We start from the raw sequence: 144,179 nt of genomic DNA, 5'->3' as shown, positions 1-144,179 counted from the left end.
GTAAATATAATTGTTTTATTATTCTGAATAGAGGTGAATTTTGTCTTCTTCGTATAGAAATCCCTGTTTCCGGGAAATAGTATATTGCATTATTGTATATGAAGTTTGACATTATTTGCATCTATTAGGAACTTCACTAATACTCTTAGACACAAACAAATTATTTTTAATTTGTCCTATTAGGTAAACTAATATAAGAGAAATAGTGATATCTTTATTACTGCCCTGATTATTATCAATTTTTGGTTGCTGAGTGGACTGGAAATTAATTGTGTGTTAGACTCATAAAATAGTTATCAATATGAATTGTTATCGATAGTATACTGTATTTGAACTGATTTATTTTTGAAATGTTAAGAATTTTGTTTTATATTATGCACTGTGTGACTCATATAGATATTTTATAAATTGTGTTTACAATAAATAATATTTTTATTGACTATCGTGGCGATATCTATCTAATTTGAATTATAATTTTCAGCGATCTGAAAGAATTTAGGATCAGAGATAAAATATATATAGCGTCGTTATTTTGTGTGTGTGACGAAATATTGGTTTTGCCTATTTTGTCTCATTAATATCCCTAACACTTCCAAGCCGTATATATTGAGATTCTTTACTCATTCCTTCCTGATCATTTTTATCCTGCAAACCATTCCCAATTTTAGTCACTAAAGAATTTGGGTTTGGTATCCAGTTTCAGTTAATTGATGTTAAAACTACCCTGCAAACTCCTGGTGTACACCTTGCTTTCTGACAATTCAACTGGGATATAAAATGTAACTTCTGTCAGAGAAGCTATAGTTACTTTCAGAGTGTAATGGCTCATTAAAGGATATAATGCATACATAATTGGGATTACCAGACAGCTTCCGACAGACTTGTGCCATCCTGCTTTTGTCCTGGCTGCAATCCATTATTTAAGTTTTTGCACAATGGCAGGAATACACCTTTGGCCCTAAGACTTAGTTTCAAGCCTTGTTGGCGTTCATTGGCGTCTTGCCGAGTGGTGTCTACCTAGCTGATTTTCGGTACACTGGTGTTCTTGCTCAGTTTTAGACAAGTAGACTCACTTTATCTGAATTATCATACCTGGACCCTGTGTGGGGTTTTTTCTGCAGAAATTATTGGTACTTGGGGTCAGTGTATTTAATCTCCAGGTACACCATCATTCTCTTTTAAGGAGAGGAGGGAGAGCTCAGGGATGCCAACCTTGGGACATTTCCACGTATATTAATTCTAGGTATTAGAAAAAAAACTTCATTTTTAAAAGATAAAATATATTTTGTGAATATATAAAACAGTACCATGTGCATATCTTGTTATATGCGATTATCATGATTAAAATGGATACATGCAACTGGTACCCCACCCACAGAAATTAAAGGGACAATCCAATGCCCCTGTGCGGATCGACCAACAAAGAGTGCGTTTCAAAGTACTGTTACTATAAAAATATAAAACTGCTTACCTTAAGAAGCTGTAGCTCCAGAATACCCTTTTGAAATAAACCATTAAGCGTGTAAGCAATACATACTTATCTTCATCCGCTGTAGACCTTTCATTTTACTTACCTTACTGTTTAACAAGTTTTTCCTACCCGTGATCCACCGGCTCTCTCCGAATGCAACCTGGAAACCTCCTGGGGCTCAGAACACAGCAGGCTGTGCACACAGAGGGAAGTAAGGACGCGGGGGCTTACTCCTCCGTATTACCCCTACCAAGCATAGATTATGGGGTACCCTACTGACTACACAATAATACCGCCAACTAAAAACAATATTATACATAGGTCCAAGTGATTGAAAAACATTCCTTAATTTCCTTCTGCATAGCAAACCTTATCTAATGCTCATAAGATTCTCACAGTGATTATGGAAGTTATGTGGCACAGTTATAAAGTGAATCTTCTCTTTTCCTCCTGGGATATAATCTGTTTGGAGTCCATTTGGAGTAGACTGCAACAAGGATTAATTGGGGATAACATTTGCTGGCGAAATGAACAGAGGTCAGATTTAAAGGCAGCAGCGTTTTCACGAAAGGCTTAGAAACATAGAATTGTATGGTAGATAAGAGCCGTTTTAATTTAATGTAACAAACTTGGTCCTGTCTTATATTTAAAAAGTAAACCTACTCTGTTCATATCTCCTCTCTATTATGCTCTACCATTCCTGCTGGAAGGCTAGTCATCTTATGCACCACCATATCAGGGAATAAATAATTGCTAACATCACATCTAAGCCTCTGATGTTAAATTTTAGACTATGACTTGTCCTCGCTTTTGTTCTTTATATATATATATATTAGCAGCCCTTTTTCTGGGCTCATCATGAATATATACAGCCTTCTGAAGATATTCATGGACCACTATAGGTGAAGGCGATCAGTGATTGGTAAAATGACCACCCTCCTCTTTCTACTTCTAACGATTCCTGGTATGAAATCATGCCTCCTGCTTAGGTTTCTCACCGCTCTGTACACTTGCATTTTACCTGGAGCAGAAATGGACCGTATGCAGCATGGCTGGTTTATTAAAGAACAAAATTCACATATACAGGTTTTTTATCCTCAGAACAAATTGAGTTTTTGTTTTGTACACAAGTCAGCGGATTTCTCCTTAAAGTGCTGTTATTACATCATCTGATATACAAAAGATGATCAAATCAATATGGATATAGAAAATAATTCAATAACTTAAAAAAATACTGTTTTAATAAGAATCACAGTACATAGATACCCATTGCACGTAGCCACTCTCCCACCGACAACCCCAAACATCATCCCCTTCAGTATCGGAGGGAAGCCACCTCTGGTACTGATGAGGTTAAGTGGAGACATACAGAATAAGAAATAAATCATAAAACAATGAATACATTGGACTTCTTTTTTTTTTTTTGCAACAGTCGTTAATATATCTATTTATATATATTTATATTATATATATGTGTCCGTTATTAACAAAGCCTTATAATACATGGTTGATCTGTGGATCACTCTTGGCTCAGATTCCTCAGTGCTCAGACTTCCTGATTCCGCTGTACAGTATTTACAAGTTCGCCTAAACTCTGGCCTTAAATCTCCCTGGCGGGTCCCGATTGTCCTCTTGTTTCCAAAGAGACAGGGAATGGCTTGGTTTGGTGCGTAGATTCTTGCCCTTGTTCGTTAGGGTGCTGGAGGGTACATCAGTTTCCGAGGAGCCCAGATGTAGCTCAGGGGGGCAGGAGTGGAGCTCTGTAGGAACAGCTCCCGGTGCAGGCTCTTGGTGTCAGCATCTTAGAAGAAAAATGATGGAGAGCGTCATGGGCTTCTGAAGGAGAACAGAGAGCAGCCATGTATTACTGAGCCTCTCTCTGCTGCTCTCCCGAGATAAATAGAAACACAACATTGTGGCAGTTCACAGACCTTACATTTTAGTAAGTTTATTACGCATTGTGAAGGGCCAACCCTGATGGACCATGTAAATAATACAGATTTGCCATTCTTAACTATTTTATATATAGGTCAGATGACTTTATACTATAGAGTATGGACTAATAGAGAGATATCACATAGAACATTGTGGTTATCCTGACCTAATGTAAAAATCAGACTGGGCATATTTTGAACTTTTGTAGCTATGTATACCCTAATGGCATGCAGTACACACACACACACACACACACACACACACAATGGCAGTACTCGCGGCACTCATTATATTGTGGATATGCGCTTCTTCCAATTCTTCCTCCACATTCTTTGTATTCCACAGATTTCGCTATAAACCTCCCTGGCTCCCCTACTCTCTGTATATAACCATTTCGATCCCTGATCCCCACAGCTTTCTACATACAGAGTTTCAACTGCTCTCTTCTATAAACACTCACCTCCTTACCCTGCTGTCTCTCTCTCTCTCTCTCTCTGCACACCATCGTCCGCTGTTCACTTTACACTTCGCGGATTCCCTTGTTCTCTGTATATACTGTACACACTCCCTGCTTCCCTTGAGCTCCATGCACATTCCTCAGCACTCTCTTTTTATACACCCTCCCTGCTTTCCCCACTCTCTTCCAACACAGCCCATCCAGCTTCCCCGGCCCCCCATTACTATATATATATATATATATATAATGTGTGTGTTCCTGCTATCTCCCTTGTTCTGTGACACACTTTTCTCTTTCCTCCTCTGCTAATACCTTTTAATTTCTGCTGGATGGCATAGCGTGCTTTTCTCTCTTGATCCAGTTCATTACACAGGGTGTCTAGGGAAAGAAAGAAGAGTTTAGCTTCTCTTGCTCAATGACAGACTCATCTCTAACTATGTAACCCTTTACTCTCAAGCTCCACGACATTGTCCTGTTTACAACCCAATCCCAACCACGGCAGCCTACTTTACCAAAAGTATGTGTGTGTACAGGAGACGTGAAGAGGCTATCTAACATTTTCTGTCATGTTTCGGGAGCATTCAGCATCCGATCCGGCAGTAAAGTGGTTGATGTACATTACAGAACAAGTTGCATAACTGAACATTTTTCCTCCTATGCAGGAGTTAGTATTTGTGTACGCAAGGTGTACACGCACTATTCTATGAGTGTCATTACCGCTTCTAGGAACATATATAAACGTGGGTGCACGTGTACTTATTGTACTTATTGTATATTATGCAGTAAGTGCACACGGGTTGGAATACACATTACTTCCTTACAGGCCTGTTTACAGAGACGGGGTTAAGTGTTCTCTTTCTGTCTCCTTGTGGTGAATGCAGAGCAGTTTGTTAGACGTGAGTTACAGTAAGGACACTGCCTGGGACTTAGCGCTGCAAGGCAGATGGATACGAGGAGAATTAAACACAATCGGATGCATTAAAACGCAGGTAATTTTACGCCTCGGTTTTTAATTTAGAAACCCATGCAAATTAGTGTGCAGAGGAGTTCAATCACTGTTTGGTAATGGTGCCTGCAAGGCCCGAGCCAGGCTTGTTTGCTGTTTTCAGGCTAATCAGAGGATATTAAATAAGAAAAAATAATTGTTAAATTACCTTACATTTAAACCTAGGCGACTGGGCTGATCGTAAATGCCGTCGGATGACAGCAGTGGGTCCCTCTATAGCAGCACTGGAGGATCTCTTACCTCTCACAATCTGCAGCTGCTGGACCATCTCTTCTCTATATGCCAACTCTCTCTTCATCTGGTCCTGGAAATTATCTATGAGAAAACGAGACGGCGTTTAGAAAACAAACACCCACGTTGTGGAGTTTTACAAGCGCAATCATTGAACAGAATTAAATGTTTTCTTAGGTCTGCGGTACTGGAAAACCATTCCAGATCCACAAGAGATTCCGGGCTCTAAATCTTACAGAGGATGGGCACAGGGAGGGCAACAAAAAACAGAACAGCAAAAGCTTCTAGTTCTGCAATACCCTTTAATGAGCATCTAGTTTTTTTAGTGTTTTTTTAATATTTTCATGTATGACATAATCTAGTGCAATTTGGGTTGAATCAGCGGGATATTCATATCATAAATAATTAAACCATGGTCGTGAATGATTAGGATGAATTCTGCAAATATGGTTCAAAATGAACCTGTGGCACAATGCACCTCTTTCAAAAATGTTACCTCTTCCCTTTCCAAATGTACACTAAACGGGTGTATAAGAGACTGCGCCCAACAGCATGGCCCTATGGATTCTGCCATAAGAAGGGGTGACGCTGGTATGTGGGGGCAACGTGTTTCTTACCTTTCAGACTCTGAAATTCCCGCTCCAGTTTTTTCCTCAAATCCATTTGTTCCACTAACAGTTTCTGCAGCTCATCTATGGGAAAATGATGTGTTACAAAATGATGCACGCCACACACCGAGCACACGTATGTATATATACACAACTTGACACACACACATTGGCTGCATTAAGGTGTGATCTCTAGAACAGACGCTGGTTTAGGAGACGGGAACAGAACTTAGAACAAGCCTACTACCAACCATGTGAACAAATGCACTCAACTCAATAACACTTATCAACCTCACGGTTCAAAATCGGTTTTCATCATGTCAAAGAAAAGCAGATGCCATGGGTTAATATGCTATGATATAAATACCTATGTGGTTGATTTGTATATAAAGCATTTGATAACTGGACTCTAGGTGATATAACAGGGCTGTTAATGCCAAGGACTTTGCCATTAATTTTTTTTAATGTTAACTCTTGATGAAGCCTTAGCCTGTAGCTGGAGGAAGAGGGGTTAATAGAAATATCCTGTAGGATAGGCGCAGATACCTGGCAGCACCTATTAAGCCACCTGAGACATTTAGGATTTGTTTCAGGAATGGTGATCTGGAGATTGACAAATACATTACTAGCCAGGGCCCCATAATGTGTATAAATTGGCTTCCAGCTCTAAACATGTGAACAGCGTGCAATGATACAAAGTATATATCATCGGTATATACAAACTGTAACCTACACATATGTTTGTATATACGCATCGGTCTTTTTGTTTGCCTTAAGCAGCTGTAGAATACACATCCATTCATTTGATGATACTTCATATTTTGCAAAATACACAATAATCCATTCTTATTGCCCACTATAACAGCATATACCCTATATTTAATACTGGACGGGTGTTAAACCACAAACAGCTACTCACTCCGTTACAAGGCATGTGTGCTATATACAAGAAAAGTCGTACATCTGAAGTCTAACCGGACTAAGCTGTTATTGTCACAAAAAGAATTACAATGAAAGAAAAACTGCTTTAAAACAATCCTATCTTGGAGTTCAGGCTTATGTCTTGTTGTGTGTAGGGATATGAAGCCCATGGGTGTATTTGCAGTTCTATGATTGAAATATATATACACACACACACAATATAATATGTAAATTAATTCCAAAATATAATTTTACCTAATGCACACACAAACAGCTACACAAACCAATACAATATCACTTTATTGAATACAAAACACTGACACTTTTACACACGTGTAATTATGTATTTTTCCCACCACCTTTTTACCTTCACCACAAGAGTTATATTCAACAAGACCCTCGTTCTAAAAGATATAATAAGCCCCCTCAGATCCCAGTGCCACATTTCCAATTCCAGATGTTATCTGTGATACAGTGTTAGGAAACCCACATTGTGACCCGATGACTTTACAAACCAGGTTGTGTGTCTATCGATCCTAAACCTCCAAGGGGTATGTTCTCTATAGCACTCAGGACACAGAACAAGCGTAAACTTTTTAATTTACAGAGTAATGTTTGTATTGTGAACGTCAGTACATCTACATCATGCAAAGTACAGTATGAAAGCAGATTTGGGTAGGTCTGGATGTTCAAAGTGATCCAGTTACCCTCCCAAAAATCGTAGGGGGCAACAACAAACACAGAGAAGGAGGAGGAGGCCCGCTGGTACTACAGAGATGCGCTACACCCACCTTTTGCCATATTCTCAATGTCTTTCTCTACAAACTGGGTCCCAGTGACATCAATCGGGCTGTCTTCCTCCCCTGTGAATGAATATTATACAGTAAGTATTACCGAGTATTACCCCCCAATTACATAATACAAATGATAATACATATTAGAAGAACAAGTGAACGGATCCAGAGCTGCAGATCAGACAAGACTCTCCAAGCTTCATCTGAGCCTCAAAGACGCGAAGCCCTTCAGACAAACATTGTCTTCTGTATGCACTGTTTAGATGCGTGTATCGATTGAAAACTTAATGACCATCCACAGAGCCCTTGGGGTTTATTCACTAAAGCAGGAGAGCTGAAGCTCCAACTCCCTCACTCGCTGTGCATTATAAATGCCATCTCTGGCAGGCTTCTCAGCAAGAATGGCTGAACTGGCCCTGGATAATGCATGGTTTTGTCAGTGAGGTGACTAAGAACATTCCACTGATTTAAATATGCTTTATACCGCGGTCATACAATCTATTTTTGGAGCAGAAGCTGACTAGGGTTAGCCCTCCACAATGCGTAGCAAAGTCTGTGAGATAAAGGTGCAGGTCACGTGCAAGCTCCTACTTTAGTGAATAAAGTTCTATAAGTTCTAAACAGTCTTTTGATATGTGATTGCATTATAGAATGCTTACAAATAAGTGTTCTTTACACTGTGATCTCTTTGTAGCAGACAACAAGAAATATACAAATCTCAAGCTAGAAATCCAGCTTTATTAATAAAAATGAACACAAAAACCACGGAAAGACACATTTCATAGAAATAGCATTCTTTAAACAATTGTCTCCGTTATTTAAATATTTATTTGGTGAAAGCTGGAGGGGACAAGCCTTTTTACGGCTGATTTAAATCTCTGTCTATAGATTATGCATATCCAGAGCCAAAGATGTATTATTAATACGGGCATTAAATGGGAAGATGGGGTAATGTGCGTATTTTATTGGGTTGGGAAGTTGAGAACAAACTGCCAATTTATTAGGCGTGTGGGACAGGAATATTCTTGAGCAGTGAAGAATATGTCGCTAAACATGCAAACATTAGCATGATGTACTGCAGGGGGCCGGGGCTGGCACCTACCTCTGTCAGTGTGTAAGGGGCTGGTGTGGGATATATGATTCCTTTGGTCTTGGAATGCTTTCCTGCTTTCCGCATCCTCGGCAGTTGAGTGACTGTCTTCTGAGTCTTGCTCTTAAAAAGGAATAAACTAGTTTAGGTTTCTGAGAGCTCGGACTCATATACCCTCGTATCTACCCTACCAACCAGCCTTCACAGGAATCTTCACGGTTTTAATTATTACTGAAATTGCGGGCTTTAATGATTAAGAAGCAATATACGGCTTGCAACCCTAGTTTTAGTACCAGCCCACTGACCCATTTCGGTAAGATGGCAAGGTTTTTAAAGCAAAATCTAGAAAAAAAAATATGCAATTATACGGTACAAAATGTATTTCCCCTGCTTCATATCACAGAAAGCGGATGTGGCCCAATTTTGTGTCATATTCTACCCACATCGCATAACCAAGCAATGGGCAACTAGGCTTAAATCTGTACTTGTTTTGGAAAGTTCGACCTAATTTAATATTTAAGGTTGATGGCTATGGTGGATATACTTAATGGTTTTAAAAGGCAGACCTGGGTCACCCTACTGTTTGGTAATATCAGAACCAGGAGGTGTAGCAAGGTATTGCCCGCTCCCTCATGCACCTTAAAGGACAATTAGACACACAGCGGGCTAATAATCATCTGATAACCATAAGGGCCAGAGAATGGTGAAGGTATCAACCCCCCAAAGACACAGCCCAGTAAAGGGTACAAGACACAATGTCATACGAGGGACAGAAAGCGCTCAGTTTAATAACGTCTTCAGTCACCGACTTCTTCCCTGCAGGGGTTGGAGGAAAGCTGAAGACAGCTGGTCCAGGTGAAAAGGTCCCAATCTCAGTTCTTACCATGTGGATCCAGGTTGCAGAGATAGGAAGGTGGTAGACTCTGGTGTGAAGAGTTACCCTTCAAGGCCTGTGAAACATCGGACATCTGCTTCGTATAAACCTGCAAGGTACAAGGGCATTTTATACGCATGCGACCTGGACTCGTGTGAGGAAAGGTTTTCATGGTGGCATGACGACAACAACTGTAAAGTAGGATTTATTCCATGGAAACCCTGTATCAGATCAGGACCATACTATATTGTATTTCTCATGTGAAGCCTTGTGTGCAAAATATCAGGACATTATGTATCCATATTAATAACATAACAGATGCCACAGCCGTGACAATTCGTGGCCATAACACAAAACAGAAAATTTTAATATATATATGAATTCTCCTATTTACAACCCTTTTACGATGTCACTGCCTAAAGCCTGTTCACTTGCTCAATGCAATATATCACTTAACGCAACTTGACCTCTCCTGAGGACTTTTCTCTTTCCACTCAGACTCTCCCAGTTCCCTTCGCCATCAGGCATACGGGGCCTCTAGGATGGCGGTGTTTTAAGAAAGTCAGCTTCCAAAAACGTTTTCATATTTTTAGACCTATTTTAATGGCAGCCTATTGCTCTGGTGTATAAGTAGGTTCATAAGCAATTTATATATCGGCATCAGATTCCACAGCCCTGTACAATGGGTTATTCTAATTTTGCTTACTATACAAAGGTGACCTACCTGCTGACACAGGCAAGCAATCAATGAGCTGCTTGCTTTCCTCCGGTGTATTTGCTGGTTTATTGGATTTTGCGCAAACTACGAAATTCTCTATTCTACATCTGGCGCCAAAAATGGCGTATAAGCTTATTTGAATATTTTAGCCATTTGATGTAAGGTCATCGTGTTGAATAATACAGTGTTTACAATATAATCGTTATTAGGAAGATATCATCGTTTGTTTTAATGTACTGGATTTTGGCATTACAAATGAATGAGCCGTTTACTATAAAATAAGAACAAACGTATCTTTAAAGACAACACATTATCTTCAAAAAAGCCCCCCCCTCCTGTCTCTCGCCAAGGTGCACTTTGTAGATGATCAGGCTGATGCTTTTCTTAAGATCTGGTGAATAATATCAAATTTTGTAGAGAACAAGCATTTTATTATAACTAATTATTGGTGCTTCAGAGAAAATTACCCCCCATTATACCGGGGCCAATATGAGCGATCTCTTCAAAGGGCAAGTCTCGCATGCTGCAGCCTCAGAGCATGAAAGGGCTTCCTCTAATCAGGATAATTAACTCTATGTTAATGCGCACGGCTGGAACCTTACAGGTGTTCCCGATATACAGAGGAAGAAATAGATAACACAATGGAGGTTTAAACTCCCTGCCCGTCTATGCCTTGAATAAATGTTATTACCTATCATTATTTGCTTTTCGGAATTGGGTAAATTTGATCTGTGCCATTCAATAAACGGAATGGGAAAAAAAAAATCAATAAAAGACCCTTTTGATATATACAACCACACATTTGGCCACAGACTATAAAACAAAGGTTTTAAAAACAGTGATGTATTTTATCACAAAAAAAAGAATCCTCTCCATGAGGACGGGGTTACCGACTGGAGGCAATCGTGGTCACATTGTAAAAAGGGATACACTGTAATGCAAGTCCTAGAATTAGAGCCATTTGGGCTTTACTGGGTGAGTTTGCTAGAGAGTTGTTTTTCACCTCCTTTACTATACATTATGAAAGGCCAACCCCAGGGAGCTTTTGACTGGTCCTGGCTAATGTATAGCTTAATAAGTAACCTTTTTTCCCAGTCTCCTCGAATAAATAACGCATTGTGCAGGGACGGCTCAACACTTTTCCGGAGAAACCTGCCAATGTTTGCCCTTCAAACAAGTGAAGGAGTTGAAACCACAAGTCTCCAACAAACTCTCCTGTTTTGATTGTGTACCATATTCAGCCATTATAAGCGAATGAATGAATGAATGAATGTCGTCAGCCACTGCAGAACCCCTTGGGAAGGGCAGTTAGCGAGGAACTGCAGCTAATTCAATGAAATGCTGTTGAAATAACTATGTTCAGCACGGACAAGCTGTTCTGGAGATTGCTGTTGGCTTTGTTTAGCAGCCAGTGGTTATTCCAAGCCTTTATATCTACAATATTTGCATCCCCACCCACCGCAGTTTTGCCGAGTAGAGTAAATGCTGCGATCCATCATAGAACTCAGTCATAATATCATAAATACAGGAAAGCCCCATATGAAATTGGCAGAAAGCAGACAATTATAAACTTGTAAACGTTTATTCACTAAACGGCGGGGTATGTGAACCATGGTGAATTGGTGGCTTTCAGCTCATCGCATCGCAATATGAAAGGCAGTCCCTGCCTCTGTTTGCTGTAAGAATGGCCCTATAGAATATTTAGTTAAATCTATGATTTGTTTTAAAAGTGAAAACATAACCAAAATGTCCAGGGGTCTAACGTCATTCCCTTCACGTTTTGTAATTCAGCGATGCAGCATCAACCAAATTCTAATGCGTTTCATTGTGATGGGGAATAGATAAGCAGAATTCATTTCTCACATTCACTGGGGGCCCCTGTCCCATTTCTGATGGTGGTCGTCCTTTCTCTATTTTCTGATACTGGCCTTAACGTATTTACATATACCTCTCTATAAAGGTCAGAGGTGACCGAACCAATATATGACACGGAGAAGAATGAATATATATGGAGATAGGGGGATAAAGAAAGAATACTGGTTCAGCGTTAGAGCAATTATCTTTCAAACTTACATTCTAGACACTATGAGGTTTAGCAATTCATATCTATTGTACAGGAATTAAACGTATATATTAAAATCCAGGTCTTATGCTTTTTGTATAAACGAAAAGGCTCTTTTATATGGCGATTAGTCAGTACCCGGGAATAAAGCATATAGGTGAATTTGGTTCTGATGCTGGTGACATATTGAAGCTATATGTTTATCCATAGTCCCTGTAAATTAATTTGGCTATACCTAATAATCACTGCACTTATTAGATTCCAGTTTAAGCCGCAATTGTGGTAGATTTATTAGTAAAGAAACTGTATTCGATTAAAGGAGAGGAGATGAGTCTGGCCGATTAATTAAAACACTCATTTTCTCCAGCTGGTTTGATATTACTCCAGGAAGTAATCACAAGTACAATACGACATTACATTTCCCAAACGTTTCATTTCCGTTATCTGATTAGAGCATTTTGGAGATGACTTTATAGCCACTTTATTCTTATAAATACATTAAAATGTATGTATAATCCCAATAGTTACAGGACAGGAGTAAAAAAAAAAAATCTACAAATTTTATATATATATATACACACATACACACACACACACATTTATTTACACATATATATATATATATACACACACACACATTTATATATACATACACATATTTACTAGAAAATTGTTATAGGGGTTAAATATTTATATAGAAAGGAAGGTATAAAATACCACCCAGGATTATGCTCTATATGATTTGTTCAGCCAAGAGATTTATTTTAAAAAAGTATCCAATTTTTCTGATCAAAAGGCTTTCTTTTCATTCTGGCACCAGTGAGTACAGCTGTGGGGGTGAATTCTTTAATAGTCCCACAAATGGTAAAATTAATGTGAATCTGAGAATCATTGTTTTGGTTTATTTATAGCCACTCTCTAGTATTTATATAGAGTATATTTTAACTACAGCTATCCTATAAATATTTATATTAATCCAGATATTTCTTCTTACTGTATCATATGCAGTTCTGCACATTGTAGCAACACACTAATAATGTGCTTCTCTCTCTCTCTCTATATATATATACACATACATACTATATATATAATACATATAAACACACACACACACAGGTAGTGCTATATACATATATATATATTTATACACACACATTTGCATTTTTGTGCATATCCCTGCACGTCACTCGGTCCTCCTCTGCCCTCCCTTCACGCCGCTCCTCTAACCTCATATCCGGCTGGGCTCCTCGGGCTGCTCTCGGGGCTCGGCTCTCTCCTGTCGTCCGGTTCCCGGGTTGAAATTGGGGATGAAGCGGTGGAGCTGGGCGCGGGTCCCGTGCTCCCCGCCGGCCCGTTGTCATCCTCAGGGAAGCGGCCGGACTCTACATCGACCTCGGGTTCGTCGGCGGTGTCTTGGCCGGGGGAGGCAGAGCGGAAGCTGGAGGTGTCGCTGAGTAGGTCCGGGGAGCTGTACCCTGCAGGCCTGCTCGGGCCGTACAGCTCCCGGCTGCCGTAAAGCTTTGCCAGGCTCTCAGCGGCTTTCACCACAGGTCTGAAGGCTGAAATGTAGCGCAGTTTTCTGGGGGTGAGCCGCTCTCCGACCCGGCCTTCATCTCCGGATCTCTCCTCCTCCGGCGCCCGGTTCTGGGCCTGCTCCTCCGCGCTCTCCGCTGTCGGTTCTGCTTCTTCCGGTTCTGCTGTAGCCTTGCCGGTACCCTGCTGTTGCGGGGCCAGTCCATGATATGACGAGGGGACTGGCAGTGCCCCTGCTGCCGGCCAGAACACCGGGAAAGGCGGATAGACGGAGTCTTTAGAAGCCGAAGAAGCCGGCCAGAACACCCCGGGCAGCCCGGCGGCCTTGCCTGTCTCCCCCAAACCGTCATCCTTCTTGGGGCAAAGGCCAAAAGCAGGGAAGCCGTACGGTGGGGGCGGAAAGAGCGGCGGGGCCATCTTGTGCAGCACCCCCGAGAAGCCCTTGCTGGGTACGGGAATGAGAGGGAAACTCCGGGCCGCTGCTGCCGCCTGGGACCCATCCTCATCCGCCACGGCTCCGCGTAGGCTCTTAGTGGGAGGTGGGGGTGGCGGAGCTAGTTCAAGGTGCTGCCTAGTGCCAGAGGAGGAGGAGGCCGGACTCGGGAAGGCCCTCTTGCGGGTGCCCCCATTGAACATGGCCTTGACATCCTCCCAGGAGTGGGCCAGGTCTTCCGAGGCGGCCGGGTCGCTGAGCCGCAGGTGCCGCCTCCAGCTGTTGAAGTTGGCGGCATCGGGCTGGGTGTATTTAGAGTCCGGGGTCCGGTGCGAGTGGAAAATGAACTTGTTGGGCGAGAAGTAGAGGCCGCAGTAGCCGCACTTAATGCACTTGGCCCGGGAGCTGTTGTAGCGGGCGGGGATGAAGCTGCCCCGGCAGCCCCAGGCGCACTCGTGCACCACGTCGAAGGCGAAGTTTTCTGGGAGCTTTGGCGGCCGGTGCTCCCCTAGGAACGACTTGCACAGCCGTTCGGCCTCCCTCTTGGTGATCATACCGCAGCGGCGGGAGGAGATGGGCATTGCCCCGGCCCTCCGCAGGATCTCCAGCTGCACCGGGGTGCACTGCACGCAGGTGATGCCCAGGGCCACCCGCCTGTTGTGGATCTCGTTGTAGCTGTAGCTCTTGAGCAGAGTGTTGGAGATCTGGGCCAGACACAGCCGCTCCTGGCCGTCTATCACTAGGGACACGATGGGCACTCCGTACAGAGAGGTCTCCCCGACCTGATTGGGCTTCAGGGCTCCGTTGAAGGCCTGGCTGTCCTGGGGTGCCTGATGCTGTTTGGCGGACGGGGGGGAGCTGGGGTCCCTCTGAGTGCTGATCCCCTCCATGCTGTCTCTATAGGGGCAGAAGAAGCGAGAGAACAGGCTTTACATGTCAGGGTATAAACATGAAGGACAATGAACAATATGTTACCAGTAAAGGGTATACACTTCACATAGAGAATCCAGAAAAGCGACATACTGGGGGCGGACTATTTGTAACAATTGTTACCGATACATATAAGAGAGCAAGAAACATGTATATTAATACATACGATGGGGAGTGCGGTATGTGCAGAATTCCGGGGTAACATGACAGTTCTAGAGGAAGCGGTGATATGATTCCAGAACTGTTTACATCGGGTGATTTTAATCATTAGTTGCTTCACTTATTTAAAAGATATTATTGGAAAGCTGAATTAAAAGGACGGTCATATGCTTCACGTCTCCGATCCCCCATCCTACTCCGTCGGGATTATTTTGCCGTTTCTGCCGGTGTGCTATCGTTTAGTCACTTTATGCTGTAATAACGCGTTTTTCTCTCGCTGCCGTACAGTGTATCGGTGTACAAGCCTCTCCCTGAAGATTAACCTGAGCGCTCTGACCTGCCCCTCACCTCTCACTCAACTCACCCACCCACCCGAGCCTTGTCTCCTCTCTCCGAATACCCCAAACTCTCCCTTCTCCCCTCAACCCAAATCAGAAACTCAAAAATAACTCGCTCTATCTATCATCATCTAATAGGAAAAACACAGTTTTCGTGTCCATAAGTAACTACAATCTATAAATTAAGTCTGAAAATAGATGTGCTCTTGAGTGCAAGCTCTGTGCATCAGGATTGAAAATGCCAGTTTGGATCTGTATCCACATTCTGCCTCCTTCGGAATTGTAAAGCTATGTTCCCCCAATGCGTATAGTTTCCAGAGCCCATAAATAAATAATGTCTGCAGGTACTAAAGAAATGTTTAAAGAAACATGAATAAACGGGCTTGGTGCACAAGAGGATAAAAGGGAATTTAACCCCCTTCAGATGATTTACACGTAAAAAGGATGTGCTAATATATATAAATATATATGTGACTGTGCATATCTGTGTGTTTGTAAGTATATAGTATATGTGTGTATTAATATATATACATATATATTATATATAAATAGTGTTTCACTTTATTCCCTATAGATCAGAATCACAGCTAAACACTCATACTAACAATCATTAATAAAACGCTATAATAAATCCTTTATGTGATATGGAAAATTTGCGTGGAATTTATTAAAATTTCTCCAGAAACTGGAAACGTAAAAAAACATCAAATACATTGAAATACAAAATTACGAGAATCTTCTAATTTCGACCCAAGCTGTCATTTTATTTAACAGACAAATTATTTTCTTCTCCTTTTGGTTTATTTTAATAATTATTTTGCAATTCCCGAATTTTCTAGTTACAGTGAATTGAAAAATGTTTTTGTTTTCTGGATGCGTATTTTTTTTTGCTGTAATATGCAGTATTTGTAAGAATGGTTATTAATATAAGTTAAGCGATTTAATATATTGAGTGTTAAAGAAATGTGTAGAATAGCATGTTACCGGCTGGAGAAGTTGCCCTTCTCACCATTACACACCCACAGTGTGGCAAATGGGCAGGTAATGCCAGTGGGCTATTGTTATCCCCTCTCTGGGGTTCTGGAGCAAAGAAAATCCACTTTGTACATTTATACACATGTAATATCAGGGAATCCCTGAAAAATAATTAGATAAAAACATATCTTCTTGTTTATTCTTAACTCCACTAGATCCATTTTTCTAGACCTTTTAATAAGTGTCCCCGTCAAGTCACTGTTCTATAATGAAATAATTTCTTTCAGCAAAGCTCTCCTTATGTCAGCTGCAGCCACTGGTGTCCGTGGGACCTTTCTGTGATGCAGAAAGATGCACTTGACACTTTGTAACAATTTTTCAAGTCAGTTTAAGAGCTCCAGTCCTAAGCCTGTCCCCACTACACACAGGACTCAGTGGGCACTGCACTCCCCACGCATCCAGAGTTAAAAGACCCTTTTATCGCCTCCATCTAGACTCAGTGTCTGGGTTTAAACTAAACACCGAGTATCTTCATTTACCCCGACACCATCTCCACAGACACTCTAACCTCCCCTGACCCAAGTTCCTTCTCTGAGATCTTCCACCCGCTCATCACGTTCTGGATCATCAGCAAGGTTGAACTTGATGAACTTGTGTGTATTTTACAACCTAAATTACCGTTACTGTGTATCACCTTCTTTATATTTGCTCTAGACCTGAACATTCTAAACACACAATAATTCCAGACCATCCAGTGCAGATACACACTAATTATCCGAACACATCCGAAACACTTCCCACTGATGTCCGATCACCATCCCCCGTGGGTTTTTTTAGCCGTGAATCCCGACTATTATTCTGATCCTCCAAACCCCAGCGCCCACGTCCACTCAGAGACTTTCTGCCCCGGGCTGTTTATTTACACAGCCCGACAGCAAACAAATCATAACTGCTCTCGCTTGTCATGTTCAGTCATACATAAAATCCACGCGTGTGTATCACATATAACACCGATTCCACTCAACAAACCCTGACACATTAGGATGTCATCCGGAACAGAAGCGAATTAATCCCGGAACACACGGAACACTTTAAACCCCGTACTAATTTACCCTCATCATGGATCATATCGTTTATTTAGATTTTTATTAATTTGTATTTTGATTTTATTTTACTATTTTTTGTTTGTCTGGCTAATTTATCATGTTTTTTAATAATACTTTAAAAAAAATATTTTTTGTTCTTTTGAATGGCTTTTTGATAAATGATTTCACAATTAATTAAAACAGATTATCTTTAAATTCGCAACAAATAATTATTTGTATCAAAACAAATCTATTTGTTTCCGAATTGTAATCGTTAGTGGGGGGGTTCCCCCCTGTTGTTGTTAATCCGTTTTGGGGCTTTTTTTGCCTTTTTCAAATCCAGATATTCGTCCTTTTAAAGGCTTCGCCGGGATAATCTCAGACAGATTAGTTTATTTAACTGGAACGATTGTAAAAGCCCGACGCAAGTGGGACGGGAGAGATAAGTAATAAAGCGGCTTATCTTAAAGAGATCCCATAATGAAGGAGATTTCGTTGTAATTACACAGAATAATATGAGTGTGCAGGACACGCACGGATTTCTCTTAGTGGGAATGTGAAGAGTGTCCTGCTTCCACCCCACGCCGACGGTCAGCTACATCTAAAACTCCCCATGGAAATGTGATATACATTCAGACAGGTGCCGGGGTGACAGGTAATCGGGTTCAGCATGATGGGATTTGCATGTGAAATAAAACACATAATGACACAGTTGCAGGTGAGTAACATAGCGGAGTTTCTTACCCTTTTGTGTTGCGGAAGGTTCTTCTGTCCTCCACTTTAAACACCGTATCTTCCAATTTTCAAACCGGTCCCAATACACACACACACACAAAAAGCACAGTTATGGCTTCAGTGACCAGTTCATGGAGGCTGGAGCAGGGGTGCCCTCTACATGAGCGGGTGATCCGGCAGAGGAGGTGAGCTGCCCGCACCGAGAGAAACTTGAGGATGCGGCTGATCCAGACACTCACAAGGATCCAGTGACAGCTAAAATAATAGGGAGGGGACTCCACTTAGCGCTGACAAATTTACATTAACCCCTTGTCTGCTGGACCCGGTTCTTAGGTGGGCTCCTTCCAGAGGGGACAGTCAGACAAGCAGGAAATCCGAGAGGTAAATGGTGAGATTATTTACCTGTGAGTGCTTATCAGATCCCCCCCCTCCAACTTCCTTCTCCTCCCACGAGGGTGGGGGCCACCACTCTGCACCCTCCGTTGCAGGACTGAATGGGATGTACTCAGTGTGCAGGACCCTTTAAATCTGATGTGTGAGAAAAATGTAATCATGAAGATGATAATTATTACTAATTAATTGCTTGATAAACATAGGAGGATTCGATCCACTTCCCGGGATCCTGTGAATACTTTACAGTGGATGGGAATTAGGACTTTCATATTTAAGAGTGGCTGGGGATAGATGTGGCGGGGGGAGGAGAAGAATTCTTGAAAAAAACAGCAAAAAGGCCATCAATCCGAGCCGTGCTGCAAACAAACACACGTTATAACACACACACACACACATACACACAGGGCTGCGTGACCGTGGCCACACGGCAGACAAACACTAGTGTTTAGGAAAATGGAGGTTAATAGGCCATGCAAGCTGATCCTTTTTGTTCAGGGAAAGGCATCATTAAGCCTTTTAATAGTATTTCTAAGACTATTCCACTTACTAAAGTGAGAGGCTATTTACACGCGAGTGGACAGCTAGCTCCTCACTCATATTCACGCCCCACTCAAGATCTGCTCTCACGTGAACACTGTGTATTACAAGACATATAAAGCCATGTGTAAAAAGAGCACTGGGGGCAATGTGCAGAATGTGGGGAGATCAGCAATATGGGTATGACAATGGTTTCCATGGTGACTGCTCCATTGTTTTGCCCCAGAATAGCTCTTTGTACATATGGCCTTTTGTATCCATTAATAACTGACACTCCACGCTCATCTTGTCACAGCTCTGTCATCTGCCCCTGACTTTACCCCGAGATACTCATTTACCTCTTCTGACTACCCTTTCATACCTGCAGCCCCCCAATCCACTTTACCCCGTCATACTCAATTTACCCCTCTCCGCTTCTCTGTCATTCCCAGTCCACCCCAGTAAATTTTACTTTATTTTATTTTGTCCCTTCAATCTACCTTGAATTCTGCCCCTCACACAGTTCTGTTTTTGCCCCCTCTCACTGGTGTAACCCCTTCTCATAACCCCAGCGCCTTCATCCACCCTGGGCTAACCAAATACAGATAAAAGCCTGTTTAGCGCAGTATTGGGGCAGAAAATTCGTGCCAAATCGAATTAATAAATAGCGATTTTTTAATATGCTTTTTGTTTTTGTTATTTTAAAAAAACTATTCTTCCATTTTCAGTTATTATTCTTCATCTTATCTAAGTATTTATGTGTTAGATGTTTTTTGTATTTTTGTGTGTTAGATGTTTTTTGTATTTATGGTGTAACATTTTAATATGCGTGTTCACTTACATTTTAGAAACAAAATCAACGAGTTTATTTGCCTATTTTACCAGGACTTTTAAATAACAAAAACATGAATTCTAAATAAATAATAATAATAAGTTAGCCCGTGATCTCTTCAGGGTTAAGAATCCGCACTACCCACCCATATCCCCAGTTCTCATTAACTCTCCCTTTAACAAAGTTTCAGTTCCACAAAAGAAAATATGTCACTCCCTGTCTCTAAAAATGGGTACAAATGTGTATATAACATTGTAATTGTACAATAACAAAATCAAACCTATTAACCACTATGAAATATACGTGTAATTATTATTAATATATAAATGTTTTATATATAACATAATGTAATAATGTAAATTATATATATATATATATTTACATATTTAATATGTATATAGATATAGATTTATAAATGATTTATATATATATATATATATATATATATATATATATATAATAAAGCCAGATTGTGGGTCCCAATTCTCAGATCCCACCTTCAGATCCCACCTTCAGAAAGTAGAATATCCCCTCAAATTGTGCACCGATGTCAGGTCCAGCTTGGTGTTTTCACAGCCCTACACCCGGGGCGCTTTATAAAACATTGTGGCATTAAGCGCTCTTAATGGACACGTTAATTAAACTGTAATTAATCATACTGTCCGGGCTAAATTTGAACAATTACACTAATCAAACAGAAGTTAATATCGGTCAGAGCATAGCCCCAGGCACTCACTTCTGTTTTCCCAGTATCTCCAGTAAAACCCACTACACTCCCCATACTAGAAACAAAATATATATTACATTTCTTAATTGCTTGTTGTTTTTTTCTAGAGGGGTGGCTGTAGTATATTATTTTTATTATTATTATTATTATTATTATTATTATTATTATTATTACTAAGACCACACATGCCAAATACATGCATTATTCCCCTTACTAAAATATATTTTATTTTTATATTGCAGGCAGCAGGGGAGTTCAAACAATTCCAGAGTATATGGGGGGTCTTAGAACCTAAATATATCAAGATAGGACAAACTGGATCATTCTGTCGCTGTGGTAACGCTACATACATCGTAGTGATGGCTGCCTGTTGTTAGAGTTGCATAAATCTCTAATAGCATTGGGTGCAAAACTTATAAACAAACACAAATATTTATTGTGTATATCACAGCACTGAGAACGATAATTGTGTTTGACACAGATATTTATTATTCTATATATTTATATGTATCTGTAGAATATATTTTTGTATATTATATCACACATTTTATATATATTAAAATTATATATAAGAAAATGTTATATTTGATTTGTGTAGCCGGGGCACGGAAGGATGATTTAAATGCCCCCCCGGGGCCGTGTCCTCTCCAGACTGTCACGGATCTCCAGCTCCAGATGCAACATTTATAGAGTGAGAATAATAGTGAACTTGATACAGATCTTGGACTCATGTTTCAGAGCAGCCGCCCGGCGTCTTCCTCCATCGCCATAATTACACTGTTGTCCTGTAATTACGCCGGTGCTGTGAATTATTCACGGGCTCCGTGGGGGCTTCTGTCAGGGGGTGACAGGGCCGTGGGTGCTCCGGGTAGGGTCCTCACGCCTCTCGTGTCTGTAATTAGACTTAAAATTTCCTCTCTCCGCAACTTTCCCTTCGGATACCGGATCCCACAATGACCGCCTGTGACCCGGGTCCACAAACCATCCCCAGAAATCTCCAGATAACATATAGTTCCTATATAGTGTATAGTACATATATAGTACATATATATAGTAAATATATATATATATATATATATATATATTCGAACTTCAATTTAAAGACAAAAATAAAATTTGTTTTTAAATTGTTAATTGATATTACATTGATTTTTTTTATCCAGCGCTATTTTCTATATGATCTGCAATACATTACAATTATTATTATCGTGTCCTGTAAACCGAATAATAAATAATAATAATAACAATAATAATAATCCATTTATATATATATATATACTATATACACATACATATGAACATCAGTATCAGTCCTTGGTCCTATATATAAATGTGTACTGAGGTTAGTATGCAGAAGCCTGCCTGGGAATCTTGTATTTTTCCTCCCCAAATCCTTGGCTCTACTGCTGCAGAACCTCTTTCTATTCCATGTTCTGTAAAACGATTCAGGATCCTGATATAATATAACAGGCATTTTATGTCCTCTTAACCCAAACAGCCGGGGGTAGTATAGCTTTTATTACCCCTCCCTCATAAGTAAATATGTGTTGCCTGTGTGATTTTTGTAAACATATTATTTTTGTTTTAATTTAGTTGTAATTTCCATCAGATTAAAGTAATGGTGTCAGCTAAGGCACGGGGCTGCGAATAATTGGAGTGATAGGACCGATTGAAGTGTGATCAGTCACTTGGCCCCTAGGGACAGATGCCCCCGGGTTAAGACACAGTGTGCAGAATATACAGAACGGGGGCAAATATTATTATTCCACACGCGCCAACACACTCCACAGCGTTGTACAAAGGAAAGTGCTTTGTATGCTTAACTCGATAACTGTTCTAGTGATCGTTTTTGAGTGGGGCTATTGAGAAGGAGACTAATGAGGCTTCCATATTGACAATGGAGTTTGTCAATACACAATTTTTCTTGTTTGATTGATTGATGGATTGATCGGGTAGTTAATGACTATTTGTGTCTTCTCAGTAATGGGGGGAAAGTGGTTAAAAAAGTGGGGTTTGTAAAAGAAATTTGGTATTCAAAGCCGTTTCTCCCCGCAGGATCCTCACCTCCACATCAAGGGTTAATAATAAGAACTATAAGAGCCCCACAATTTTCTGCTTATTGACCGATATGTGCATATCGTGATAAATTATATTATGTGTTAAATTTATACAGGAAACACAAAACAATCAATAACCCGAATAAACATAAGAGATCTTGGTACGAAAAGGAAATGGTTGTGTTCTCATGAGCTTACAATCTATTAATACAATACATATATTTTTCCTGCCCCAGGGTGGGTAAAATGTACAAATTATCCATCTGCCTTTTCTGAAACCAGAAATGAATCCTCGTCTTTCTCCATAAAATCCCCCAAATAACCGATCCTGAACCATTTCTGTTCACGAAATATCCTCTTTCAGAAGTCGTTTAAAAAGCCTCATGTGTTGGAAATCTATAGGTTAACATATAGGGGACGCCGGGTTCTTTAAACTGGATGAAGTTAAGCATACGAAAAATTGGGGCTGAGCTCGTTTTATATGATGTCTGCACTTTCTAATAATTGTTCTCATTGTGGTGTATTATTATAAATAAACTTACAAGCATATATATATATATATATATATATATTTATTTTTTTTGTACATACATATGTGGATTACTAATATATATACTTTTTGAATATACATGTGTACATTACTGATATATATATATATCTAAATATAATTTTTTTATATACATATGTACATTACTAATATATAAAGTTTTTGTGTATGCATATGTACATTACTAATATATATATTATATAATATATATATAGTATATTTGAAATATATATACATACATGATATACTAGTATTATAGACATGTAAAATAAGACATCTGCTTGGAACACTGATCGTTTAAAAACAAAAAGAAATATTGAATGACTGTAATTTTTAGCATGTGTCGTGCATGTATATATATATATATATGTGTGTGTGTGTGTGTGTGTGTGTATATGTGTATACCTGTGTATATAGGGCTAATGTGATGTGAAGGCTTGTTCCGCATTACACTACATTGAATCACCTTGTACATTGTATATCTGCAGCCAGCTCCTTTCTCTCTGTGAATGATCCACGCGTGTCTCTGTCAGGCTCCTTTCTCACCGACTCACATCTTTTAACAGTTGAATTAACTGGAGTGTTTTCGTCTGATAATTAGGTTTAATTTACATAATTAGTACAGTATAAAGAGTATTGGGGATAATGAAAAGGTAAAGACGTATTTTGCTTACTGTGTAAACACGAAGTCGGAATTAAGAAGCAGATGTAATTACAGGATTGTGTTGTGTTAAGGCAGGGCCCTAATTGTAATGAATTTCTAATTAACATTCAATGATTAGTACAGGCGAAGCATTGCCTGCAACATTGTATGGATGGTGTGAGTTGTGGCTGTGTGTGGCAGACACTGTGCTGGGAGCAGCAGGGAGAGCTGTCTGCCCGATCACTGGGTAATTGGGAGCGAATTTAAGGGACACTCGCAGGATTATTAATAACAACAACCTGCCTGCGTGTCTAAATCACGACAACTCCACGAGACGTGGAATCAGAGTGTGAATAGTAATGAGTGCACAGTATTGTGTCAGTATTTTATACTAAGTGCTGTTTTGTATCTATCTATCTATCTATCTAGCTATCTAGCTATCTATCTAGCTATCTATATAGCTATCTATCTATCGGAAGCATAAAGCATTCCACAATCAGTACAATACAACTCCCATGATGCACAGGCAGAAATGTTAATACTAGTCCTAATCCAATTGTTATATATGTTTGGTGTGTTCATGTGTATGTGTTTTAATGTATATTTCAGGCAGTAGGAGAATTAAGTGTTTGAATATGGTTTGTGATTTATCTGCACCTCGGGTTTTGGGATATTTCAGAGTAATTGATGTTTTTGGAATATTGTTTGTGTACATTTGAAGGAATGGAAATACCTCTTTTTTTTAGAACCTTTATAAAATACTTTCATCTTTCCTGGATACTTCTAATCTATTAGGGCAATACTATTATTATTATTATGATTATTATTATTATATACCGCCATTATATCCAGTAGCGCAGTACAGTGGGTAAACATAACCAGTAGTGCATCACACCACATAAATTTGGATTTATGAAACAAAAGGCAAGGAGAGCCCTGCTCATAGAGTTTATCATCCATAATTTTTTTTTAAATGGATTTTGGAACATTTAATAAATAATGGTACTTTTGTGGGCTATTTATTGAATAATTAAGATAAAATATTAACATTAAAATATTAACATATTGGAAACTAAGCTATTTTGTTTTACTAAAAAAAAAACGGGGATATGTTTCACATTATTCCAGACACCTTTATTATCCTGTGTGTGCTGGACTGTGATTACAGCATACATGTCCCATCCATATAATCCAGAGTAACATTCCTCTTTTCAGAGACTCTAGATCTAGATGCAGTCCCTTTGACCCTTACATATAAAAGAGCAAAGAGCAACTACAGTAAACACAAAGCAACTGCTACCTTTAAGTGGCACTTGTCCCATGTCACACACTCAGATGACATAAATGTCACTGGTTCCCAGTAATATTGTCCTAATGTCACCTTTGTGTTTAGAGCAGTAAAGTTTATCACCTGTCAGGGATGATCCAGGACAGAGCTGTCTGACAGTCAGGGATGTGACCAGAGGACTAATTGTCACAATAGATATTATGTCAGGATTAGAAAAGCACACAGTGGGTGTCAGGGTGGGAGATTGTTTAGAAATAGATCATTAAAACAACCCCTATGATATTTGCTGCTAAGAACAATGCGGCCTATTCACTTAACGGAGAGCTGCCAGGAGAGTTGTGGTTTTAACTCACTATACATGGTGGAGATCCATCCCAAATGAGCTTCTCCTGCAGGAAGAGTTTCACATGTCCTGTATAATATATAGTTAAATCATTGAGATTTCCTCAAAGGCTTTCCAACCATTGAATTATAAAAAGGAAGAATACATCTGTTTTTTTCATTTACATGCAGCTCTATGTGTCACTTAAATAGTTAATTAAACTCTATTCCCCACATATGTTTTGGGGAAGCTCATACAATCCATCTCTGCCAGACCCTGTCCTGGGGACATAGTGGGAGAGGCAGGGATACTGGGAGCTGTGGGATCTGCCTCTGACCTTCTCTTTGTTACAAAATGAGAGATTAGTAGCAAAAATCGGCACTTAATAATTCAGGAGAGAGAATTATTTATCTGTCAGGTCTTAGAGGTCAAGCACATGGGTTTACTCTCTCCTTCTTAGTGCCACCTTTAATAGCGCTGCCTGATTTACTGAGCTCAATATGTTGGGAACTTATTAATGAAGAGACGCAGAGCTGGTCTGCACAGGGGACATCCCATAGCCCTAATGTAAAGCACAAAAAGCACAGCACATAGGACCCCTGCCACTACATAAACATATACTGTGTTCTATTGTTCTGTTACAATTTTACTCTACATTGATTAGACATTTATTACCCATTCGCAGCCACCAGCTGCACCATCATATACTATGCTTGGAAAACTGTTTGTTTGTCTGTCTGTCTCCACTTACACAAGCACACATCCTACTAAGTAAACCAACATGAGATCACTCTTCCTTGGGGTGTCACTGCATGTCACTATTCTTTGGAGTGTCACTGTTTCTTAAGGGGGGGCACTGCATGTCACTATTCTTGGGGTATCCCTGCATGGCACTGTCCCTTGGGGTGTCCCTGCATGTCACTATTCTTTGGGGTGTCCCCACATGCCACTATTCTTTGGGGTGACCCCGCATGGCACTGTCCTTTGGGGTGTCCGCACATGGCACTGTCCCCTGGGGTGTCACTGCATGTCACTATCGTTTGGGGGGTCCCACATGGCAATATTCTTTGAGATGTCCCTGGATGGCACTGTCCCTTAGGGTGTCCCCGCATGTCACTATTCTTTGGGGTGTCACTGCATGTCACTGCATGTCACTATTCTTTGGAGTGTCCCCGCATGGCACTGTCCTTTGGGGCAACTCCGCATGACACTGTTCCTTTGGGTGACTCCGCATAGCACTGTCCCTTGGGATGTCCCTGCATGGCATTGTCCCTTGAGGTGTCCCTGCATGACACTGTCCCTTGGGGTGTCCCCACATGGCATTGTCCCTTGAGGTGTCCCTGCATGACACTGTCCCTTGGGGTGTCCCCGCATGGCACTGTCCCTTGGGGTGTCCCTGAATGGCACTGTCCCTTAGGGTGTTCCCACATGGCATTGTCCCTTGAGGTGTCCCTGCATGGCACTGTCCCTTGGGGTGTCCCGCATGACACTGTCCCTTGGGGTGTCACCACATGACATTGTCCCTTGAGGTGTCCCTGCATGGCCCTGTCCCTTGGGGTGTCCCCGCATGGCACTGTCCCTTGGGGTGTCCCTGAATGGCACTGTCCCTTGGGGTGTCCCTGAATTGCACCGTCCCTTGCTGTGGCCCCAGGTGACTGCTCTGTGGAGTGGCCTGATTTAGCAGAGTTTTCTCCCTGGTCTCCTTTGCTTTTCTAGTAGAGACATAAAGAATGTGTAAGTGGATTTTATTTCTGTAGGGGACGGATAAAACCGCAGTGTGCGGAAAAAAAAAGATTGAATTTCCAGCCTCTATTTCCCAAACATTTAGGGCCCCCAGAAAAAAATCAGCAGTTTCTTCCTGAACAGGACTGGAGAGGCATTTTTCGGTTAAAACCTACAGATCCGTGTCCTATAAAAATCAGAGGCTTCTCCTCCTGGGGAGATTGGCCCATAAATCACCGCAGACTAATTCAGTGCAAGTTTAATAAACGCTCCTATTGAAAATGAATGTTCTCCATTTAACAGTTGTATCAGCACCATATAAAAGCATGACCCCAATAAATCCCTCTTTACAGGCGGATCAATCCCTCCTTCCTATCGATCTGCAGTCACAGCCTCTCCCTGCAACATTTTCTGGATAGAAATAGCATTTCGATTAAATCCTTTATTAGGGAAAGATTGTTCCAAGCGGATCATGGCTGGGAGATAATTAAACTGTGACATTTTAATTACTGGACATTGATAAAAAGAATGCGGTGGGGGGGGGTGTACTGCTGAGAGAGGGTACAGTATTTTGGGGAGGGGGGACTGTATTTCTGACCTATTCTGATGGTTCAGTAAGTGTAATTGACACACACACATATATATACTGTTATTCTGTAAATATCAATAATGACTCTACTAATAATAATAAAGGAAAAAAGAAAAAATAATATATAGCAGCAATAGATAAATAAAATAATAAAGTGAAAAGGGTAGTGAGGTAATAAAGTAATATTTAGAAAAAAAATTAAAGTGAAAAGGGCTAATGAAATAATAAAATAATTTTAAAAAAAGCAGATACAATAATAAGTAACAGTGAAAAAGGTTAACAAGGCAATATTGTTAAAACAAATAATTAAATGATAATAAATGAAATAGTAAAGTTAAAAAGGCAACGTGGTAATAAAATAATGAGGGCCTTTGTAAAAAGTTCAATTATTTCATATTTATATGGTTTTGAAATGAAAAGGTTAAAGATAAATTAAGAAATAGTTAAGAGGTTATGGTTATTATATAAGGTGCAGTGACAAATTTCGGTATTCAGTTTGTTGCTGTAGCTGAAATATCCACTTGTGCTGACATTCACACACATATCGATGTAGATAGTGAAGGTACATATGGACTAAAAAGGGCATGATGGCAACAGTATTCTTATTATTATTAATTATTATTATCATTATTATTATTAATCCCTCCTGCAGATTCTGTTCAGGGATGGAGCACAAGGTTCAGCACCCTGGACAGCACAGAGCCCTCTCCCTGCAGGGACATGTCGTGTGGTTCTCTGAGCCATTTCCACAGTGATTTTGTTTTCCAGTTGTTAGAAAAACACAGGTTCATATTGTGTATGAAACCCAATGAGTGCAGGGAATTCCTGGATGATGAAATGGGGGCATCCATGAGTTTGCAGACTGCCAAACCAGTCATCAGCAGGACCAAACCTCCTCATAATACTGGAGCCAAGTGTATCAGCCCTCTGGGAATCCCAGATCCATTCTTCCTCTAATAAGATATTGGAAATCTCATTCTCCATTCCACCAAAATGTTAAAACGACCCACAATTAATTATGATTTGTAACCAGCAGGTCTCTGGTGACTTGGACTATACATGACCACATACACACCACACAGTGCAAATGACACCCAGAGTACCAGGAGGTGTGAGAAATGACGTCATCTGCGCCCTGTTATGCCACAAATGTACTACCAACCCCAGCTTCAGAAGCCATTTAAAACGGAGCAGTGGGACCCATTCTTAACTGAACGGTAGGGGTTTAAACCTCGCTCCTGTCGCTGTAGATCAGAAGAGCAATACATTGATTGCTTAATGGTCCCCCAACCACAAGTAAACCCATTACCATGACGTCACGTGAATTACAGCTCACGTCAAAGTAACAATAATGACGAAAGAAAGGACGAAGGAGAGAGGATAAATACACCTGCTGACCTTTAAACACACATAAAAGACATCCAGGAGTTTAAAAGCCCACTAACTCTTACCCCCCCAGATAGTTAAAGGGTTAAGCTGAAGTCTCCCAGTCGCTTTAAATCTGCCTAATTTCTATCAGTTGTGAAGCTGTTTGCTGGTAAACGATGTTGCAAAATGAAATTTACACGATCGATAGACAAGACTTTATTGATTAGGTTAAAACAGCTCTGAGGGAGTCGCAGAAAATGAGGGAACGGGAGCAATTAAGTCATCCACTTAACCGGGACATTTACAGGGACTACACTTGGGCTGAGTGAGTGGTGGGGGAGGGGAGAGCCACAGAGACAGTGACAGGTGTGGGGTATCTGGAGGGGGCAACTGCAGAGCAGGACCCTCACTATATGGCAAGTTATGTCAGCGACTTGATCCATACAATTAACCCATTGACACCCACGTGGGTGTTAATATGGCCCACTCAACCCTTTGGTGTCTTATATTAGTAAGTTTTTGAGTGCCACAACTAATTGCACACCAGCCCATCAGGAACTAAAAGGGTTCATCTTATACGGGCTGGTAGTGTCCATGAGTGTAGCAATTCCCTTGGATGTAAAGATAGTTCTGTTCCTCTATCCTAGAATACAAAACACACATTATTATTATTATTATTATTATTAATAATTATTATGTTTTATTTATATAGCGCTTATTTCACCCCTTTAACGGTGTCATCCTTAGGCTCAAATACACTCAGAGGGGCCAGACCAGTAGGTGACACATTTACTGATTCTTCTCTTCAGACATTTATTTACATTACAATCTAAAGGGTTAGACAGGCTTATAAACCTTGAACTCCATGGTGGTGAGGTGGGGTTACTCTGTAGATAGAGAGGGGGTTGAAGGTACAATAAATCCCTGCTTTAGTGCTCTCTCAATCATCAGACAGTAAATGGCCAGAGACTGGGAGCTCAGGGACAGGGCAGCCTCAGGTCTGGGGCTTTATGGACCATTTAGCTGTGGATCTGATACTTCATATAATTACCATTTATGTGAAAAAGTTTCCATGTCTTATGAATACAGCCTGCTCACTCATTAACATTTTCCCTGCTGGAAAGGTCATTTGCTTTCCTGATGCAGCTAAAAAAGGGTTAAATCTTTGCATGTGTCCTATACCCCATCATGCCTAAACAAACCCAAACTCCTTTAGGTGTCTTTGACCCCCAAATATTACTAATGTATACTTTACTACAAATCTCCAACACAAAGATACATCTTAGCCTAGAATAGAAAAACAGGACATGGGATAAGCGTCCTGGTCACGGTAGAACGGTAGAAGGGGCAAGAAGGCACTTCACTGCATTGATTTAAAGATTTTGGGTTACTACCTAAAGCTTTTTCATGTTCATGTGTAGAGTAAATGTAGGCAGCATGTACACCCTGACTGGGTCTTTACTGTGTTTCTTCTATATCTCTCATTCATTCATCTCTCGAGAGGAGGCCTCCAAAGCCCACCATTCCTTCCAGAAGTTTTGTATAAAGTAACATAAGGCTAGAAGGCAAGCTTATGGGCACGGTTCTCAACTCCTGATGTATCTGTGCTAATGTATATTTGTTATGTGTGTATTAACAGCCCCATTTAAATTGTACAGTGCTGTGTAATTTGTTGGTGCTTAATAAATAAAAGATGATGATAATAATTGACAAGACAGAATAGTGTACTCTCATATTGTTGTTGGCTTAAATGGGTCACATGGCTGGACTTGGCCCCTGGGCTTACTCAACACTTTTTGTTTTTGTTGATATGATCTGTTTGAATAAAGCATGTTACTTCAGTCCAAAATATCTTGAGAATCAGGCAGGTTCTGTAGTCAATGATACCCCTTACTATACATGCATGTCAGCCACTCACTGACATTGAGCACCTATATACATATATCTATATACATATATCTATATCTATATATATATATATATATATATATATATACTTATTTCTCCCAAATACCAGATAACTATATGTTACACTCATCCCGTTTTTAGAGTGAAGCAGAAGGGCTGCAATTGACCACCAGGCTCTGTAGGATAATGTAGAAACTAGTTGTACTCCATACTGGATCTGCTTTCTTGGGCCTTTTACATCACTTGGAGCCAAGCCGAAACTTCCGGTCCTCAGTCGTGATAATAAATAATTAATTCCACCAATTGTCCTTAGTTGGTGCTGCACCTAGCTTAACCCTCAAAGTTCAATTTACTAGCTCTCTTAAACCCCAGGTTGTAAAAGCATGGCTTTAGGCATCAATGATGGATTTACAAAACCACTCAGGAACTTTCTGACGGGACAACTCCAAGTGTATACAGAACAGTACATGGTATTTCAATGTGTACAGTCATGCACTGAACTATTAGTCTGACATTGTTTGTTCAATCAATGTGATTAAGTTAGAACCTGTTGTATAATAATAGGCATGGTCACAAGTCAGTCAATTTAAATTCATTGAATTTCTGTATAAATAAGTGACACTGCGGCTGCTCTTAAAGGTTCAAGTGGCTATTGAAAATTCTATAGATTGAATGTTTAAGAAACATGTTTAGGAATATGGAAGCACCAAGAGATGTTCCAGAACAGTGTGAGACTGTAAATCATGTTTGAATACATAGCAAACAATTTTTCCAACACTTTAGAGAAATTGTGCAATTCAAAAATTGGCTTCAGAAAATATTTTCATAGATAAATGGTCAGTTATGGGACTGCCAGTTATGTCAAAGGTGCAATGCATGGATCCCTAATTACTAACGGAACCCAAAGTAGTCAGCTGAGGATCTCGTTTTACTTTTCTTTCTGAAAGTTGAGCCATTGTGAGCCCACAAATAGCCCTGTTCACCAATGAGATGAACCTGCACTCAAAAAACCTACAAGATTTAAAAAATATATCATATACATTAATAGCACAAAGCATGCGGTCATCTTTCCAGTTGTGTACCTTCCTGGAGACTTCTCTGGAGTCCAAAAATTAGTCGTAAATGATGCAGTGTTAACTCTAAGAGGGAGAGCAATCAAATGTACGTGGGATAGATAGAAGGCTACCCCACACAGAAGACAAGGCTAATAATGTCATATGGCCAAGGAACAAATAGTCATTCCCCAACCTCAGACCCATTAGGCTGTTTGGGTCCTGTTGCACAGGGTGGAGAGATGACTGTTTACATGTTGTGTGGCTTCAGACAGCATTATATCCTAAACTCAGTGCTTCACAATTAGGGAGAATAAAAAGGGCATACCTTGAAGACAAAAGTGGGTTGAGAAACTCTGGCAAAGACACCAGGCAGAGCTGTCTAAAGTATAGGGAGAACAGGAAGTAATAACCAAAGAGAGACGTCAGGAATTTGCTGGAGCATAGACAGCGAGTCCAGCAGCTGAAGCCAAGAAAAATCACAACAGGGGCACAATATTAAACGAAAATACCAAAACAGGGAGTAATAGAGTACTGAGTGAACATAGTCAGGAAACAGAAAGGAGAATAGTCAGATTAGCCAATATATGCCAGCAGATACCATGACCAGAAGAGCAGAAAGTCAGTAACATGGGTGGAGAGTAGTCAAACAAGTTGGGGGCCAGTAACAGATCAACAGAGGTCTCCAGCCCCAAACTAGACATTGGGGCAACCTGGGCAGATGCCTGGTATGTGATGGGCAAAGGGTAGTCAGCAAATTGTAAGGATGGGAAGCAGAAGCAGGGTTTAGGAGAACAGCAATGGCAAATGATTGGCTTCAATGCAGGCCCTGGTACAACTAACCCCCAGTACAAGTACAGTTGTCAGTGGCTTCAATAGCCTCCAAAACTGCTTATCGTGTCTTTAGGAATCATTTACTATTGGCACAAGTGTGGAGGCTTCCATTTATTGTATAAAGAAGGAGCCATTGTGTGTTCGATCTAGGGGTGCTGATGGGTGTCCTCCTACCCACCACCAAGCTATGTAATCTTCATGACACTAATAAGCCCTAAGCCCAGTGAATAAATAAGAATATGAAAAAAAAAATCACTCAGATCCTATGCACTGTATAAAAGTGTTGGAAAAATACTTATGTTATTGAAAATATTATTTGCTTACATATAAGGAAGTAGAAAATGTCATGTCCATGATATATGCACCAGTCCCCGCCAACACGCTTCCTCTATAATATTCTATATATATATATAGAATAAAAGGTCAAGTCTGGGCCATTTTTAATTATGCAGCTTAATAGGTGTAACCTGCTTGAAAAGTAACCAATCATAATGATGCATGCTATTACAAGTAGATAAGATGCTATATAAACCATGTAATCTAAACATATAATCAGACAATGCTTCGACTTTTGTGTGTTATGTGCCTTGTCTCGATTATGCGCATGATCTAAATAAAGGAAAACTCTTTCTCAAGAGAATTCGACCATTAATTCGACCAACATTTTGGTGCCCCGTGTGAGGAGGTCCTGACCGGAGACAGGGACGATGGTCCTGAGGAACCGCACCTCAAGAATCTGCATCTGGGGTAATAAAAGTCCTCCAGCTAAGATTGCTGTTAATCAGAGGCACTTCGCGACATCGTCCCTGAAACCGGCAGCGTCCTCCCGAAGATTTAGTACGGTCTTCTCTTCAGAAATGTGAGTAGAAAAATATTTCTGGGAAATATTATAAGAGGTCAAAGTCTGTCAGGGACTACTGAAATAAATAACTGCGTATGCATTCGATAATGAGAAATAGTACTTGGAGTACTGAGGCTGATCAGAAGAAATGTGCACAGGTAGTTAGTCATTTTTTTTGTGATAACGAATTGTTGTTTGTAATTGTGACAATACTGTTGGGGTTGGTTGCGGCTTGTATTATTGTGAATGAGTATCACAAGACCTTAAAGAGAAGAGCTCTTATGGTCCAGGGACAGCTATACCAACCCATGTCACAAATCTTGTCTGAATGAATCTATCTGTGTGAATGACTGTTCAGGAGTCCTTTACGGCGAACGAACAGTTAATAAGGTTGTTGTTAATACGCCCCCCGGCATTTGTGAGAAGCTCTCTGTGATCAAGTGCTGGGATTGCAAGTGAACAACTTCGCTGCGAGAGTGATTTTCCTGCCTCTACTGTCTAGGAACGGTATCTTATAAATACCAAGGGCTCTTTATTTCACTCTGTCTAGAAGCGGTATCTTATAAATACCGAGGGCTTTTTGTTTCACTCTGTCCAGACGTGGTATCTTATAAATACCAAAAGATTTTCCTTGTTTTCTGCTTTGCGGTGAGATTGTATCATGGGGAAATCCCACAGTAAGGGAAAGAAACAAAAGGATGAGAGTGTTTTCTTGTGGATAAAGAAAAAACCACTGAAAGGAGACAAACAGTTCATGTACAAACTTAATCCAGAAAATGTTAAGTATTGTAAGAGATGGAAAAGCAAATTTGATTTTGATTGTAAATTAACTGAAAGGGGATGTATAACCTTACTTGATAAAATCAAGGAAAAGGGTTCCTCCAAATATGGGAAAAATGGGAAAGAGGTTGCAGAAAGGTGGCTTAGAGAAGCACACATAAGAAATCAGGCTATAGAGCTAAAAAAGGCACAACAAATACTAATGTTAAAAGAAAAGGAGGATGACAATTTAACGTTGGCGGCGAAACAGCAGAATAATCCATCTGTTGCTGAAGCCCCTTCCCCTCCTACTTTGCAACCTGTGGTAACGGATAACAGTCCAAAGGATGTGGTTAATTTGTCTCCGCCTGTACTGGAACGTATTTATCCAGATCTTAGAGAGTTAAACCCAAGTAACCCTATCACTACTGTTTCTGTGATTCACTCTGTACCTACTCTGCCCCCAGAATACTCTGGCCCAGTCACCAGAGCAATGAATCGAATAATTACTAATTGTCAGGCAGGAGCTGATTATGTCAGGCAATTTGAGAAAAATGCTATAGATGGTCAATATCCTATGATAGAGGTACCAAACCCAATGGGTGGACAAGAGGATGGTCACGGTAATAGACATCCATTAACCATGTAAGTGCATAGAACATAAACAGAGAAAGATATTAAAAAAAAAAAACAACAAAAAACTACTGAACATGTAAAAAGTCCAAAAGAGGATCCTCGACAGTTTGGTGAGGATATATGAGGGCTCTGTAACAGTTACCGATTAAATGGTGAAGAAATAGAAAGAGCGTGTCGAAGGATTTTGGGATCAGATTGGAGTTCAGTAGAACGGAACTGGAATGGGTACGATAATGCGGGACAACCCCTCCCATGGGGTCATGTTGATCTAATTAACCGTTTAAACACTTTCATAACTGCTTGTACGACCAGATGGGCTCGTAGAACAAATTGGATGGAGATAAACAGATGTACGCAGAAGGATGGGGAGGATGTGGATCAATATTTTTATCGACTGAAAAAGGTCTTTGATATCTATGGTGGTTTAACCCCACCTCCCGATCCAGATCCAAATTCTGCTTATGAGCAGCAGTTGAAAAATGCGTTTGTGTCTGGGACGCGTAAAGAGATAAATGCGTATGTCAGTAAATATATGGTTAACCTCCGTACTGTGTCGTTGAATGATGTGTTGGAATATGCTAAGCATTCTGAAAAGTGGCACAAAGAAAGGGAGAAAAAGAAAGTGAGAGTAATGTTAGCGGGAGAGGAGTATGAAGGAACGTTGACAGGGAATAACGAAAGAGGAAGAGAGAGATTTCGAGGTCGTGGCCGGGGCAGAGGGTCATACCGAGGTAGAAGAGGTAGTGGTGATAGACGGTCACGTGGATGTTATAATTGCGGAAAGGAAGGTCATTGGGCGAAAGAGTGTCCCGAGCCAGACAAGAGAAAGCAGAACTCCCCAGAGCAATGACCAATACAGGAAAAAGAGACGTTGGATCTCAGTAATGTTCATGATGTGTTGTTATTGTCAAACTTGCCTGAAATTGATTTAATTGTAAATAACAAACGTGTAACATTTTTGGTTGATTCAGGGCCTTCGCGAACCCTATTGAATCATCCCACCTGCACGGGCATACAGAAAGGGACTGGTAAAATTCACATAAAGGGAGTAAATGGGAAGACACATACCGAAAGCTTATCTGTTCCCCTCCAAATACAACATCCAGAGTTTGGAAAAATAATTACCGCCAGTGTAATATTATCTGAGGTATGTCCCGTAAATCTCCTGGGAAGAGATCTGATTAGAGAGTTGGGAGTGCACATTGCACCCGTGGGAGACAAGTTTGATGTTACGGTGGGAAGAAGAAATAACTATCAAAGACGGCATGATCGTTACTATTATGCCTTGAACATAGATTTTACTGAAAATAAGGGAAACATAATACAGGTTTTGAAACTTGTACGTAAGACATTTGAGACCTGTGATTATTTACAAGTTCAACATTCAAATAATTTTCATTGTACAATGTATAAAGAAAACAGCAGGAGGAGACGAGTATTATGAATCACACTTAAAAGACAAACGAAATACCGTAATACAGACAGAATATTTTTACTGGACAGACAAAGGACAAGGGACATTATCTTGTATATTAACCCCCCTGAATGACCACACTTTTTTAAAGGTATAACACCACATTTGTCTCTGTGTAAACAGCAAACTGATCAGTGGAAGTCTGTGGGAGATATGGTGTTGCGATGTGAGATTAGTCACTCGTGGAAAAGGGATAAAGGAAACATTGAATACAATGCTGAACTAATCAAGGCAGGTAAATTATCTAATTATTTATTAGCCCAGGCGGCTGAGTTAACAGCTCTCATAGAAGCATGCAAATGGGCAGTAGACAAACGGGTGAATATCTATACCCACAGTCAATATGTGTTTTCTACTATATATGTGTTTGCACAACAATGGAAAAATAGAGGTATGATTACCTCCACAGGGAAACCGATAAATCATAGAGCCCTAATTAAAGAACTATTAACGGTTATACATCTACCAAAAGAAGTAGCTGTAATAAAGTGTGCAGCCCATACCAACAGCAAAGATCCTATAGCATTAGGCAATAACCGTGCAGATATTGAAGCAAAAAGGATTGCTCAAGAGATGTTTGCCATAATCACTCACGATATACAAATTGATCACCAGGTTTTGTATGATATGCAGCAGGCTGCCCCTATGTCTGAAAAGCGATATTGGCGGTCTAAACAAGCGACTCTATGTAACAAAATTTTTCACATTAACAACAAACCAATATTGCCGAAATCATTGTTTCGCTATGCAGCCTTATTGAGTCATGGGCTGAGCCATGTCTCAACAGGAGGGATGGTAGCCATCATAGATAAGGTATTTACAACATTCAGATTTCAAAATTACTCTAAAAAATTTTGTGCTAATTGTCTTATCTGTGCTCGATATAATCCACAGGGAAATCTCAAACCTGCTATTGGGAAGTTCCCCAACCCCGAGTATCCGTTTCAACATATTTGCATGGATTATATTGAACTAAACAAATGTGAAAATATGAGATATTGCCTAGTTATTGTTGATGCATTAACTAAATGGGTAGAAATATTCCCAACAGCCCACGCAGATGCAGATACAGTAGCTAAGGTCATGATAAAAGAAATCATTCCTAGATTTGGAATACCAGAAAGAATATACAGTGACAATGGGCCTCATTTTGTCAATCAACTAATCTCCAGATTTACACAAGTATTTGGTATACAATTAAAGAATCATTGCGCCTATCATCCTCAGTCAGCAGGGTTGGTAGAAAGAAACAATGGAACAATAAAGAATAAATTAAAAAAGACTATGGCAGAAACTGGGAAGAATTGGGTTTTTTGTCTACCTATGGTAAAATTGAGTATGCGTATTACACCTAATAAGCAGGGTCTCACCCCATTTGAAATAATGTACGGGAGACCCTATAGTTTGCCACAGATAAAGGTAAAAGAGGCAAATGATGAAAGAGAATTAACCCTAGCAGATTATATGGCAAAAATGCTGAATACCAGATCAATACAAACTATGAATTCTCTTCCAGAGACACAAGAGCCAATTCCTGAGAAATTGAGCGTTGGAGATTGGGTACTAATAAGGATAATCAAACGAAAGAATTGGTCATCACCGAGGTGGGAAAGACCGTACCAAGTACTACTAACCACCCCCACGGCATGTAAAATAGCTGAGAGGAGTTGTTGGATACATCAGTCGCACTGTAAGAAGGTAACACCACTTGCTGGTAGTCACTCATTAAGTCTGGGTACAAAGGGGGGTCCAGACGATAGGTTGGACTCGTCTCAAGCCAGTGAAGAAATCCATTCCCCAAACCCTGAGTTGACGGCCAGGTAGGATGAAGGAGTGGTGCCTGCTTATAGTTTATTGGGTAGTGACTGATGCTATTCCTTTTTTTATTAAAAAGACTGAGTGGAATAAGAACAAGAAAGTGACCAAGTGGGAAGATACCAAAGCACAAAATCTGACTTTTTCACCAGCAGGAGATAGTTCTATTGAAATTGATCTGTGTAAACTGATTAATTGTAAAAATATTGAGCAAACAAGAAACTATGCTAAGTCCGATGTATATGTATGCTGGATGCCCGAAAGGCCCCCTAAAAGACAAAGCATAACATCATGTCTTGGATGAGATTATGCTATGTGGACAACAGCTAGTTACGATTGGGGATATGATATACCCGGGACAAGAGCAAGTAGAATCAAAACAAGATTTTCTGTGAAAAGATTACGATCCGAATGTACAACCTTTAATAACTGTAATAAATTGTTATTTACTTTAAAGGAACCTATGAAGACGGATGAAAGACTATATACTATAGGTGTGTGGGTTTCCGGTAGAGACCCGCAGGGAACTTTCTTTTTGTCTTTTTCAGAAAATAAAGTCCAAGCAGAAAAAGAGTCTCAGATCCAGGAAAAAAAAATATATCGAGGAAATTGAGACAGAGACTTTCTCCACAGGACTGTGACAGCCAACCCAGATGAGAGCAGATATTTGGTGGTTATGTGGAGACCGGAAAATAAGATCTTTTATCGATCCCAGAGGAAAAGGAAAATGTGCTGTAATACAGCTCATTGTACCTTTAAATTTGTTGACCTCACGGAAGGAACCAACCTCAAGGCCGAAAAGATCAATACAACCACAAGGATCGTTTGATGATCGAATATATATTGATGAAATTGGAGTACCATGAAGAGTTCCAAATGAATTCAAAGCCCGAAACCAAATTGCTGCAGGTTTCGAATCAATCATTTTCTGGTGGAATACAATAGCAAAAAACGTGGACTGGATAAACTACATCTATTATAATCAACAGCGGTTTGTGAATTATACTCGAGATGCTATTAAAGGAATACATGAGCAACTGGATGCGATCTCCCTTATGGCCTGGCAGAATCGAATGGCCTTGGATATGCTATTGGCCGAGAAAGGGGGCGTGTGCAAGATGTTCGGGAACCAATGCTGTATTTTTATACCAAATAATACCGCCCCTGATGGGAGCATCACCAAAGCCCTCGAAGGACTAACATCCTTATCAAATGAATTTGCCGAGAATGCAGGAATACATAATGTGTTCACCTCTTGGTTAGAAGGATGGTTCGGGCGATGGTCAGGAATGATAACGTCCGGAATAATTACTATCACTATAGTAGCCGCAGTATTGATATTCGGAGGATGCTGTTTTATTCCATGTTGCCGAGGACTTTTGAATAAGACAATTGATAAAGTTGTAAATCAGACTATGTACTCCCTGGTCGACAAAGAAGAATGTGATCAATTATTAAGAGTATCTGAGACTCTACATATTAATGACGTTGTTGATATGAAAGATAAATTATCAGTGTTAATGACCGATACTGAAGATGAAGAGTCTGATATTTAATAATATTTTGATAAACAGGAGGGAAATGTTGGAAAAATACTTATGTTATTGAAAATATTATTTGCTTACATATAAGGAAGTAGAAAATGTCATGTCCATGATATATGCACCAGTCCCCGCCAACACGCTTCCTCTATAATATTCTATATATATATATAGAATAAAAGGTCAAGTCTGGGCCATTTTTAATTATGCAGCTTAATAGGTGTAACCTGCTTGAAAAGTAACCAATCATAATGATGCATGCTATTACAAGTAAATAAGATGCTATATAAACCATGTAATCTAAACATATAATCAGACAATGCTTCGACTTTTGTGTGTTATGTGCCTTGTCTCGATTATGCGCATGATCTAAATAAAGGAAAACTCTTTCTCAAGAGAATTCGACCATTAATTCGACCAACAAAAAGCAAAGCCAAAATGTACATTATAGCATTCATGTTAGTCAACGCACAAAAAGATAGCAGATCATTTGGACAAAATAATGTTTATTAGTAAAAAGAGAGGGTGTTATTAAACTTTATAATACATTGTATAATTTGGGAAAAGGGTTACTAGAGGTCAAATCCATGGCAGGTGTGAAAAAGGAAGGCACCTGACAGGAGGGTTAGGTTCATCGATGGCTTTTATAAAGTCCAAGGAAATAATAGAATGCAGGCGCCAGTATTCAACATGGAAGTCGTGTTCCTTGAGAAGGAAGTCTACTGACTGAAGCAGCCGTAATTGAAGGTGGCCTGAGTCCTAGATGAATGAGACGTCTCCATCCCAGTGAATCAAAATCAGGCAAAGGACAAAGTTCTCATAACATCTCATCTTCTGATTTTTCAAATGCACTCACTTTGTAACAGTTCGACCCGTCCCACAGGTCTCATGATCTTCAGATTGGACTCTTGGTGAGAAACATCTTTGTAGGTGGAAAATGCAAATCAAGCTTCTATTAACTGAGATGTCACTGTGCAAAAAGCACGTTTTGCTCTGTACTTGGAAATGACAAAACCCGTGTTGCTATAGCAAGCGTGTTTGGTGATGCGACATCTCATTCCTGCCCACCTTGTGCTCTCCGTTCCTCCAACACCCGGCAGACCCACATGGACACAGCTTCTGTGTTCCCATCATTAAACTGGACAATGAATGGGTGGCCCTGTAGGAGAAATAGATAAGAAAGTAATTTTGTGGCAAATTCTCACCCCTATATATAGTAAAGTGTGGTGCACGCATACAAAAGTTACAGCTAATGTTTCAAATGACACAAAAACCATCGCCATGATTTCCATGATGGCTACATGAACTCCTAAGAAAACTCTTGGTGGCAAAGACAAAATTGGTCTACAGGTGCACACACAAATGTTTCGAGATCTGTAAGTTGAGCAGCTTGCAAAGGTTTTTAGGATAGGTGAAAAAAAAAAAGGTAGTATTTTTATTGTGAGGTTCTGCTGGCTATGGACTCAAGCCTCACTTCTAGAATCTGAACATTAGTTAAGATGTTTCTTATTTACCACTACGTGACCTGTGCATGCCAGAAGGTCCGTGAGCTTGTGTGTAGTTATGCTGAGGATCAGTAACTGCTTCCCATATAGAGCAGGTGAGACAGTTATAGGGTCAGCGAGTGACATTTCTAAAGTCTCGTTGAAATGTTTCAGGCATTAATCATCCGGCAGTCTTCTTAGCCATGCCCACCTGACTGCTACAATCACGCACCGTGCTGCCCCTGGGACTCCCTGCATATTCTTAATTGTTTCTAGGCCTTGATGGTCTTTTAATCTAAGATTAATTTATGCAATTTTAAATAACTCTTCTTATGATTAATAAGCTTGAAAATTAAAAGGAGTTGGAAGCAATTATAATAAGCGGGTGGTCATAACCTCATTAGGTGAAGGGGGAGCAGGATTCTTAAAATACACAGTTTACATATAAAGATTTCTGCAGATCGTGACAATGACTTGACTGAAAGGTCGCATAATTCTGAGTGCATTTAGCAAGGTGGATCTAGTGATGTTTCCATACACTCTGCACACGTCCAGCCATCTGTTTGACAGTTTGCACCCACACATTCCAACAACTAGTATTATCCTGGATTTTTACTGGTATCGGTTACTCGCCTGAACACTGGGAATCCCCTTAAACTTCAACAGGAACATCAATAATTTACCTGGATACTCCACAAAATAAGCAGCACACCTGATACCCACCCATATACCCTGAACAGCTGGTACTCTCCCCCAATGCCGCTAGAGTTCATTAACATTCTCATGCACCCACACAGCGAGGCTTCACCCCAGATACCCCATGCAGCCAGTGCTCACCCCTACACCAGAAGCATTCACCCAGATACCCCCTGGAGCTAGTATTCTCCCCAATTCTGTTAGCATTCACTCAAATACAATGTGCAATCAGCTCTCACCCCCTACATTACTAGATACCCCCTGCGTGGCTCCCTACGTGGCTAATTGTTACCCATATTACCTATAGTTAGTGCTCATCCTCACCCCCTGTGGCACTAGAGCTCGCCCGGGTGAGAATTGCAGTCAGCGTTCCCCTGTAAACCCTGCGCAGCTAGCGCTCACCCACACCGCTAAGTCATCCAGATTCGCCCTACAGCTACGGTTCCCCTCCCCAACACCGCTAGCACTCACTCAGGTACCCTTGTGCAGGTAGTGTTCATACGGGTGGAGAATACCCCGATTCCCTATTTCAGACTGTTTACAGCAGATAATAATTTGTCTCACAGCTATCATACACAGCTATATCTATATAATTTCAGATTATTTTGCTGTAACCAGGTAATAAGATCACTAGTCTATCTACCTCTTAGCGAGCACACAGACAAATGCTAGGCACTGGGTTTTCTTAGATATGTGCAATACACGATTCTGCAATTATTCCCCCTCCCGAGTGCAGTCCCCCCTGTTCATTCTGCATAGTGGAGCGGGAGAGGAGTGATTTGGAGGCCAGAACTATTGTCACAGCTGAGCCCACCTGTCACAGGGGAGAGCAGAACAAAAGGTGCTAAAAGGTCCTTTATAATGTGTCTGTCCCCAGCGGGGAGCGAGGTACGATGGAGTAAACAGGAGAGAGCCGCTAAGTGAAATGACACAATGGGCTGTGTGGCTCCACGCTATACAAACTGGGAAAAGTGTCGGCATTTACAGGTACCTAAATCACTTCAGTTAACGTATATGTCCCATTATAATCTGTATCCACCCCAGGCTCAGCTCAGCACAAATGCCCCCATCAAAATAGAAAAAAGGGGTAATATACTATATGGGGGCTCTGGGAGGAGCTAGCAGTTAGCCACACCCATTCACCCCCCAATACTTTAAAAGGCAATTGCCTAATGCAAAACTCAGCTCATCGTATGGAGTATTACCATTAACTCCTCAGGTGCTGGTCTCTCCTTTGGCAGTTTCCTCATACTGTTGGGGCAAAGAGAAAAAAATCATTATCCAGGTATTTGGAGGTGATGTAAATAAGATACAGTACGAATCGCCCATGTCTGTGAGTGCTTATACATTCCTCAACAACGCAAGCTACACATAAAAATATTAGAAAGAAAAAAATATATATAAACATGTTGTTTGAGAACAAAATGTTTAATTTAAGCTTCTTTTCCAAAAAAAACCCAAGGATGTAATTTTTCAGGTACATCAATTACAGGCCAATAAATAAACGTCCGTGGTCTTTCAATAACTTAAGCGTGCTTTTTTCCCGCATCCAGAAGCTATGTTACACTATGTAGAGGCTATTACGGGGCAATTTCATGAAGCAAATGATCAAAAGTAAGGTTTGTATCACACGGAGCAAAGGGGGTTATATGGAGCAGCTACAAGGAGCAAAAGGGGACATTGAGCAGTAGGGGGTTTATATAAAGCAATTCTGTGATTAGACTATACAAAGAAAATATTTTTACAGCTAAATATATCACATGCGAGCACATATCCAATAAGAGACGTGCCATTACGAGAAATTATATAGGCAACCAGAAACAAATGAATAAGGAGAATCTACATTCAGACTAGCAGGAGTTATTGGCATGTAGTAGACACATTTGCGCGATGAGCTGCAGGATGTTCTATGCGTCCGAGGAAGGGTTAGGCATTGTTTTGATGGCTTCACAGAGGGAATTATAGGACGCCGCACACACACATGCAATGAACAGTAACACAGTAAGTAGGAGACTGGTCCATTGCCACCGATATGGCTGGGAATTCAGTTCATGATGTTTAATAGGGCAGTGTTCCCCGGGGGAGAAGCTATTGTGAAATGTCAGATTAGGCCTTCAAACAGACAGCGCCCTGTGACTGGCAGCTCAAATCACACCGATCATATAATAAAACGTTTGTCAACGTATTAATATATGCAGAGCCATTGATTAGAAGAAGTAAAATGGTATTGATGAAGAATGAATGAACAGATAAGTCAGAACCTTATATCCGCACGCGGGTCTCTTACCACTGTGTGATAAAGTGAACAAAAGGCTCTGAGAATTCCCCCACTGGAAGAACCGGAGAGTCCTGGCACAGGAAGGCAAAAGACACACAGATCGTTATTTTGTGGGGCCAATGAAACATAGGGAATACAACGAGAAACACAGGACAGAGACCAACAATCACAGCGACACATTAAATCATGCTCTGCAATGTACTCCCCCCCCTAGCACTCAAAGGGTTAAATGCCACTCCTGCGTGCGTGTGGATTAAACACACCTTCCAAACGCTGCGCAGCGGCAAGCATTAACCAGTCGCAGGGGCAGCGTCACGCTGCTAACTGATTACTAAATATACAGATGATTGCAGTGGCCCAATTATCAGAAAAGCTGTAATTACATGAGGAACAATTAGTGGGAGCCCTTATTAACATTTCTGTTTCCCACATTAGCAGCACACGGTTCATCCGATGCGATGACGAAGTGGGATAAACACATTAAAAAAAGCCAAATGATGTTGTGTCGCAGACGCACAGCACTGCCAGGACGGCGCAGCACTGTTTAGTAAACTAAGCCCGGTGTACGCTGCGCACTACGTAGGATGCTGGGATAAGAAACTGCACCGGCTCTGGACCCTCTCCCCTCCCCAACGTTGGCCGCTCGTGAAGCAAAGACCAACTGTGTCATCAACAGGTCTGTGAGCATTGAGCAGAGGTTACCATAGACACATAGCAGTAAATGGGCACAGCACTTCCAGTGGCAAACTGGTGAACATGAAATTCCCAAGCTGAACAACCTTGCACGTATCCGGCCCATCTCTGCGGCTCCATGCGAGTGCTCACTCCTGCAAAGAAGCTCGTCATACTCCATTCTTTTCACTCTATGCTCTGCACACATACGCGCAGCGGACTACCCTGTATATACTCACATTCATAGCAGCAGCTCCCCATCGTCATTCCCCATATACATAAATCGCTCTTCCCTGCTGCGCACACATTGTCCCTTTAAATCACCCTTATACCATTTGCGCGAAGAATACTCGGAGCACCCCAATATGCAGCTGCCCTTCTCTACAAAAGCCCAACAGGCAGGACTGAGCCCCCGGCAAATATTTTTCAGTCCTGTCCATAGGGCCAGTTAGGGCTGCTAGGATAAGCCAGCAGGAGGGCCCCGGCAGAGGAGGGGGCTGGGGAGCGCAGAGGCCAAGCCACGTTAAACAGCTCCAAGCCTTGCCAATGAACTCTCTCAGAGGGTGTCGTCCATTGTGCTTCATTAGGAAACAAAATATAAGCTTTCCACCCCATTAGCAATGACTTTAGGAGCGAAAGCACATAAGTCTGAGACTCACCTCATCAACAATGCATTGCAATATCTGGAGCGGCTGCGGAGAGGGAGAGGGAGACAAGTATTAACCTATATGCAATATCTCTACAGTAGAGTCATAAGAGACAGAAAAAAACACCATTAATGCAATAAAAATAGCAAGATTAATCAACAGCAGAGAGCTCTTATAAAAACATTGATGTTGGAGCATTGCTATTATTTCTAATGGTACCTAATCTAATACAGGCAGTTAAATGTTTGCTTTTTCTTCAAAATGCAATTTGCAAAGTTTAAAACAAGGCAGTGGAGCATGCAGGAAGAATCAGCCATCAGGAAAAAGAGAAAAGTGATTTTTTTTCAAGCCCCCTCCCCATAAACCATCTTGGCTTTTGCATCCCCCCCCCCCCCAACACTTGCTGGAAATCATAATACTCACCATTAAAGATCCGTGGTTCTTCTGAATCTGTAACGGAATGGGGGGGGGGCACGTAAAATAATAAATAATAATAAAAAAAAGAGAGGAAAAAAATAAATACAAGAGCAGAGGGGAAAAAAGGCAATATGTAATTAGCATGTCATAATCAAAACATCTCACTAGGACCCATTATGATCACTGGGAGAAAATGATTATCTTGCTGGTGGCAATTTGTGGGCATGTGTTAACACAATTTACATAATGAAAATACACAAGTGTTAATGGCTCTTCTCTCATTTATGGGTGAAAGTCGGCAGAATGCTAATTTACCACAAACACTTTTTAGTATCCTCCAGGTTATATTAGAAGAGGGAGAGAAAAAAAAAAAAGGAAAAAAAACAAAAACAAAAAAAAAAACTATAATCCATTTCGGAGGCAGAGCTGTTTCCGCTCTGTGTATAAATAATGTTTTATGTGGCTCCATCGTGAGCGCAGAGCTTAATGTGGCAATCATCGCTAATGTGAGGAAAGTCGCTCTTTTTAAATTAAAAAACGATTTATTTAAAATTGAAATTAAATCATCGTCAGAAATTAGAATTTCTGGACGCTTGCCAGGGCTGGCCTGGTGTGTCACCCCTGCCTAATTTCTGGCTCGGAGACACAAACTTTAATTATATGTTTGTAAATGGGACAAGGATGTGGTGTGAAGGGCCAAGCTTGGATTGCTGCGGGTATGAATTACTGGTCAGAGGACGACTTTCCGCAGCAGGTATCTAAAGGGGATATAGAAGGTCGAGGATCCAGTGATGCCGGCAATATTTTTTATAGGTCATGAAAAATGGCGGCCAGACTGCAGAGCCGTAGAGAAGAAAAATATGGATCCCAAACCCTAGTGCTGTAATCGTGTCACACTTGTACGTAAATAAATAGTTAACATTGTGCATCACTAAACATTGTGCTAAGTGAAGCCCCGGCGTGTTTGTGATACTCGAGGACTGGAATACAATTCTTTGATCGATATAGCGCCATCATGTTCTGCAGGGCTGTAGAACGGGTGAACAGAGCATGTAGTCCCTCATATAACAATTTATGGAAAGAAAAGGCGGGTAGGGCCCTGAACGGGTTTAGAATCTTAGAAAAATATGACATCACAGTTCAGAGGAGACGCGATATCCCAGATATAACTAGAATCACTACTATGTACTCATACACGGCTCATTATTTAAAAAAAACATCCATTTTCTAAATACTTCAGCTGCTCTCATTCCTATATGAAATAATATTATAAAGTGAAAAGGTACAAGTTAGTGAAACAGGTTTATATAAAATCATATTGGGACAGATATTACGTTATGACACCATTTGGACAGATATTACATTATGACACCATTTGGACAGATATTACATTATGACACAATTTGGACAGTTATTACATCATGGCACCATTTGGGCTGTTTAAGGTTCTGTTTAATATCCTTACATCTCCAGTCAGTATCCAAGTTCTGGAATAGCACTGATTTAGTTAAATTAATAATGCCTTTAGACGCGTTAATTCTGTCTTAGGCAACAATTGGTCTGAGGCTTGGCTGCTACTTGCAGGGACAGGTCAATGTTGCAGCTCTCTTGCAAACTCACCGTTTTGTGAATAACCCACAATAGGGGGTTACAGTGTTACAAGGAGCTGGAAAGGCGATACGATAACTCAGCTTCAGACATACAAATATCTTTCTACTCTACATAACCAGTTCTCCCTCACACTTTCTTTATGGTTTGATCATTCTCCTTCCCACTGGGTTCTGTTATATGTCTCTTCTATCTTGCTCATCAGACCCCCCACACCATAGTATGCACGCCTGCATTTTATTCAAATAATTCTTAAAAACAGCTTAAAAAGCCGTTTGGAATAACAGAGAGCATCTCCATCAATCAGTGCGGGGGAGGGCGAGGATTTCCGCTGGTAAGTGTATAAACAGCAGATCAGCTCTTCAGAAGCAGTCATAAAAAACTCCATTAACTTCTGACAAAGAATGCAAATTAATCACAACATGGGGCTGGAATTAGTCTGTGTTCTTATTAGAGGCTATCCCTGGAGAGACACCCCAAAACCACTGCCAGGGTTATCATAGAGCACCCAAGGAACTCTGATGAGGGCTTGAAGAGCACCAAAAAAAAACTGGTGGGAGCTTAGACACAATGAAAGTGGAATGAAGTCCATATGTGTATAGTTAGGACAGTGGTGTTGGCTCGAACCCAGCTCAAAACCTGGCTTGGAGAAGTGTGATACCGACACAGAGCGGAGCTATCTTAAAATCCTTTTGTATAGGATTTTGGTCCTCACAAGTATAGAACGCATAGGAGAAAGCAAAGATACCTTTATTGGCTGACATATAATGGACTGCAAGCTTTGGAGACTATCAAGGCCTCTTCTTTTGGCACACGAATAATAGTCTTAAAGCTTGCAATCCATTATATGTCAGTTAGCAAATAAATGGTATCATCTTTACAAAATTTAGGACCACACAAGTGTCTGTAACACAACAAAACGAACACAATAAGGAATGAAACTTGAGCGCAATGTTATTATTACCGCCATATTATCAGCAAGTGCTACTACCGAGTATCTACCAGGTAGACTTATGAGTTGATTACTCATTATGGTTTATGAAGGGCCAGCCCTGTCAACCTTCTCCTGCAAGGAGATCTGAGCAGTGTTCAGGAAATCCCTCAGACTCATACAGGACCCTATATAGGACCAACCAAGCCCTTAAAGCTGTATAATAAAGTGGGAGAACTCCAACAGGGACTCTCCAGCAAACACTCCACACTCCAGCAAGGTCCTGCAGAGAATACACCTTGCAGTGCTAACATTTTAATAGAAAAGAAAAAATGTATATACACATAAAACCTGATACCAACTAGGTACCTCATCTAGTCTGTTTTCTACCAAAAAAGTCACTTGAGCTTGGGGCTCATATGTTTACTCCACAATACTGAATATTCGACCCATTTATGTTAAAATGCTTTGTTTTAACGTCACCTCTAATTTTTCTATATACAACCCAATATGCCCATTACAAACTCAGAGACGTGAAATTAGCCCTATGGGAGAGATCACCATGGATGATCTCCAGGAGCTTGGCTGCTGCAACCCGAAGAGCGAGCGTAACATTTCGAAATGAAGCAGGACCCGCTGAACATACATTGTTAGACGAGTCTTGCAGATGCACTCAATTTATTTGTGCTCAGCCATTGAGGGCGCCTGGCACACTCAGGCATCGGAACCTGTTCTCTCTGCTCTGGCCCGAGGATGTGCAGCAGAATCTCATTCAGCCTCCAGGTGAAATCTCTGTTACTCCATATGGAGCCTGGAAAATTAACAGCGCAGAGAAGACTGAGGCGGCAGCAGGGGGCAGGAGGAAGGGAGGGGGGAGCTCACATTCTTTTTTGAAATGGGGGATTGAACAAAAAAAACAAAAAAATGAAATTTGTAGATGAAAGGATAGAAGTAATGAATTAATGGGGTGTGAAAACACAGACAGCTCGACTGTAACAGGCAATATCCACTTGTGTATCTGATCAGATCATCTTGGGGGCATTTTCTTTTCATTTATTGGCTGGCTTCTGGAACTAGAGCCAAAATGATTTTCTTATCCTTAGAATAACTTCTCGGTCGCTGCTTGTTCTTTAAATAACAGCACTATCCATACATAACCTGCTTAGGTCTGGCTTTATAAAGCTCCCAATCTAATTCTGCACAGCGGAACACTAGGATAAATTGACATTGTGGCCCATGCACTGCGTTGTCCAAATCGTTTTTTTGTTAATTTGGATCCCAAATCTTACTGTTTAGGCCAAAGGAGTATCCGGCATACCCCCTGTTTAGGGGGTCTCAGCATATCCCCTAAGCAAGACTGCAAAGCACAGTGTGGGTAACGGTGCAAATGCCTGCAAATATTATACGACCATGAAAAGAAGCTTTAAAACCACTACAGTGCAAAGGAAATCGTCACAATAAAGGCAACACTACACATATCCCCAAGTTGCTCTCCGCAACATATTTAGACAATACTGTTAGTTTGCTGGAAGCCCATTGTCTACAGACATCAAGACGGTGTAAATGGGAAGTATCTGCTTATAATGCAGGGTCCCAAGCTGAGATTCCTTTATTTGCATTATAATGGATGTTAATAGCTGCCTGAGGAGCCCTGGCTGCCCCTCTATAAATAACCCAACAGAGCCTGGGGCACGGACCAGACGCCGGCAGAGTCACCCACAGACAGCTCGGGATTTTCCCAGGGAGCAGGATCCCTGGCTGGGCGCTCGACATCCTGCTCTTTATCATGTGCAGGGAGGAAAGACACTGAATTCTAAACTTTGCAGACATGTGAAAGATAAAAGACCCATGCAAATAGATGATTCTGCCTTGTTCAGATATGCCTGCATTATGATATAGATGCCCCATCCCACCAAAGAGTAAAGTACAATTAGGACAGCAGCGGAAGCCACCATACAAGAGTATGCACTCACTGGCCACTTTATTAGGTACACCTTGCTAGTACCGGGTTGGACCCCTTTTTGCCTTCAGAACTGCCTTTATTCGGCTGCACATCCATGATCTCCCATTCCACCACATCCCAAAAGTGCTCTATTGGATTAAAATCTGGTGACTGTGGCGGCCATTGGAGTACAGTGAACTCATTGTCATGTTCAAGAAACCAGTTTGAGAAGATGTGAGCTTTGTGACATGGTGCATTATCCTCCTGGAAGTAGCCATCGGAAGATGGGTACACTGTGTTCATAAAGGGATGGACATGGTCAGCAAATGGTCACATTTAAACGATGTTCAATTGGTATTAAGGGGCCCAAAGAGTGCCAAGGAAATGTCCCCCACACTATTACACCACCACCATCAGTCTGAACCATTGAAACAAGGCAGGATCCATGCTTTGATGTGGTTTACACCAAAGTCTGACCCTGCCATCTGAATGTCCTAGCTGGAATCGAGACTCATCAGACCAGGCAACGTTCTTCCAGTCTTCCATTGTCCAATTTTGGTGAGCCTGTATGAATTGTAGCCTCAGTTTCCTGGACTTAGCTGGCAGGAGTGGCACTCGGTGTGATCTTCTGCTGCTGTAGCTCATCTGCTTCAAGGTTCGACATGTTGTGCGTTCAGAGATGATATTCTGCATACCTTGGTTGTAACGAGTGGTTATTTGAGTTACTGTTGCCTTTCTGTCATCTCGAACCAGTCTGCCCATTCTCCTCTGACATCAACAAGGCATTTTCGTAAACACACCTGCTGCTCGCTGGATATTTTCTCTTTTCCGGACCATTCTCTGTAAACCTTAGAGATGGTTGTGCGTGAAAGTCCCAGTAGATCAGCAGTTTCTGAAATACTCAAACCAGCCCGTCTGGCACCAACAACCATGCCACGTTCAAAGTTACTTAAATCTTCCTCATTCTGACGCTCGGTTTGAACTTCAGCAAGTTGTCTTGACCATGTCTACATGCCTAAATGCATTGAGTTGCTGCCACGTGATTGGCTATTTGTGTTAACGAGCAATTGAACAGGTGTACCTAATAAAGTGGCCAGTGAGTGTATATGGAGGCGCTAAATCTATTATATGACAAGGTTCTGTGTCACGTAGATGCCTTTCTGAATTAAATATAATCATTCACTAAGCCTACTTTACTGGGTAGCCCAAAAAAACTAATCAGCAGTCTATTCACTGGTTAGCTGCTAGTATGGGGAGCACCATATAGGTGACATAGCAACAATACACAGCTGGAGTCAGTAATCCTTACACTTATTAAATTGCCAGCTCTTTAGACAGAGGCTGCCACTTCTACGGCATGTATATCACCTGCACTTATTTAACCCCCCGCTGTCTGAATATTGATCGCACATTTTGTTCCCTCTGTTGTCTACTGTGCTGTGTCGTGTTTATAGATTGGCAAGTACACCTGTTGGTACTATGTAAATAAAATCATTCATGCGCAGACCTCCAGCCCCAGAACGCTGAGTAAAGTATAATGAAGCAGTGGATATATGAGCAACTCACCTGCGGGTATGGAAATCTCCCCAGTGCCAGCTGGAAAAAAAGAAAAAAGAGAAGTCACAGACAACCAAAGCCAAAGTTGATAAAATCCCAGGTGACAAAACATACTTTTGCTAAATACACACACAAAGCAACTCGCATATCTTTAAAAACAAAAACGGACAGCCCTGAACACCCTGGCGTCATCACCTAAATGGTTACCAAGTACATTAGTTGTTCTTGATTTTTAATACCTTGGCAATTATGGCTCCAAATTAATAAGCCCTGCAGAGAGCAGATAATAATGTTCTTCGCACTCATCCTGCAGATATCCCACTGTACATTTAATGAGGCCTTTATGGCCCTCTCAACTCTTCATGTATGTTTCATGGAGGGTCAACCAGAAATCATCAAGGTGCGTGAAGCCATTACTTCGTGACTATGAAAGGCGGTAAATGAAGTCGTATCTGGAGCTGTGTTGAGTTTGCTTGATTCATTGAAGCTATAGTGCTGCTGACCTGGATGTCAGATCTGGATTTCGAAATAGGTCAGTGGTTCAAAACACACAACAAAAATCATAAAAAACATAATTAAGGCTTCTATAATGTTTAGCCTAATTTTGTAAGCCTTGGTGATGACATCATGGACCTCCGATAATGTCAAGCTCTATTTAGAAAAATGCAACACATTTTATTTGGAAGCAAAGACTTCAGAAAGCGGGGGCGTCAGTCCCTTCACAGACAGGGAGGGCAGACCGGACTTCTACCCTGAATCTGCATCAGCGAACGGGGTAAATGATGGCAAAGAGGCACCACCACCACCACAGACTCTGGGAATGAGGCCGTGAGCGCAAGTAAAGGGATTACAAATGAACGTAATCTGATGTGAACAGACTGCTACCACAGAGAGCGTCTTGGGGTTTGGAACGAAGCAAGCGAGCTATGTTTAATGTATAACACTAATAGCTGGCAGTGTGCATAGACTCTGACCTCTATGGAAGATCACAAGCTCCAGGAACGTAGACTGATGGAAAGGACGGTGCCCTGACCGGGCAGAGGTGACAAGAGGCAGAACACATAAAACATTACAGCTGTAATGGGCAAAGAGCTGATTTATGGTGGGCAGAAAGTAGGGTCAATAGGGTGTCTAATGTCGAGGTGCACGTGCACACATATTACAGATCTGAGATTACACGGAAAGATGTACTGGGGTTAGGATAGCGCACATGCCAGAGACAAAAGAAGAGGAGAATCCAGGGAGGTGAGAGAACAAAGCACAACCTTACTGAAGCCGAGGCCGGGCTTGGTTCATCCAATGGCTATTTGCTCAGCTTTGCTTCCGCAGCGGGCGGGTAAGTAAGTGCTCTCGGGGGCAGTCGCAGGTGGGATCCCATACTTTTCCCATAAATATGGGTGGAAAGTGGTAGGAAGAGTCCTGCCCAAACACACCCTGGTTTGGTAAGATCTCCATAAAAGCACACGTAGGTGTGTGGGCTGTGAATCCCCTACATTTCGGCTATTACAGCAGTGCTGTCCACTGCCAGGTCTCAAGGGCCGTTAAATTGGCTGGGAAGTATATGTATCCTTGTCTGAAAACCAGAAATGTAGAGAACCTTTAATACAGATATCTGTACTTAAGCTGGGAGATTTGCAACCCTCGAGGACTGGAGTATAATTGTATTGGTGTGCATGCTGATGTGCGCTCCTACTTTCCGGTCCATTTTCGGTCTGCAGTGCACTGCACATTCAGACTGTACAGTTCTTGTTTAAAAGCCCCGCTGCCCTGTGGCCAGCCGGCTGGACACACTTGAGCTCCCACTCACTTTGTACCTAACGCCGTTGCTATAATTGCCTTATTTATCTTGCTGCTTTCGCACAAGCTGCGTGTGCCTAGGCTGCCTGAGTTTGATGCATGAAAGTCCCAGCCGGGCCTGAGCGAACCTTCGCTTACACTTCACAGCCATCTTGCAGCCCCCTGCTCCCCGTCCCTGCACAGCTGCTGGATAAATCATCAGCGAGGGTTACTCCGGCGAAGTTTGGCTGGGGCACAGGCCCATATCATGCACTAATTATGGAAGTTCTGGTCAGTGAGTGATGGATGGCCCTCCGCAAGGCAGTCACCACGTTCCAGGCATTGGTGACGGAGGGGGAGGGAGATATTCTTCAAGCAACTATTAATTCACAGCCAGAGGTGCTACTAGTTAATTGTAGTCCTGGATTGCCCTCAATTCTGCACCCAGCCAAGTCATTGAGTGTCATTCGGCCCCTGGGGGCCCCTGGCTCCAAGGCAGCTGTACAGTAGGTGCTTCTCTTATAGAAAACACCGCTGTGTGACTGTAGGAATAGTGTTTCAGCCTTCTCCTTTTTATATTAGACTGTGAAATCCCTGCATCGTGTCTGGATTCTGATGACCGGCCGACTGACCGTCTCATCTTTGTGTCATCAGCCTTGTTTAGCCTCTAAGCTCGGCCATACTCACATGAAACGGCGTTTAGTATCACAATATACTTACACTTGAGTGTCAGGGCAGTCAGACCAACACATAATTTGATATAAGAACCTTTCGAGCCATCACATCTGCCCATTGCTTTAGCCGTTATAAGACCCCAAACCTTGCTTGGTTTCAGGTTTGTCTTATATTGAAGTTTCAATTCCTGTAATGCATTACCCTCTACCATTTCTGCTGGAAGGCTGCTTCAATTCACCACCCTCACAGTGAAGAAATAATTTGTTACATGACATCTAAGCATCTGGCCCTCTAGTTCAAGACTCAGGGCCAGTCCATGACCAAACAGCACCTCAGGCAAGAAGCTTCTCTATCGCCCCCTACACTTACCATGTCTTTGTTACATTTCCAACATTAGAGAATCCTGTACGTAGTCCCTGCACATCGCAGAGCAGTCAGTTTGCACCGCTGGTGGGAACTAGTCCTGCTTCAAATTACTGGGGATTGTTTGGGTGACAGCCAGTGCTCTCTTGGTCATAGACCGGTCCTCTCTAGACTATGTCCTCTTGTCCCAGCATTTCTCCTACTATATACTTTCTTCCGGTACTTTGTTTAACCTCTAACCTAGTGACTGATGCAAGTTATTTACTAATCACTACCCACTGATTGACACACGTTCACATTATATTACTGGTAGAATACAATGATTGACATGACTGCTCTCTTGTAATCAATACCCACTGATTGACAAGCATCACTGGTTAATGTCAGTCTATATGAAAACCATCTGCTGTCTAGTACTGGCCCGTAAACATATGCATTTACTGTATCATACAGCCTTTTATTCACCATAGATCCTTTTTCTGGTGTCATGCCCAGTGTGTATATATATATATATAATATTATATATATATATATATATATAATATTATATATAATATGAAATATATATGTTTTGGGTTTACTTTTGGAAACACGTGGTACAATCTGTTCTAGAATGAATCCACACATTTGCTGCTGTGTATTAGCGTTTATGGTATGAGATTTTTCTCACCTCCATGAATGAGATTCCCAAACTCCACACGTCAGAGTGAATTCCATACTGCTCTCCCGCGATTCGCTCCGGCTGCAAAAGAGATGCCATTAGTCTGTTTAAAGCACATGCCATAACCAGAATCTATATTATATTTAAATTAACCCTAATCACATCATCTGTATAATTAGTCCTCCCTATGTATCTATTACCTTTCTGTTGTTAAAATGCTGAGTGTTGGTGATTTGTTCATGCGGTGTTTGTATAGGTAGGATGACCTTCAGGACTGGAAACTGATTAGATAATACTGGCCTTGCCACAGGCTGCCACCTATTTCAACTTTTATAAGGTACACATTGAAACTATATATCTCCAAAATCTAATATAAATAATAACAACAATAATACTTAATGTAATTAGATTAAATATTCCCAACACTATACATGGTGCACTACAATACGTAGTTGAAATACTGCCTGATAGTGGCACATGCAGTGCAAATTATTATTTATTGTTTTATATAGCTCCATCATATTCCGTAGGGCTGTACAATGGGTAGACAGGACATAAGAAGTAGCTAACATAACAATTTGACTTACGGAAACAACAGGTGAGGAGGGCCCTGCTCAAAGGAGTTTACAATCTAGAGCATACTGGCTAAATTAAAAGTAAATATTATATACCGGTATATTATTTGTCTATCATAGGTTTATATAGGGCCAAGACTTGCCCTATATATATATATATATATATATACAAACTATTGGTCTGAATTCATTAGCTGTGTGAAGGTCATGAGAGTTTAGTATGGAAGAATTCCCTTGGCATGGATTCACGCGTCGCTCTTATCACACCTGGCTGCCTCGCACTCCCTCTCACAGCCTTATAACCGCCAGGCCCCCCATCCAAGGAAACAAACTCAGGAATTAGTACCACATGAGTGTGTTTTGTGTGGTTATCCAGGTCAGTGCTCGGGAAGTGGAGGAACAGTAAATAAGAGTCACAGCGCAGGATATAATGCGCTGGGATTATTACTGCACTCCTCTCTTGGCTCCGTCTTGGGACGCGGGGGTCTTTCCGCTGCGTCCGGGAGACATCACGTTTACCAACGGTGTACAAAGTAGTGCTGGTGCCAGAAAACTATGCAGCTGGAGTGCCAATAAAACTAAAAAGGTTAACTAATGCATAACTATGAAGACATATAGGGACTGTCCTGTATCCCGCATTTAATCCTCTGTTCCAATTAACAGACGCCACCCCCCTCTTTACATGTCAATCCATTTAATGTACACCTGGGACTGTCCAGCATAATCCACTTTCATGCCATCAAAGGGACCCTCAATTTAGTAATTGTTCAATGCACGGCCACAAATAGCACTACAGTGTTTAACCCTTTTTTCTACTTATATTTACCAATTACGCAGTATAAGCAGTTGATGAGGATGGGATACCGAGTTCATAGTCATCTAGGTAAGAGCATCAAACGTCCTTTCCTCCTCCGTGTCCAGCCTTCAGTCAAGTCTTTATTTTACATGATATTGGATATGAAGGGTATATGGCGAGACCCCTTATAAAGTTGGATGGAACTGATCTCAGGGCCTCTGTATGTTGGGTATGTTAGATGACCTGGATGTTTCGCATGCTTATAAAGCCTACAATTAACACAACCGGTGGAAGGTTGGACAACTTTAAGGGCACCCGTCACGCATGGGGCGAAGGTACCGTCAACTCACCGCCATGTAGGCATTTGTTCCCACGTAGGTCTTGGCAATAGAATTCACTAGCTAAGAGAGGAAATGATCGTGTTAAAATGACGACGGCATAAAACGGGCAATTATTTCTCACTCAATCCACCCATCAAACCACGGAAAAGAGAAAAAATGAAATAAAGATATAAAGGATGGAATAAAAAATATATAGAGCACTTTAATCTGAAGACATTAAACAGAAGATGATTAAACCTCCAATCTCTTTATCAAACACATAAACAAGGGCTGTGTTATTGTATATAACGTATAGGAGATGAGATCTGCGTATTTAAAGCACAGCGATTTCATCATGCCTGGGAAGTGCCACAAGCTCATAGTTTGCGTGCTCTAGATACTTAACTTAAGGGTTAATCACATAACATGTATGATTTCTGTAACGGATATGCAGGTTGCAAGTGAGTTTGGTTTTTAGAAACAGAGACAGCCGGTGCATTAAATAATTAAAGGGACAAAGGAAAAACTACCGAGAGTTAATAGTTAAGGGAAGTCGTTCCAGAAGTGCCCCATGACATCGATGCACACAGGTGAATAACCGTGTAATATTGACCGCCATAGCGCATTAGAAAGTGCTTTTAACGCTGGCGGTGGAACATCAGGACACAATAACCCAGCCTGTATGAGTACGGACGGCGGTGCAGCAGGTGGGGCCGCGCAGAATAGCTGCGGGCCCCTGGAGCCTTGTGTTCTCGAGCTGACTAGGGGAGTGAAGGGCCCTATTCAAAGTGACATGACAGGAGGGTCAGGGGGTCAACCTGATGGGTGCTCTCTGGGGAGGCCTAGAGATGGAAATTAATTACAATTTAGGGGGAGGGTCCTGCCCAGATCGCGGATGCTTTGTTTTGCTGAACATTCATTTTTATTAATTATTATTATTTTTGATAACAGTTTCCCCTGAATCCCCCCCCGCCCCATCTCATTCTTTTGTTTGGACAGAACCGATCTTCTCCAAACTCCCCAGGACGCATATTAATGAGGCCACAATCCCATTAGTAATTACCACATCATCTGTTACTCTGGTTAACCTTTTCCCTGCTGGAAAGACCTGTAGTGCCCACCAACATATATAATCGCCTGTCAGCGCGCTTATGATTAATGAAGTGGGCATACACAGCACCCGTCTATGGGGTAACGCGTTACAGGGTCCCTGAACAGTCTCAATCTGTGTATATTTATATATATATATATATACATATATATATATACATATATATAGTGTTTATCTGTGGAGGACTTACCTGTGTGCTAACACCGAAGTCGCACAGTTTCACTTGTCCGCGTGTGTTTACCAGCATGTTAGAGGGTTTAACGTCTGCCAGGGTAAAAACACACACTATTACACTATTTTACACCAATTACACTATTTTCAAATAACATCACAAGCAATGAATGCATCCCTGTCACACAGCTATATATTTAAATATGTTTTTTTTTTAAATCATCAAATAAAATGTACTAAATTGATTAAGGAGAAGAAACCATTAATAGGACTTTCAATTTTTGTCAATTGGCAGCGGACAGCTATGTTTAACAGAGACACACCTAATACACTTTCCAGTTACACTAGTGCAAATGTGATATATGGGACAGAGATGAGACTCACCTCGGTGTAAAATCTTTAAACTCCACAGGTATGTTAAGCCCTTTAATACCTACAAAGAGAGAATCGGTCTTATCAGCACAGCACTCACATCACACACATAACAAGAAAGGACAGAAACAGGTGGGTGCAGAATAAAAGGTATAAAAATGATAAAATCAGGGATCTTTGGTGACACGTCAAAGCACCACCAAGGATCAAACAAATCTACAATGACGGTCTCATGGTACAAATACACAACCTCGCAAGTCACACTATACACTACAAAACATGTGTGCTATGCAGCAACGGAATCACACATCACTCCTCCTCAGAACCCGTACAATTTCATTTGAAGCCCGTCCATTGTGATATGAGCTGATGATATGGGGTAGGCATCACTGCAAATAAGCTGAAAACCTAATTGTTGGGGTATAAAGCGTGACCTCTCACAGCATGAAAGGGGGTTATACCGCTGAGGCAAACCTTAGTAAGACCATATATTTACTTTCATACAATTGTCCACATATACTAAGCAGCACGTGGGAATGAAACAAAGATAGTCCTGGACAATGGAACTTACAATCTATCAAATGGGTTAAAAAAGGATCATCTGTATTTCTGGAAAAACACAGCGAGAAGCCTTGGCTCAGGCAACAGGGCGATACGGCTAATAACATAATAACAGGCTGCATGGGTCAGGGACGAGGGCAGAACTAGAAGTAGGAGAGGACTCCGAGACTTACTAATAAAAATCATTTCTTTTCTATACACAGTTATTTCGCTTGGTAGAAGGGAAGGATTTTTTGCCGCCCCTGTGCTTGTTCCAGGTCTGTTTTAATAAGAGCAGATAGACAGATTATATCTTAAACAGAAAGTATATTAAACTACGAAATGAGTTATTTCGGTTGTACTGCCCCCTGCCTCCAACTACATTAAACTGGAAAGAATGCTTAGTGACTGGCGACTGGCCAGTAATAGAAAGGCATCATCATATAATATATATATATATATACATACATACGCACACACACACACACCGGTATATATATATGTCTTGGTTACACATATATAGATCTCTTTAATGTATAGGGAAACACAAAACTGGTTTGCTTATTCCTTCATGTATGGAACAAAGGAAACGGACATAATCTGACAAAGAGAAGATAACTCAAAAAGCAGCTTTCGTTTCTAGAGCCCTTTATGACAAGTGGTAAAAAAGTACATTATTTTTTTGAACGTGTAGTTTTTGCTATGTGACCACAGCCCGCGCCCTGCAGTATGTATACTGAATTCTATTGATAAATAAAGAGAGAGGCTACTCACAGCCACTGAGATTCTGCCCAGCACCTGCTCGGGGATCCTCCTGTACACATCCAGAGACCCTCCTGGGAGGACAAAGAAGAACCTACGTCAGAAGAGGTATTAAATATCCCATACTCAGCTCGGGGGGGTTACACACAGCTCCACATCTAACATACACGTATATGCTGCTCTGTGTCATATACAAATGCCTATGTCATCTTCTCAACTTTTTTACAGACGCATAATGCCAAAGTCACTGCCGTCCAAGACTGGCCTATATCAGCGGCCAGCAAGAGAGCTGGACATTATAACTCCCCACCATTCCCTGCACCATTTGCCCACCCCAAGTGTTACATTCAAGAAGGGCTGATGTGGCCCTGCATGATGCATAGCTAAATTGGTGACATAACTTCTAAACAAACCAATCCAAAGGATCTGCTCCACGTGCTGCATGTCTCCTAAATCTCTGATCATTTATATATAAACGGGCTGCAGCTTCTCTCAAATGACCTTGGAATTAGAGGGCACATCTGGTAACAAATGTAATGGATGAAAGTTAGAGTGCTTACAATTTTGCTGTTTCTTGCCCCATTATGCCAACTGGCAGATAGTCTGTTTGATAAACCATGAGTTGGCTGGGGAGTTGTTTTAAGTTGAAACATCAACTCACCTACTTCAATATTACGTTAATATGAATTATGAAAGGCCTGAAATCACTTAAGTATTTATTAATAAAGGCCACCGCCGGGAGGTTTCTTCAGCAAAACTGTCTGAACTAGCCCTGTATAATGTATAACTTAATAGGAGACTCAATAAACCTCTCTGATTTAGCTATGCATTATACAGGGCCAACCTAGCTCTTCCTGCAGCAGAAACTCACCGGGGTTGGTCCTTCATAATGTATAATAAAGTAAACAAGTTGAAGGCACAACTCTCCTGACAGCTGTCACGTTGGTGAATTAATTCATAAAACTCATGCGTTTGCTAAACTCACCATCCATAAACTCTGTACAGATAGAAATCCGATTTTCCACAAAAAAGGCCCCATAAAACCCGATAATGTACAGAGAGTCACACTGCAAAATCAAAGACAGAATGGCACGGTGAGCGGGAGACTTTCACGCATACACGTCTTTCTCTTGTATCAGACGGGCTACGTTTACGCACCTTGTACAGTATCTCAAGCTCCGACATGATCTGTCTCTGCAGCTCCACAGTAATATCTAATGGAATGACCTACGGAGAAGAAGACAGCCATCGGTTGTCATTGATGGATACAGTGCGCTCTGCGCTGCGCGGCTACCAGCAGCACGCCCCATCCCAACTCCACAAACATCGTCTCCTGCGCTCGTGCCGTTGGAAGACGCACATCGATGTGCGGGGTTAACTATACCGAATGGAACATCCCTGCTCAGAGCACCACATGGTCTTGTAATGAATGCTTAGTACTCGGGGTGTGTGGGGCAGAAACGGCTCAACTTTCAGGGGCATTCTCATTAAAAAGACATTCTGCTTTTCATAAGTGGCTGTATGTGCAAAGCTATTATGTAAGAGTGGTTTAGACGCCGCGTGATGTTTGTCGAATGGATCATTCTCAGACAGCCGCTTGTGACGGATGTGCCGTGATATCTAATTGTATTCTGCAGCGTATTCTCCGCAGTTCCCGGCTTCCAGGTGTATGATATCTATTCGCCACGTACACAATGCTCCCCAGTCACCATGCGCAGCGCTCCTGACCTCTGACCCCATACACAAGACCCCTGATCCATGACCACCAAGCCTGGGTATACTGGTGCTGCCTCTCCTCTGCTACATGTAAAAACTGATGTCATGATCATTTATAGAGCCCCTGGTACCGGCCCAGCAATGACCGGTCTCTACATACCAACCAGCTTCACACAGTGATTATGCTGCCTAAGCGTTCAAGTGCATGCATACTTTGAGGGTGGTAGATAAGTGGAACAGTCTCCCAGCCGAAGTGGCAAAGGTTAAATACAGTTAGGAATTTAAACATGCATGAGATGGGCAGATTAGAAGGTCCAAACGGTTCATAGCTGCCATCAAATTCAAAGATTCTGTGTCCATCATACACAGCATCATGGATCTAGGGCCATTATACAAAATGGCTTGTTGTGAGCGCTGAACCCTGGCCAACACACACATACATACGTGCACACACTAATTAACCCATTCAGCGCCACACCTCCCCTGTTTTTTTGCTTTGTGCTCGAGATCCCTCTGGCATTGATGGGGGGGGGGGGATTACAAAATGTCTTGACGTGCATCTTCTACAATATGATCGTATATCTGTGCAGCCGTCAGAACAGACATATAAATTAAGATTTATATGTACAGGGGGATGAATGTTGAGACAGGCTATGCGAAGGCATAAATTAAATTTGAGAACGCAAGCATCAGAAGGAATAGAATAAGACGCAACCTGTTTCAATCAAAAGCTTGCTTTAGGGTTATTTATAAACACTCTGACTAATCCAGCTTGTAACTGTAATATGGAGCTGCCAAGAGAAATTTAAAACACAGTTTCCCAAATCAATAGTCATTTGCCAACTCCACTCACTTACATTTTTCAGAGCAGAAAAACTTGGAAAAAAAAATAATTTGCTGCTACATCATAGCAATTTGACTCAATTACAGTGTGAGAGGCATTTAACCCGTGTCAGGTGCAGCCGGGGAGGAACGTACCCCGGGGACAGGTCAGATCGCCGCGCGAGGAGGGGGATACAGCTCGGTTATGTTATTAGAAGGGGCTTTTACGGCCGACGTTCTTTTCCAAAGAGTGGGCGGAAGTGTTAAAAAAAGGGAACGGGATAACCAAGGGTCAGACGAAAATAATGCGGCAGAAAAACCATCCGGATTCTAAGATGAGACTGCTTAACGTCCGAAAAACGGGCACACTAGATGGCCATTATCTCTAGATTGTAAGCTTGCGAGCCGAGCCCTTTTACCATAATGTATAATATTTCTATATTCCTAAACTCAAATAATGATAATACACCCAATATTAGCACAAGCAAACATGTTAGTAACAGTGTCCCTTTTAGTTTAAAGCGACCCCAATGTCTCTAGCCCTGAGCCCTGTTGCGATGGCAGAATGTTACTGGCAATTTGCCCCCAAAATGAACTCCGCAGGAATGGTTATAGACAGACAATGTGGGTTTCTCTACTTTCCATGATCTATAGGGATTTAGGGATGACGTATTAATGAGAAGCCCCGTTTTCAAAGGTTATATATATATATATATATATATATGTATATATATATGATATATATTATATATATATATATCCCTGAGATCTATGATTAATGTCAAACTTGGGGTCAACAAACATGAAAGCACAGAAATCATTAACCGTAAAAATAGCAAACCTTTCTAACCATCGTGGATCAGTTACTTGCAAGTAAAAAATAAATAACACAAACAACACTCATGCAGTATTTCTAAGTCCAAATTAACGAAATGATAATAAGAAGGCATTTGTTCATAATCCTAAGTGAAACATACGGTAATTACTGATTTTATAAGCCACAAGCTGATTGTTCGTCCTTGCAGTGAGACGTTGAGGTTAATATACCCTCATGTAAGCCGATTATACCAACAAAGTGTGTAGAAAATAATTACATCAATTATTGATCGCTTATTGGCAAGTAACCACTATGATGTGTGGCTTTTTACCATACCATGTATTAATATGAGAGTGCATTTAAAACATACATGCACAAAATAGAATGTAATGCTCACCTAGCCCCTATAGCAGGGGCGTCCAACCTGCGGCCCCCCAGCTGCTGCAGGACTACATCTCCCATACTCCTCAGACAGCCCCTTAGCTGAAAGAGCATTGTAGGAGATGTAGTCCTGCAGCAGCTGGAGGGACGCAGGTTGGACGCCCCTGCCCTATAGATTTACTTTTTTAATACCTGATCTAAAGTTTTCATTTATTTATTTATTTGTAGAAATAAAGCAATTTTGAATTTAGGTTTCATGCTTAAAAACATTGAAATGGTCAAACAACATACTGACCAGGACTAAAGGAAAGAGCAACACAGATTTGTATCAGAATGTAAATATTCTTTTTTATGCACTTGTTGTCATCTGTGAGAAACACCGTATAGAAACTGGCTCCTCTCAGCATTGGTGACGATCAGACCTGCCTTCCAGGATTATATGGTGCTGGCACATAGCGCCAAGATGGGTTCAAGCCCAGGGAATGCACCAGGAATTGGCGCTAGTTACTCAAAGCACACTACCGGCTCCCTGGACTGAGTGTGTCCACTCAGTAACCCCTTGAAGCCAAACAGTGGAGACCACAACTCCCATGTAAACTTTCCTGTCGACTTTCCCTTTAGTGAATAGATCACTTTCACTGTGTCAGTCTAGGACATTCACCTATTTGTTCTTGAGCCGCTCCAATGTAGCTTTGGCCTTGTGCTTGGGATCGCCGTCCAGCCGAAACCGGTTTTTTAACGGACTGAAGTAGGTTCTGTTCCAATGTTTCCGTGTACTTTGCTCTACCTATTCTTCCGTCAGCTTTAACAAGATGCCAAGGCCCTGTAGATAAGGACCATCCCCACAGGACGATGCTGTCACCATCATACTTCAGCGTTATGCTGCCTGGCAAGCTCCAGACATGCTGTCAGATGGTACAGCAGCTATTTCTTTCCGCCATCCCATCCAGGCCAGTGTTAGGTGGATCTCTTGATACAGTTGTTTGGTGCACCGTTACTCCACTCCCAGCCACTCAACTCCTCGGCTCCGTGGCTTCTCTCAAAAGTCTCCTCCAATTTTGAATACCCGGTTTTGAGGGAGAGCGCCTGAGTGGTGCGATGCTGACCCGTCGATTATTGATCACTGGGATCCTGAAACACTTGGATGTTATTTTTGTTCCCTTTCATAATCTATGCACCTGTGTTACTTGTGTGCCTCTAACTTCAGATGAATCCCCTTTGGTCTTCATTTTCCTTGAGATTCGCAGCCTGGTCGATGACCGTTAAAGAGTGGGGTTTCCATCCAGAAATTTTACAGCAACTTAAATGGTTCACGGGAGGAGGCCAATGGTAAGGCAACGGTGTTCTCATTAGGGCAACTTATTTTATCTGTGTAAACCAGGGGCTTCCAGAACACAGGCTTTGAATATAATAAACATATTTTATATTTCACTAAAGAATATCTTTCCAACCCAAACCATGGTTACTTCACAATAACAGACTTTGCGTTTCTTTGATTAAAAATACAATTTCACACAGAACAAAATGTCATGCCCGTTTGTATTTTAGTAATATGACAGAATTATTATGGAGTCTGAATTCATTTGCAATAATTCCCTTGGAATCCTGAAAATGACGGGGCATTTCTAACAATGAAGTGACAGAAACATTTAATTTTCAGAGCAGTGCATCTGCAGATGTGATATTCTCTGCATTTTGTATAAATCAAGAATCCCTTCTCAAATTATTTTTCTGACGCTATTAATTTTCGGCCACCTTGCCATTTTTAGCCCTTTAACGAGTCTTTCTTATACTGCAGCCTACGGAATATAATGTGAAATTAAATGTTCTTATCAAAGCATCAAGCATGACACACACATTAGGACTTAGAGAAATACACACCTTGTTACTTTACTCCCTAAAAAAACTTTTGTGATATCAACAAGTGTCTCGTTGCTTTGCTACCCTCAGAAGCATAGCGTGGGTATATTATAAGGTGATCTAGAATATGTCAATTGATTGTCGCCCAGCACGTTCCCTGCTTTTAAACTCAGTGTGGATTGGACATCACAATAAATGCTATATCTCCAGTGCATCTGATTAGAATTAACTTGCAGTGCTCTGCCTAAACTAGGGGGAGGCTGTAAAACGCACACTTATACATAAAGCAATTTATCACAGGCTGTCAGAGCCGACTCTGAGCATATACTCTGTGCCAGTGAGAGCAAGCAAACATCACAGGTCAAATTAAGCTGATGTTCAGTTTTAATTCACTTAATCACCAGCGACATAATTGTCTGCTACAGTAAGTAAACCACTGCAGGGCATATGATAGGATTACACTGCTACGCGAAGAGGGTTATCTGCCTCGCTCATGTACCTTATCTGCTTGAAGGGTCCGGAACACGATGAGATGCTTCTATACCCTCCATAAATACGCACATCTGCAAATCTAATGTTTTCTAAGAACTGTTCGATTGTCAGAAGAGGAATAACATTATACTAGCTTGGGTCTTGGGGGGGGGGGCCCTACCAGAGGAAGTAGCGAGATATTGGATACATAGCCCCCCGTATATGTATAATATGTATCACACCAATACAGCTTACAATCAGTTAAACATGCTAGTGCAGGGGTGGGTGTCCCATTCCCCAAAAGCTATAAAGACTGGACTTCAAAGGGAAACTATAAAAAGTGATATTAAATCCTATTTCATCAGTAGGTATTGGTAAATCTACATGCTTTAAGTCCCAGCGTGGCTCAAAGAGCGTCGGTTCGGCTGACTGACAATTCATGGTATATCATCTGACTACACCGTCGTAAACAGTATACAATTCATGGTATATGAACTCCTCAAAGACTCACTTACATCTATGTAAAAGAGACATAAGATCATGTCAATCCGTACTTTTTAGCAGAGAACACAATTGGAAAAGTAACCCTCTGAGCTAGAAGGTAGAAGTATAAGCGCTTCCTTCCCTTCCATCATTAAGTATTTACGCCCGTCAGGATGGATGTTCTCAAGGACCTGCGTATCCAGAGGGTAAGTCAGTTATGTGAGCCAGAATTTGATCTTTGACCCTCGAATGTCTCAGCTGACTCCCCGTTTTTAATATTAATGTATTCTTACTGTATATCGTGTCTAACAATTCAAACTTTTACAATCAGATTCCTTAGAAAAAAAGAAAAAAAAAGAAATGTGGTCGATAGACTATTTGTGGACAGCAGCACACCAGAATTTCCTACCTTTACTGCCAGGATCTTCCCACTTGGAACATGGTATGCCCTGGTAACAAAAAATAGATATATATAAGTTTTAAAATAAAATAAAACATCTTCTCCATTTCATTAGACAATATGCATTTTCCTGTAACCAGGTGGCCTTTTACCCCTTACAAGACATTACTGGTAATCAATATGGTGGCCCTTTTATCTCGCAGTCCTCCAGCAATACACAATCCTGGGAGATGAACACTAAAAAGGAATATTGGGATTAGGTGGCATACAAAGTGGTTCCTTCAGAGTGTTGAGTATGGCAAATGATAACTAAGGATTCTAGTATCAAATTATAAATGTGAACATGGATATAGTTGTATAGGCTCAAAAGAAGATGAAATATATAGTAGGAGATCATACCAACACAACAAAGTATCTAGAGTCATATGATGGCTTTCCTACAGATGGGAGGTCAAAGAAGAGAACTTGGCCCAATAAAAGGTGTAGTCTACTAAAGAGTCTAAACAGTTGTAAAGAAACTAAAACTTGATCCTCCAAATAAGATCAGCTCATCTCTACACTGTGAATGGTCAAAGCTAGCGACAGCACGTTGATTAATTCAAGATAATAACCTAGTTCATGGGACAGTTCCGCTTAAACTGCACTGTCTCTGTCGACAAGCAGAGCATGGTTCTTCCAAGAAAAGTCGACTGCTTTGAAAGTAAAAGCTTAACATATCAGATGGTAACTAAAGAAGATGCCTATCATTTTGTATCACTTACTGATAAGAAGATGTGACATCTGAAACTTTACCTGCAGATACAAAGTTAAGACTCTCTTACTGATTGTGAACAAGTTAAGAGAGTCATAAAGATGCATCCACTTACTGCTGGAAATACGCGACTGCGATATGTATACAACGTGTCGACATATGTGTATCACAAACAAGAACCTTATAATAATACACATTATGAATGCTGGCTATAAAACACATCTTACTGAATCATGTACGAATATGCAGATATATTATCCCGCAGGATTAACATTAGCAATTCTTTCCGTATTCACCAGTATTTTCAATATGATATACTTGCGCACACACACACAAACATATAATGATACACTTAGATATCTATTCATCTATATTCACTTTCACACTTCATTAATTATGAAGGTTCTGATGACCGCTGAGAGCTCCAGACAGATTCGGTTTCATACAGGCTCTCTGTATTAAGTCACCCTGCGTATAAGGTCATCTTATGTCAACACAACTTTGAGGTCTTTCACTTTCAAAGGTTTGCGAGTACTATTTCTATTTCTACCTAGGTGGGCATATTAAGGCTACATTTAGTCTAGAACATAGTGGACTGGAAAATCAGTTTTCTCTTTCAATTTAATAAAAAAAAAATGTATTGCATATAGAAGTGATAAATAACAATTATTATTAACTTCGCCAGGTACTGCAGCTTTACTATGGATGTAGAGAGCGAACTTTAAAGACAATAAATATCATCAGATTTAATTCATTAACACTTGCAGTGCCAAACAGTTTGCCAACTTAATTAGCTCCCCATGAAACCGGATTCTTGCGTCCAGTGGATAGTTCTCCTGTTTCCCAGCCAATTGAAAGGGAAGGCAAGATGATTTAATTATGGCGCGCGCCAGTTCACCCGTGGAGGCCCCGGTTAAATTTCTCATGCAGGGTACACGCTAGGTTTGGTTTACAGATCACTGACAGTACCAATTTAACATTTAATTATGAGGAGGATTTGGGTAGCAGTGAAGGGGATACATGTGTCACAGGGAAGAAAAAGGAATGTGCCGGCTTTAGCATGGGATAACAATTGCCTCAACTTACCCCAAACACACTACCTGCAAAGTGATTAATGGAACTTGAATGGATGCTCGGGTTACACAGTAACACACACCTTCTCTGCGCCGCTGCCTTACTTAACAGCCAGCCCTTCAAACAGGTCTGTAGCAGCAGTAATTACTGGTCTGCCTCCACCGTTTGCAGACTTTAAGTCTTTTAAGACAACGTGAACCCTAATGTTGGCAGCTCCAGACCATCTTTCTGGGGAGTGGAATCATTTTGGCATGAAGGGACAACACAACTAATGTTAAGAGGTCAATTGTAGTATTTTTATATTATGCTAGCAAGAGGAATACAGCAACTCTGTGGTTAGCGAACTACAAATGTCCTACCAATGCATAATAAGGTTTCTGAAAGCTCAGCCCATCAGCATACATGGCTTGATATTAAATGACTGCATTATGCTCGTTCCAGCTAATCCGAAGTATATTTTGCTAGCCCATTATTGATACGGAGACAGGTAAGCCAAAATCACTAGCTGCTTTTTAAATTGGAGCAATCGTGAGTTTTCATGCTATTTCAAATGCCACATTGTACAGGACAGGCTGCTGGCTTTTGGAAAAACAACGGATTTCTAAAGCAGTCCCATTCTGCGATCAAATCAGATCATGGACAGAAGAGCTAACAGGTCAGGAAAGTCTCAGAATAAACTTTTTACATTTCCAATTTTATTGCACAAAACTGACTGTACACATGGTTCTAATTAGCAGCAGTATTTACTTTGCAGTTGATAACATTTTGTTGCACTAATCTAATAATGACCCCTAAACCTTTCTTCTAACTATAAAGTATGGTTTCTTTCTTCCTTCTACACTTGGTGACAGTGGTGATAAACATATGAAATGAATGGATTATTGTTAACCGATACCTGTGCAATATCCATAACTTAATATTAAGGAGATACAGTACTGCCTAGAACTGTTCAAACAGGGCTGCCCTTACTTGAACTCAGGTATACCCTTTCAATGTCATTTTGTAGTAATTCATGTATGTCCCAGCAGGGGCACACTAAAGCCATCTTCCAGCATGCTGAAATCCATCTGTGCACACTTAGATACACAGATGGATTAATGGATTTTAGCTCCCCTTATACCCTTGCTACAGTTATTAAGTCTATTTTCTATATAGGTCCTAAATTATGATTGACTTGGGTATCTTGCACTTTTTATTTGATCATAATTTAGTATTGTTTAATAGAATGCTTGTTATTGGTAACAACTCATAGAGACAAAAAAGTAAAAAATGCTAATTTAAAATATAACATTAATAATATCATAAATGACATGTCCTGGACAGGAGAACCTCTCCTATCCACTGACCCTAGAGGATCTGCCATATCTAAACATGGCTGCCGGTCAAATGAGGCTGGTATAGGTTGAAGATACTGAAACCAGCACTGCTGTTAAGAGGTTCTTTAATAGGAAAACATGTTAACTTTAATACATTTGCAAAAGAGATAAATGTTCAGGATTGATACAAAGTGAGCATTAATTCCCATCAGGAAGGGCTAACCTTTTCATTCTATGCACAATTGCAGCTGTTTTTAGTCTACAACTCCCATCACTCTGTGAAGGGAAGGACAACTGCAGCATAAGTTCTGGCTGATGACGAAGGGGATTACAGTATCTTGCCCTATCAATGTTCTTCCTTGATGGTTATTTAGGAGCGTCAAACCCAGGATTCCGGCAACGTGCACAAAGTTCTGTATGAGAAAACTCAGTAGTAGGTTGTCCATAAAACTTTCAAAGTGCAGTTCATGCAAACGGACATTTTTATTTTCCGTGATGCTTAAGTACGGAAAGAAAAAAAAAAATACCTCGCAAAGCATTTTCATTTAAGAATCAGCCAGTTTCTAATTAAACCGGGGACGGTAACTGGTTGCCTAAGTTTTAATCAGTTTCAATCACCTATTGATCTGCATAGAGAAGCTAAGCAAAAAAACATCTGAGTAAGAGATGGCTTGGGAATAGCTTGGACTAAGAACAGACCTTGTAGTCTTGGGAAATAAGTTCTGTTTTAAACATCCGATAAAGAAGCTGTTCAGCATCGCAGCTCAAGGCCCAGCGCAGAATGACTTTAACTAACCAGCAGAAATTTATCATCTTCAGCCAGAATCAATGTACTGATCAATTCCCTCTCCTCGCAAACACCGGCGTCTGCAGGGACTGGCTGGCAATTTAGGGAAATTACACCATGTAAATGCTTGTGCTTTTAATTGAACCGTTTCATCAAGATGCCTTCCTAAGGTTGCCCCTCCATCTATCTGCCCTAGACCAGGCCGTTTGTCTTATAAAACGTTCACCGCAGGTGCTGATGGGGGCACAAGGCAGGACAGAGCGACCGAGAGACTGCTCACGACGGCAGGAAACAACACTCTGAGTTTGAAAGAAAGGAGAGAAAAGAAAGCGAAAGAATGAAGAATAAAAACGTATGCGAATGACACAATCTCACTTATATGATGCATTGATAATATTTAAAGCTGAAGAACAAATTCACAACCTGTCATATTTTCCTACAAGCGCATAATGCCCAGCCACTCATCAAGAGTCCTAAAATTGTGAACATATGTAAGATCATATAGCACCTAAAAACAGCTAGATCAGCCTGAGGTTTGGCTGAGCATAATGTGAGCTGTTGCCTAAGGCTGTGGCCATCAAACCATGACTTCCTTAATTTGCTCGGAGCGGTAGGCCAACAAAGGTAGACATTATCTACGGGCTCAGATATTCTCTATCCATGTGCTAATATTAATACCGAGGGAAAAGCATCCACAAGTCAACTGAACAGGGTTGTGGGGGAGAGGCAATAATAAAATAGGTATAGTAAGGTAAGTAATATAGGGAAGGGTGGGATAGAGGGACGCGGAGAAGCAGCAGCGAGCTCTATCTAGTCCGGGAAGTGCATGACTTCACAGCCACACGAACACTTAATTAGGGCGTGAAACCGCGGCAGGGAAACGGAGCTGTCTGTTTCTGGAGAAAGAGCAGGATGGATGGCGCACACTGACAGTTGTTTGAGGCTTAATTGGTTTTGCAAGAAAGTTAAATTCAAATAAACGTGCAGACTCCTCATTTACTGCCAGGAATAAAGACATATAGACTTGTTAAAGGTGATGGGAAAAGTTTTTATGACTTTAAACGAGCTCTTCCTCTGGAGGTTTTCTGCTCCGTGATTTCTAATATACAACAGCCTTTCCTCCTCGGCGCTGGGTTTTTTTGTGTGCTAAATCAATTAGCTATAGTTTATTGCTTTGCTGCCTACATTGTGTGTTTTTCTTCACATTACAAAATACAGGAAAATATCATAAACTGTACGAGCCAGTGGGCCAGATCAAAGCAGGATCCTACCCCCAAATCCAGAGCTGTTCTGCTAGCAAATACAGGGACACGGAAAACAGATCAGAAATAGCCTGGGTATATCTGGAGGGGTGGAGAACACATTATCTGGAACAGATGATGTATATTATGAGTTTATATTCAGTAATAGGAGTTCGTAGGGAGGTGTAATGCTATGGCCAGCAATGTACCATGGCATAAATCTACGCCTAAGGTACACCAGGAACCTATCTCAAGGTACGTTGTGAAGGAGGGCAGCTCAGTACTTCACCTGAACTCAAGCCTTCACTCCCTTGCAATGGGAATTAAGCATGCAAAGATTGCAATAGTAAACATGATAATGGTCTATTAAACAGGAGAAACATACCTGTTCTCTCATTAAAATAGGCGGCACAACAATATTGCTGCCCGAGGACTAGATTTCTAACAGTTAAGTGAGGCGTTATAGGGTACACCTTCACGGAACCCTTAGAGAAATTCTAGGGGGCAGAATACATAGGGGTTACACAGATTAATAAGAGTTATAGTTATATTCCTAAAGTTAGGAAGTATAGGGAGAGATGACATGAAACAATAAGTAGAGATAACCGGGAGCATTATATAGAGCGGTATAAATAAAATAAAGATGATATGGAGAGACAGGATTCCGTTTGCAGGATTTTCCGCTGACCCAAGAGCCTAAATCCCTTTAAACAGTTTACAGATCCATCACGGCCCGGGTTCTCATGCAGTAGTGTTTCGCGCGGTCTCAGGAGACAGGTGACTGAAGATTACTTTAGAAAGCGTTAGAGTCACAAACTGATTTTACAGTAGAGATGGCAACGGACATTAAACCAATTCGATTCTAAATGATTTGGAAAAATCATTAATGCCATCAAACATATAAAGAAAGCCAAGTATCGTACAGGGATGTTGGTCTTTACACAGGACGGAAAAATGCAGACTCAGATGGGTCATCAAGCTGTATGTTTCTATGGAAACAGACTCGGGTCCAGAGTCCCTCGGGGTATGTTACTGGTAGCCATGCATGGCAATTAGCTGCCCTGACACTGGTAAATAGATACATACTGCAACATTTAGAAGGAAAGGGGGTTAACCTGTAACAATTGGATGGAGTGGGAGGTCAGAGCCCCCTGGTGTTTTACTGGAGACGGGGCTCCTGTGGCTTGATTTCTTTCCCTCTTTATAGCGACGTTATTATTCCTGAGAAACAGGAGGGTGATTACAAAGCGTGGGCAGTATTGTTTCTGGGTTCTGGACAGACCGATATTGCTACACAAACAAGTTTTCATCCACTTGCGCCCATGGAAGAAAAAACAAATCAATACATGGCTGCCATGTTTCTGCCCAGAACCTGCTGAATCTGGATTAAAGCTACAGTGTGCTACAGAATGTGTGAGACACAGTGCAGGACAACACACAATGACTCACATTTAACTAGCCGTCGCCGAACTGCCCCCTACACACAGCAAAATAGGTGACTTGGTGTACATGGAGCCATCTTGATGTGATGATAAATAATCCCCTGAGGTCTGAGATTATGTCAATGAATATGGGCTCTTCTGTGAATATCTTGACTGCATCATGCAAACAACTGGAACACAGCTCTCCTTCTGACTGTACATTTCTTCCAGTTTCCATACCTGGGAACTCTCCGGGTTTTCAGCGGGAAACTCTTTGAGTCGCGAGAGCGGCTTTGGGACACGGCCAACACCCGGCCAACTTCCTCTCCAACCACCACTTTACCTGCAACGTCAGCGGGACCACCTTCCCCAAGAAGGGAGGACCCGGGGTCGCTGAAGCTTGAAAGTTCTCATGTATGCCAAATACTTTATACATCAGAGATTTGGATTTACATTCCCATTGCTTTTTGAGAAAATATGGTACTGTTTCCACTACACAACAAGGTCCGCATTAGGCTCACAAGCTCTGTGGAGGAAATCTGAAGAACCTAACCAAAAAACCATCTGTATAATTGGGCAAGGCCCTGGCACACCAACATGTTCATATACTCACTTGTATACAGTTCCTCCATTTCCGTGACCCAAAATATCTCGATACTGGATGTCAAGCTCATTAATCTGCATGAAGAAATGAAAAATTATGATGTACATGGAGTGACAGGTGCCAATAAAACAAGCAAGGAAGATGAAATTATAAAAAATTATAACAAGACGGTATTATTATTTATTGGTTTATATAGCGCCATCATATTCCACAGATCTGTACAATGTGTAAACAGGCAAGTAATGCATACCGTTACACATTTAACTTACAGAAACAAGATGTAAGGAGGGCCCTGCTCAAACAATCTAGAAAGCGTAAGGCCGTATTTCACACTGAGACCATCGGATGAGGAGTGTATTTAGAGATGAGTGAGGAGTGAGGGGAACCGCTGTGAAAGTAAGAGGCAGGATTTCGAAATGAGGGGGGAGACGTTAGTAAAGCGATGGGTAAGGAAGCTTGATGGATGGTAAAGGGGGCAAGACAGGTATGAGGGAGACCAGCTAAGACTGGGCTACAATAGTCAAGACAGGAGATACCAAGGGTATAAACAAGCATCTTAAGTGGCATCTTGCGTTAGGAACGGATGGATGTGTGCAATGTTTTTAAGATGGAGATGGCTGTTTTTTGAGACAGACTGTATGTGGGGGGTAATGAAACGTCGGAGACAAGGATGACACCAAGGCAGCGAGCGTGAGGAGACGGGGAGATGATTGCACGATTGACATTGAAGGAAACTGTTGAGGGAATGTTGGCATTGGAGGGAGGGAAGATAAGAAGTTTGGTTTTGGAGAGATTGAGTTTTTGGAATCATGCAGACATTCAGTTAGAGACAGAGGCAAGGCAGAGGGATTGGTAATGGTAATGAAAGTTTGCTTAGTGAGGTAGTATAAAGTGAGAACAGAAGAGGTCCCCCAACTAAGCCTTTTGGTACACCCAGGCGGACACTCAATGCATGAGAATGAAGTTATTCATATATTATTGCAAAATGAAGAGCAAGGGTCAATCCAGCCATAATGTGCATAATGTTCCCCCTTGCAAATGTATGGGTGGATTCTGCAGCTCTGGCTTGGTGAAGCTGTGGACAGAGCTCTGTTCGCAGGAATGGAAAGCGATCCCATTAAGACTGGGTATAGAAACATTGCAAGGACGCCCAACAAGAACCACATACCCAAGCGTGGAAATTGCACCCACTGATTTCAAAGGAAAATGTTTGGCTGGTCTAAACACCCAATAAGTGTTGCAAATCATCTGACCACGGAGCTGCAGCCTCTCCATATTTTTTAGAACATTTTAAAGAATACCCATTACAGTACTTGCATTAAGCAGCTTACATTCTTCGGAATGTAGATGTTCGGAACATTAAAATGTCCCTTTAATGAGGACAAGGAAAGTGTGGAGGGGAATGGGAATGACCACTGACATGGGGCGAAGAAGAGATAGTGGGTGAGATGTGTGGGGATGGAATAGACAATGAGATAGGGGGATGGGTGGCCAAGGGAAAGTGGTCCATAAAAAAAGAGACAGACTGGGGGCTGAGAGAGTGGAATATAATGAGTAAATGACAGAGACAATGAGAGACAGTGAGTGACAAAGGGACACTGTGTCAAGCTCTGGATGTAAAGTGTCAGGAAAAAGCAATGTGGGGCCATAAACAACCCAGGGCCCAGGTCATTTCAAGTTCAGCTGCAACAGCAGCAAGATCAATACAACATTTGCCGTCCAATTTATAAAAGGTGATACCAAGGGACAGAGTGATGGAAAGTTTAATGACAATTTGTTTGCCTGGGTCATTTCATTAAAGTTTGATAAAAGGTGTCAGTCCGGGATGATATAGCAGAGGTGCGGAGGGTCAATCCGAGGGGTGGGGGACCTTCAGGAGCCCCAACGGGTGGTTACTAAATCAGATGGGGCTGTTTAACACATTTTCTGCCAAGCCCCACTGGATAGTAAGTGTGATGGATACATGCCCATGAACATCCCGAGATCCATTCTGAAAATAAATACTGTGACATTTTTTTAAGGTGCCATTAACCAGCTACAGACCCTCTCTGTCTGTCTTATCTCATCCATATCATCCGATACGGACACTAGAATTGCTAGCTCTCAAACAGACAAGCTTACAGGCTGGTAATTCTTACAAGTGCACATACAAATCCCATAAAAAAATTCATTTAAAAACTATGGGTGAAATAAGAAAAGCAAACAAAATAGTACACACCCATGTGTACACTACAAGCTATTAAATGGCAAGTACATAAAGCTACCTGGAAAACCATTATGAAATTATTAGATGGTGAAATTATTCCAGGTGGGAAACATGTTTTAATAGACAGTATGATTTTAGTATAGTCAAACACAGTAAGACCTTTCAAGAAAGTTTGGTATCAATATTAGGTCACTATCCCCCAAAAAACACAATAAACAACATTCCAACACCCGCCACAGAATCAGACTAGTTTGCATGTCTTTACTGAGAAACACATGCATTCTGCCACAAACATTTGCCTCTGGCTACACACAATAATAGTCCCTCACCTGGTGCCCATAAAGACACCTCCGCCACCATCTACCAATAGGTCCAAGTGATCTTGGTGTAATGGGTGAAAAATGACTTGGGTGCCTCCTCTATCACCCTCGGCATTATGTTGTTTGTGGAAAGGACAGGCTTGTGTTAATACCCCCTGAAGTTGTCCCTATGGAAGTCTATTTCTTTGGACTTTTCCGTGTCCTATTCAATTCATCGATCTGTTGTTGTGTCCTAAACTGCTTAGCTTTTTTGATGTGGTTCTGCTACCCAGCCTTTCTCTGATGGTACTCTTAACAGAGCCCACACTCTTTGAATTACATTAGGTAATAATTTCTCCTGTGCTCCAATCCGCCCTGGCTTCTTGTGTGAAGTTTCTCCTGGGCTCTACTTTATGCCTGTCTTTTGTAATACCTATTCCCAGTGACTAATTTTAATCATGTAACTGAGTAATATGAAGTTGCATTAAAAATGTATACTAAATCATGACCCTCTAGGACTAATATGCTAGCTTTTCCACAATTCTCGGAGTACCTGTTACTGACAGTGCCGTTGCTGACGGATCTCAAGGACTGAAGTTAAAACTGAGTCTTATGCTATGTAACAAAGCATACTAAGAAGTGAGTGACACTAAACACTAAAATAACATACAATAGATGGATTCATTTGTCATTTTTCCAGCATTATTGCTGCAGAACATCTGAGTCCCCAGGCCCGGCAACTTTGGCATGAATCGGCAGAGACGAGACTCACTTCCAATCAAGTGCTGACACTATCAATAAGGAATCAATACCAGTTTTCACAGAAAGTGACAGAAAAGAAATAAATATTTATACCACATAACCGGCATCAATGCAACACTCCAGTGCTATTCCTTGCCTGTCAATAGCTGATTATCGTGAGAAATGGCTTCTCATTTTCTATTAATGATTAATAAGGAACAATATTAACCTTTTACTTGCTAGCACTCGACAAATCTGAGACCATCAAGTCATTCAAAATCCAGCATGTAAAACAGATGAGGAATACCTGTCCATAGCTAGTCCTGGTTGGTATATGAGGATGGCTGATGCCTACATATATCTGATGTGTATACTAAGATGCATTTATGGCAGGACTGTAGACTGTGTAATGGGGACATGTCTCTGTTCTCAATGCCATACTTACTAGCTTTTTTCCACTAGGAGATGTTAGTATCCAGTATGAGTAAATAGATACACATAAAGTGTATGGAAACAGCATGATAGATGCCTGTGAGGAGCGGATGGGGGCCAGAGAGGTGGAGAGTGGGGGGCGCTTAATTGTCTTCTTGACACGCTCAACTATGACGACTTGATTCATGAAATGCGGATGAGTCTTAGAGGGGTCACGCCGGCAAGACGCTGAGATAATTAAGATTTCAAGCTCCTGAACAAGGAGGGGAAGTGAGCAGCAGTTAGGAAATCAATAAGGCCCTTTTATTTGCACTGACACAGATGTCTTGGCCAATTGATCCTAATAGGCAGACTTGATAGCATGGGGCAGCTGCCTCCCCAGAGCTCAGAGAAGAGCCTGTTGGTTGTCATATGCGCTGCTCCCACGCTTCCCTCTCCACCGTGCCAGAGCTGCTCCAGCACTTGTTACTCCAACACCAGAACAGTTCAGCCAAGGAACCACCAGGGCAAGACTGAAGTGCGGAAAGCTAAACTTGCGCTAAATGAACAACTGTAAACTAAATTCTACACATTGATATATTTAGAAAATATATAAGACCAGGCCTTATATAGCTATGCTTATAATAGAAACCACTCTTCTCCACCACTACCCAATACTTAAGATTAATTACAACTACTAAAAATGAGTATCATATTTCCTCCAAGTCCTCCACAACCGCATAACTCTTCAAGGCACAACTGTGCCTTTCTGTTGCGTGGTGGGTAATAACATATAGAAATTACTAGTCAAACGCAAACAACGATCATACGGTAAGAAAAGGAGAAAACACAAAGTAACAAAACAGTGATGTAAGCCTGCAAGAATGGTAAAAAAATGTTATGCAGTTTTCTCTAAAAAAGGCAAACAGATGGACAACTCTACTAGTCTGTAGTAGTCAACAACGCGTGTAACACAAAACAAAAAACCGAGATGGACACGGATATGTATTAGAAGAACACGGCTCACCTGTCCATTGGCAAGGATCTTCTTGAGCTCCGCAGATGACTTCTTGAGACTAAAATGATAAATTAAGCTTGTTAAGGCACACGCTTGGTAGAGTGGATACAAATCAGAATATAACAAAAATCAGCAATTGTATCCTAGCTGGCCAACCTCATGTATGTCTGTGCGATTTTAGTCTACAAGCCTTTTAAATGTACTGGTACACCTGGAGCTGGGATGTATGCGGACCACCTAAGAAGCCATTACCTGTTTAAGCCAGTAAGTCTATTATTTAATAAGGCAAAGGTCTGCAGGTTCAAGTCACTACCATCACTATGTGTTACGAAAGGCCAGCACTGGCAGGTTTCTCCTGCAAGAAGGATTGAGCAGGCCCTGCATATTGCATTGTTTAAATCTGTGAGGTGACTCAAATCCAATTGATTCAACTATAGATTATGCAGGGCCAAATTGGGCCCCCATGCAGGTGAAGCTAACAGGCATCAGCCTCTCATAACAAAGTAAAGTTTGGGACACAGACACTAGCGGATGTATTTCCAGACTTATCTGCCCTGCCTCTCAAACACTCACCTATTGCTGGCCAGGTTGTCTGCCACAGAGGGACTGCTGTTACTGGAAGGCCCAGCCCTGGTGTTTACCTGGAAAGAGAAAGGACAACGTAAAGGCCGTTCTATACATTAAGCCATTGATCTAACCAGCCAAAACCCTGTTAATACTGATATCCCTGGCACAGACGCTTTATGTCCTATGTAAGCGCCCCCCTTAATAATACATACATTTAATGGATTCTGATAGAAATAAGTTAATAAAGGTAATCTGGATTCTATACATGCAGGAAGGCACCATTGGAAAACACTCCATAAAGAAAATACACCTGTTCACCTACATTAGTGGTAATTTTTGAAAGATGTCGCAGATTGAACAATAACGGGAAAAAACGTGCAAAGTACAAATGGCTTTGCAACAACATTTTCAAGAAAGAAACAGCGAAAAAGTCAATCTGTGACCTATGGGGGACTAATGCCCCCCTTTAAATCTTTGTCTTCTAAGGGGAGCAAGCTGAGCCGTCCCTCTGACACTCTGAAGGGTTAAAACAATGAATATGTTAACCAAAGAGTTAACACAATAAGGGCTGGCAATAAGATCCACATGTAGCTATAGATCTGTGCGTGTTTGTCTCGCGCCCCCCCGTATCTGCATCCTCCATTGCCACGCACAAATGCAAGTACTGCTTGTCATCGGTGTTTCAAGTGCAGGGTTTTTTTTTTTGACATTTCAATAAGTGGAACACAGCATTTCCAATCCATCCAACTTTACTGAAACAATTATTGAAATTCCTACCTTGAGGCCATGTATGTTCCGCTTCCCGGGAGGCTTGCAGGCTGCAACAGTAATAGACTAAATTGTAGATCACATCGGGCCCATTTAAAATCACACATCCCCCCCCCCCCCGCTTCTGAAATGAATCGTTTAAAAAGAAATGAGAGTGACACCAAAATTAGCAGCGAGGAATGATTGAAGAGAGGCTCTCTGAGCGGAGAGAGAGAGGTCCCAGAAGACAGGATCCTTTCTGCGAAATAGCAGACCCTCTTGACACCGTCTCATCTAAATTCTAATTTCTGCTTAAAAGACATAATAAAAATCACACACGCACACATACACACGCTCGCACACGGTAAGCTAAAAATGATTGTGTGCTGCCCTTAATTCCACATTCTGGAGCAGGTGCGGCAATACTGGGAATTCCTAGCAATAGGCAGGACAGACTATCCATATTAATATCCCTGATGTTCTCCACGTGCCGCTTGTCGACACACGGCTTGTTATTAAACGTCCCCAATATCTCTTGCGGAAAAGGGCGCTCTGATCTCCTTTCAGGCCGCAGACGGTAGCCTCGCGCATCGCAGCTAGAACTGACACCTAAATGTGGCGGCCGTGATATATGTGCTGGGGATATTCTACAATCACAGGGAGATAACGTGATCGAGGCCAACTAAATCCGCTCAAGTATTCCTCTTCCAGAGAGACTGATAATATATGGAAGAAAACAAAGAAAGAGAAAATCAAAGAAAACTTTTGTTCAATGCACGGGGCATAAATTAACCTTCTGAGTGCCACAAGGATGAGTCTACACCTGTGGAAGTCAAACGGTTAATAGATGCAGCTACTTTATAGCACAGCAGCACAGGTATTCTACACGCAATGTATTGTCAATGTGTTTCCTAGCAGGAGGTCATGATGTCCCCCATGGTTAAGTTGTGCGGTCTTAGCGTGACCCTGGGTGGCCACAATATTTCTCAGCTATGCTGTGGCAGCGACTGCTCAAACCTGACAGTTATAACCCAATGGGATTAATAAACATGGCGGACATGGACATCACATTCACATCAGGTCCTGCGGAGGTGGGAGTAACGTGGTGGGGACCTATATCAATGGATGAAAGCTGATCCTGAGTGGAAGCTTTGTGCAGCTGCAGCTTCCTCCCGCAGCCCCGTCTGTCAGCACGCAGGACGACTGTTATGAATAGAAGCACGCTCACAGGTCTCGGCTGCTCCCTTTTCACGTCCCGCCGCAAATTGTTGTTAAAGTCCCTGTCAATTTTGATTGATTGTCTTGAAGTAAAGAATTACATTTTTGCCCCCTGCTCGGTCTTGGTGGAATGCATATTTAACCCCTGCTGTGTCAGCGGAGAGTGCGCTGTGCCCCAGCTATTAACAATCGTCACGCACTCTATAATTACTGCACACATCAATAAGCCTTTGTGCAACGCAGCAAGATGTGAAGTAATGTCTCGGCGCGCGGGCAGGCGGGCGGACGGGCGGCAGGGAACAGGTGCAGGGCTTCCCGCTTTTGTTGCTGCAGAATGTCTGCGTAAACGTTTGTCAGGCATGAGGCTGCTGTACATGCAAATGCACCTTGTGAATAACCGCACCGGGTGAGCTGTACGACCCGCGTGTGTAAGGTGCTGTGTTCCTAATTGCTAGAAAGCCTTCCGATGCTTTGTGATGCTTGCCCTCGTATAATGTGCAGGAGAGACTCTTGTGTATTAGCCTTTACCAGCTCTGCTGGGAATGTGACTCGTGTGTCCCCAACCTCTCCATTGCTTCGCTCAGGTAGCATTCTGTCCACAATTCCTTTTGGTCTTTACAACAGAAAGTGATGTTGTAAAGACCAAAAGGAATGTCCTTCCTCTAACCCAATCAGAGCCAAAATCACGAAAGGTCTGTTAAAAAGCCCCTCTAGATCAGGAGTTTTATTTGCAACCATGAGTAGCAACTAATTTAACACACACATATCCTTTACGTGTACGGGGACAGAGGCACCCAATGCAACTAACCCTTGTATGCAATATAATTGGGGGGTTAATAATGGAGTTTATGCCTAAAGTTTTCCCACAAACTGCTAAAAGTGAAGTAGGCATCACGAACATTTATTGGGTTGCTATGGCGATTGCAAGTTTACAACTTGGACTTATTAAACTTCTTGAAACCACACATCAGAAAACCAAATGTCTGAAAATCAGCACAGACGGTAGCTTTGTATCTGTAGTGTTAAATATCGAAGCGGCACATACTGAATTTTGTTTATTTGCTGTAAAGTCTAAGAAAAAAACACTTAGTGCACAGAACACTCACCTCGTGGGTATATCTGCAGCGGCTCAATGAAGGGACTGCTGCCTTGTTGCTCTAACACCATACTGCAGTACTGCAAAGAGAAAGCAATACGTATCAGAAAACAGCTTCTGATCAACAAGAAAAATTCCTCCCCATAATTAAAGAAGCAACAGCTCCATAACATTGTGGACCACCTATCTTGAGCACAATGGAGAAGGAGAAGTGAAGGTGCCTAGGTCTATAGTCCAGTGCAGTGACAGTGCCTAGGTCTATAGTCCAGTGCAGTGGCAGTGCCTAGGTCTATACTCCAGTGCAGTGTGCAGCACTGATGGCGCATGGGCCTGCCTAAGCATACAGCACACTGCAAAGAAGGTACCTAAGTTATGAACCTTGGACACACAACTTGAATTCTCCCTATCCCTAAGGAGAGTTCAGCATCCAAACGCAGGACTGGAGCACAGCAATCAAAAGGAATTGCCTAAATGGAACAGTATCCCACTCCTATACTGGGGCAAAACTATCTGCCTCCTCCGCACAGAGACATAATATGGTTGGAATTCTTGCTATCCGCTTCTTACTTCTGCAGCATGAAGTCAGATATAAATCGAAGGAAGAGGAACATTCCCACTAGGATGAGGACGACAGGCAGCTGACAGCCTGGAGGGGGTTAATTACCAATGAGCCGTAACTTTAAGTACTGCATAAAAAAAAAAGCTAAGAAATTGATAGTTCATTTATCCGGCACGATACCTAATGCACAAGTCATTAAGAGAGATTATTCCTAATGTGTAGCTCGCATTAAAAAACATCAAGCGAGACCCCAACCCTCAAAGTCATCGGCGATCATTTATATCTTCAGGAGCTGACAGGGAGCTGCTTTAAAGATGGCTACACAGACAAACATTTTTTATTTATTTTTTAAATAGGATTTGTTTTCCCCAGGAAGAAAATACATAAGCAAATTTGATTCCGCACAGGTAAGGCACTGTTATTCTTCAGAAGTAACGTATGCAGATATCGGACACAATCCTTCTTTCATAATAAGATTTTGCTTTACGCTTCATGGGGGCTTCCATTTCAAAATGGTATTGAATCTAACACAAGCGATAAGAAATAATTTAACGGAATTCCATTAAAACAAATGGAACTCTAGCGGAAAAATAAAACGGGGTAAGAGGGTAAACTGGCAGACCTGTGCTGGTCACAGTTCTTCTGGTGTCATAACTGATGTGTTTGTGTGATTGACAAAAGTGAGTGTATGCGAATGAAACGACAGCAAAGGTTATGTTAATGTGCTGGAAACACACTGCAAGGTCTGATGACCCGGTGTTGTTCCAGGCGACTGCTAGGGGTATTCAATAATTAAACAAGAAGAGAATACATACGTAGGATAGCATGGCCTTCATCTCCTCATCACTTCTAACTGTGATCCTGTCACCATCCTCATCTTCATCTACAAGGGAAAAAAAGATGGCTGTCATGTGAAATTGAAAGAATGCCGCACAGGGTAGTTGAATCAGAAATAACAGTTGTTTTAACCTTTCCAGCCTGAGAGCCAAGTGGACAATTTCCGAGTGATGAGAGCCACGTTGACTCGGGAGATGTACACATGCATAGCATCATCTGGGCCAGGGTTGGACAAATTCATGTCAATGGTATAAGCCAGACAAGCTGGTATCAGAAATTTAGAAAGCAAGATTAAAATTGTGTGTGGCATGGCTACCTGGCTCCGAGACTTCTTCAGCCCTGGTACGGGCTACAGACCACTGCTGCTCTTTCAGAAAATGGCACCAAAGACATTAATTAATTAGGCATTTTTATTATCTGAAGGGAAATTGTATATGAAGAAAATATTTTTAAGTACCTTTTAGTGATGTGCGTCAATACACTGCAACTAATTTTATTTCGATAGTTTCATTCATTAAAAAAAAAAAAAATTCTTAAAAAATAGGTGGACCTGTTAGCATCCCAGATTCTCACCATGAGATCAGGTTCCATAGTTGCCTGACTTTTATGGTTATTCCTCCCACTTTTCAAGTAAATGGGAACAATGACAGTCAGGGTACAAAACGTATGCACAGCATGCAGAGCATACAGGATAAGAGCGAAACAATAATATAATAATATCCAAACAGCGGGGATATATAAAACTAATATATGGTAAGGGAGGAAGATGAGCCCAGCTAAGCAGTTGTTATGCAGGGTTCACAACAATAGGAATAATGTAGAGCTCTATATATCTAAACCTTACCTGATATCTCTAAATTATAACACTATTGGAAACAATAACAATGACCAATAATTGGTAGTTTCTGCAGTTTTTACTTATGGAGACACAAAAAACTTGATGGCAACAGATCTACTTTAAGATGGGTCTTCTGAAGAACAAACATGGCGGAACGAACTCTGCTTCACGGTGGAAATGTAACTTACATTCAAAGGCTGTTGTTGTTGCATCGGGGAGGACCTGTCCAATCACATCCTAGAAAAGAAATGAAAAAGTCACTTGATCCTGGAAGTAAAATAGCATTTGGTCCTTCAGAGTGTCAGTGGGTGTGATTGAGAGATCAAACTTTCTGGAAAACAACACTAGATATATTATCACTGGTACGGATTCATTATTGACCCAACATGTCATTGGTAGAAGAAAGGATCTGGTGGATTTTGTTCCACTAGCCTGGACTTAGTTTAGAATCTATCTAGAATCTAAGTAGTATTCTTGTGAACTCTTGAATGAACAGCGATCTGGTGTTTACTGGTTTGATAAGACCCTTAACCTGCATCAATGAAAGAACAGAAGCAGTTACACCTTATTATAGTTTCCCATCCTATTTCATAAAGTGCATCAGTCAGATTTTACAGGAAGGAAAGTTAGTGATTCTAAAATAATATTTTAATATAATATTCTAATATTATTATATAATATATTATAATAATATAACTTCTTGTCGTGTTTAGTTGGTGTCACAGTATGGAAACATCTGGCTCGGGATTAAAACTTTTATTTATTGCAGAATCGGTAAATGACTCATCGATAAACTGAATTGAAGCAGACAATGTTGGTCGTTCAGAGGAAGCAGTCTGTAACTTCTACAGCGCATGCTGCTTTCTTAAGATTCTTGAAGTACTGCAAAATTAACTTTGACACTTTTTAAAAGAAAATTAAAGGTTATTTTACTGGAATTTTAGCTAAAGAGTCAAAAAAGAATAATTTAACTGCCGTTATAAATCACATCAAGGATCTCTTTGGGTTAAATACAAAGTCACCAGGATCTTTATACCAATTCCAGGCATAACTAGGAACCCGCATGGTTTGATAATATTTACATGAATTTAAGGATTTTGGATGACTGCTTTAAACTCTTGCGGTCACGCAGTCTGGAGAAGACTCCACATTCTACCATTATTTAAAGGTGCTGTTCCATTTACTTTGCTGAATTTAACACTTCCTCTGCCCAGAAACACATCATTCATATTTTTACAGGAATTGTTTGACAGTCATGTGACAAAAAAGCAGATACTGACAGGCTGTTGCCATAGAAACCGAAAAAGCTTCATAAAAGGTTTATGCGATTACGTTTTCAACGGAAAGAATAAACTGACGCGTCTGCTGATTCTCGTTTCCTTAATAAATCTTTTTTTATCTTTACCTCTGTCCTGGCAAGTAATGTTTTGGTAAGGACAAGTATTAGAACCATTTGTTTGCTCTCGTTAGCGAATGATCGCCATGGAATCACAAGGCTGTTATCAGATCAGCTGAACCATGATGAGGTGAGTTAAAAAGTTTTCAGGTACAATTTTACACAATAGAGATTCAGACTCCCATTAGCACAAGGCACAGATAACGTAGAAAGACATATGTAATTAGAGCCGATATATGATGCAGGAACCACATAACGACGCTTGTAAGATGTAAAGGAATTCATAGATATGTATATATGGCACTCATTGACGTCATAGTGACGTTTATAAAAGTTGCTCTACGGCCAGTGCGGCCCATCTCACCAGGATGTCACGAAATAGTAACTGAGTAGCCGGCTGAACGGTCCAGTCAACGGCCCCACCGTCAGGTATACGGATCCGGATAACCAGGGCCTGGCTCTCCATGTCCTGAGGGAGGCCGTAGTCAAGTAACAGCATCCCGGGCCTTTGCCGGGTCACATCGTCCGGGGCCCCGGGCACTCGAGATGAATAGCGGAACCAAATTGTAGGTGGCGGAAGACTGGGGAAACAGAACCGGCGGACATGACGCCATGCTTGCGAAGGGCAAAGTCGCGTTCGAATGCCAGGCGCCATATTTGTTTATGGCAAAACGTATTTTTCGTTTACTTGTTACTGTGATGGGTATAAACACGCGAAACTAGCGCAGGGAAATGTATTATCGGTATGAATTAGCAGCTCATTCAACTGGGTCGAGTTTTTGCAAACGTAGGTTGCACTTCTTTGACATATAATGAAGGGTGAATGAAAGGGTCTAATGCTTAAATTGTTGTTTTAAATTAATGGTTATCTCATTTAGGAATCATAATATAATTTATTCTAACTAATTACACTCATCGGTGTACAAAATTACTGTCAGTATCCACCAGGCTTCTCTTAAGTCCAATGGAATTTTAAAAGTAGTTTTTTTAAATGGTATTGAACCCCCAAATATAATTTATCTACTATTATTATACGTTACTATAAAAAGACACAGTAACCAGTTTATGGTATATATCCCTTAAAGATGCAGTCTGTTTGACTGTTACCTATATTGCGAGCAGAGCTCTCTCCACCGAATGTATCAGTTTGTATTCTCGTCTTGTCATACCCCTTGAATATATGTATTGTATTAAGTGCTGTGTAAATTGTTGGTGTTTTTTTTTTTTAAATAAAAGATGTTAAAAGTAAGGTTTGCGCAGTCATTATCTTAACTGGTTCGATTACCATCTGATACTTTGGCGTGCCTTCTCTCTACCCCAGTGAGCACAAAGTCATAGATCGCACAGATGCACCGGGGCAGAGATGGTCAGGGGCAGTACAAGTGCCAGCAGTGTCCATTCTCCTTCACATATCCTGGCTTCAGGGAGTCGACGACAGTACCCGTCGGATCCTGGCTTCTGGGAGTCGGTGGAATGTAATAAATGCATGTCAGGAACCTGTGACCCAGAGGATTCAGTTGTCAAAACATGGAGACTTCCCAGGTATGGTGATGACCGCAGATACTCCTCAGAGGTAAGGATTGTCTTTTAACGGACTTCAACCCGCATTTCAGTGCCTTAAGATATGAAACACTGATAAAGCTTCACCCAAATAACTAAGTTGAGTGGAAGAAAACCAGTGAGGGGTTTAACCGTCAGGGGCTAACTTTGGGGTAAGTATATAAACGTTCTAAATTACATGGGAGGGACTAGTCATGGCCAACTGGGGAAAAGTGAAGTGGACATGTACAAACCCAAACGCCCAAAGCGGAAAAACACAGCCAAAATTGCTAATTGGCATCCAAGTTCACTGCAGGCAAGAGAGGGTCTTGTCACACCAGACCATTCACAGCCACGTAGATCGAAGTGAAACAATGCTTACTCAGAAACGTTAATAAAGTTGCTGACCCAGAAGAAGTGTTAGTATTTGTCTTGTGTCCTATTATAAATATCCAATATGTGATAAAATCTTTAATATAAACGTATGTATTTACCATAGGTAGAAGCTGCAGCTTCCCACCTCCTCAGTGGTCAATGGAAGTACTTTCTATGCATCCACATGGGTGCTTTCATTAGATACCCCCTGCAATGTTTGCCCAGCCACTGTCATGAGATGTTAGCTAAACACATCTCCTACATTGCAAATGCTGAATCCTCCAATGCATTTGGAAGGGGGGGGGGGGGCTCATAAATTTAATGCAGCCGCTCCGCTATTGCATGCATACAACGGTTGGAAATTGAAGAAGGTGCCATTTATGCTTTAGGGAATAATCTGATCATTTGTCAACATCGTGGAAGTATTGTGCCATTGAAGGGTTAATGTTGGCATCCCACTTTGTTTCGTACTCCTCCCACCATTAAACACAAGCGACAGCCTAAAATATGCTGATTGCAATTGGTATTGTATTGATCGGTTTGTCATAGGTAATCTTTCAAGAGTTAATAAGTATACAAGCAGAGAGGTCCTGACGATTTTGCAGTTCCCTGCTCGTTAGCAATTCATCTACCTAATATAAAACTCTCTGATTACACTTGATCCCTCAGGACTAGTATAATCATGTTACTGGCACAGAATGTGATAGCGCTTATGGAATCATAGCCCTTTCTACTTGCAGAAGTGCAGTCAGGCTTTGCGGGCAGAACAAGAGTGATATTTGTCCAGATGCATTTAATGTTCGAATAACTGGGGCCAAGATAATACCCCAGGTAGTCAGCTACTCAGTGGGGGGATCTACACCAAGAAGTGATAGGTTACGGAATGAAAAGGTTTGTCGTATTCCATGCATCTTACTCTTACCCCTTTATATGTGGCTGCGTTGGAAATTAGGGCTTCATTACAATGACTACAGGACTGTCCAATGGTCTGGTCTACAGTTAGAGGCCAACTGGCTACCATAGCTATATAAATGAAATTAAATAATATAGCATCTCATTTTGCAAATTTCCACCCAAAACTCAGTCAGGTCCATTGCTTATTATACAATTCCAGGCACGTTTACAATTTAAATTAGCAAAATCACAGTGATTGTGATATAATCGCAAACCGGTCCCGTTTGTAGAGTTATGATCCGATCTTCCATGGCTCTCGCGGGGTATCTTACCCTTTCAGTCATGCAAAGGTCCAATCTTTCAGCAGAAAGGGACTCATTTCAGAGACACTCTATCGGTTTGACCCCAGGAGCGAGACAATACGAGACACCAAGATAGAGAGCGCTGAAAGGTGGTAGGGATCCGATCAAGGTGTCAGAGCTTCAGTTACCGTTAACCCACTGCTCGCGAGGAGGACACTTTATATAATTCATATGATACATGTTGGCAGCTGGCACACAAAGCATTGTGTTTGTTAGGGCTTCTGAGGAAATAAGCAAAAATATTCTCATCAGCTACTGTGAACACAAATAATAGGCTTATTATCCGCTTCCTTGAGATACTTAAACATTCTGAGTGTCAGGGAGCCTTTTTTTTGTCACTTTTAAGCAAATTGAAAAATGTTCCCTTTTTTTCCAGTATGACTTTATTGATTCATTTTACAGCTACAGGTGTTTGTGATATATACTTTCTAGACTATTCTAGTACCAGAATTCTTCAGAATATTAAGACACGTTTGAACAAGGCTTTTCAGGAGACTCTAGAACTGTGGTAGGGTCTGCGGTGACAGATGGAAGAACAGTTTATCCATGCTGAGAAATGATATCGTCGTGCTGACCTTTGACCCCTGACAGCTCATCTCTCACCGTGATCAACTCCTCAGGAGCAAAAGGTGCATTGATTTCCATGTAATACAAGAAAATATTACATTTGCCTAATTGTTACACAGTGACAGTGTTAGGCAAGAAATCAAACGTTTGTTTAATGCGGCTTGCAGCGAACAGCAGCCGGATCGATCAGGCAGTTTGTCAAAGGCGCTCTCGGAGGGGTTGGCTCTGCCGTTGATCGGACACGGGCCCTCGTTATGTGTATTTATTGGATATCAGGCACATGGCATCAGCAGTACATGTCATCCAAAATCAAAGCAGCACCACCAGAGGGAGGGGGCTCCAAGAAAAGCTGCATTCTCTCAGGTAATTAAGAGCCATTTTAGCACAGTCTGATGCAGATTATTACTTCTAAACTGATTTATAAACAGAATCATCTTCTGCGTTGGTGGCAACAACAAAAGGACATATTTACCAACATTTTTTACTGATCTTGGTATGTTTCAGCCCACTTGCGCATGCCAAGTCTGCCACGCATGTGAATCTCTGGCATATCGATGCATGTATTCCAGGACTTCCAAACTCAAAGATAAGCCACTTACATTAAGGATGTCCTTGGAGGCTTATTCACATCTTGGCTTTTTGCTGCAGAATTTAATTTCAGCTTAAAACGCTCACTTTGACTGTGGTTAGTTCACAGATTTCTTAACGAGATCTATAACAGAATCTTAATTGTCGTTATAACTGCAAATATGTACCGAGCATATCCACCATCCACCAGGCTCTGTAAATGTATTAATATGTAGGAATAATATAACATACGACTTCTACGGCTATTAACATTTCTTTAGGGAAGTGCCATACAACATCGGTCTGGTCCTTGGTAGGCATTTCACTTTCTCTTGTAAAACTGCGCATAGTGCTTTGGGCTATTAAACACTAGATGCAAGGAAGTAAGATTATTTTCATGAATTTATTTTATGTTATATTACTTTGTTCCAGGATCTCATCATCAAAGCCGAGTCAAATTAAATAGTTTGATCATAATAAATAAATGAAAAACCGCCGGGGGAAAAGAGCGGGCAAAGGGGTGAGAAAGAAAGCAGCAAAAGAAATGGGGGGGGAGGCTGTGAGTAAGAAAAGAGGTGCAGAGAACTGACAGAGGGACATATGGGGATATTAAACAAAGGAGGAGCCGTCTTAGAACATAGCCCCTTCGTCCTCTTTGATAAGGAAGTAGATTGTCACAGGTCCGTAGCTGGTGGGGACCGTCTCAGTAACTCGGGCAAACAGCCAGGACCCCAGGCCATACATGAGGGTGGGGATCCCTGCAACAAGGACAGAGGACAGGTCATAACCCAGGCCACAGAAACATACCTCGCTCCATTCGCAGTAGTCCAGCATTCAAACATTGCCAGCTCTGGCTCCCCCCGCTATTGTGCTAACAGTAAACGGATAAGTTTATTTTATTTATTTATGTTTGGAGCATCTCCACAGCTTTACTAATGAAAGGCAGCCAGAGAGATAATAATGCGATTAATATGAAACCCATAATAACCCGCTAACATAATGGGCTGTTCTAACCAACGGCAGCAAGGGAGATTTTAATAAGCTGCGATAATAAACCAAAGTAATTAATCCCAGCCATATGGATAAGCAGCCACAGGAAGCCACGCTCCACATATTCTGTTTGAAAAGACAATTGATGGCCTTTATAAAGCTAAATATTTAATAAGCCTTGGGTGGGAGGCAGGATGGAGTGTGTGGGGTGTAATTACAGTATCTCTCCATCACTTACCTAGATTTATGGCTTTCAGTACAGTGAAGAGGTGGTTGTGGAGCTGCAGGTCCTGGGGGGCAGCACGGGAGCAGTGATATTTAATAAATGGGAAGCAGCCAGTTCGGAGTATATGGTAATTTGTGCCTTTTACGTTCCAGTTAAAGTTGGACAGCGCAAACTGATCGTTTTTGACGGCACTATACTTGACGCAAAAAGAGGTCCAGTGTGGAAGGTTCCGCTGGAGCAGATGCTGGGTCAGCACCTCCGAGGCGTTAGGACGAGGATGACCACTCGAGCTTGCCGGGAAAAGGAGAATTCGCAGAAAGACCTCGTGGGCTGTCTTTGCTATAAACATACCTGCAAAGAAGCAAGTCCGTAAGATTCTGCTAAGTAACATATAACATAACATTTATTTATATTGCGCCAGCAGATTCCATAGCGCTGTTACAACAGAGTCAGTAAAATTAAAAATTCACACACAATAAAAAACTGGCACAGAAGGAGAAGAGGGCCCTGTTCTTGGGAGCTTACAATCTAGTCAATACCACAATGATGGCTTTAGACTGCCCAATGCAGGGGCACAATTTCCATTACCGCTTTTTTTTCTTAACCACTGTTGTCTTGTTAACCTGTTCCTTATAAAGAGGACAATCTAGGAGCTCCCTTCTGTCAACACCCCAGACATCCTTCTAAACCTGGTTTAAAAGTGGGATGGTGAACTTCGAGCTTTTAAGGGCCATGTACAATTCAGGATTTCCCGATAATGCTTCTTAAGCGCAGGTACTTCAACCATAACAGGAATCGATTAACCTGTGCTCAGGCAGGGATGCTCTGAAATCCTGATATGTTTGTGGCCCAATCATTAAACACCAAATCACACTAGCACAAATGCCTTCTGCAATGCAATTCACATGGTGAGGGAGAGGACATTAGGGGGATGTTCCCCTTTAAGAACGTACAGAGGTTCTATTACTATAAAAACATCCTTTACTGCTCATTAAATAGCTCGGTAGCACTTACTGAACATGAAAGTCGCTAACAGTTTCCACTTCACTTTATTAGCACATAAAGAGAAGGATCCTGCTCTATTAATTATGGAGGTGAAGCCGGTCTTGTTTGTGTCTGTGTATGATTAATAAACAGCAGCACCTGCCATTTTTAGTGCAGTAAATAAACAGGAAGCTGATTAATTATCAAGCTCAGACTGCACAGCTCAGCGAGTCCCAGAAACCAGACAAAGAACAAAATGAAACACAAAACCCCACTGTTTTATATTTAAAGGGAAAGCAATAAAACACATTAGCTGCTGCATTACGTGAGTGTACCACAGCGTTGCCTCCTTCGACACTTAAAACCTAACACATATGAATCCTACACACTGCAGGTCAGTCCGACAAATTCTGCCCAGCAGTATGAATAATACATACGCATCATTTAAAGAGGCACATTTACTAAAGTGTGAGTTGAAGGGATAGTTTAGAAGAGAATTGTGGATTCAACTACTTGAATTCACTGGGTATTATTAAGTAATCACTGTCGGATTTATTTGACTGAACTGGTCCTGCTTAATGTACAGTTCAATCAGGTGGCTCCAGAAATATGCTTTATACAGGGCCGTCCATGTTATTGGAGCACAAGCTCACTGTGGTTGGTCCTTTATAATGTAAAGCAAAGTCAATGAACTTTACTCACTAAATGAAGAGCTGACAATGTAAGCATGAGTTTATACTTCAATGTATAAGCACAATTCTCCTTACAACTCTCCCTTTAGTGAAAAAATCCCAGACAACTGCAACTCTCCTGCTCACTTGCGCTTTAGTGAATAAGCCATATTGTGGATGAAAGGTGTGCATTTTACCTATGGTTATCAATCGACTGACTTGCAGCGTTATGGTTTTATGTTGCCGAGGTGGGACCTCAGGTGAGGAATTCCTTGTAGATTATTGATCAGTAGCATTTCTGCTTATAGGAGACCATTATAAATAAATAAACAGGGTTCCACGTGGCTCAGATATAAAACACAGGTGCTGGGGAGAATATATTGGGAAGGGGTGAATGGATGGAGATCCATAGCAATAGGGTTAACATGTACATGATGTACATGATCCAATTTTAACATTGCCAAAAAATAGCTTGTCATACCATGGCATATGAAATGTTTCAGGACAAATGCCTAAATTACAATATATATATATATATATATATATGCCCTGTCTATGTATAGTTTTTCCTTAATTTGTTTCAGGCTAAATTTTTAGTTTATCTATATATGGATGGTTTCTAAAAGAAATCCCACTCGTCCTGAGAGCAACATAAATTCCACTTTCTTACCTGTTTCGTTTACCTTTCATTCTTAGAAAAGCATTCATATCATCACATTGCTGGCTTCTTATGTGGATCTAAGAGCCATGTCAAAAAGTGTGGTTTTTAAATAAGTGTACCCCCCCCCCCCCCCCAATATTTTTAGCGCCTGGATAACCCATGGCTTCTCTTTAGAAAGTCATTCAAGGCTGTACTAAGGGCTCATATTGCCATCTCCTTATTTCATTGAAACGGTAGGTATTTTACTTAAATTACATTTACAAAAAGAAAAGCTTTTCACTTTAAAATAAGGATGTAACTATTAGGGATCCCAAAGGTAACTACTAAAAAAACTTAAGAGCATTAAGAAATACATCACAAAAAGAAAACAGATAATATCAGACTACTGTGTGTGTTACCACACGCCATATTTCATTAACTGTACACGAACGTAACTTGAGGTGACCCCGTAACACCGTGCAACCATGACACCGACCCCCGTAAAACAACATAAACCTAACCGTCACCTCAGCGCGGCTACTTCCGGCAGTCTCTGACATACGGGGGAGGGAACTACCACATTAGCCAATCAGCGCGGACAATCTCCGAAATTGTAACCAACGACAAAGCACGGTTAACACCACCGACAATAGTATGAGCTTGTCAGACGTTCGAAAACCGCGAACCAATCAAACAAGGAGAGAATGTAACGGTGTGTTTCTACTGGAAATTCTAGCGTGCGCGCTTTCATTGTAAACCTTTTCTGTCACGTTAATTACCGGTACGGAGTTTGTAATCACGGTTCCTCTCATTTGAATACGTTATTTGTTCAATTGATAAGACGACGTTATAATAACATGTGATTCGTTGTAAATTGTTCACTTTTAATAAAGCTCATTAAATGAGTCCTTATTTCCAAAAGAAAAAAATGGTAAAACACTTAGTTGGGAATAAAATTCCAAATATATCATTTGTTATCGTGTAAAGTATGTGAAAATGCCTGTTTTTTCATATTTTTGCCGTGTTTTGGTTTAGGATCATGCCTTTGTGCCACTCCATTGGCTCCGGCGCGTACTCGCTGAAGGGAAGGTTGGGGTTTAAGCTCCCTCACTTCACTATTCATTATGAAGGGCCAAAGACTAGTAATTTCTCCAGCAAGAAAGGCTGAGCTGGCCCTGTATAATGTATAATTAAATGGTTGAGCAGGTAAAAAAAACCCTCACTGATTTAACTATTATACAGGCCCCCCAAACCTCGCTGAGGTTTATAATATATAGTAAACAGCTTTCACTTTAGTAAATAGATCGCCTCTGCCTTCACTTTGCTGTTAAAGTACTGTCCCAATGTCTGTTAATACTCTAAAAAATGGACATTATCGAACTTGTGTTTATCAGCCCATGCCGTATGATTTTGACTGTTTAAAGTTCTTTATCACAAAATGTAATGAATAATTTCCGCATTTGGCTTAATCGAGAAACCACTGCAGCGGCCCTCCTGAAAGCGCATATCAGCGATTAGGAATCAGATATACAGCCGTTGACCTGAGCTGCCTTCTTCATGTCCTCGAGTGGCCGATATAGACTCCCAACAGGTGCTTTTCCTGAGGGGATGTCGCAGTGCTTATCCCATCCCTTCTATTTCTAGCTCGTAGCATCCACTCAGACAAGCAGAGAAGGATAAGTGTAAGCCCCTGATCCTTGACTAAATCCTAACATGCATTTGTGATTTACCTTCTTTAACCTCTGTAACCAAGGCAGATCACATACATAATCACAGGGAACAAAGGCCATTAGTGTGCTATTCTCGTTTCTCCTATATACGTTAGAGGGAGATGTTTTTTGGGCGTTTGCTGCACAAGTCATGTATATAGGCTCCGGAGAGAAGCACTTGGAGAGCAGTATGGACCAACACTCATGCATTGTATGGGTGCATACTTTTTCCACACACCTTGGCTATTCTGAATGTAATCAGAAGAAGACATCATCATCAGAAACTTCTGTTTACTTTTTATTTATAAAAGATTGATATAAAGGAGATGACATTTAAATGTTAGATCCTGGTTTTCCTCCCGCTCTTGCCATGCAAGTATCAGAGGCTTTTTATAAATGTACTGTTTGGCCCCGCAGAAGCACCAGGCCACTGGAGCAATGAAGCCATGGAGCCGTCTCCCGGGCACTGAAATGCTTTATGTATTAGTTTCAGACACCATGCTCTTTGTCTTGATCAAACTTCAACTTGTTCTCTTCTGTGACCCCCAGAATGGCTTCAATGTCTTGCACAGTTTTCTGGAAAAGACAAAAAAAAACCCCTATAATTCTGATATGATAACATGTGACACGTCAGGGCGTATGTTTATATCCTCTCAACTTCCCCATCTACACCTAACAATGCTTTCTAGATGCATAATTGGAAAATATCAAAGTGTCACCCAGGATTTTAACTAATCTAGGGCAAATTGTTAAAATGACAACCTCATATCCCCCTACAATTCGATGATATCTGAGCATCAGAGTTCATTCTTTTCTCACAGTTGTGATCCCTGGTGATAACAGACTTTTTTTTTTTTTTTAGAAATGATGGTTACGGACTTTTGTTAGGACAGTGTGTAGCCCACCTATTAGCCATGCTTGTCATTTTGGAGGGGTGAGGGGTTAAGATTAAACATAACCTTTCATCCATACTGGAGAAAAAATAAATATGTAGGAAAATAAGACATACTCGTGTCAGACTAACCTTGAGCTAGTGCTAAAATGAGTACATTAATTAATATACACAATATAAATAATATAAATAAATATAAAAAGTTAAGGTACATAATAAATCTAGTAATTAAATATCGAAAATTCATCAGCCAATAAATAGATGAATCATAATGCATGCAAATAAATAAATATGCATATGTCATGATACATCTATTTATTGGCTAATTAATTTTTAGATATTTATTAGATTGGTTGACTTAACTTTATAAATTATTTATATTGTGTATATTAATTTTAGCGTCAGCTCGTGTTTAGTCTGACACTAGCGTGTCTTATTTTCCTACATATTTATCTATTTAATTCACGGTGATGCTTGTGGACGCCATCAGAGCTTGTGCAGCTATTTTCTATTTTTATACTTGGTTTATGTTTTTGGTGTCTTCACCTTTTTATCATACTGGAGAAAAGTTATGCCCTACAAAGGGACACCTTGCTGCCTTTCAATGACAGGTGTACTTTAAATGGGTCACAGTGCCCACTAATTTACAAAGTTCCCAGGTATGTGCATAACCCTTCTTTATACTACCTTACATTGTTTATATCACCTTGCCATGCTTTATACATCTTCTCATATTGCTCCATAAAAGAATATTGAATAGAATTCATGTTGATACCCACTATAGCTCTATACAAATCATTAATCAGGCGTGTTCTAGAAGGTGTATACAGCATTACGGCAGCAAATATAGTGCTTTCCCATAGTTTGCTTTTTAATCTGCATAACGATCCATATGGAACCTTTCTTTCTTGCACATATTCACTTTTCGTATAGTTGTATGCAGATTGTTGACACTGCCCTTCTTGCAGGACAGTAATTAGCAGACACTCTATGGAGCTTTCATGAAAAATAAAGCATCTCATTCCACTTTCTTTCAGAGTCACTGGTGAAATGGAGCTGAAATCGTTACTTAATTAACAGCTCACCTTGAAATTAGTTTCGCCCTGCACGTTAGGGGTTGATATTTCCTGATGGATGATAAACAGATTGCGAGCAAAGGTCATCAGAGCTCCCTGGAGGTCCTCCGCAATGCTCCTGGTAATGAGATTCCGAAAAGAAGCAGGTCAGTGCCTTCCCTAACTCGCATAATCTATCTGTAACCATTTAGACACATATGCACTTTAAATCCTGTCATTCACATACACGCCTATTATTGCCAAATTCATTCTCACACATGTCTGCATTCTGTCATTCCCCCACACACAATTCTCTATTATGCAATTTATTTACTCGCGAAAACTGTAAATGCATACTGGTACTTCCTTATCTACGTAAGGGGCTGAGCTGGCCCTGGATATTGCATACCTAAATCAGAGAGGTAGTTTTCCCAAAATGTCAGTAATTTAACTATGTATTATACAGGACCAGCTCAGCCCTTCTTACAGCTCACTGGGGTTGGCTTTATATAATGTTCAGCTACTGCTTTAATGAGTATATCGCTAAATGAGTTTGATGGGCGGTTTGTTTCTGTTAGTAGGAGTCACGGGGCATAGCAGATGGATAGTATGGCACGGTAAGTATAGAGCATGTTGTGATACTTACAGCATTCCCAGGCGATGACGTTTCTGGTTTTCTAAGAGTAAAACAACTGTCCCTTGTTTCTCCTGACGTATGAGAAATCAAAAACAGTATGGCTTAGTTGCCTGAGAAGCTCTCACAGAATCGAGAATCAATATATATCAACTTCCAGACAGGTGCCTCACAAATTATATGATAACTCGTAATAGAGGAGAGTATTTTACCTTCATATTATATATCTGCTCTCTAACGATAGCCTTCACTACCACTTTCCCCTTTATCTACAAAAGTATAAACAAGGCACATCTAGCCCACCTAGTCTTGTGCCTTTGCTGGAAGGCTGCAAAAATATTTGTACTCCAGTCATCTTTACTCATCCTGCATCATATATATTAAATATTTGCGGTCTATTGACCCAGCTCCCCTTACCCTAGTGATCCCCGTTATTCACCAAGCTCCCCTTACTCCAGTGATCACCTTTAGTCACTATGCTTCAGTTCGATACATAATCAAAATGAACAAACTGTTTATGTTTTAAATAATACCGCCTCATCTTACACAGACTGTTCAGTTAACGTGTCATTTCACTTGTCACTATTTAAATACTTTTGATACTTTGGATTACCGTCACATAGGTCCCCATGAACAAGTCGGTGAATTCACATCATCATGCTAACACGTCTGACACTAATGCGTCATGTTACCATGTTCCCTTATCAGCCATTATCACAAATCAACTATTCCACCTCACATGATTCCACCTAACTAGTACTTATTTGGGTGGTTAATGAGAGGTTCTTACCTTTACATCATAACCGATCCCATGAGCTCTACACATCTGGAAGAAAACATTGTAATACACAACAGAGAGATTTGTGTGCAGGAGGCGAGTGCTGAGGACTGCAAACCGGCTTGTGTTTGTAGAGGTCTGACAAAAGAAAAGAGAAAAAAAACAAAACATGAGCAAATTTTATTTTATTGTAACATTTTCTGAAACTGAAACATCAATTTAAAACCTACCATATTACCTTTTATATCAATATGCATTCAACATACACTATATTATCATTACTACGCTTTCATTTTTATAGTGTTAACAATTTACGCAATGCCCCTCACAATACATGTATTCAGGGGGTATGACAAACCTAGAACTGACAGACTAGGACATTAAAGTACAGAGGGTCCGGCTCGCACGCTTACACTATATCTGTTAAGGTCCTACTTTCCAATTTTCTTTGATAGTACTCAAGAAATCGCTCTTCACATCAGTTTACATTTTCTTCATTTGGTTCATTTTTTGATCAGATGCTAATGTCTTCATGCTATTTTGTGTATAATGCTGACAATTTTATGAAGAAATATTTGCAAAGTAGAGAAAGAATGCTATGGTTTTAATTGCCGCTCTGATCATTTGACTAATGACAGACCTGTAACTGTCCCCAGATCGTACACTTTACAGTCATTTACACACCACATAATGTGACTGTACATCCACTTCATTTTTTACATTTTTGCAGCTTTTTGAATTCACAAGATCTGCGACATGAAGGCCAATGGAGATACATCGGAGTTTGTCCGATGGCGGGTCTGGGTGAAAAGGAACTAGGGGCAGCGGAATGATAATGACATTGTTGGCCCTACAACTCATACTGGGTTCTATGAGGATAACCATGTCAAACAATAAGCAAAAAGCATAGAGAGTTTAAATTGGCAAATGTTACAAGCTTTAAAGGGAAGGGCAATGCAAAAACTAAGTATCCTCTTCTGTAATGTAAAATGTCTGGAGCTGCCAATTGTCACGCAATAAACTAAAATGTTGAAATCAAAGTAAGTAGGAAAAAGAGTAACCGTAATTAACGGTCACATAATAACTTTTTTGATGGGATTTCCCCTTTAACTCACACAAAAGAGACCTGTGGTTTGTGTTTGCCAAAGGCAGATGCGGGTATAGATGTCACACAGGACAGCGAATTATGATTTCTGTCTGTGACAGCCAGAACCGGTGCAGTCTGTACTCATATCGCTTCCCAGAGGACTGCAGCGTGCAGGGCTCTTTATGGTTCTCTCTGATCAATACCCTTTTATAGGCAGTAATCCAGGAGGAGAACATCGCATTTCTGAGGAACCAGAGAGCAGAGTATCGATGTCTCAATTTAACTGTCCCAGTGTATTGTCTTCTGAGCTATACACGGTGTACCCATCTAACAAGGAGATATGAAGTGCTAAAATAAGCCACTTCCAGCCAACATGAAAGCCCCTTTAATGAGGTGAGAAAAGGCCATTTGTAACGGATTCCATCATAAAGCGTCAATTTCCAAAAGGCTTGCTTGTAATCATGTGTATACAACTCGAACATGTGTGTTACGTGGTGCTACTCAAAGAAATATTTTGATCTTATTGGCTGCACATATCTGTCCATCTTGTTTCTAAAAGGCTCAGCCCTATTTTTGGCTTTATCGCCTCCTGGATGTTAAAGCAATGATCTGCTTTACCTGTTCCAAATCTATATGTAAGGGCTTTCTGTTTTATCAGATGAATTGGTGGAAGTTTGTACATCTGAGCATGTCGGAAAGCAGGGGCGTAACTAGATGCCTCAGGGCCCGGGTGCGAGAATCTGTTAAGGGCCCCCCACCCCCTCACCCCCCCAAAAAAAACATGATTTTTACCCAACAATTTTTTTTCAACTAATTCAACAAATTCAATTTACATATTGAATCATAATCAAAGAAAAAGGGGCGCATGTACAAAGGGCATAATCCAGGGGTGTCTAAGTTTTTTCTGCAGTGGGCCACTTCATCAGAATTGTATACGTGCGCGGGCCGCACTCATTTTTCACTGTGACAAAAAATATGGCCTTTAATAAAATATGCAGATTAAAATAAAGTAAAATGACACAAAACCTTTACTCTTCCTCTCACTGATTTCTGGGCCTTGAAAGTTTTGCGACTACAAATTCAGGATTCCCTAGATTTATTCTAGGGATGAACTAAAATGAAAATTCTGGACCAAAACATTCAGGGTTCACTTAGCCAAAACCGAAAATGACCCCCACCTTTAAAAATACTAATAAAAACTCACATGTTTAATAAAAGTAGGTAACACACAATTGGACAAAATTAGCAATATGACTTGGCATGATAGGAGTGTGATTGCTGTTAGCCTAGGCAACCAGTAAATGCTGGTACCTAGGCATGATGGGACTGTGCTCGCTGTGATTGCTGTTAGCAATCACACTCCTATCATGCCAAGTCAGCCAGTACATGCTGGTACAGGGTGGCTGTAAGTGATGTTCAGACCCCATACTGCTGGCAGCATCACTACACAAGGGGGGCAGCTAGCTAGGTTTCAGCATGTACTGGCTGACTTGGCATGATAGGAGTGTGATTGCTAACAGTAGTCACAGTCCCATCATGCCTAGGTTCCAGCACTTACACATCCATCCAGTAAATGCTGGAACCTAGGCATGATGGGACTCTGATTGCTGTTAGCAATCACACTCCTATCATGCCAAGTCAGTCAATACACGCTGGTACAGGATGGCTGTAAGTGATGTGCAGACCCCATACTGCTGGCAGCATCAATACACAAGGGGGGCAGCTAGCCAGGTTTCAGCATGTACTGGCTGACTTGGCATGATAGGAGTGTGATTGCTAACAGCAATCACAGTCCCATCATGCCTAGGTTCCAGCACTTACACATCCATCCAGTAAATGCTGGAACCTAGGCATTATGGGACTGTGATTGCTGTTAGCAATCACACTCCTATCATGCCAAGTCAGCCAGTACATGCTGGTACAGGGTGGCTGTAAGTGCAGACCCCATACTGCTGGCATTATCACTACACAAGGGGGGCAGCTGGCCAGGTTTCAGCATGTACTGGCTGACTTGGCATGATAGGAGTGTGATTGCTAACAGCAATCACAGTCCCATCATGCCTAGGTTCCAGCACTTACACATCCATGCTAACACACACACACACACACACACACATTTATTCATATAATCATTCATTCACAGATTCATTCCCTCAATCACACACACTCATTCAAACACCCTCCCCACCCCCTTACCTGTACTGCAGCTCCCTCGATGCCGCTCGCAGACTTCAGCAGGGGGCGCGGCCTCCCTCTGCCTTCTCTGCTAAAGCACAGAGGAAGTAGGAAGTCACGTGAACCCCGCTTCCTCTGTGCTGTCCAGAAGACCCTCCCACAAGTAAGTAGCAGGGCTTGAGGTGCGGCTCGTGTAAGATCGGTTGCCCTGGCTGCCGATCTTACGCGGGCCGCACCTCGAGGTCTCGCGGGCCTCATATGGCCCGCGGGCCGCATGTTGGACGCCCCTGCCTTATTTAAAAAAAAAACCGTAAAAAAGATTTCGGGCGGCCCCTTGGCTTGGGCCCCCCTGCCGCCGGGGCCCGGTCGCAGTCGCGACCCCTGCGACCCCGGTAGATCCGCCACTGTCGGAAAGGCATAAAGCTACCCTGACCAAGTAAAGCTTGTGGTTTTACTGTAGATGACCCAAATTGCTTGTATCTGCCATCAAATTCAATCCTTTTTCTATTATACAGGCAGTTTAATAGCTGGTCTAACACATATGGGATTGGACATTTTTTATACATCCGTCCCAGATTAATCCCCCTTGGATTAACACAAAATGCCCCGCTGTATCTTTACACTGGTTCACACAAAGTTGGTTCTCAGAAAAGTCTGCTGCAATAAATCTCTGACTGCAAGCTAATCATGTTTATAATATTTGCAGAATTAATATCTCCCATCGCTTGAGTCATTAACATGTGTGTGGCGGGGGTGCAAATTTCAGAAGCTGTTCATTTGCAGTGGGGAGTAGAATCTAGAGGAGTGTTTGATAGAATAATCCATGTCTCTGTTTAACAAGCGTGAAGCAGGATGGGGCCGCCGTGATGGAACGCCATTGTTTAAGGGTTGGCATCAGAGTGAAAGAATTGCTCTTGCTGGGTCTCCACAGCCTGTACACTGGCATAATGAAGAGCCTTGTAAATTATTAATGTTGTGCTTATTTAGCCTCATCTATCTCCCAGATAATGAGTGATTGGTTTTATACATAATTACAGGAGCATCAGCACTGAGCAAATGTATTCTTTTAAAGAAGATTTTATTGAAAGGGGGGGGGATTCATAAACATTGAGGAAGGATGCTGCGGGAGGTATGGGGTACCAAGGGAGGACATCGGCTTAGCGATTGCAGGCATGTTGGTAATGACAGAGGTGAGCTTGAATAAAGAGTCTTGGAAATAGGGAATGCAGTTCATGCATGTAATACAAAGGTATATGAGTAGCGGAGATATATCTTACAGGGAGGTGGTATTTTAACAGTGATGCAAAGACTGTGAGAGGAAGGCATGTGTCTTTAAGGAATGTATGTAGCTCCTTTACTAGAACTTATGGTCAAACTGACAGTATTGTTATAGGTAGGTATTTTATTTTTAATAATTGTAAAACGCATGGAGTATGGAGGCAGACCACGATGTCCAATGCATTTGAAAACTGGTTCCGCTGTACTAGAATACTGTTCTTAACATACTACCTGTGTAGCACTGTAGGGCAGGAGACCGTGGGCATGTAAGGGCTGTAAGTTTCGTTGCAGAAACTAGTAAACATAAGAGAAACTAGTAAAGCGTACGTCTCCTGTCTGCTCCTTCACACTGGGATCCTCCTACCCCTGCCTACCCGCTCCCACTTCACACCTTGGTCTTCCTTCTCCTTTCTCCTCACATATGCAAACGGGTCCTCCTCCATGTCTTATAAGTGGTTGGGAGCTACGAGGCTGAGCTGGTCTGAGCTTATAATTATGAAGCAGCTGTAGTATGGTAGGTCCTTCTATGAAAATCCCACCCAGAGTTAGTGAAAGAGAGGTCAGTATAAAGAGAACAGCCGTAGGACACATTTTACCTTTAGGAGCTGAGTTCGGTGTTTGGGCCGATCCACTTTGATGGTATAGCTGGGAACATCTAGATGGCTGTTGGCACAATCCAGCGTTCCATCAGTCAGGTACAGCAGGAGCTGGGTCATAGCCAGTTGGTCACTGTAGCAAATGTCTAGGTCTGTGGCCCAAACCTAGTTGGGTCAAAAGTGCCAAATCATTCATGTTAACCACCCATCTCATTAATACGGTACTTGTGGTGAAATACAAAGGACGTTTAATAATATTTATTGATGCAGCTACATGAACACACACAGAGTGCATTTACATAGGTTAATCCAACCCTTTGTTCCTAAGCTTATCTTACTGATGAAGGTTGTATAGGGTAGGGGGTAACACACAATAAACTCAGGACAACCAAGGAGTTAAATGACTTTCACAAGGTCAGACAGAGCTGGAACACGTCACACGTATGAGGTCACCACCCTGAGCCCGTCTCTTGCCAGCTGATATAAGCTGTCTGTGGCATACAGAGCGCGGACATCTGTCCTGATCAGTGCTGGATGTGAGGTCAGGTTCTGCGCTTGCGTTTCTGTGTAACCTGTCACCACACAGCCGGTTTTCCATGTGCTGTGCTGAGTCAGTGGGGTAAGCGGCGGATAGTAAATGGCATCATTATAACATTATTAAGGGGTCAAGCCGTCCCGGCCTCTCGCTAAACTCCTGCTAATTTTTGAATCATATTCACAAGCAAATGCCCTCTAAATGAATCACTGCCGAGATACTCCTTAATAACCAACTGGCAGGAATCTGCTGAGCTATTAAAGATCCAATCCGTCATCATAAGGATCTGCTCCAGGGAGGCGAGGGAGAGCGTTAATCGGCATCTGGTAACGAGCTGCTGCATGGGGGGATTGTCCACTTCTTTTATTTAGAGTTGGACAAACGTGACAAGTGCAATTCCAGTCCGTTTAGCTGCCAGAAGAGGCTGTCAGAGGACGAGCACATTACTGGCCATACTTATTACCCAGCCATTTTAACGTAACTGTATTCACTGTTTAGGAAGAATGGTTGTGGAGGGTTACAAACCCTGAACAATCAAGGTCATTTAATATCATTTAATGACTGGCAGCACATTTACTGCATAAACCCTGGATCTGTGGGGATTTATTGGGCTTTCACAGAACAGTTATCCATACACATCTGTCACCCCCGGTGGTCTTCTCCCTCCTCTGTTAGGCTCAGTACTGGGGGGCTACTGCAGCTGTCGTCTATTTTACTTTTCACACGGTTTACTACGTTACAGCAGAGGCGGATCTCAAAAAAAGCTCCCAGAACATTTCTTCAAAAGTAATCCCAGGTGACACATTGTGGATTCAATAAAGAAAACTATCCTGGTTTAAAGTTTGAAAAGGGGTCTTATCACCACATCAGTCACTGAAATGTTCTGCCAGGTTGGACAATTCCCTTGGTTTCTATGGTAAAAGAACGCTTTTTAAACTTTGCACCAGAGTCACTTTTTATACGCAACCTCGATCATGGCAGCGTTTGTCTGACAGCTTGTGCACATGAAGAAGTTACAGTCTACTATTATCTGTAACTATGAAAAATGTAATACATTGTCTGATAGGCTTTATGGGGAATCCTCACCTTCTGCTCCAAGCTTTGTGGGTCTATGAAGCTCAGCAAGTCCACAGATAGATATCCTAGTATACCACGGACCTTACATGCCTCTCCAATGGAGTTACAAATAGAGGTGAGAGTACTGGGGGGCACAGAGCACTGGGGTACAGAGCTGCCCACACGTTCCAAGGGGCTAGTACCGTGAATCTGATCCCCGCAGGACACCATCTCAAACTCTCCATCAGGCTTGATGAGCAGGTCCACAGTGAGGCAGGTGATGCTTTCTGCAGGTGGGAAGGCTTCAATTATCCCTCCTAGGGAGGCAAACACATTACAAATATATATATATAAACACACATGTATGTTTGCATAGGGTAATGTGGGGCAATGATGAGAGGTTTCCTTCTTACCGCAACTTGTTAAAGCCTTTAGAAACGTGTCCCATGTGGGGAAGCGTCTCGTGTTTACAAACTGCGCATGGTGTTGCAGGACTTGTGGGAGTTCTTCTGTTATTCGCTTAACGACTTTCTCCTGCAACATCAGATAACAGCAAAGTTACACAGGGAAATAGAACAAAACATATTTACATACCGTGCAATGTAAAGAAGTCTTACTGAGACGGTGGTAGAGAAATGGAACAGCATCCATTAGAAGTGGTGGGGAATTTAAACATGCATGGGACAGGCATAAAGTGATCCTGAATCTAAGATAAGACCAAGGTCTCCCCATGCGCTCCGCCTTAATGTTCACCGAGGACACCGGTCAGCCTCATTAAGTTTAACTCTTGAGTTGATGCAAGGTTTCAACTCAGCCCAAGTGGAATGTTTTAGCATCGAAGCACTGCTCGCTGGCAGTCCATTCTAACTATGGTCAAGTTCACATTAATGAACAAGTTGTTCCGACTTCAAAACTAAGGAGGTAGTGGCAGCAAATAGTGTTTCAAATAGTAGCTACCATGCTGTCAATCATTCTTCCTTTTTTTTTCTTTTACTAACAAAACTGGTAACCACACATATGTCTTGCACTCGGTCCTTTAACCCCTTGATGACAATTGCCGGTCCGGGCACGTCACGGAAATTCATGTCGATAACGACAAATGACGATTTTCGCTTTCTGCACCGAAACGGCGTTGCTGTAAGGCCTCGACCTCGAGGCATTCAGCAACGCCATTATCGGCACAAAGGGGCCATCTATGGTTTTGTTGGGCATACTGAAATGGCCCGGCTCAAAGATGTACCAAATAGGGCATGGGCAGTGGATCCCCAAATGCCAAAGTTCAACATTGAAAAATGTGCATGCCCCAAATGTGGCTCTTTTGCCCCCGAACAGCCAGGCAAAATCATTCATGGGGGGTATCACTGCGCTCAGGAGATGTTGCTGAACACATATTGGGGTGTTTTGTGATAGTGACATATACGAGAACTTTTTAATTCATACCTGAAGTAAAATGTGTGTGACAAAACAAATGGAAAAAAATGACTATCACAAAGTTTGACAAAGACTGGTGGTAGATATGGTGCATGGAAAGAGTTAAAATACTAGCATTTGAAATACCCTGGGGTGTCTAGTTTTCAAAAATATATAGCTTTATTGGGCACACTGAAATGGCCCGGCTCAAAGATGTACCAAATAGGGCATGGGCAGTGGATCCCCAAATGCCAAAGTGCAACATTGAAAAATGTGCATGCCCCAAATGTGGCCCTTTTGCCCCCAAACAGCCAGGCAAAATCATTCATGTGAGGTATCGCTGTACTCAGGAGATGTTGCTAAACACATATTGGGGTGTTTTTTGATAGTGACATATACCAGAACCTGTTTATTTATACCTAAAGTAAAATGTGTGTGAAAAAACAAATGCAAAAAAATTACTACCATAAAGTTTGACAAAGGCTGATGGTAGAATAAGTGCTTGGAAAGGGTTAAAATACCAGCATTTGGAATACCCTGGGCTGTCTAGTTTTCAAAAATATATGACTTGATGGGGTAAATTGCATTGGCCGGCTTCAAAGATACCCGAAATGGCACATGGGGGGGAGAATTACCAGATTTGGAAAAAATGGCTTTGAAATAGCAAAACGGTACCTGTACTTATTGCTCCATAACGTGCAGAAAAAAGCAAAAAAACATAAAAACATTGGGTATTTCTAAACTCAGGACAAATAGTAGAATCTATTTAGCAGGTTTTTTTATTACCTTTTATAGATGAGTAAAAGATTTTTCAACTAAAAGTTAGAAACAGTCATTTTTTTCTAAATTTTTCACCATATTTTATACTTTTTTTAATAGTAAATAATACGATACAATCAAAACAATGTCATCTAAAGAAAGCCCTTCTTGTCCTGAAAAAAACAATATCTAATGTGTGTGGGTTCAGTAAACGGGAAAGAAGAAAATTACAGCTAAACACGAGCAGCGCAGAAATGTTAAAACGGCCATTGTCACGAAGGGTACAAAAAGTAAAATCAGCCTTTGTCACGAAGGGGTTAAAGCGACACTCCAGCCATCACATGTACTTTAACGCAGACATCTCCATATGCATTTGCCCCTTCACACCCCTCAGGTAAATGTCGCGCGAGAGATGTGTTCGGTGGAGTACATCTGCCTGCATGTGATGTACTCGCCAAACACCGCATGCAGAGGTCTGTTCAGGGCCCATGCGCATGCACTGTCATTGATTTCATTGGGTGCTACTTTACTTGAAGCAGGGCAGCTGCTGCAGCAGGACCGCAACTTCTAGGTCAAGTAGGTGCTTTATTTTCATTTTGGAAGAATGTATATTAAATACTCACAGTGTATTTTAATATACATTTTCCATAGGGGGTGTATCAGGGACACTGTAACTGTGTAGCCTCACTTGTTTCTGGTTAGGAATTGTCTGTTTTAGGAACTATGTAGAGCCTTAAAGCAGCGATTTGTTCTGTATGCCTTATTATATCATGCTGTAAGGAGAATGGATTAACCCTATGCTTGCTAGGCCATCGTGGCACGCTGTACGGCCACACAGGGCACACTGTTCCTGCTGAAAGACGTTAATGTTTGTCAGTAAACAAACTTCCGCTGTCTGCGTGTCTCTCCTTCTCTTGTCACAGCTTTGCTGCTGGAACCGGGCCCTCGTCATCCCGTTGATGCCGTCGAATAATTCTTCTCCATCTGGTCTGCGAGGCCTGGAGCTGCAGCTCGGATATCTTGTCACTGCTGTGTTTCTATATTCTGGTCCCCAGATGGTGAAAATAACATTCAAACCTTTTTTTTTTCTATTTTTTTCCCCGGCGCTTGTGATTTTTTTTTTTATTCGCTTCTAACAATGGTCTTTGGCATTATTTCAATGTTCTACTTCGGTAATTAACAGCACTGATATGGCCACAATTACAAGTCCCCCTCTCTTCGGCAGTAACGCTGTGAGTTAGTAGGAGCTAATGAGTGTGAACAGAGAGGGGGGGCGCAGGCACAGGCGGCAAAACGTTTGTAGAAGGAGTAAAGGTACAAGTGGAGCGTCCGTGGTAGGCAATGATTACCTAGTAATTAGTTTACACAAAGCTTCCTGTTTAATGGGGAAACCGTGTAATTAACGAGTGACAGAAAATCAAAAGGTTGTTTTGTAAGCATATGAAAAATTAACACAGAGGAATACAAGGGAATTAAATCAATTGCTTACAGAATGCTTGTCTAATAACCAGAGGGTTCGGTAATACTTCATTCGGTACGATGGCTATATTGCTGAGTATTATTAAATCGCTATGTTATATGCTAGTGTAATTATATCGCTCCTTGAGCCCATTTACACATGTCAATTTCTGCAATGAATCTTAGAAGAGCCACATGGAGATTGACTAAAGACATATTAAAGGCTAAATGTGAAATGTAAAGTGCTCTCTTATGGAAACCAATTTATCATCATTTTTTTGGTCTATAATTTTCTCTTTTTTTCTACATGCAAGTTTTGGTTAGTGTTTAATTTGTGTTTTTTTTCTTATAGCATATTTAAGTATAAGAGGAGTCTCATGGCCTGATGCTTCCTGGGAAGGACAGAAAAGGACTGATAAGTGGGTGACCCCTTGTGAGAAGTCACTTAAGGTTAATGTCTTTCCAAACATGATTTAAAAGATACATCACAGAAGGCAGCCATGAACCACTGTCCTGAGCTCTGGGCACTCTGTGGGTACCAAAGCCGGAAAAACAATCTATGTGCAGGAGGAGGGGTCATTGGCTGTGTTGTTCACCCCACTTTCTGCCTCTGGTGTACCTAGTCCTGCTACCACTACCCCTTCATGACTCCTCTATGGAGAGGGAAGCCTCCCGGCAAGAATAATCGCAATGTTCCCATTTGATGATACAGTAGAGAAACATAAGAAGATGTGATTCAGACTTGCTAAAATGTAATCGTAATGTATCTACTGCCAGTGGTAGTCCAGTTGTCCCAGGGCTCCCTTAAATCTAGAGTCGCCCCCCCCCATTCCTTAGATTAGATTTTGGATTACATTATGTTGCGAGTACAAACCTGCCATTTCCATTGAAACAAAAGACAAGGCTAACATATGTACAGACATGCAATGTATAGATTTCTACATTGCTCTGATTAATGTACAGTGGTGCCCAGGTAACACATCCAATTTAAAAGGAACAATGATGTCATTGATTAATTATACAAGGGTCTTTATTAAAGATGAAGTCACTACTCCATTAATCTGTATTGGAAAGGAAAGTTACATGTAATACTTCTTATAAGTTCTGATTACCCTGCAACTAAACTCAACTCCAATGAATGTCAAAGTGTTCGGGAAAGTCTCAACCTTCCTTGTATTTAGTAAAATAGAGTCACAGCTGTGAAACCCAATACACCCAGACTTTGCATTAAGATCAGTAGCCAGGGTTTCCAGAACCCGGTGACAAAACTGAGTTTAGCCTCCAAGTAAATATTCAAGTGAGATAGTTGAAGATTTGTCACAGATATCTTTATCTCCCTCCAGACCCAATGATGTCATTCCTCCCCTGCAGAGAACGATATTAACTCATCATAATAATTTTAGTGTTATCAGTGCATGTGCTGAATGCATCACAACTACTTCATAACAGTATGAACAAAGTGTGAAGATACCTTCATAGGAAGAGTCATGTTACATGAAGGAACCACAAGGACACAATTCATTGTACAGGCCCCGCCGCTGATGTATGAGTTAAACAGCAGGCCTTGGTCTGACCATTCATGCCTGCCTCCTCTATCTATGGCTGAAGGGGAGGGTGATGGTTTTGCTTGTATCTGATCTGATTTTACTACAGACAGGGGATGCCATAAGGAATACACACTTGTCATTTGTCAGCAGAACACTGTGAACAGCGGGAGTCTGATGACTGCCCCAGATATGGGGAAAGCAGCCAAAATCCCACTGAGAAAGAGATTACTTAACACTTTCAGACCCAACGACATCCAAATAAGAGACTTGAGAGGCCTTGGGCACCTAAGGGCAACTTCAAGGTGCCATACAATATGTGGCAGGATATCTTTGCAAATTATATCCTGCAACTATTGTTATCATACTTGGAGAACGATGCAAAAGTAAAACATGCTTAATAAGAAAGCATCATTTTGGTGTTTTTTTTTCAAGGTTAAAAAAATATATATATAAAAATGTTCTCTAGAACTGGAATGATGGGCCATAGTATATCGAACCAATATTTGTTGTAGACAATCGCAGGTTTAGAAGTAGTGAATGGGTTAATGTGCATTGATAAATTGGCACACAGGGCTGGGGAAATGTTTCTATATATTTTAATGAATAATAATTGGTGTGAATAGAGGACGGGCCGGTGAAGAGCAGGGGGCTGTGATAACAATACTTTGTTTCGCAAACATCAATCAGCTTATTCGGTTCTCAGCAAGCACAGGTCTCAGTGATGTGACACACACAGAGAAAGGGGAACTTGTCATTATGTATCATAAACTGTTATGCAAATACCTCAATTTGTAACTATTAACATAATTTAGCGCTCAGAGACATACACTCATTTCTAATCATCGCTGCGGAATGGAGTCTTGTTCTGTCGTTCTTAGCCTGCAGGAAAGTCTTTCATCAAGATGCTGTAATGTTTTAATAACCTGCCAGCGTTCACCGGCTGTGCTGCCGCCGACGCCGCTCTTACATTGTCCTCATTAAGGAACCGAACAGGTCGGGGAATAACAGGACATTAAAGCATTGCCGGTGTGCCGGAACCCGAGGCTCTCAGGCTGCTATTAGAGGGCTCAGTAGTGACAGGACAGGAAGGTTAACCCCTTCTATACCGAGAGGGCCCATTATGTGCATACATCGTACCCACCTGTGCCCACGTCTGCTTCCATGTATCTGGATGGTATCGCTGCTGCTCACCGAGAGCCCAGCTGTAGCTTGGCAGGTGCGCGGCAATGTCACAGAATGCTGTCCCGTTCCCGCCAAACTCATTGTCCACTTTAAATAACCAGCGGCTCACATGGAGGTTATCAGCAATCAGATGCCCCAAAGCGCCCAAGAACTGAGGAATTGGAAATAAAAAAGGCATCGGCATATGGTACACAAACATATATGCAAATAGATGCATGGGATACGCACAGATAAAGACCCCCAAATATAGGCACACGTCTGGTCCTACTATAGAAACTTCAAACCATACCGTGTCCTTGGTCTTATCTTATATTCGGGATGCATGTTTGAATCCCCTCACATACATGAATAGGGATACAAGGGCATGATTATGTTACGTCCATGTACAGAAATATATACACACTTGGTACAGATACAGATCAAACATGGATGAATACACGGTAATTACATGCAATATAAGTACCCTGCAATACAAACATGTAAGCACAAGGACATATGCCGATACATGAAATGACACATAATTACATATTCTTGCTGCTGCGTGCTTGGAACGCACACATAAGATATAGGGATTCGTGAAGTACAAAGGCACATATACACAGTGACATACCCTGATACATATACATATACTGTAGCGCAGTAACACACACAAGACAGATAATACACAGACCTACAACATTATACTACGGATACTTGAACATACATAATATTATACAGCACCACAGACTGATTAATGTGTGATACACAAAGCATTATACACCATGCCGCCAAGGCATGAAGATACACAGAGAAAGTGCAGACATACACGCACATGTATGAACAGTATAATACGCACAGACGTATAGAAAACACGCTTACAAACTGTGCACTGAAAGAAAGGGCCACCTGTCCAGTGGGATGGTAGGGAGTGATTTGGGATCTTATATAATTCACATATTCCATCTACAGTTCAAATACCACACATAGACTCTTTCCAGAAGTGTATAGCAGGCCATATCTCTCACCTGCTGCTTGGTATAGATATCATATGCCCCGGGGGCAGTGGGAACGGCTGCGCAGGTAAAGATGCGTTTGCTCCCAGATTTTGTGCTGTAGAGACGCGCCACCTCCGGTTCAGTGCCCAGTATGGGGACGCCCAGCAGGTCTGCCACCGCAAGGTCATCCATGTTCAAGACACCTCCTACGATGTAGGCTTCGCGGCCCTGAATTAAGTTCCGTATACGGTGCAAAGTCTTTGGGCTATACTTCAGCAAGGTGGACAGGCACATAGGGTGACTCTGTGATACAATAAAGAGGGGATAAGAATGTGGGGTGCATTGTGTGTAATAGCCAGAAAGGCATAAATACATGCTTAGAAGGCAATATAACTACACAAATCAGAAACCAGTATGTTTAGCGATTATCTGCAATGATTTTCTAAGGTAAGCAAGAATCATTTTCTGTATGCATTGATCTCTCATTAAGATCATCAATTTCATTCTGTTACCCAAAATACATGGGTTAGCTTTTTGTTCATCTTCTCTTCCCATTGTAAGCTCTTGCCAGATGGGTTCACCAAAACACCCATCTCTTGCTTTTTCTGTTTCACAAATATTTATCCCTCCTCTATCAGAGATAGGTGTAATTAATAATAGTAACTAAAAATAAAGCAGCCCACTGCTTCTCTGTACGGAGTGTCATGGTTTAGGGTAAGGGGCCCTATTATATCCGCTAGAACTCAATGGAGCCTTATCCAACTTTGGCAAATCAGATTAACAAATTGCTTTATTTACACTTCATATTGGACTAGCTTGTCAATACGTTCCATAGGACGGTACAATTGATGAGGAGGTTAACAAGTAACTAACAACACATTTACACATAGAGATGCAGGAGAGGGATGTTGCAGAAGATGCACCGCATCAGGGACTAGTCACACGATAGCAGCTCTGCACATAGATATGAATCCTTAAATTCAACATCCACTTGTCAGAAAAGCTCACAAAGGAGAACAAATGAAATAGAGGTTTTCTTGAAATGGAGCTTAACATTAAGGTAGCTATTAACCAGGAACATATGTACCCCACCAATGAACCCCACTATCTACCCATGAGGGTTAGAAATTCCTCTGCATGACAGTACTATGACATACATGGGGTGCTCTTGAGTAAACTTCCATCTACCTTGACTTCCACATAATGATTGACAATAGGTACCGATTTGCCTGATTCATTTGGAGATCCAAATATTGGATAATATGCTTGCACCTAGTGACTGGACTGGTCACCACCTCACCAAAGCATCCCCTTGTTGTATACGGTTAGCCGCTACCTTGGTCGAAACCACATGATTGTTATGTTCCCTATGGACACGAAAGGAGATCCCTTTCTTAGAAAACCTCTTCTGTGGTAGCCAGGTAACTTGCAGCATGTTCAAGTAAAGATTCCAATTCAGGATCAAACAATCTTTTACCAAAAGGCATGGCACAAAGTCTGCTTTCAGAGGTCTGACCATCTGCAGACCATCTTCCTAGTCACAAAGCCCACTCTCAAATTTTCACAGAAAATAGACGTTAAAGGATATAGCGACGATATTCGTAGCCATTATTCTTTTTTAATGTGCCGAAGGCCAGATCCTTTTTCACCTGCCACAGCCATTTCTTAACAGAGCAGGCCACTGAGGCAACACATGATTAAAGGCTTGCTGCAGTTGCTTAAAACCGAATCCAGGGCTCCTTCTACCTTTCTATCCTTTGAGTCTGATAATTGTGTTCCACCTTTGACTGGAAGGCCAGTTTGACACTGGAAGGCCAGTAGACATGCTATAATAATGCTACCAATTCTCGTTCTTTTACCTTATGTGTGTCCTTTGCCACTTAGCTGGATATACGCCACCGCAAGTGTTCCCTCTAAGCTGTGCGCTTGTGTGTGCGCACATAGCTTTTTTAGAGAGCGCACACGTCCAAAAATTGTGTGCGCAACAGTTTTTCCCAAAAAAAGAAAAAAATAATAATTTTTTTGAAACGCGGATATTGTGCGCACAAAATTTTTGCGCAAGAGAAATTTTCTGCGCACGCCAACTAAAAAAAATTAGATGGAACATTGGCCACCGCCGCTGCTGCCTGCTCCAAACTCCCAGATGGAGCCTATATATGTTAGTCCTTGCTAGGTTCATCCAGTATTATTCAAAATGATGAATACAAATCCACCCACCCTGGTGTCTGCGCACAAAAGTAATTACCGGTATACTTCCCTTAAACACAAGCAATGTATCTTCAATCAAATTAAACAAACAAGAAAAGAAAATATTGTGATATTGTTACACTGCAAATCAAATGTGAAAACTTAATTTGGATGGACTTTTACTTTTAAGCAGAGTAGTATTATTATTATTTATTGTTTTCTATAGCGTCATCATATTCCATAGCGCTGTACAATGTAACAATTTTACTTAAAGAAACAGGTGAGGAGGGCCCTGCTCAAATGATCTTATAATCTAGAGATTGCTGGTTACGCTCTTCTTTAGTCCACTAAGGGTACAGCCAACTGCTCCCCTCTATACTGTTCTTAGGGTATCTCAGGGGCAGACCCTAGAACAAAATAGTAAATAAAATAGAGGGGGCTTCTACCCCCTCACCCCCAGACACATGGGAGGTATGAGAGAAGAAATCATTTTTGGGTTTGTTCCTGTCCTATCTGAGTTCAGAGGAATCTCTTTTTAGTTTGGTGCCAGGGATGATAAGTCCCATCTTGACTCTTACCGTCTTAGCTGATCTCCCTCATACTTGTCTAGCCCTTTTACAAGCCACCATGAACACTGCTTCCGGACTTATCTTCCTCACTCATCGCTTTACTGACACTTCTCCCCTCGGTCAGCTTCAGAATTCATTTCAAATCCTGACACTTACTTACTCTTACGGACTCTCCTACCCGGTCGCTCATCCGATGATCTCTATCTGTCCTGTGCTCACATTTCTAGTTCTCATGCACGCTTGAAAGATTTCTCAAGGGCTGCCCCATCTTCTTGAATTCCCTTCCCCCGGCCTATCCGTCTCTCCCCTTGCCTTTGGTCCTCCATACAACTCCCTCAAGACTCTCACCTCTTTAAGGTTGCTTATAAACTTACGTGTTAATGTCCTTTCTCTACACTCCTCACCTTTCCTAGTCCCATTCCTGCGTTCGGACAATACTTATACTAGTGTGGCTGCTCCGTCCCTAAGAACGGCACTTTGACATCTTGTGTAATACACCCCAACTCCCTCTAGATTGTAAACTCATTTTGAGCAGGGCCCTCCTCACCTGTTGTCTCTATAAGTCAAATATTATGTTGTACAATACTTGTTATATCTTGTTTACCCACTGTACAGCGATGCAGAATATGATGGCGCTATAAAAACAATAAATAAATAGAAATTAATCTACTGCATTTGCTGGAATAGAAGACTAGCTTTTGCAGGTAAGTCCCCGATGAATTGTCTGCCAGATACAAGTAAACAGCTGGTAAGTTATCTCCCCAAAATTGTTTAAATATAAAACTTTGTTGCATCCTTTAATGATTTGTATTTTATAGTGTAAAAATATGGTAGTTCTGTGACTTCCTACTGAATCGGTCTCAGTCATCCAAACACAGTAACATATTTTGTAGTAAATGACTCTGTTTTTTTAAAAAAAATCAGCTTCTAAATTCTAGAACCTTGGCTTCCAATGAAACATTTAGTTGGGAGTGTTATATTACGGCGATTGGTCTTTTTATAACTCCGTATACAAAAAGCTCACATAAGCTGGGGATTCGGTGAACTCAAGTGATGAAAGAGTAAAAACTCCTTAAAGGTGTTGCGCAATCTTCAACCACTAGTGGGCAGCAGCCACAACCCAATGTCCAGCTAAATGCAGCCGTATTGTTCCAAAAAATTCAAGGATGAGTTTATTGGAATAGATTTTTGTACATTATGGTTTAGCGATTGCCAAGAATTATAAAAATCCATAAAGCAACACAGGCGCACTAGAAATTCTTATTTTTATTACAATTTTATTTCTTCCACTTTCCTTTTTAAAGACGTACTGAAATAAAATGACTAAAACGCTTTTTGTTAACCCATTATAACGCACGCAGATCATTCATATCTCCTATCTTCTGCATAGTTTGGACTCTAGTTTGGACACTAACCCTCCTATTTGGTGTTTCATATTTATTTGCTAAGCACTCTTGGAAATAAAAAAAAAATAGATATTATTTAGATGAAATAGATATTATTTAGATAAGATATAAATTATTTAGATATAAATATATTTATTGAAGGCAGTATTATAATCTTATTTTGACTTCAAACCTGAAAAAATATCCTGAATATATGTAACAGCACGGAGCAGATAATTGTTATTACTAAAAAAAAGACAAAAAAGCTGGGTTTTCCAAAAAAAATATGTGCCTTATAATCTATTTTCCAATAGTCCGCTATATTCAATAAGCATTGCATTTATCTCTTTCAAGTTCAAGCGCAGTAAGTAGCTGTACAATCTATACAGGACCAAAATTTGATGTGGACATGTAATGAATTGCCCACTCCACATAATAAAAACTACCAGCTTGTTGCAATATTTCTAAAATAAATCAATTATAGCATATTTTTTGTATTTTCTGAATATATATATATATATACTTTAAATGCTAGGCATATAAAAATACTATTTCAACTTTGACCTGTTTTTAAATCATTTGCACATTAACAAAAGCAGTGCGTTGTTTTTTTTTTCCAATGGTCCTTTGCTTTTGGTTCATAATCCCCAGTTCATTACATCACTCTTTCCATAAAAAACAACAAAAAAAAATCCATGATTAATATGTGGCTGGGTTATGACCTCGGTTGTAGTTGAGCTGTTTAAATTGATAAAAGCTGTTGAGGTGATACTATAATCGCTCACATCTTTAGTGCCTCGGAAATGGCCTCGGAGGGAATAGAACTAATTACTACACATCTGTATTTATTTGATCCACGCAGAATTATCCTTCTGTCACTCGGAGAGGAGGCTGCCAACCTTTTGTATAAAGCTAACTCATCCCGTGGCTCCCTCCTAGCTCAGCCTCCAATGGTTAAAACACAAGAAATGTAAATGGTGATATAAAAAGACCGAGAAGGACGTCAAAGAGAGGAATATTCAACCTCTTAGCAGACTGAGGTCAGAAGAGCGGGGTCTTTTTCCCGGTCTGTATTTGTCAATTTAAATATTATTCTTCACTTTCACTCTTCCCTATTGCTATAGAATCTGCTGGTACTCTATAAATACAATGTAATAAAATGTAATATACACTGGTGATTCTCAAAACTATCTTTTTTTACTACAATATCTGTGAAGCTGTAAAGTATAGCGTATCGTGCTACATAGAGGCAAACCAGTAAACACAATCTAATAAACACATTTTTACTTCGAGCGGTAATATGTATTATGTTCTGTTCCATGTTAGTGGACTTACAGGAAAGCTGCCAATAGCTTCGGGGATGAGAATGGTAAATCGGTCACGTATCTCGCATGCATCCTGGGGGCTTCCAGATAACACTGCTGCCCGCAGACCCAGGACTTTGCGGTAATACTGCCGTGTCTCTTCATCCAGGTCCACGGGGGAGACATAGATGACGTCTACATTGGGGTCTAAGGAAAAAAATAAATTCCAAAACACAATAGAGAATGTGTTACCTGAAGAAATGACCAAATGGAGAATATATTATATATTATTAAAAATATTTTTGGCTTACAATGTTTGATTCAAGTTTTGGGCACTTGACCGCCTCTTCCTGATTTGTTGTTCATATTCATTTTGGGACAATTACCATGGAAGCCAACGGGATGTTAATGCTGGTTAATGTATATTTGGCGCTTTGCACCAGAATTACTCTTTATAAATATATCTTTTTTTAATTGTTTTTAAAAAGTGTAGCTATCAGAAGAAATGAGCAGGGGTTAAAAAAAAGTGCCCAGAGATCTCAAAGAATAATCAGTTCAATGGAAAGCAGACTCAAATCCATGATTAAAAATACATGAAAAATCTAACATCATCTAAATAACATCAATATATTGTATGTTATATTGATTAATGATTTCAAAAGCCTCAATCTTTGTAAATTTCTATCAATGTTTAGATGTATTACGCTAGTTTTTCTGCTAAACCGGACGAGGCAGCTACGTTAGAAAAACCACATCATGTCTTTCACCGTTTCTGCGTCCATCTCCCATTATTATCCAGCATGTGCCGATGATTTTTCTGTAATAACCCTCTGTATAATTACCCGTACTTAATTGCCTTAAACCATTTTAACATACATTGTATTCTTTTGCATTTTTATATGGTAAGGAATCGTTTGGACAGATTTTAACCTGCAATGTCACACAGGCGTCCTATCTGCAGGTTCTGTTCGATGTGCAGGTCTGGAGTTTGGGATCTCTGTTTTTCTGTGTATCCTACAAGAGACAAGCGCGTGTTATTTTCACCGGATCCAAAACCCACTTCACTCATGGTTTCCGGCATCCACAGGGAACTGAAGCCACAAAGGTATCTGAAGTAAAGCCGTCACAGTGATCTTAAATTCAAATCAGATTCTATCATTCAAAGACGCCACAGTCCCATCAGTCTTAACTCCAAAATAGATTTTTACATTGTGATGTTCAAAGAGCAAACATATATATATATATATATATATACCTTCATCTATATAAAAGCATAGAATTTAACGGCAGGCTATAACCATCTGCCCATCAAGTCTGCCTGTCTCCATATTTTTAAATATATAATATACATAGATATTCACTTTTCTTTTTTTGTAATTTATACCATTTTTTTAATACATAATATTACTTATACCCTGGGAGGACCTCGGTGCACCTATGGACAGTCTCCTGGTATTGTGCTCACTGGAAAGGCAATGAAATAGAGCCAGGTACTATGCATTTGCAATGGTTTAGGTTTAAGAACTTAACACATAGGTAATAAGAGGCATGTTAGAAGTAATAACAACAGAAACATGTTAGAAGAAAGTCATCGTTATAACAGATTGGGCCATTGTGTAGTCAGAGGTAGAGAAGTCACTAAACCCGGCACCAACAATGCTACAGCATATGACTTTACACATATATATATATATATATATCAAGGATACTATATTCACTTATATACAGAGTATATGTGAAACAACCAAGAACCACATCCAAGGGCTCAGACAGCAGTCTGGGTGCAGCAGTGGATGGCAGCCCAAATCATTATTTTAAGTCGTTGGTAAGATAACGTACACTATTCCATTTTAATTTAATGTATATAAGCACATAACCAAAGTAGTTTTGCTGCTAAGAGTACATAATAAGGGTATTCCCGTTTACTGCGTTGTATTGTGATCATGTACCCGAGGGGGACAGCCGGCTAGCCGTACATTAGTAATGTAGCAAAAGAACCGAGCTCTGGATTCAGAATGGTTTTAGGGAATAATATTCTGTCCTGTCAATCATGAATTTTATTCACGCTGCATAAAAACAGAGTCAAAGATCTGGATACATATGCTATAAATCCAGCCCCGGTTACCGGAATCCATACTGTCTGATTTCAGGATCAGGAAGCAGACAACTCATTTACCCTCCAAACACACAGACACACACGTGTCTACACAATCTCTTATTCCACGAGAAGCGAGGAACGATGCCTCCTGAGACCTTGCACACCTATTTGCTTGCGGTTTGTGAAGAAACCTCTTTTTAAGTCCCCCTAATTCATAAATGTAATTAAATAATTACATTAGTGCTAATTAACATGAAACGGCAGATTATTTAAGCGCAAAAAACACTATTCAACTTCTTAATTATTCTTGTTCACACAGCATTTCCTTTTGCTCGCGCGCCCTAGGTGCAGATAAAGCAGCCCATCTGCTGGTAATTAGAACTAAATAATTTCCGACAATGTAGCTTATCATTTTGACTGCACATTTGATTAAAAACAGTGTACGAGAAATATCCCAGAGCGGCAACATGCGTGTGTGGATGGGATGATGATAGGCATGACCCGCGGGCCACAACAGGTGAACGTTGCAGAAACAGAAGTGAGCACACACACATACTCGCGTGTATACACATACTAACACAATCATGAAACATCCCTACGTGCATTGTAGCAATATATTCAGTATATATAAAATGTATCAAAATGTAAATGTACCCAGTGGTAACTGCATACAGACACACGCACAATGTTATACATGATATCTGATTATATTACACAGACCTACAAACACACAATGACATTGCACACGTATAGCTACACAGCTACATTCAGCTACACGCAGAAGTTTCTTAACTCATTTCACACAGATGAAAAGCGAATTAGAGGAAATGGCCCCTCGGCTGCTCATCTCCCTCCTTATCCCCACATCCCATAATGAGTTTATTTGTTTAACTCCCCGAATTAAACGCCGCTTTCAGCGCGGGCCTTGTAATATCACTCTCATCATGTCGAGAACATTTTCCTGCAGAGACCCATCTGAATAAGAGAAGGTCCCCGCGCTGAACTCAATCAGAGAAGCGTAATGTGCTGGGTAATAGAGGTGGCTGATAGATCTGGAGGCTAAGAGCTCTTTACCTAATGATGGGATATGGATAATGCTCCTCCTGCACGTCCTGATGTGATTCCAGTTGGATGCCAGATGCTAAAAAATCAAGAGAAAGAGCAATGAGTGAGAGAGACAGTCTGGAACACACTTATCCGAGAGGGTGCGGGGAGTCCTAAGCTTTCTTTCTTCATCCTGCCGTACGGTTAATCCAAGCTTAAATTATATTAATTGATTTAATTATATGCTTTAAAAACATCTCCGCCACCCCCCCCACCCCAAATTAATTTAATTAGGAGGCTGCATGATGCGGCTGGTGAGGGGAGATTAAGGCCCTACTCGCTTTAATTAAAAGAATATGAATTAACACAGAAAGTGTGTGGTGGGGGTGGGTTGGGAGGTAATGCAAATATAAATGAAATGGTGCGCACTAATTAAAAGGCCGTGTTAAATACTTCCTGACGGAGCAATGACAGGAGAGAGGTGTTTAATCCCACTGTAGCAGAGGAGATGTGAGATTCGGGAAAGACACAAACAGGCCCTCCTCTGGGGACAAATATCAACATCACACGAAAGGGTGGCATGGTGACCCTCGGGAGGTAATGAACCTAAGCACATCACTGTACCTTTACTGTGTTTTCCAGCCAGAATAATACTAATCCGACGGGCCGGGTGACACACCACTCACTGCCGGGTGACAGACTGAATGGCAGGCTACACCACTCACTGCCGGGTGACAGACTGAACGGCAGGCTACACCACTCGCTGCCGGGTGACAGACTGAACGGCAGGCTACACCACTCACTGCCGGGTGACAGACTGAAAGGCAGGCTACACCACTCACTGCCGGGTGACTGACTGAACGGTAGGCTACACCCCTCACTGCCGGGTGACAGACTGAACGGCAGGCTACACCACTCACTGCCGGGTGACTGACTGAACGGTAGGCTACACCACTCACTGCCGGGTGACAGACTGAACGGCAGGCTACACCACTCACTGCCGGGTGACAGACTGAACAGCAGGCTACACCACTCACTGCCGGGTGACAGACTGAAAGGCAGGCTACACCACTCACTGCCGGGTGACTGACTGAACGGCAGGCTACACCACTCACTGCCGGGTGACAGACTGAACGGCAGGCTACACCACTCACTGTCGGGTGACAGACTGAACGGCAGGCTACACCCCTCACTGCCGGGTGACAGACTGAACGGCAGGCTACACCACTCACTGCCGGGTGACAGACTGAAAGGCAGGCTACACCACTCACTGCCGGGTGACAGACTGAATGGCAGGCTACACCACTCACTGCCGGGTGACAGACTGAACGGCAGGCTACACCACTCACTGCAGAGTGACATACTGAATAGCAGTCTATACCACTCACTCTTTAAGGACTGCCCAGAAATAAAGTAAGTGACCTTGTAACTGTGAACACATCTAAAGCAGGGAGGCAGGGTGGTACCACCAACCACCAGTTAACCAACCAATTGGATTCAGCCACATGACTGCCTCTCACCTCAACGAGGCAGTGATATTAAAAGCATGTAATGCTCATACATCCCTCCTAAAGCTGAACATCTCAAAAGAATTCTTAGAAGGTTGCACTAGAACATGCTAACACAGAGACAAGAGCAGCCAACAACCCTCACTGCACACCGTGAACTGTGACTAGTTTGTACTCTCCACATATACAGTCTAACGCAATCATGGTGGGACAACTAGAACCAACGTAGCTGTGTTCAGAGGCTGTTTGGATGTGCTACCTGCTATCTGGTTGAGATTCATGTATGTTCCTTGGCTGCCATTCTGGAACTAGAAGCTGGCCAGTGGTACATATAAAATGTGGTGACTCAACTCCAGTTAAATCAAACAGCTATATTTTTATTTGGAAAGGATAGTTAAAATAAATGCCTATTATTAAGACATAATTACAAATAGAAGAAAAACACTTCCCACCTTGGCTCTAGTTCTGAAGTTCTGTAACTGTTGTTCTCTGGATTCCTTTAGCATTTTTCGTACACGAGATCTCTGCACAAACAGGAGCCAGGCAATTGAAATGACCCCTGCTGCCCATCTCTCCCGACGATAAATGAGGTACGCCTTGTGGTCTCGGTATCCTCTCCACGCTGCCTGGATAGTCACAGCAGCTGCCCTCCTGCCCTCCTTCCCTTTATAACGCTGCCCAGGTACGCTCAGTATCTCCCTCACTGAGGACTTGTTTTCCAGCACAGACAGTAGCTGGCAAACCGATAAGTTCCTGCCCAATTCTTGTTCCAGAGCAATGGCCTTCAGCCGATCCCCATTTACTACAGCAACAGGAACAGCATAATCCTGTAAAAGCTTTTGTAGTCTTTGAAGGACAATCAAGAAGCTGCCACCAACAAGACAGTGATGTTGTGCAAAGGTCACAAACTCTGTAGATGTAGTGTCTACCGAGCCATTGTGGATTGTCAAGAATTTACCAGGTGGAGCAGTGACCAGCGTCGATGCCCAAGACTTCTGCTGAGATAGAGAGGAATCACAACTTGCAAAAATCAAGCTAAATACAAACAGTCAACTTCATATTTCTTATATCATTTCCAAAATGGTAGAAGTAACTTGTTGTATAATAAACTGCCGAACCTGTGATCTATTGTTACATTATGTTACTGTATATTATGTTCCTGTTCTTAAGACTTAGTTCTTGGTCTCCTCTTAGATTCAGGATAGCTGTATGCCTACACCATGTATGGTTCAATTCCCTCATGTATTACATATTGAGTACACCTAAGGAAATCAAAATCATCGAGCAATATAACAAAAATATTAACCAAAGTATACAATATGTGTTAATTAACATCAAGCAATAATGCAAACATATTAACTAAACAATAAAATGTATGTTTAATAGCAGCAAGACTAAACAATACAATATATGTTTATTAGCCTCAAGTAATACAATAAACACACTAATTAAACAATACAATAAATACAATATAATTTAATTACTAAATAATCCAATATACATTTATTAGCACTGCCTTGAGGCAATACAATATTTTGTGAGGACATAAATAGTAAAAGATACTTTTTCTTGTGCCAATGTGTACCTGTGACGATGGAGATGTGCTTCTCTGCTGGTCTTTTCCAGCAGCACTAGCCGAGTTCCATTTTCTCCTGGTTGCCCCCGAGTACCGGGTGGAGGGGAAAGGGGTATCAAGGCCATCTTCTTGGAGTTGTGCTTCACACAGCTGGGTGTCACTTGTGGTGGAGTCCCACTCATTGTCTTTTGGGGATATATCTGCTGTCCGGGAAGGTTCTCTGTCTGCATCAACAGAGCGTTATACACTTATTATTCTGCTTTCCCATTGTATCATATGTTGCCTTATTGTTACTATTATTATTATTAATAATAATAGAATTCAACCCCAAGCCCAAAGGCAGCTGTTTTGATTTGAAGAAACTGGGTCACTTCTTTCGAATCTTATTTTGTTTTTCTTGCATATATAGAACATGAATGTCTAGAATAATAAGGGTTTTAGGACTGTATCCATTATTCTAATTTTATGGAACTTCTATGTTTTTTTGGCATATAAAGCATAGTGTCCATAGGACATCTTGTTAGCCAAATCTCTTGGTACACTGTATTACTGGGCCACCTGCTTGACCGGTGGAGTCGGCCTCCACTGACTAATGTATTTCAACTTTAATTCATGGACATTGAATTCGGGATATTTGCTCCTGTTGGGTCAAGAAGAGGAGGCAGTTCCTGCAATGGATGGATGGATAGATAACTGTACCCTTTGCATTAACCTATACATGCCTATAACTATTATATTGGTGATGCTATAGCTATACACAGACAACCAGATTCACCTAGCGGTTTAGTAGACATTATTTATTTTCTGCCCCCTTACCTGAGTCTTGTTTAGGGATAGTTGCCCTCTGCGTCCGCACATTCCCAAGGGCCAGGGCACGGGGCACAATGGGCGGAGGAACCAGCGTAAGATGGGCAGCCGGAGGAATGAGACCTCTCTGCTGCAGGCTCAGAATACCTGTGGAACGACCACTGTTACCACACTGCACTTGTGACAGCTCAATGGCATTGACACAGTCTGCCACCAGATTTACTGGTGAACAAGTAGTTTAAACTGACATTTGTACCACGACTGGGTCCTTTCTGTGCTCATTTAGTAGGATTTCCATGCAGTGCTTTCTGCTGAACATGTATGTGCACAGCGAGTATGTAATCTGATTTTCACCTAATACTGTACCTCAGTTTTAGGCCATTCACTTTATGGAAGTGTTTTCAGTCCTGGAACCAGTGCTGTGCAATTCCACGACGCAAAATCCACAAATGGTGGCCTGTTTGCGATCTCCAAGGACTGGAGGCATGAAGCCCAGGTTTAGGCCGTTAAAGGAGGCTTCCAGCCCACCAGCATTAATACACAGCGAATGTAATTCAGTGTTGTCAAAATGGAGGTCAGCTGTTCAAATGTGGACCTCAATGGACATGGTATGGCCCCCAGTCTATCCTACTTACTATGAATTCTGTTGTATTACATGTAATTGATGCCATAGTATTTTGTCTACCCACGCTATACTCCCCAATGATATATGGGCTTTCATAACATAACACTGGAAATGCTGCTATTCTATATTGCTTTTCAACACATTAACTTGATAACTGCACTGAACGTGAATAACGAACACATGCAGTCACATAGATCCGTGCGCCGGCCATCACCTTTCTGCATGTCCTTTTCTGGGACGGGAGGTGGCGGCAGAGAGGCGTCCATCCGGTGCGAGGCTGGTAACACCAAAAGATTGCTGATGGTCCTACCTCGAGCTATCCTGTCAAGGGGCACCTAAGGGGCAACAAAGGTGGAAGAACCAGCGTAGCTTGGGTTAATAGTGCTTAAACACAGGGGTAAGCGTGAAGAATCACTCCAAAGTAAACCTTTTAAAGCATCTGATAACTATGGGTTATATTACATATATATATATCATCACTATGCGCTAAATACCTGGAAGAACTTTTATGGGAACATTAACGGATGTCACTGTCACACCTTCAGAAGTAGCTCACAGAAAATGAGTACCCTGGTCCCTGGACCTTAGCAGAGATGGAGGCGGCAGGTGTGGGAGCCAACGCATGCAGAACTTTTGCAAACACTACATCTGTTTCCCAAAGTGGGCGACAGCAGCAGTGCAGAAACGGGGGAGAGGAGGACGGTGGAACAGAGCAGGGAGGAGGGAGATGGAGATACGAGCTGGCTCAATACGACTAACGCTTTTCGCGTGGGCAGAGGGCCAGGCGGAGAAGCGCAAGCCCATCTTATTGGAATTCAGAGGTGGCCCTCGCTTCCTGTCCAGAGACAGATGTAACGCAGCCGTCCATGGCATTGCAAGCAGGCATCGAGCTGTTTCCAGGGATTTCTGAGCGTTGGAGAAGCAGTGTTGGAGGCTTGACGTGCAACCCTGCATAGCAAGATGACAGCCAATCCCCCATTCCACATGACAAGCACTGGATAAAAACTTACAACAAATGGTGACCTTTGCAAAGATTAATTTGTTTACCAGCAGAATCCTCCTCTCCTTGTCATCCCAGATGGAGCATATCAGAATGTCCCCGGATTCTAGGTGGAAGGAACGCTGACTCCAATCAGCTACAACTTAACATTTCCCCAGCAATTAGTTCTGCATTTTTTCTTGTATCGTACACCCCTCCCCACCTCATCATATATATGGAGGTTGTCACACATCCCATTACCGATTTAGTAAATACATTCACATGATTCTAATGAATCGTGATCACCTTGACAATCAAAAACAAGAAAATTGAGTTTCTACTACTATTCTCTGGTTCTTAACACAGCCTCCGGTTCTGTACAGTACCAAAGCAGAAGGATACGGAACACTATGTAATACAAGCACCATGTATAAGATACCCTAAACGTAAGCCGGTTTATGTATAGGTAGCATAGACCTATATACTGTCCAGAAATTTATTTGGAGAGGATCTCGGGTTAGTTGTGACCCAATTTAAATTTAAACTAGGATTACAAACCACAACCATAAACAATTGTATGTTCCCCTCCCAAGACAGTCTATGTCTTTTTGTTGGCGTGTGACTATTTGGCCCTTAGTGGCATCACATGTCCAGCAACAGACTGGCGGTCTACTGAGCGTCTGCATTTTGTGCCCTAATATCACTTACACTTTGGTAAAATTCAACTAAAAGACTCTTTTGGGGGAAAAAATAATAATTTAAATACAGTCCTGATTCATACCATGCTTAAGGGATCTGTACTCCTATTTTACTCTTTGGAAACAGCCTTCCCGCAGATGTGATGTACATAGTGATGCTGTATAGTACTGATAATTAAAGTCCACATAGGATAGGCCATTGTACAGGGCTGCAGAATACGATGGCACTATATAAATTAATAAATAATAATAATAACAATATAATAAGGCTATCCTGGATATAATATTAGGTCAAGGACCAAGTGAGGTTTGAGATCTAAAAGAGGGTAGATTGGCCACTCAGTATCTTCGAATGATTTGCTTCTCTAATGTGACCTGGAAGTATATCCCAATAATGTATATGCCAGTATACCATAAATAGTTAGGGTCGCCATATCGGTCTTATTTTCCAAGATAAACATGCATGTCACGCAAAGTTCTGCCCTGCTGTATGTGGGATGTACAAATGAGTGTTTATGCCTTCCTCATACTGCAGGGTGCAGCGCTTTACATGCGCTGGTCATCATATGTGAAATTTGGGGAGAAAACAATATCATCCTATATACTTTAACATAGAAATAAGGTAAACGGGAGATACACACCCACCGGTAGCGAGTACACTTACACAGCTTTTCTGCTTGAGGTTGATCAGAGGCAAAGTAATCCCGTGGCTTTGGCTGAGCACGTCACGGTTTATGGCATTCTCGGGATTGCACATGATGCGAGTGTTCAAGGACAATTTATGCTGCAATAAAAACAAATCCCATGACTCCAACAGTCCCCCCCCCTAGAAACCCAAATGGAACACATGCACCGGAGAACCCCCACATTCAGGGCATACAAACAGAAGGGCTCAGACGCACACGGATCACAGCATGCACTCCACACAGCCACATGTCACCTCTTCATACAATGACAGAGCCTCAAGCAAGACGTACGCGTGTGCCAGACACACACGCTCAATCTGACACGCTTACAAGCAAATCAGAACCCTAAAACAACCAGGTTCCGGGTAACGGCCGATCGGACCCGGGGATTAAACCGCGATAGTCCTGATTTTTATTAGATAAAAAATAATCACACTGTTAACTGCTTTTTGTCCTTTAAAGCCATATGGATGCCATCCTTAATAGCTTAATGCAAACAAAACAAGAATTATAGATTTAATTTCGATTAAAACTAGATTGTAAAAATGGAAATAGAGCATCCTTTACCATATGTATTGTATGCGGAATTATACATAATTACTTGGCTATCATTAAGTAGGCGCAGCTTTAATTCTCACTGCTGAAACGTGAAAGTCGCTCTTATGGTTTATAAACCTTCATTTTGTATTTAAGCTAATGAGAATCTACAGTAATAAGAGTTATATATATTATATATATATATATATATATATACACACACACACACACACACACACACACACACACACAGATGCACACAGACCATTCAAACGTTTGGGGTCAAATTTCCTTGATTTTGTCTGTTTTGTCCATTAAAATAACATGAAATGGATCAGAAATCCAGCGCAGACGCTGAGAATGTTATAAATTACTATTGTTGCTGATTTTTAATGGAATATCTTCATAGGCGTACAGAGGCCCTTTATCACTCCCATCACTCCTGTGTTCCAATGGCACGTTGTATTCCTTAATCCAAGTTTAACCTTAAAAGGCTAATTGATCGTTAGAAAAGCCTTTTGGAATTATGTTACAACTAGAAATGTCCCTTGTTTTCCATGAAAAAGAATGGGCAGACTAAGATGGCCCGAATGGTTCTTCCCTGCCATCGAATTCAATGTTTCTATGAAAAATTCCCAGCATAGCGCGAAGCCTTTGCAATGTGTCCAGTATGACTGAGCGACAAACCGAGCATCACGCAATAAACACACATGCAACGTTTACACAACAGCTGTACTACCTGGCTTAGTCTGAGGCAATCGCGCCATCCCACCGCCAGGCCCGGGTTTTTATTGTGCCGACTGAGGTTCACCTTGTTTGCAGGGTGGAAGGTGGCAAATTATAGGTGGCAATTTCCCAGCTGGAAGCCGCAGCCAGTTAATAAAAGCACCGCGTGCCACGCGGACTCGACAGCTGGCAAAGCAGCACTTACTCTCACATAAGAAAAGCGGTGCGGGAGCTCTGTCACAGTATATGGATTTTTAAGCAGGTGTCAGAGGTTTTTATTTGGAAGGCTGAAGTGAGCAATGATATGCCCGAGGTAGATTGGAGAGATGGAGGCAGGTCTACTAAGTGGTGCGCGTGCAGGTCACAATATAGTGACGATATAGTGGATAAGGCTTGATGTGCAATAATGGCAACATGGAGATGTAATAGTGGTGAACGCCAAAGTGTTTAACAAACAGAGCGACTCGTAAAGCAGTCAGAACAAGGAAGCTTGGATTACTTAGAAGATGGACAGTCTGCCACATCTTGCTATCCTTAGACCAAGGACCAAATGAGGTCTTACACCATGTACAAAAAAATGGTAAATTCGATCAAATGGTTCTTATCTTCAAAGTTGTGCTTAAAGAGACTTTTTTTTTTTGCGCGAGATTCCGTGCTCGTCTGTCGGCTGTGAAAAAGTGACAGGTAGCCGGTGGGTTTAAGGACACATATGTAGCCCATTCCTTCTCTTCCACAACGAAGGCAAAGAAGGGCAGGATCTTTTAGGGTCTAAGCCGAAGAGGAGACCCACTGGGGTCTTTAAGCCAAAAGGCTTAACCATCCCTCATCACCACCACCAAAATGCCAAGTCTCCAGGAACCCGGCCCACTGTGCCATTTTCAACGCGAACAAATCCAATAAATCAGTGTCCAGAAATCCAAAACCAGAGCACACGTATCCCAAACCTGAAGTGGTTTTGTGCTATTTCAGGCCCCAGCCTATGGGTGGTGTTATAAACATGTAGATCTCCCCCACCACCAGTCATAGGCCAGGGCATATTCAAGTGAGAAGAAAAAACATCCAAGAAGTCCAAGAAAAAAAGACCAGGTAATTCTTGTGCTCCTATTGGCTCCCATGTAAGTAATTGTGCCCCCTAAACCTTCATGTGGAGCCTACCTGGCTACCCCGATACCAGGGGCCCAAAATCCACATCCCGGGCTTCATGAGCTTTCATCTTTTAACTGTCGGCCTGTATAAATAAGATGCAAGATGCCCCGGTACATCCCTCCAGCTAATGTTTTACCTCCAAGGGGTGGCTGGGCTAATGGTAGTTGTAGCTCAGCCACAGCTTGGAGGGCCCAATAACCTGACCATTGGCCCCTATACCCATCCTTGCTTTGATCCTTCCGTACAAGCCTCTGTATTTTCTCCCCATTACCCAGCGTGCCGTGTGGTAATAGTAACGTGAAAGAACTCAACATTTCAACACCAGCTGTGATCTAATAGACTTGGTTTCACTTGATTATTTGGATGAACAAGCAATGTGAATAATTCTATTATAAACATACATTGAGTTGTCTTGTATAATATTAAATATATTGGTTAGGCTTACAGAAGTAATTACATTTACATGGTGTCTATTATCCGCATTAATCATCGATACATTAGCTTTCTTTAAATGTTATCATATACTGAGTTTCATCCATTCCGGATGGCCATGTGATGGAACGGGTTCACATATCATATACCACGTAAAGCCTCGGTATGAGGAGGTGCTATATCAGTGAGAGGGAGGTAGATAGTATAAGATATAAGATATTCTTAAAGGACACTTTTCTGCTGTCCCCCAATGCACACAAGCCATGTGGTGGAGGCCACTCTAGAAAATGACAATGTGAGGGATAAAAGCAGAATACACATATATGTAATGACACATACATCATACTGCAATTCAAACTATCTTGATTGAGAGTCTTTAATTGAAGTGGATAACTTTTACCGGGCCAACACAAAAAAATGATCCGAAGTCAGATAAGCTTTCCGGACCTCAAGGGTCTCTTCTTCATTTGTGACTCCATTTTTCTTTACAGCTATATCCATTTTGCTTATCAAAAACATTATGCAACACACACATGGACCCACACACTCACATATTCTCTTGCACCGCAATGCACTGTAATGACAAATACACACAGCCGCCATAATGTGAGTGATTTTTATTGTGGCCTCGGTGCTCTATATGAGAAACACTGCTCTACATGAGGATGCTCTGCGGAGTTATGCTCATCACATAAGCTATGATTAAGATAGAGTCTGACCTGCTGTCCAGGTGAGAGGTGACAGGATGATCCGGGGGCAAGAGGCCTGGCTTCTGGATAACCAGAAGAATGTGGCTTCTCTGTCCTCTTGGTGGCACCTGCTTGATGTCTCCTACAACATAGAATAATAGCATTTGGAGCTGCAGAGTAGGGGGGCCAGGAAAGGACAAGAATAAGGGCCCTTACCATCTTCAGTACTACCTGAGAACTAACTACCTGAGTTTCCCTAAACAGAAATACATGAAACACGTGGGGAGACAGGTACACCTCAAGTGCATTGGGTTCCTACGTTGGTGAAAGTTCTTGACAAATTAACTTAACCTCTTTGACTTCTCTGAGCTCAGGTCCAAGCCTGACCCAAAGGACTCTAGCTGGACCAAAGCTGTTGGTAAATTCACAATGTCTTATGGAGGTCCAACCCCGGTGAGCTTCTGCTGCAAGAAGAGCTTGGTTGGCCCAAATAATGAATAGTTAAATAAGCAAGATTTCTTCAATCTCCTCACCTATTGAATTATGCATTATACAGGGTCAGCTCACCCCTTCTTGTTGGAGAAACTTGACAATGTTGGCCCTTTTGAACAGCAAAATGACCTAGAACATAGATGCTGGTCCAGAATGTTATGGATAAGGCAGGATCCCTAAATGTTACACGTTAAGAACCACTTGGACTTAATGATAAAGTTCTGTTAATATTTACCAAAAACAAAACACACAAAGAAATTTAACATACAGAAAATGAAGACTTTTTGAACAAACTGATTAATGTGGAAGTAGCACAGTATGGTTGTGCGATTTCTATTAGCTGGTCCTTTGTTAATAAAAATTAAGGATTTACTAAGGGCGACTCACATATAAGCTGCCAGTCAGTAATGCCTCTAATGTTAGATCGCTAGCTTTATATTTACTACTGAATTGACAATCAGTCTAACAATGCGGCAGCAAAATTGGTTAAAAATTAAAAAAAAAAAGTCTACAGAAAAAAGTTAATCCTAAGAATTACAGAAAATAACATTTAAGTCATGATCATAAATGCTCCTTTGATTTCCTGTGACATAATACAGTTTACCCCCATTTAAAGCACTTCATTGTGAAATTCAGCAATTTCAATGATGTTATATATTTTATTATGTAAAAGTTTAGAAACTAGAAAAAATAGGGAAATTCTGATTTCTAGGTGTCACTGCATTTTCTACACTTGCCCAATATCTGATGAAATACATTGATTTTATTTAAAATGCATATAAATATAATATATACGTTGGCCAAGCACTTTTGTGTTTGTTTAGTGCAGTGGTTCTCAACTCATGGGTCGTGACCCAAAAGGACTGGAGGCGTACCGGGAAAATGTCACTTTCCTGGGGCAGCCTTACACATTCTAGCGGCAATCTGTGAGCCGCAGGCTGTCAGGACCGTGGCCGCAACAATCAGGGCCATCAGGCAGCCTCCGGTCCGGCATGTACTTTAGTATTACTCCCCGACCGCAAAGCAAGTTGCTTGATTGGTTTGTGGTCGCTGTCTGCTCCTAGTGGGAGGTGAATAAAGTATTTCTCTGATTGCTCCTCCCCTCTTCCTGCTGCAGCCCGCGGGCAGCCTTTCCACTCCCTCATCTTTTCTGAGGTTATTTTTGGGTCGCGACTTAATGACCAAAGATAAATGTGGGTCCTGAGGATACACGGGTTGAGAACCACTGGTTTAGAGGAAGCAACCCTTACCATTTCATCAGTTGGGGGATATATGGGTCCCTGTTTCCGTCATGAAGTAGGCTCATCGGACTGCAGCTGATATAGTTCAGGTAGTTCTTAGTATGCTTCTGCCAAAGACAGAGATGGAACACACATCTATTAATTGTCACTTGCTAGTTCCACAATGCAATAGTTTACGACCAAACATTCCGAGGCTCATAACCCCCTATAGAAACCGAGGAGCCAAGTCATGCTACACATCAACTCCATAAACCGCTGCCTATTTTTATGCATCTACTGTGTTTTATAGACTTAAAGTGGACTTTCACCACAATTACAATTGCTATTAATCCGTAGAACATGAAAATGTACCTTCTGTAAAACGTTTTAACCCATATAGGGCTTTAGTAAAAAATTGACTCTAGTGCTAAGTTTGAAAAATGGTCTGATCACTGTAGGCATGGCCACCAAGCAGGGCCATTCCAATGGTTGTTATGGTGATAAGGCATCATTTTCTATACGTAACCCCATATACATGAGATGTTTGTAATATAGAATGTTTGTTTAGGACACAAATTTGGTGAATTTATCTAAAACTCATACTATTCCAGTTTTCTACAAATATAACTACATGCTACACATCTTTCAAAAACAGTTAAAAGATAGAAAGAATACATCATCTTGCAGCAGAAATGGCATGAACGGCAAATGCTAATTCTTCATTACAAATATCTGCCGTGGGGTTTGAAAAAATATTAACGCCACACAAGCGTTTTTTCTGCTGTGTTGGTTTCCTTTACACCGGATGTCCGTGAAGCGCAGGATTAGGGTGTATAATCACGGGGCGCTCACCTTAATACCAAGCTCTGTTCTCTGTATGGCTGTCTCCAGAGTCTGGATATCCACAATCTCTCCATTATCCTGGATGCCGGGGCGCGTCAGTCTCTTCTTCAGGTGTTCTAGGTCACTCTGCACCTGCAGGCACACATTTCGACTATGTTAACAGATCCGGCCGTTGGGAGGCCGCGTGTAAAGAGAGAACTGGATATGTACGTGTTATAGAATGCCTATATTTTAATAAATCATTACTGTGGGTTCATTCGGTTCTACTAAAGTGAAGCGGCTAACACATTACCTGTCATGTCTAGGTCTATCTGCTCTAGAACATCGCCAAACTACTAGAGCAGTAACCCATACAGGCATCACGCATGGCATACGTGTTCTAGATACATAACTCTACTGTAGTGTTGGCCATGATGTACTGAACATAAAACAAGCGCCAAAAAAGCCAATCATACATTGCATGCAGTTATATTAATACAACTATTGTTCTTATATGTCTATGTGGATGCCAAAGGGATCTGATTTACTTCCAGAAAATATATACAGAAAATATACATTTAATAATTAGCTGCACGAAGGAGATGATATAAATGCTTGCTAAAAATACATATATACATATATATATATATATATATATATATATATATATATATATATATACACACATATAAGCTATCATTAGTCTCATATTAAAGTGACCCTTGCCCTCTGCCTGGCATCTGTGCTATCCGGTGCCGGGTGTATTCGCCATGGCTGTTAGGGTACCTGCACCAGGAGGCGGCCAACGGGGTCACTGCCTTGGGAGATTGCGGCCATGCTGCGGGCAGTCTGTGTGCGGATCCAGGTTTTGCTGCCATGGCGACGGGACGCGCTGCCGACTGTACCACTTCTGCAGGGGGGAGTAGAGGAGAACATCCAGTTACTGATAGGTAGGGGGAAGCGGAATTGTAGCAGTTACTAGGAGGAAGTTGAGTGGTTGCCATGCGGAAATCGGTCATGCTGGAGTACGGAAGAGGCAGTGAGACCAGTCATGGCCTCCGTTCCCTGTGCGCTGGTTACTAGCTGCGCTCCCGGATTTAGCGAAGAGACGCTGGTTGCACGTAAGGCCCTCTCACAGGGTATAGGGTCGCAGTGTGGGCAGGAGGGTGAAGTGGGTTACATGCTTAGGGGCAGGGAAATAAAACGCGTTTTAATTGTGATTCTACTGCTTAAACTGAAGCCCTCACTGCTTCATCACAGCCACATCTCCGCGGCCATGTATTATTATTATTGCAAATGGCCCAGTATAGTATGTCTCCGTCTGAGTTCAGATTATAGAGTGTAAAATCGCGAGAGCTGGACCCTCTCCTCCTTCTCTGCCAGCATGCCCTAATCCGTGTTATTTCCCATCTTGTTTATTGTCACGTTTGTCATCAACATGATTAACATTTTCAATTGTAATAGCTCTAGGGAATCGGCTCCATAAATAGTGTATATATATATATATATATGTGGTGCTATATAAAACAAATAATGGGGGGGGGGGTCGTATGTATGTGTATATATATGTGTGTGTGTATATATGTATATATATATATATATATATATATATATATATATATGTGTGTGTGTATATTAGTTAGCACTGAGTCGGGTGGTACAACAGTGTTCGCGCAGCACAAAGCAATATCCTTTGTATTGTAATCATTGGAAGGATCTCAATTGATGGATCTGTTTGGAGCATTTTTATTATAGAGAAGTTCTCTGTTTTTAACATAACAAATATGGCCAACAAAGCCACGTTATATTTATAGAGGCCTGTTGACACGTGTCTGCGTGTATATAAGTATAAATCATTCAAGTGGTTGTCAAGGTCATCAGATTCTTTGGATTAATTTTTTTTAATTGTCGTATAGTGTGGAGAGTAACAACACGAGCCGTTCTAGTCGATACTGAGTATACTTTGCGTACGAGTATATTATGTGAAGTTCATACCCCGCCTTTCCTCTCTCCTGCTTAACAAAGAGGTAAATAGAGGTAGATTTTTTATAATGTACCATTCCTTTTTGTACTTTTACAAAAAGCAACATATCGCTCTGTAATGTGCATTATTATTTATTGCATATATAGTTCATTATAGCGCCATCATATTCTGCACGTCACTGGCTTTCACTAACGCTGCATTTACGTCCCAGAAAAATATGAACCTTATCATGAGCACCAAAACCTTTTTTTGCTGTTTTGTGGGTACTTAAGCCTCTGTGATAAAATGACTTCATTTTTGTTTTATTTTGGCTGTAAACCAGCGGATACGAAGTGAGATGAGGCACCCTGTTTCATGTATATGTAACAGGGTCGCGTGTCATCGTATGCGCACTATAGCAGACCTTGCAGAAGTATCGTTGCATCGGAGCGGCCTACCATCGATACCATGTCTGGGGCTCCCTAGAGAAGCTTCTTGGAATAATGAAATAAAATTGCAGTATTGCTAGGAGCAAGGCGTGTTCAGCCGATACATTGGCTTGGTGAATGCTGTGTGGCACGCGTTCCTATTTGATTTCCACTGGTGTGATTTATTTGTCAGAGCTTTATTTGTTTTGTGAACACTGGTGACTGTGATCTGTTACGAGGACACGGGTCACTTCTTCTGAGTATACGCTTCCCCAAAGGTATATGTAGCTTCTTCACTCCTTGGGAAAACCAAGCGAGGGACGATCTTCTAGGTCTCTCCCCTAAAGGAGCGAGACCACTGAAGTCTTCATTGGGATGTGGAAGCCAAAAGGTCAACCCACATCCCCTCCGAAAAAGCCACATATTCAGGGAGGCGGCTCCGCTGTGGCGTTTTCAGTATGTGCCGCTGTGTAGGAAAACAGATTGGTTGCTTCAAACTTAGTTTTATTTTTTCGTATGTAAAAGTCCTCGTATAGCATTCTCGTGGAATGGGGGTGTCGGGGACAGTAAGCTTTTTAATAAAAGGGCCGTAACTTCCAGGAGGGGCTGAGCGCTGGACTGTGTATGGTAAAAGGCACACTCAGGCCATTATATGTACTTAAAAGTGTATTTTTTACAAATGAGTGCATAGAGGGGATTATTAGAATTTTCCTTTGAATTTCCTCATTAAAGCCAGTTCCAGGGGCTCTAATAAGACCTCTGCGCGCATGTACAGAAAGCACTTCAAACCTGTATTGGAACTCACTCCGTAGCTGTATTCTGCAGCTGTGGAATTGTCACTTTTTTTTTTTCTTTTTATATAAACTTTAATATATATACTTTAATACACATTCATCATTTGTGGAGCACTAAACTGGCCCTTTAAATGAATTCAAGCCCTTTTCCTACATACTTATCCAGTGTGCCGGGTCATATCAGCCCTTCTCGCAGGAGAGCCTTGCTGGGGCTTGCCCTTCATAATGGATAGTTCCGTTTTTTAAATTTGCTTTTTAACACCTGACTTGGTGAATAACTCCCAAGTATGTATTATAACGTGGGCTTAATGATACTCAGAACCTCTATGATGGGAAGTGTACGATACCAAAAGAAAAGGTAAAGCTAGCAGGGAATTTAACGCAAGAATCAAAGCCACGCTAAATGTGCAGAGGTCTAAACGTCTAACCCGTGGGCTTATTAGTTAAGGCAAAAATTACATAATTGGTAATAAATGATCACAATGAACGCTTCTTACTAAGTAACTTCAGTAATAGGCCTGGCCGGTTAAAACATGAATGGTTCCCCCGTTATAGAGTCTGTATAGGGACTCCGCTCTGTTGCAGGTTTCATTATTCATGGTTGCGAGTTTATTCCACCAGGTGGCTGTCAGGCTTCGCTTTATCAGGCGTGACAGATCATCCCGGATACTTTTTCTGCATCGAGAGAGTCGCTGATTTTTGGAGACCAAAAAAAAATAAATACATGGTCCCATCTGCTGCAATGCAAACTCAATTCATTCATTTGGGGTGATACCCCGGAACAAGTGTTAGTGTAACACGGCTATTATGTGGCTTGCTTAAAGAGCTGCCTCTGTCTTTGAATTCTTTGAGGGTTTTATTCCTTAAATGTAATTAATGTTTAAATACACATCATTTACATTATTCTTATTTTTGAACAGAACCCTTTTTATCTCATATTCCTGAGCACGTAGAATGTTCTCTGCAGGGCCAGCAATAGGTTTTTGGAGTCCTAGGTGAAAAGATTAATTGGTAGCAATAATAATAATGCATACATTAAGGCAGGGTTTCATAAATCCCAGGTCGCCATGGCGACCAGGAATCCCTTCCCGGCGCCTAGGGCCGTTAGGGCGCAAGGAGCAGAAGAGCTGTCCTTAGCCAAGGTAGGTAGAAGGGGAAAAGTATCTCGCGGCTAGTGTGTGTGTGTGTAAGTATGTTAATGTGTGTGTGTGTGTGTTAGTATTGTTGGGGGGCTCCTAGAAACAAACCAGATTTGCCGACCCCTGCGTTAAGGATGCATGTATGAAGGATCACAGATTTGTTTTAAAGAAAAATCCATTACCGCCATCTAATGTTATGAGCAGTCTGTGTCATCCTTAAGTCATCCAGAATGTTAAATGAGGGGGGCGTTGTAAACATAATATTAACATACTGTGCAACCATTAGTCTTTTCAAGCTAAGTGAGGGCTGTATAACTATCATGTGGGCCACTAGTGGAATGCTGGGCTCCGGAATTCTCCTGCTTTCTGGGTCGCCGTGCAGCCAAGCAGCAGCACAAGGTATCGATTTTTATTTATTTATTTTTTAGGGAAGCAACAACTATCGGGATACGGGTCTATGAGCCCCCCATTTTGATCATCCTCCCCATGCGGCTTGCATGCAAGTAGGACATTCTTGCCACAAAGGACTTGAGATATTATTATCTTTTATTTATATAATGCCAATAATTTACGCAGCGCCTTGCTCCTCTATCCCTTAAACTGAAAACTCATGGTCTTGAGGTGATGGTGTGTGAAGAACCATGACGTAACGTGGAGTAGACATTTATTTCTGTCCTTCTCACAAACTGAAAGTCCAGCTTGGTCCCAGAACCATTCAGATAGAAATACTTTATGGCAGGAAGACCGGACTTTCCGTAAGTGAAAAGCATGCACTTGAATACTCATCGGAAGATTCTAACAGGGCTGGTTTTGTGCTTATTTATCACGTTCCTCAGGTTCCTCTCGCAAACTACACACAGAAGGCAGCTGTTCAAAGCGCATTCCCGGGATAACATTTGTTTTGGAGTAGCAGCTTGTCTGAGCAGGCAGCTCTGTTTTATGACTGTCTGAGCGCATGGCTCTTTCATTTGGAAGCCCTGGTAGAAGGTGCTGTGTGCTGCCTGCTCCTAATGCCCCACCGTATAGATATAGATAGATAGACCCCTGTCTGGTCACGTGGCTCTGGGACTTGCCTGCAGAGGTTACACTTCCAATATTTCACCAAATTAAAATACTGCTTTAACCTCCTTCCATCGAAATAAGTTGAACTGATGGCTATTTTTTGGGGGGAGAGATTGTAAAATAGAAAACCATTGATGATTATGACAGACATACATGTGCAGCTATAATACTATGGGTAGTATTTATCTAGTCCTTCAAATCATAGGATGTTATTATTCTTTATTGCGTAGTATTGTACCATGGGATATGGCACACTATGGCATAGTGTTGTTATTCAGGGTGCTTTTTGGAGGAGAATGATTGAACAGTAACAGATAAGTGAGAGGTGGGAGTAATAAATTAGATACTTTGTAATGAAGCCAGTCCATTGGGGAAGGGCCAAGTAGACGTAATTGAGGCTGGGATGCTAAAGTGCTTGGAGGAACCTATTTGGACCAGGTATGGATAAGAGGCAGGTGGCATGAAGCGAGCAGGTCCGGTATGGAGCGTGACTTGGCTTCAGAAAAGGACTGGTCTATGTGGGGTTGAAGAAGGGTTTTGTAACATCCTACAAAGCCACCTATCCACAAACTATTGTGAGGAGATGCTTATTGTGTGAGAGGTGGTAGTTTGTTTTTGTGGTAGGATGCACGAAGGAGAAGAACAAACAGGTGGACAACGCTTTGCTCCATATCATCACTGCATGTGTTCTATAATGTGTTAGCAGCTGCGGGTAACACGCCTTATCCGTTTGAGCCGCACTTACATGTGTTTCCTTTGTGTAGAAATTATTGGGACAGACCAAGTTCCTGCAGTTCCACATGATGCCGAAGATGTCAGACAATACCCCTGGACAATAGACAACAAGTACTATGCGGCTGATGTTAAACTCTGTGTGGTACCCAGCGCAGCGCATGTCACCACACAGCTAGCAGAGACCATCCAGGCCTTCATTGTATACTTTGATAGCACAGAGGTGAGTGGCCTGCTGCGTGCACACAATTTTTTATCACTAACCAATATTCTCTGAATGTCTAGAGCATGAAAGGATACATTTTAAGAATATTCTGTTTTAAGGCAAAAAGGTTTTGGGTCAATATACCAGTTGGTATAAGAGAATGCTGCCTACCTTACTAGCTGTGGAGCCTTATCAGAGCTGCTGCCTATATTCTGGTGGAATTCCCTGATTAAATCTAAACTCTACTTTTGTTCTCAGAAAGCTGGCCTGGAGAAGGTGTCCTCATGGCTACCACTGCTGGAAGAGTGGATGCTGGATGTCATGATCCTCGTCTGTGAGCGGGTGTCTGATGCAGGTAAAAAACTGCCTTCCTTGTACTGTGGCCTATGTAGGTGTAAATGGCTTGAGGACTATACAGGACACGCTACATGGATTCCTGTAACTATTTCCCGACAGGTGTCAGGAGATCATGCTTGCTGTACATACATAAAGTATTGCATAATATCCTGAATCATCTTGAAAGTAATGAATGAGTCTGGATTGTAATGAACGAGCAGTTGCTTTCTGCGGTGATATTGGTTCTAGAGAAATTTGATTTGAATGTGGTTTTCATTTCTTGTCTAAAGCAGAACAAATGAAAAGCCTCGTGGTTTCTGCTCACAAGGGCTAGGGTCAGAACGATGCATTCTAACGGAAGGGCTTTTTCTTTGCAGGTGTCAACCGGCAGACTGCTCAGGAATGGTGTATCCAGCATGGTTTTGAGTTGGTGGAACTGAACCCAGAAGAGCTGCCAGATGAAGATGGTAAGGCCCTCTTTGCCTTTGGAGGAATATTACCTACATATTTTCCATAAAGTGCTCTTAAATGTCTCGTACATCATCACATGTTACTTTTTTTCCCCCCTCAACACAGATGATTTCCCAGAATCTACTGGTGTGACTCGCATCGTTCAGGCCTTAAATGCCAATGTGTGGTCTAATGTAGAAATGAAGAATGGTGAGTGATAAGAGATGGGTCTTAGGACAAAATTGGAATATTGATCCATTAGAAAAAACAATAATTAAAGGTGACTCTTAATAGTATTCATTGGCTTCTACATTTCACATAAAGTTGCCCGAACCAAACCTTTTCAATTTCCCAGATGTCTTTCGGAAGTATTATTCACTATTGAATAACTGCAATTTGTGACTTGATGATATTTGCAACATTTGCACCATCACTGTATTGGAACTTGCTTAGTACTGATAATCCATCTGGTAAACCCTTAAGAAGTGGTAAAAACACGCTTTTATTATTACTCATATAACCGCCACTAATTAGAGCTGCCTTTATCCGTGTCTTTCCAGAGCAAGCTTTCGGGATCTTTGGCTCGTTGCTGACAATGAAGCAATCCCCGGGTGGCAGTGAGAATCTGCAGGGTGATGTGAGCGGGTATTTTGAATCTGTTTGATTAAATTGAGTACAATGGGGGCACATGTGATACGAGCATCCTGTAAGACTGTGAGCATTCATATGCCTAGAGGAACACCAGGATCTCTGTCCTCAAGGTGCCCCCAGGATCTTCAAGGAAGATTTACTGAAAGGTGGAAAGCTGGAGATTTAAAGCTCCAGTGTAATCTTGTGGAGCCCCATCTTCCATCTTACTCCCTATAATTATTTAAGTGATTTAGGGGATGTTACCATTGCTCAGCAGGCCAGTCTTTTTATACCAGTTTTTATTTTTGAACCTTTTCTACTACGGACTAATTGGGTTAGGTTAGCTGTTATTTAAGTAACCGAGAGGTTATGTACAAAAAGTGATTCTCATTATTTTTGTATTCTTGCCACCATAGCAACTATTGAACGAGTACAGTCAGCAGGGCATTTATGGCGCTAAGACCACTTTGAAGCAAATATGATGAAGATGATACCATTAATGGATTGCAAGCTTTTGAGTCTATCTAGGTCTCTGGCTTTTGTACTGCAGAGCCAGTGTGTATGTAGTGGTCTGTATTAACCCCTGACACGTTTCTGCCGTTCAGGTTTCAGTGCCCGGCGGTGAAGCTGCAGAGGCTCCCACGGACCCAGGGTGCGGCTCGGGTAACCACCGAGGTCCTGAGGTTGCCGCGCTTGTAGGTGGGTTTCTGCTTCCTTATACCCCCTGTTATCCTCAAACCGCTAATTCAATAAATGGCTGCTGTCTTCTTATTTTTTCCATTGGTAGGGCACTGCACATTCTACCCCCATGCCGTTTATTGTAAAAACTCTACACTTACTGTCTGCTACAGATTAAACAGTCATCTGACCTTCTATTTGAAACATATGGACTGTTAAATATTGTATAAAAATACAGCCCAACTTTGTGTTTATGGTAACTCAATCACGAGAGGTTACACCGCTGCGGCAAAATGGATGAAACTGTACTTTGTTGCCAACCTCACCCTGTCTTTGTGTCTTCTAATTCCTGTTGCTATTGCCTAAAATATCCCAATCAGAGAATTCCGCTGCAGAAATAGTAACGCTTGCTCTTCTGTACGGAACGTGCTGGATCTATTGCCCCCGGTACACACCTAGTCCTCTCTCGCTTTCTTCAGACCCAGTGGTGGATCTCGATATCCGGGAACTTGCAAGTCTGACTTCAGCGGACGGGGATCTGGAGAACTTCAGCCGTCTGTTCAGCAAACTACAGGAAATGAAAGGTAATATTGTGTGCCCGAGTTTTAGGGGCACTTCGTGTTACAGCTGCGGTTATATGTG

At 41.5% G+C, this 144,179-nt stretch overlaps 5 protein-coding genes across 5 annotated transcripts in view; 1 reads left to right on the top strand and 4 right to left on the bottom strand.

Annotated features, from left to right (window-relative positions):
- Positions 1–3,209: 3,209 nt before the first annotated feature.
- On the bottom strand, positions 3,210–15,023 carry LOC149300095 (SKI family transcriptional corepressor 1-like). The gene is made up of 8 exons (XM_089485547.1): positions 13,395–15,023; positions 9,397–9,496; positions 8,526–8,636; positions 7,421–7,492; positions 5,718–5,792; positions 5,110–5,184; positions 4,176–4,241; positions 3,210–3,307 (listed from the first exon to the last, which is right to left on the bottom strand). The coding sequence occupies exons 1-8, from the start codon at positions 15,021–15,023 to the stop codon at positions 3,210–3,212; spliced, it is 2,226 nt and encodes a 741-aa protein (XP_089341673.1).
- Positions 15,024–41,273: 26,250 nt separating this feature from the next.
- On the bottom strand, positions 41,274–87,149 carry LOC149300094 (dual specificity mitogen-activated protein kinase kinase 5-like). The gene is made up of 22 exons (XM_089485546.1): positions 87,015–87,149; positions 85,443–85,491; positions 84,395–84,462; positions 83,031–83,100; positions 80,737–80,777; positions 79,966–80,033; positions 79,402–79,450; positions 74,727–74,791; positions 67,533–67,572; positions 61,732–61,800; positions 61,559–61,640; positions 60,586–60,647; positions 59,284–59,332; positions 58,919–58,992; positions 57,648–57,698; positions 55,936–56,007; positions 52,461–52,490; positions 46,420–46,446; positions 46,009–46,041; positions 44,687–44,748; positions 43,605–43,650; positions 41,274–41,378 (listed from the first exon to the last, which is right to left on the bottom strand). The coding sequence occupies exons 1-22, from the start codon at positions 87,147–87,149 to the stop codon at positions 41,274–41,276; spliced, it is 1,347 nt and encodes a 448-aa protein (XP_089341672.1).
- A 4,435-nt stretch (positions 87,150–91,584) lies between these two features.
- LOC149300093 (uncharacterized protein C15orf61-like) lies at positions 91,585–92,519 on the bottom strand. The gene is made up of 2 exons (XM_089485545.1): positions 92,183–92,519; positions 91,585–91,712 (listed from the first exon to the last, which is right to left on the bottom strand). The coding sequence occupies exons 1-2, from the start codon at positions 92,517–92,519 to the stop codon at positions 91,585–91,587; spliced, it is 465 nt and encodes a 154-aa protein (XP_089341671.1).
- A 4,144-nt stretch (positions 92,520–96,663) lies between these two features.
- LOC149300092 (IQ domain-containing protein H-like) lies at positions 96,664–129,127 on the bottom strand. The gene is made up of 17 exons (XM_089485544.1): positions 129,035–129,127; positions 126,908–127,028; positions 126,078–126,275; positions 125,271–125,485; positions 124,138–124,683; positions 122,208–122,274; positions 119,966–120,049; positions 119,067–119,242; positions 113,621–113,893; positions 112,576–112,767; positions 106,674–106,794; positions 106,291–106,577; positions 104,670–104,834; positions 99,546–99,671; positions 98,768–98,829; positions 98,152–98,260; positions 96,664–96,750 (listed from the first exon to the last, which is right to left on the bottom strand). The coding sequence occupies exons 1-17, from the start codon at positions 129,125–129,127 to the stop codon at positions 96,664–96,666; spliced, it is 2,922 nt and encodes a 973-aa protein (XP_089341670.1).
- A 7,038-nt stretch (positions 129,128–136,165) lies between these two features.
- LOC149300091 (alpha- and gamma-adaptin-binding protein p34-like) overlaps positions 136,166–144,179 on the top strand; it is an 8,316-nt gene continuing 302 nt past the window's right edge. Inside the window, exons 1-8 of the mRNA XM_089485542.1 lie at positions 136,166–136,241; positions 141,271–141,461; positions 141,702–141,798; positions 142,157–142,246; positions 142,356–142,439; positions 142,790–142,866; positions 143,465–143,522; positions 144,017–144,121. Coding sequence (XP_089341668.1) covers positions 136,172–136,241; positions 141,271–141,461; positions 141,702–141,798; positions 142,157–142,246; positions 142,356–142,439; positions 142,790–142,866; positions 143,465–143,522; positions 144,017–144,121 — 772 coding nt within the window. The 5' untranslated portion in view covers positions 136,166–136,171. The remainder of the gene's footprint in view (positions 136,242–141,270; positions 141,462–141,701; positions 141,799–142,156; positions 142,247–142,355; positions 142,440–142,789; positions 142,867–143,464; positions 143,523–144,016; positions 144,122–144,179) is intronic.

The sequence above is a fragment of the Sceloporus occidentalis genome, unplaced genomic scaffold (assembly GCF_023333645.1).
Source record: "Sceloporus occidentalis isolate IW3139 unplaced genomic scaffold, rSceOcc1.0.p SCAF_26, whole genome shotgun sequence".
NCBI classification, from domain to species: Eukaryota; Metazoa; Chordata; class Lepidosauria; order Squamata; family Phrynosomatidae; genus Sceloporus; species Sceloporus occidentalis.
The sequence above is the reverse complement of the archived record's forward strand: the minus strand, read 5'-3'. Positions and strand labels throughout refer to the sequence as shown.

Excerpts from the sequence above, each read along its gene's own strand:
- LOC149300093 (XM_089485545.1), bottom strand. The coding sequence starts at position 92,519 with ATGTTTATAGCAAAGACAGCCCACGAGGTCTTTCTGCGAATTCTCCTT. Across the intron at positions 91,713-92,182 it reads ACTGAAAGCCATAAATCTAG|GGATCCCCACCCTCATGTAT; the intron begins GTAAGTGATGGA and ends TCCTTGTTGCAG.
- LOC149300094 (XM_089485546.1), bottom strand. The coding sequence starts at position 87,149 with ATGCTGTTACTTGACTACGGCCTCCCTCAGGACATGGAGAGCCAGGCC. Across the intron at positions 74,792-79,401 it reads AGATCCTTGCCAATGGACAG|ATTAATGAGCTTGACATCCA; the intron begins GTGAGCCGTGTT and ends TTCTTCATGCAG. Across the intron at positions 43,651-44,686 it reads GTTCACTTTATCACACAGTG|TATGAGGAAACTGCCAAAGG; the intron begins GTAAGAGACCCG and ends TTGCCCCAACAG.
- LOC149300092 (XM_089485544.1), bottom strand. The coding sequence starts at position 129,127 with ATGTGCAATCCCGAGAATGCCATAAACCGTGACGTGCTCAGCCAAAGC. Across the intron at positions 120,050-122,207 it reads TATCCATATCCCATCATTAG|GATACACAGAAAAACAGAGA; the intron begins GTAAAGAGCTCT and ends TGTCTCTTGTAG. Across the intron at positions 104,835-106,290 it reads CACAAAGCTTGGAGCAGAAG|GTTTGGGCCACAGACCTAGA; the intron begins GTGAGGATTCCC and ends TGACCCAACTAG.
- LOC149300095 (XM_089485547.1), bottom strand. The coding sequence starts at position 15,023 with ATGGAGGGGATCAGCACTCAGAGGGACCCCAGCTCCCCCCCGTCCGCC. Across the intron at positions 5,793-7,420 it reads CATTGAGAATATGGCAAAAG|ATGAGCTGCAGAAACTGTTA; the intron begins GTGGGTGTAGCG and ends ATTTTCCCATAG. Across the intron at positions 4,242-5,109 it reads GCAGCTGCAGATTGTGAGAG|ACACCCTGTGTAATGAACTG; the intron begins GTAAGAGATCCT and ends TTCTTTCCCTAG.